Raw genomic sequence first — 114784 nt, 5'->3', positions numbered from 1 at the left:
CCTCATCTCCGTTCTAAATGGCCTACCCCTTATTCTTAAACTGTGGCCCCTTGTTCTGGACTCCCCCAACATTGGGAACATGTTATCTGCCTCTAATGTGTCCAATCCCCTAATTATCTTATATGTTTCAATAAGATCCCCCCTCATCCTTCTAAATTCCAGTGTATACAAGCCCAATCGCTCCAGCCTTTCAACATACGACAGTCCCGCCATTCCGGGAATTAACCTAGTGAACCTACGCTGCACGCCCTCCATAGCAAGAATATCCTTCCTCAAATTTGGAGACCAAAACTGCACACAGTACTCCAGGTGCGGTCTCACCAGGGCCCGGTACAACTGTAGAAGGACCTCTTTGCTCCTATACTCAACTCCTCTTGTTACGAAGGCCAACATTCCATTGGCTTTCTTCACTGCCTGCTGTACCTGCATGCTTCCTTTCATTGACTGATGCACTAGGACACCCAGATCTCGTTGAACTCCCCCTCCTCCTAACTTGACACCATTCAGATAATAATCTGCCTTTCTATTCTTACTTCCAAAGTGAATAACCTCACACTTATCTACATTAAACTGCATCTGCCATGTATCCGCCCACTCACACAACCTGTCCAAGTCACCCTGCAGCCTTATTGCATCTTCCTCACAATTCACACTACCCCCCAACTTAGTATCATCTGCAAATTTGCTAATGGTACTTTTAATCCCTTCGTCTAAGTCATTAATGTATATCGTAAATAGCTGGGGTCCCAGCACCGAACCTTGCGGTACCCCACTGGTCACTGCCTGCCATTCCGAAAGGGACTCATTTATCCCCACTCTTTGCTTTCTGTCTGTCAACCAATTTTCTATCCATGTCAGTACCCTACCCCCAATACCATGTGCCCTAATTTTGCCCACTAATCTCCTATGTGGGACCTTGTCGAAGGCTTTCTGAAAGAGCCTTTCAGAGAAGACGGAGCTAAAATAGTATATTGATGATTTGTGCTCCCTTTAACCTTAATGTTGCATCAATAACTTGTTGAGCAACCTTTAAGATTATTGTTTGGACGAGTATCTTGTACATGGGTTGATCAAGTAATAAGAGTTTGTTCAATCTTTTTAAGCAGAAAGCGTTCTTTGGATAATTGTCAAATTGCTGAATCAGTTGGTTTGTGTGATCTTGCGCTACCTTTAAAAGCATTTATGTCTTATTCATTGCCTCTAAATCCTTCACTAGGCTTACTCAAGCATTCTGAATTACGTGAATTTTAAATAGATTTTTCACAGGGAGATCTTCCGACGGCTGGTATATGTAATTTCACTGGGTCAAGCTCTGCAGTGCATCAGTGAATGCAACATGTGATTCATACATGCCAGGCATTGCTCAATGGTGCACATCCCCCCGAGCCTGAACACTGTTGGCTCAAGTCCATTGACCCTAGGTTGTGAAGCAGCATATTTGAAATTACACGTGATCATCTATTTTAAAATATGGTCTAAGTTAACATGAGAGTTGAATTTAGGTATTTATGGAGGACAAAATCAAGACTAGCAGAGAATAACAACATAAAGAATAGAAACCCTGAGAGGATTACACTATCCTTAATTCAAAGATAATTATTACATGTTTGGATTTTTACACCACGTATTCTCTTTGATTTCAACACTGCCAGAATTGTTCACAAGCATCTTGTGGATTCTGGGACTCGGAATAGGCTGTCACACCCTCAATATTTAGATGTGCAAGATAATGATGGTAATAATAATTAATAGTAATGGATCTAATGCTATCACTGTACTCAATCTTGTGAGGATATGTTTGCACCACATTCTGTATTTGGTTTCACGAGATAGAAGAAAATACAATCTCCCAACTCATTCATTACGCAGGCTGTAAAGAAAACTTATTAAAGAGGAGATACAAGGAACTGCAGATGCTGGAATCTTGAGCGAACGACAAAGTCATTTAGCGGGTCAGTCAGCGTCTGGGGAGGGATTGGACAGGTGGGATTTTGTGTCAAAGCTCCGTCTATCCATGCCTCTGCGTATGTGTCACGATGCAGCTTTATAGGACTTTGGTTAGGCCGCATTTGGAATATTGTGTGCAGATCAGGTCACCCCCTTACAAGAAGGATGTGGAGGCTTGGGAAAGAGTGCAGAAGAGGTTTATTAGAATAATGCCTGGATTAGGATGTCTTAACTACAGGTGGAGGTTAGACAAACGGATTGTTTTCTCTAGAACATCAAAGGTTGTGGAGAGACCTGATAGAGGTATATAAAATTATGAGAAGGGTCGATAGGGTGGACAGTCAGAACCTTTTTCCCAGGATGAAAAAAGCAAATACTAGAGGGCATGGCTTTAAAGTGAGAGGAGCAAAGTTCAATGGAGATGGCGGGGCAACTTTTTTACAGAAAGGATGGTGAATTCTGGAATGCACTTCTAGGGCTGGTGGTTGAGGCAGATAAAATAGTGGTACTTAAGAGAAGGGAGACAAAAAGCTGGAATAACTCAGCGGGACAGGCAACATCTCTGGGGAAAAAGAATGCGTGATGTTTCGAGAGACTTAAGAGACTTTAGATAAACATATGCATATGCAGGGAATGAAGAGATATGGATAATGTGCAGGTAGATAAGAGTTGCCCTAGCATCATGTCCAGCACAGATATTGTGGGGCAAAGGGCCTACTCTTGTGCTGTACTATTCTATGTTTTATGCTGTCTGACCCACTGAATTACACCAGCCCTATAAGCAACTACAAAAGTTATTGTTTTTGCAAATTACAAAGACATTCCTTCAGGTCACTACTGTGTCCATGTGAAGAGGCTGGCCACAAAAATGTGGTCCCAGGACGACCTTTGCTAGTGTACTATCGGCATGAATAAGTTCCAAAGTGACAAACCATTGGTAGTGTCTAGTTTAGTTTTATTTTATTATTGTCATGTACAGTGAAAGGCTTTTTTGTTGTATGCTATCCAGTCAGCAAAGAGACTATACAAGATTACAATCAAGCCGTCCACAGTGTACAGATAAGGAATAAAGGGAATAACGTTTAGTGCAAGGTAAAGTCCAGTAAAGTCCGATTAAAGATAGTCGAGGGTCTCCAATGAGGTTGATGGTAGGTAGTGCAGGTTATGCCTTCTGCCATGGTGATTTAACCCCAGCAACAAAGGAAGTGCTCAGATCTTGGTATCAGAGAGCAGCACTGATTTGAAAGCAGTGCTGTTGCTTTCAGGGTCAACATTCTCACATTCACTTAGCTACACACAACCGAACACACACAGGGTCAGCGGCAGGAAGGCATAAGAAGCATAAGAAAACTATCCTTGGGCCATTTGCTGATTGGTTTCTGTTAGCTGTTACTCATCCTGCTAAACCTCCTCCTTAGGCAAGATGTGCAGGTGCTGTAGATTTTTGTTCGCCAACTTCTGTGCATGCCAGCAGTTCCCGTACATTGGGTGCATTAGTAGACATTCCAATGGAACACAGCCTAAGAATAACTAGAGGGCCTTCAGTATAAGAAGAGGGGGGGTGCAAGTGGGGGAGAAGAGGGCATGCGGATTAGTTGGTTGGGGAACAAAAAGGGGGAAGGTTTCAGCAGAAGCCATATCTTGAATTGTGTTGAAGCATGTGTCTCACTGAGGACATGCTCACAGATATCTGACACTTGCTGATGCCATAGCAGCAAACCACAAAGCCGAGAGAATTTGCTTGCAGAAGTGGTGGAGAGGAAGAAAGATGTCCTTTAGCCCAGGAAGCTTGCAAACACAAGCTCAGAAAGTAATGGAGGTCCTAAGGATGCAATTTCATCAATTCATTAACCTCCGTCAGATGATAACAAATCCTCAACTGCCATACACTGTCAGCTGCACCTCTAGTATCGGACATTCATGCTCCCAAATTTACCAAAAACAAACTCTATCGGTACAGACTTGCACCTAGCATTCCTATGCTCTGCTACACTCTCATATACCCAGCCCTGCTGCAAACTATATGCCAAGGTGTCATAATGGGAATATAGTGTCACCTATTCATCTATGACAGGCAGTTCACTGAACACGGGAAAAGTCAATGAATCCCACACTCCTCTCACACTCTCTCGCTCCTACTTACCTTTCCCCACATATTGCAGGACAATCACGATCCCAGTATAGCAATGACAATTCAGAGGGAGGCAAGTGGTGCGTTTCTTATGAAGCACCTCCACGGGGGACCAATAGTGCTGTGCCCACCAAAGATGGCTCCATTCATACCTGATTCCCTTCACGTTTCACTTTCCTCTTAGTGTATACTTTCTTCTCACTTGCAGCTCAGATGGTGTCAACATCAAATACCTCAGCAATTACACACCCACCACCCATTTTTACTTTAGTCCAAAGAAAAATATTTGTCCAGAGATGCTGCCTGACCTGCTTAATTAATCCAGCACTTTGTGTCCTTTTGAATGTTTAGCTCCATCTTGAATACATTTAATGATTTGGCTTGGACTGTTTTCTGTGGTATAGAAATTCACCTTTCTCTGGGAGAAGATTTTTCTCATCTCTGACATAAACGGCTTATCCCAATCCTAGAGTTTCTCCTGGTACTGACCATCCTTCCCTCAAATGGTCTGCCTATCCAGTTAGATTGGTTTAGGTTTCCTGGAGATCTCATTCTTCCACACTCTGGTGAATATCTGTAATAGGTAAGTTACTGGAGAATATTCTGAAGGAGAAGATATATATGCATTTGGATAGGCAAGAGCTGATTAGGGGTAGTCTGCTATGGTTTGTACGTGGCGATCATGCCTTACAAATCTGGTTGAAGTAATCAAAAAGGTTAATGAGAGCAAAGCCATAGATATGGGCTGAGACTTGTCATTGATTATGCTGGTGGCCTGACTCACCTGGAGAGACAGGGCACATACGTGAGGATGCTATTCATTGACTATAGCTCTGCCTTCAACACGGTCATCCCCACCAAGCTCATCACCAAACTCCACCAGCTACGCCTCAGCTCGTCGTTATGCGACTGGATCCTGGACTTCCTGCTGGAGCGACCGCAGGCAGTGAGAATGGGCCTGCACCTGTCCTCCACTATCACCCTGAGTACCGGCACACCACAGGGCTGTGTTCTGAGCCCCATGCTCTACTCCCTCTTCACACACGACTGTGTTCCTGCATTTGACACCAACACCATTGTCAAGTTTGCAGACGACACAACGGTGATCGGGCTGATCACCAACGGTGATGAAACAAAATACAGAGTGGAGGTGCAGGACCTGGCGGACTGGTGCTCTGATAACAATCTGTCCCTAAATACCACCAAGACCAAGGAGCTGATCATCAACTTCCATTGGTCACACAACGGGGAATATGCCTCGATCATTATCAACGAGGACAGTGTGGAGAGAGTGTCCAGCTTCAGGTTTCTGGGCACTCACATTTCAGAGGACCTAACATGGTCCAATAACACTGCTGCGCTGATCAAGAAGGCACAGCAATGACTGTTCTACTTAAGAACACTGAAAACGTCTGGTCTACCCCAACAGCTGCTGATGACCTTCTACCGCTGCACCATAGAGAGCATCCTATCACATGGTATCCCTGTGTGGTATCTCAGCTGCACGGAGGCAGAGAGGAAAGTTCTTCAGCGGGTAGTTCATAGAGCTCAGAGGACCATCGGAACACAGCTACCGGCCTTGGAGGGCATCTACAACACACGATGCCTCAGAAAAGCCACCAGCATCCACAAAGACTCTTCACACCCCTGCAACAGTCTGTTCGAACTTCTACCATCGGGCAGACGATACAAGGCCTTCTACGCCTGCACCAGACTCAGGAACAGCTTCATCCCCAGGGCCATAGCTGCTATGAACCGCCCTGCTGAGCCGGATGGTCACATCGCACAGTGAACCGGCACAGATCTACTTGCACTTTATTCTGTTTTAAAACTGTTCTAATTTGTTTCATTAGGTTGTTTAAATTAATACTGACTAGCTAATTAATTTATTGCATCGTATGCGAGGCACATTCCCAATCTCGTTGTACCCCTGTACAATGACAATAAAGATATATTGTATTGTATTGTATTGTATTGCTGAGGCAGCATGAAGTGTGAATGGAATCAATGGAAGGGAGGGATTCTGCGTGATGGTTTGGGCTGCACCAACAATTCTCTGCAAGGCTCATCTGTAGAAGTTGGTGTGAATTGTTGGGGACATATTAAAGTTCCTAAGCCTTTTAAGGAAGTAGAGGTGTTGGTGAACTTTCTTGGCCATTGCTTCGATATAGCTAGTTCAGGACAAGTTTCTGGTAATATTTACTGCGAGGAACTTGAAGCTTTCAACCATCTCTACTTCAGCACCATCCATGTACACATGGTAGGTGTACCACTTTATTTCCTGAAGTTTATCACAATCTCCTTTGGCTTGCTGGCATTTTGAGGGAAAGGTTGTTGTCTTGGCACCAGGTTACAAAGTTCTCAGTCTCCTTCTTGTATTCCGTCTTGTCATTATTTGATATCCAGCCCACTATGTTGGTGTCGTCTGCGAATTTGTAAACTGTTGGATTTGTATTTTCACTGCACAGTCGTGTTTGTATAAGGAGTAAAGGAGATGGCTGAAAACACATCCTTACAGAGCACCAGTGTTGAGGATTATAGTAGAGGACGATGGTTAAAAGAAAGTGCCATTCTCACATTAATTCACTAGGTGGCAGTTCACACTGCAATTCTCTTTTCCAAGGGACCCACGTCAAACTTGTCTTTCCACATTTTGCTGCTCTATCTTTTGTTCTATTCCACATCAACAAATGCATCAGTTGCTTACAAGATCTTAAGAGGTGTTTCATGATCATGCTGCTACAACACCCTGCTCTGAGAAACACTGATCTGAGCCCAAGAAATCTTTAGTGCAAAGTTGAGTCACTGCTGTGAACTAGCTCTCTGCAATTTTCCAATGTAAGGTCAGTGAATTAATTGTACACAATTTTCCAGTTTCAGCTCACTGCAGTTTTGGCCCTGTGTAGTGATGTAGTTCATCTAATAAAAACACCCAAAGATGTGCTTTACCTAAATATTACCGAAAAGAGGGATCAATTCCAATGTGTTCAACTTTATCAAGCATGATAGACACAAAAAGCTGGAGTAACTCAACGGGTCAGACAGCATCTCTGGAGAAAAGGAATAGGTGACATTTCGGGTCGAGATCCTTCTTCAGACTGAGAGTCAGGGGAAAAGGAAAAGAGAGACAAAGAAGATACATGGAACAAATGAATGAAAGATATGCAAAAAAAGCAACGATGATCAAGGATAGGTGGAGCCCACAATGGTCCATTATTGGCTGTGGGGTAGGTGATAACAGTTATACAGACTGAAACTCAACAGGATGACAGTGAAACTAGTACGATTACTAGGATGGGGGAGGGGCCGAGAGAGAGGGGATGCAAGGGTTACTTGAAGTTAGAGAAATCAATATTCATATCACCGGCTTTAAGCTGCCCAAGCAAAATATGATGTGCTGTTCCTCTAATTTGCGTTTGGCATCACTCTGACAATGGAGGAGGCCCAGGGTAGAAAGGTCAGTATGGGAATGGGAAAGAGAGTTAAAGTATTTGGCAACAAGGAGATCACGTAGGCCAAGGCATACTGAGTGCAAGTGTTCAGCAAATAATCGCCCAGTCTGTGCTTGGTCTCGCCGATATATAGGAGTCCACACCTGGAACAGCGAATACAGTAGATAAGGTTGGAGGAGGGGTAAATGAACCTCTGCCACTCCTGAAAGAACTGTCGGGGTCCCTGGACAGATTCAAGTGAGGAGGTACATGTTGCATTTTCTGCAGTTGCAAGGGGAAGTACCTGGGGAGGGGGTGGTTTGGGTGGGAAGGGATGTTAACCAAGGAGTTGGAGGGAATGGTCTGTGAAAAGTGGAAATAGGTGGAGATGGGAAGATGTGATTAGTGGTGGAATCCCCTTGGAGGTGACGAAGATATCGGAGGATAATGTGTTGTATGTGATGGCTGATGGGATGAAGGTTGAGGACCAGGGGGACTCTGGCCCTGTTGCAACTGGGGGAGGGGAAGCATGAAAGGAGCTGCAGGGTACTGAAGGGACACATGTGAGGCCCTCAGCTATGATAGAAGAGGGGAAGCCCTCTTCCCTAAAGAATGAAGATTTCCTGGTATGGAAAACCTCATCTTGAGCACAGATGTGGTATAGACGGAGGAATTCGGGAGAAGGGGCCCTGTTGTCTGCCTGATAGAAATGCTCCGAGGCCTAAGCCAATTTCATGGTCAGGTTTCCTTAGAATTCCTTTTGGGGATCTACCTTGTGTGTACTTGTCACAATTTGAAAGGTGCCAGAAACCTCTAAACGTTCCCCATCATAATTAGTCTTACTACTCTTGATCTCACAAAATGGGAAATTGTTAATACATTTTGTTTTCAACTGGACTACTTCAATTCACTAAAGAATAGTTAGTTGGTTCAACATTGTTGGTAGAGTCTACACATAGTGAGGGCTTAATGGAAGGAGTATCTTCATTTCAAAATTCAATCTGGTTGTAGGATGTTGCATTAAAAAATATAACAGTGGAGAAGACTCCAAACAGCCTGTGAAGGAAAATTCAATCGCGAAAGCAACTTTGGGATTCATTTGACATAAAAATCCAAAGGTTACTGTCAACATCGGGGCAGGTAATTCTGTTTCTCCCAGTTTATTCCTAGGTCAAAACCATGGCTTTCCATAGGAACAAATGTTCTCCACCATGATTAGTATAATCACTTGATTTTATGTGAATGTAAAGTATTTCTGATTTGATTTTGCCACCTATAGACTAAAAATGGTGCATTTGGCTGCCTGAAATCCAAATTAGATTTTAATCATTTGTTTAGACACAAGATTTGTCAAATTCTGTCATTCAAAGAGATTATGTGTGTCGGGAGGAACTGTAGATGCTGGTTTACACAAAAGATAGACACAAAATGCTGGAGTAACTCAGCGGGCCATGCAGCATCTCTGGAGAAAAGGAATAGGTGATGTTTCGGGTCGAGACCCTTCTTCAGGCTGAGAGTGAGGGGAGAGGGAAACTAGAGATATGATGAGGTACAAAGAACAAATGAATAAAAGGTATGTCTATTCAAATAGACTACTTTGATGTCTGTGGGTGGTATTTCTTAAATGTTTTAAATATCTTTTGTCAGTTAAAATTATTAATTATAATACTTTAGCCAAGAAGTGTATAAAAATCATAGCATTTTCAAGTGACATCAAGGATAAGAACTGTGCAATTCAGAGGACAGAAACTGTTGTAACAATCACCCCCAGACAGACAGAGTTTTGGGTCGGAACCCTTCTTCAGACAGGTATGAAAGCCACCAAGGTTCAAAATCTCCACCCAGGAGATCCAGCAGAAAATTTATTGTGAACACAAGATGTTCTTGGATTGGAGGTGCCATCATAAGTTTACGGGCATCTCAAAACTGAGGTCCAACAACAACAAAAAATTTACAACCTAGAGAATAAAAGTTAGGTGGAAAGAATGTAGGAAACCCAATAAACAACTTAAAATCATGATGCTCATGAATTTTTTTAAATGTCAAGACCATCCACAACCTAAACATCCAAGGATCCATCTAGCCAGGAGGTAAGAAAAAAGAAGAATTTAGCAAGGAGGCCAATGCACCCTGAAAGATGTCCTTCAAACTATTCCAAGCACATTATCTGCCACAACTTCATTGTTGAAGTCTTAAAATAAGAAGTACAAATGGCACAAATTCATGACCTCACCACCTACCTTATCTGGAGAGTGAAAAGTACAGTTAGGAATTTCAGAGACAATGTAATCCTGGCCATCGTCACACACGTGTGTTAATTGCAGTCAAGTCACTCTGCTGTTTGTGACATAGAGCCATTGCAAAACTTCCCCTCCACCACATTTTCCAAGTGACCATAACTCCTTGTTATGTGGACACAGGTTATTGCAGAAGATGGAACATTGTGTTGAACACAAAGTGGTGGAGTAACGCAGTGGGTCAGGCAGCATCTGCGGTGCGGTGGCAGGCAGTAGTTAGGACTGTTTGGTACTTTTGTAACTTTGTCAGCGTCAACACGTGGCAACATTTGTGTATTGCCTAGGTTGTATGCAAAACAAAGCATTTCACTGGGCCTATGTACCCTAGGTACATGTGACAATAAAGTATCATTCATTCAATGGACAACTGACCTCATTGTTGTGATGGATTCTGCCATCTTAGAAGTCCAATGGTCATAATCATCACTGCATTAGAAATCCAAGGACTGCATCAACCACTGTACATGGCCTTCTTTGACCTCACAAAAGCTTTCAACTCCAACAAATAGGTGGCCGTTCTTAGATGGTGGAGCAATTTGTCTGATTAATTCCAAGAACGAACAAGACTCCCACATGTGAAATAACTATGCATTATTGAGGACACCCTGGAATTTGACTGTCCAGACACATTCCTCATTAGTTTCTGCATCCATGAAGTTAGTCTGGATGGGTACTATTTAGTATTAAGTATATTGTTACATCTTATTTCTTGATGACAAGTTTGTTGGAATCAAAGCATTCATCGTAAGGACATAGGGACATTGATATGATAATCCATCTCTCAAGTTAAGTCCACCATTCACTGAGATCACAACTGATCTGTGGTCCAATTCCATATGTCTCACGGTAACATGACTTCTCACTACCAGGTCAATGCCAAACTCAGTCCCAGTGCAATCTGGGGTCTAGCAATACTGGGCCTTCACATCAACCCACCTCTCCATCAGAAGTCAGAAGTATTTAACAAATGCAAAGAGTGAAATACATTTAGAACTTTTCTATCAATGGCAATCAATATTAGGTACATTGTTAATTTAAAATCTAAAAATCAATAGAGATTTGTTAAGCAGGTTTTTAAGATAGGCAAGTAAATGGAATTGGACCACAGATGAGTTGTGATCTCAGTGAATGGTGGACTTAACTTGAGAGATGGATTATCATATCAATGTTCCTATGTCCTTACGATGAATGCTTTGATTCCAACAAACTTGTCATCAAGAAATAACATGTAACAATATGCTTAATACTAAATAGTACCCATCCAGACTAACTTCATGGATGCATAAAAAAAATGCAGATGCGGGAATCTTGAGCAAAACACATAGTACTGGAAAAACTTCGCGGCTCAGGAAACATATGTGAAGGAAAATGGAGAGGCGATGTTGAGAGTCGGGACCTTTATTCGGTCTCATTCTTCAGACTAACTTTATTCCTCCTGAATAACAGGATCATTGAAGCAGGGGGGGCTAATATAATCCATTGGAAAACGCTGTTCTCAATTAAAAAAAAAAAAAGATGGACACAAAGTGCTGCAGTAACTCAGCGGGTCAGGTAGCATCTCTGGAGAAAGGGGATGGCTGACGCTTCGAGTCGGGGCCTTTCTTCAGAATTAATGAAAAGGCCTGTTTATTATATATTAACCGTCTACAGAGAAGTATCATAATTTCTAGAGTGCAGGCCAATTGTTTGTATTGAGCGGGCGAATGGTTTCTGGACGATGGGACAACTGTTTCAGGAGGGGAATGCAATCTCTTCTGCAGAACGGAAAAATAATCCCGGTCAGCAGGAGAAAGATATTCGAAAGAGCACGCAGCAATGACGAAATCATCTGGACGATGATCACCAGAGATACCGACAACGAATTACGAACAGTAGCACAAAAACATTCTCGGAGAATCGCAATGTTTCCCAAACAATCAGGCAAAAGTTTCCAGTGAGCAGGAGAACGATTCCCAGAGAATCGGGCAACAGTGTCCAGGATAGAAAGGAGATGATTTCAAGAGAGAATAGAATTGATTACAAGCTAGCGATATAATAACATCGTGCAGGAAGAAACTGCAGACGCTGGTCTACACCGAATATAGTCAAAAAATGCTGGAGTAAGTCAGCGGGACAGGCAGCATCTCTGGAGAGAAGGGATGGGTGACGTTTCGGTCGAGACCCTTCTTCAGACGTTGCCTTTCTCACTGTCCAGGCGGGCACCAATAAAAGTCGGTATTGACATTAACAGACAGGAAAGTAAACCATCCCAGTAGTGGGTTGCCGAACAACGCAGAGGCAAAGATAGGGAAAAGTTAGTTGTTCCGAGATTTTTTTGCATTTTTAAATTTTCATTTTGAATTTCTAGGACAATCTGGTTTAGTGATATTGATTGATAAATAATTATTGACCACTGCTCTTCGTTGAAATGGAACTTCAATATATTTTACGTCCACAGAACAGACCAGACACAGGTTTAACATCTCTTCCAAAGAACAAACACCTTTGATAACGTATCGTTCCCTTAATAGTGCACTGGGGTGTTAAACAAAGGTTGGCCTTGAGCCTGCAACCTTTCCAGTGTGGGTTGCTGTGCAATCGGGGAGCTACCCAGCCTGCAACCCCAAAGGCAGATGACAGTAACTGCCTGTCGACAGGTTGCTTATTGCAGCCATCAAAAAGGTTATACGTAAAGTTAAAGAAAAGCAAAGGAATCTATCTGTTGATTCCTCCAATGAAATAATCAGATATGATCTAGCATTTTAAAAAAAAGATTGATTGATCCCCCCCCCGCAATTAATGGCGTATTTCCATTATAATGCTATCTTCTATATGAACAAACTGTAGCTCCCAAAACTAAGATTTTGTATCAGCAAAAACACTTCTTAGTGATGTTAATGTGTTAGTGCAAACGAATGGTTAATTATCTAAAGGAATTGTGCTTTGATCACTGTAAACACTGTTGCTTTTTATTTAATATTTTATCTCTGCCTTTGCTAAATGTTCCACAGTTCCTTAATTCAGTTTCGTTGGTCTAATTACGTAGTGATACTACAAAAGCGTCATGAAATTCTGGAGTTCTATTTATTTCCTGTCATGGCTTTACCAGAGTTCCCACAGCTGTTAATGCAAATATTTTTAGTGCTTACACAATGAACATTTATCTAAATATAGCAAACGGGATGTTGAGATATATACGGATTTCAAATTACCAGGGTTGTGAGATACATTAGCCAATTTCCTGGGACTAAAATAAGATATTGATCAAGTATTACTGGAAATTAATTTTTCACTACAATTTTGACAAAATTCCACCTTCGGAGGAAAAGAATATGTTCAACCAAAACAGATCTTCTGTATTTCAGAACAATGCGTTCGTTTTATTAGTACCTATTATTTTTAATGTTTCTTACATAACCCTTCGTTTGGCTATACTTAACTATTACAATTGTGCAATTTTAACAATCTACCTTCCACCAGGATAATAATTGGTAACATTCACTCAAAAATCAGTATATCAGGTTTCAATCACCGTCGAATTTGAATGGTCAATGCTTCATGGAGCAGCGTAGTATTATTTGTTTGTCTTTTTATCAAGGCTTCTTTGGCCGTTTGGGTCGATAGAAAATAAGCCGTGGAGCACTTTTAAAAATCAAGCTTTTATTAAAAATTGTGACATTTTAATTGAGAATCCTTAAAGATTAAAAAGATCAACACATGCAATTTGAATTAATTTATCTTTCTACGGGATCGGAAAATACCTTGTTAAAATCAGTCCTTTAAAACTGATATGCTACGATTTGTAGACCAGTATCCCTCACCAACGTTTGATCACTTAGTGTTAACGTGGATCTTGTATATTGTTGAATCGTGTTGATATTTTTTTTGTTTTATCGTCCCCTCTGTAAATTCAAAATTTAAGTGAAGACCATTAAATGCACCGTTCATTCACTAGAGAGATAACTATCTTTCCTAATACATTGACGACTGCATTGGTGCTACCTCTTGTACCCATGCAGAACTCACTGACTTCATACACTTCACCTCCAATTTCCATCCTGCCCTTAAATATACCTGGATTATCTCAGACATCTCCCTCCCGTTTCTGGACCTCACCATCTCCATCACAGGAGACAGATTAGTGACGGACATTTACTATAAACCCACTGACAGCTTTCTGGACTACACTTCTTCCCACCCGGTCCCCTGCAAAAAGTCTATCCCCTACTCCCAATTCCTCCGTCTACGCCGCATCTGCGCCCGGGATGAGGTGTTTCACACTAGGGCTTCTGAGATGTCCTCGTTCTTCAGGAAACGGGGATTCCCCTCCTCCATTATAGATGAGGCTCTCACTAGGGTCTCTTCTACATCCCGCAGCTCCGCTCTTGCTCCCCCTCCCCCCACTCGCAACAAGGACAGAATCCCCCTCGTTCTCACCTTCCACCCCACCAGCCAGCGGATCCAACATATCATCCACCAACATTTCCGTCACCTACAACGGGACCCCACCACTGGCCATATCTTCCCATCCCCTCCCCTCTCTGCGTTCCGCAGAGACCGTTCCCTCCATAACTCCCTGGTCCAATCGTCCCTTCCTACCCAAACCACCCCAACCCCAGGCACTTTCCCCTGCAACCGCACGAGATGCAACACCTGTCCCTTTACCTCCCCCCTCAACTCCATTCAAGGACCCAAACAATCTTTCCAGGTGAGACAAAGGTTCACCTGCACCTCCTCCAACCTCATCTATTGCATCCGCTGCTCTAGATGTCAACTTATTTACATCGGCGAAACCAAGCGCAGGCTCGGCGATCGCTTCGCTGAACACCTGCGCTCGGTCCGCATTAACCAAACTGATCTCCCGGTCAACTCCCCCTCCCATTCCCAGTCTGACCTTTCTGTCATGGGCCTCCTCCAGTGCCATAGTGAGGCCCACCGGAAATTGGAGGAACAGCACCTCATATTTCACCTGGGCAGTTTGCAGCCCAGTGGTATGAACATCGACTTCTCCAACTTTAGATAGTTCCTCTGTCCCTCCCTTCCCCACCTCCTTCCCAGATCTCCCTCTATCTTCCTGTCTCCACCTATATCCTTCCTTTGTCCCGCCTCCCTGACATCAGTCTGAAGAAGGGTCTCGACCCGAAACGTCACCCTTTCCTTCTCTCCCGAGATGCTGCCTGACCTGCTGAGTTACTCCAACATTTTGTGAATAAATCGATTTGTACCAGCAGTTATTTTCTTATACTATCTTTCCTAATGTATGTTATCATTCTGCGTCCATTGGAGTAGTTGGTTTGATTGTAGCACCTTGCACTGAAAAGTTATTTCAAGACGAATGCAATTGAATGCTGTTTGCTGGAAACGGGCTCATCCGAGTTTTCAGGCGCGGTCGACTTTGCATGCGCTGCACCGATCTCATTGCACAGGTGCACGAGATCCATCTCTCAGAGATGCTGATAAAAATTAGGGATGTTATCAGTCCCGATAAAAGGTCTTTCTTCGACTAGAGAAAGAGAAGAAGGGTTGAGAAAGAAATTTATAATGTCCATGTTTCTCTCCAACAGAGGAGGCCATTTAGCCCATGAGCCCATGGCGGCTTCTCGCAGCAATTTCATTTCTCACGCATTTTGAAGGGAGTCAGGAGTGTTTAATTGTCATACAAGGGAACGGGGGTAATTCTTACTTGCAGCAGCGGAATACAATATGCATAGATAGAAAATAAACAAAATAACAATAAGTGCATAACCATGATACTAGTGTAAAAAAACAAAACGAAGTCATTAGTGCAACCATAAAAAGTTTGTAGTTGAGGTTAGTGCTGGGAAGTGTTCAAAAGTCTTATGGTTGTTGGGAAGAAACTATTCTTGAACCTAGTGGTCACTGTTTTCAGACAGCTTTACCTTTTCCAGATAGTAGGATTGAAATGAGAGCATGGCCAGGATGGTGTGGTCTTTGGTGATACTGGCTGTCTATTTGAGGCAGCACCTCCTTTAGACCCCTTCGATGGTGGGGAGGTCCTGTCTACCATTCTCTGTAACTTTCTTCGTTCCTGGGTGTTCCGAGGTGGCGAACCGGGCCGCCATGCAATTTGCCAATATGCTCTCTACCATACATCAGTAGAATTTCTTGTAACCCATTATGGTTTAATGCATGGCGAAAATATGTATAATTGCTAGTTTACTGCAATATATTTTTGTTCAAAATGTTGCAAGATCAACTATTGAATTGACATTAAGTAGCTATCTTATATTTGTTGGCACTTCAGGCAACCCAAAGTGCCAGAGGGAATCAGCGAGCCATTTGGGTTTGCTTTGCGGTTAGCTCTCAATCTGTAGTTTCTGGGGTGACTTCGTTATTTTAGGCAAAAATTGTAAACTTGCAATCTTCTTTAAAAAAAAAAAAAGAAACCATCCCCTCGTGCTAATGAGGAACTTGAAAACTTTGCCTGGATTACAAAACTCTGTCTTGGGGATTTCGTTGGGGAATCCAATGAAGTATACTCGCCAATAAATAATTGTTCCAGAGGCCGTGGTGGCAACAAACTCTCGGAGTTCCAACACCAGACAAGCGGTTGCCGGACCCTGCGACACTGACTGACCATGCCCTCGCCGCACTGTTAGTACACCCTCTGATCTCTGGCCCTCTGATCTCTGCCTCCTGCTTCGGATCCTTGGCTCAGTGAAAATCTGCTCCTAACCACCCCTTCCTCCTCTTTCTCTTCCAGACCTCTGCCTGCCTGTCCTTGCGCTGATGTACCTGACAGCCGCACTGATGCCCCAGGTGTCCGCCACCCCCCTTCCTGAATCTTCGGGGGATTTTGAGGACCTGTCGGAAACGCACCAAGATTTGGGAGATTTTAATCTTGAGCCCCTCGCCTTTCACGTCCGGAATGTTGCCGTGGAACTGCGTGACCGGCAGGTGAGTTTAGCTTAAAGTACAACGTAACTCAATAGGTCAAGCACCATTTGAGGAGGGAATGGATAAGCGACGTTTGAATGTCCCCGTAAACAATGCATCGGAAAAGCAAACTAAAACTAGCAGATGCTCAAAATCTGAAGTTTAAAAAGAATATAATAGAAGTGCCCAGCAGGTCAGGCCACGTCTGAGGACAGAGAACAACGCTAATAAAGTTTCACGATGATGGTCATTCATCACAACCAGATGGTTCAAAAAGAAGATGGCACATCTGTAATTATTGAATTCCTGAGAGTTTTAATATGTCATGTTGCAAGATTACATGTTGTTCCTGTGGTTTATGTTTGGCCTAGTGTGAGAAACCAAATATAGAGAACCACAATCGGAGTGAGATGGGTAATTTTGCGGCCGATTAGAGTGGCGGGCAGTCATCTGACGGAGGAAGCGATTAAGATTTCGTTAATTAGCTTCAGGAATGAGGCAGTTCTCTGCTCTTGGACTTTCATTGAGTTTATTGTAGTGACAGTATTATAATCATCGATGTCTTTTGTGCGTTATTTTCCAGTTGTGTGACTTTTTCTCCATGTGTGATGGAAGTATGAGTTCGCTGCAGATGTACAACATGCAGCTCCCACGCCTTGTGTCGGGAGACCGATGTTACAGCCGGGCCTTCCAAAAGGTGAGATATTGTCATTCCGTTTCTAGAACCGCTTATTTTTATGGTTTGTCAAAACCAACTTTCCTTTTTTTCTCCCAATATATTTTCCATCGCATCTCTCTCAGGACAACAAAACCACATGACCAAAGTGAAATGCCTTTACTTACAATTATATATATATATATTAATGTGTCAACAGCGATATGATCAACGACAGAAGCAGAATTAACTTTCATTATTTGGATTAGTGAAGAAAATAAACAGGGGAAATGCTCAAAATACTCAGTATGTGACGCAACATCAATGGAGAAAAAAATTTGAGTTAATAAACTCATAAGAGACCGAAGCAGAATTAGGCCATTCGGCCAAACAAGACTGCTCCGCCATTCGATCGTGGCTGATCATTTTTCCCCTCCCAATCTCAATGTCCCGCGTTCTCACCATAACCTTTGGCATCCTTACGAATCAAAAACCTATCAATCTCCGCTATAAAAATACCCAATGACTTGGCCTTCACCGCTATCTATGGCAATGAATTCCACAGATTCGCCATTCTTTGGCTAAAGAAATTCCTCCTCATCTCCATTCTAAAGGTTTGTTCTTTTATTCTGAGGCTGTGCCCTCTGGTCTTTGACTCCCCCACTACTGATCATCACATTCACTCTATCTAGGTTTTTCATTATTCATTAGGTTTTAATGAGATCCCCCACAATCCTTCCAGACTCCAGCGAGTATAGACCCAGAGTGTCAAATGCTCCTCATACATTAACCTCATAATCTCAAGGATCATTGCTTTGATGATGCTGTTGATGAAGATACACGCGTCTGTATTAATGCTCAATAACTTAGTTCAGCATTTTAACTTTTTATATAGAAAACATGTTTGGCAAAGATTGTCAAGGGCCTTCATGAGTACAAAAGCTACCTACAATTTGTGAAGCAAGGGACTGAAGATGAAAAACGTCAAGTAGACTTATTGCTGGTCGGCATGAACAATTTGGCTGATTTACTCCAGGTGAGAGCTATTTAGAATTCATTATACAGAATGTTTCCTCAGCTAACATTCACATGAACTGTCACTCCAAAGGCAGAACCACCAAACAAGCATAAAAGAGACTGTCCGTCATCGTGCTTGAAATAACATTTAAGAAATATATACTCGAATTAAGATTGTGACTCAAGAATTACATTGGAGGCTGAAAATGTGTAAATACAAAGCCAACTGGGCAGAATTCATCAGTTAGCATTTAATGGAAGTTATGCCTGTTGATCTGCTGTGCCCAAAACTTGCATTTGTCTAAATGTAGGAAAAAACAAATATTTCTGAATTCAAACTGTGCTCCCTGTAAACATAATTCCCTTTCAAGACTTCCCTCATTTTATTCATGTCTCTGAAAACTATACATCCATTAATTTGAGAAGTTTGCTTACCCAATTTTCTTTTTGCGAATTAATTCTCAATTTAAATTCCACTTTGAACATTCAAACTTCTCAAGCAGGCAACAGGCAACAACATTAAAAAATAAACTATTTACAGATAACAGGTTTTCAGTTAGCCATGTTTATGGTTTGATTCATACCCCAACAATAATTTAAAATTTTGATTTGAATTACTTGGTAATTGGTAAGATTTACACATTTGTCCTTAGATCAGCAATTTACTCACAGCCATGACGGCAGAAAGTCAATTGGTGTAGGAGATATTACGCTGTAATTTATAATCAACTGTTTGAGCACTTTCCTTAATTATACCATTTGAATGAGTACTCTTCCCTTCCAATGATAGTTAATTAAGACAATAACTCAACAATTATTTTCCTCAGAACCTGTTGCTGGTTATGTGTTACACAAGGATGTTCTTTCATAGGGTTAGCAAGCCGAGAAAAATAATGTTATATTAAAGTTAACTGTGTGATAAGAATCAGAATTGGACCTCGTGCGTTCCATCAGATCTCAGGCTCCCATTACTAGAGTTGGAGAATGTTCAAAGTAAAAGGATGACGGTACTGTTTTCTTTTTACTACATTTCTAGACTACATTAAAATCGTATTACTGAATGGTCTTCTGTTTTCTATTTTCTAGAGCAAGCTTCATTACCAGCATAAGGAAGCTTTCATTCCAGACATGCTTTCCCACACTGCATGGAGCAAACAAGTGAAAATTCATGTAATTCTTAGAAACTTTGCTCTCTTTATGGAGAGTACTATTCGTGCCATTCGATTCATGAAATGAAACCTTACCCCCTCCGTGTTCACTTTTAAGAACGATTGCAACAATGTCTGCAGGTTCTAGTTTACATGTTCTTCTATGTGATTTGGTTTTATAACAGCAACGTGGTTCTATATTCAGAATGAGCTATGTTCCTTCTAGTTCAGTTTTGTGAAACAGAAATTGTTAAATTATAGTTTAATGTATAATCCATTTATTTATTTATATTTATTTGTTTATTTACGGCAACCATGAATATAAAGTCGAAGTCAAAATTCCATTTTGCAGTTTGACATGAAATCTTTAAAATCATTGTTCTTGATTATGCGACAAGAATTGCAGCGGACATCACATATTGATAATAATTTATTGCATTGTATTTAAATCTATATTTAAAATAAATATTAAATGAACTAAATTGGAATGTTTTATGCCTTTATTTTTCAATATAACTCGTTACGGGCAGGCAAATGAACAAAACCAAACAAAATAAAACAGGGTTTTCAGCAGAATGTGGGTCTTTACCTGGTCACAACAGGGCTCCGTTCCCGAGAACTATGAGTCTCCCGAACAGTCTGCAGGTTGGAAATGCGGCGACAGAACGAGTTCTCATCGGCTGGAAGATGCGTGCAGCCCCACAGCCGCATTCAATTCCATCCTGCACGTTACCTAAACCTAAATTCCTTGCTTCGCGTGTATGGGCTGAGCATTTATAGGCTGGGAGGACCTGTAAATAAGAATCTTCTGCTATATCTTGCAGATGCCTGCAACTTATCTCATTTTCTTACAATTCCTGCACATGATAATATGCTGGAAGACAGAGCATCCTTAACATGTTTTCTGTGTAATTTAAACGTCTGGGATGCGAATCTCATCTCAGATTACTGGAGAAAAATTTATGTCATTTAAGAAATGTACATATTCAGTGATGGTATGTACTGAGTACTTCAGATCTGGTCAAAGCTACCTAAACACAATGCTGCCTATATACAGGTTACAGTTACACTAAATTAACAAGTTAATGCAAAATGTGGAAAGAAGTTCAAGAACTGTTGTCAAGACGTGAGGGCTTGTTTAGGGAGAGGGTGGGCAGGTTAGGTCTTTATTCCTGGGAGCATAGGAGGATGAGGAATGATCTTATAGAGGTGTATAAGATTAAGAGGGGAATAAGGTGTATAGAGTCTTTTACCCAGAATAGGCAAATCAAAAACCAGAGGACATAGGTTTTAGGTGAGAGGAGAAAGATTTAATAGAAACCTGAGGAGCAACTCTTTCACACAGAGTGGTGGCTATATGGAACGAGTTGCGGAGGAGATAGTTGAAGCAGGTACGTAGGTTCAACATTTAAAATACATTTGGACAAGAACGTGGATATGAAAGGTTTGGAGGACATGGGCCAAATGTGGGCAGTGTAGATGGGGCATATTGGTCAGCATGGGCATGTTGGGCCGAAGTGCTTATTTCCATGCTCTATGACTATCTATAACTCTATAATTGTTCCTGTGAGATTTCATTACATTTGGGGCATAATTATATATCTGATATGAGTTCTTGATACTGACACGGCATAAAAGAAAACAAGTTCCACTTATTCCCATTTTTAATTCCTTTTTCTGAAATACACAAAGGTCAAAAGAACAAGTTAAGCAAGGAATAGCTTTATGAATGATGGATCTTACATCCACTATTATAAAGTTAAAATTGGAAGCAAGTTGATTAATTGAAAGGTAACTTTTATCATTGCTTACAACTAAAATCAATCAGACTGCAGGTTCTGTAATGCAAGGGTTAAGCAGACCATGTCAGCTAAATTGGAGTTGTCAGCTAAATAAGCAGCACCACATTTCAAACCCTGCTTAGGAAAACAAGTAGATGATTTTGAAGAATGTTTAGGCTAAATCGAAGGGACCAGTAAATCATGAGGCTACCTGTGAGGTCACTAAGATAATCTTTGCCTTCCTAGACATCCAAGACCAGCTTGGCGTCAGATTGGACGTGTAACTCACGCCGTTATGGTAACAAGGAGGATAGCTAGTTGAGGATAGCTAGTTTTGACACATAGTCACCTGTTGTTCTTAGAGATAAAGTTATTATATAAGTGCATGCTTCCACCGCTAGAGGAGATCTAGAGGGAGAGAGAGAGAGAAAGCTTGGACAGAGGTGTGTGCCAATGGGACAGCTAGTCCAGACCGGAGACTCGAATTCACAGAGGGAGTGAGACCTGTTATTTTGTATTGTTATTTTATTGATACGTTTATCAGGATTTAAATTGTATTTTGTTTTAATTGTTATTTCTACTCGTCAAGCTGTGCTTTCTCCATTCATTTATCTGAATCCTTTAATCCTGCATATATTTTTTGTTGGTTTCCCAATGCAAAATGTCACCTATCCATTTCCTCCACAGATGCTGCCTGACCCATTGAGTTACTCCAGCAATTTTTATTTTGCTCAATATTCCAGCATCTAGTTCCTTGGGTCTCCTTTCATAATATCATATTGTTTATGGATCAACAGAGAACTGCTGTGTCGCTGCCAAAGAGTCGCTTCCCAACTCGCAGTGTGGATGTGACCTTCACCACGTGACACCTCCAAGAGAAGTGCAGAGTGCACCATCAAATACTGTGCATGATCTTTATTGACATCAATAAAGCCTTTGTCTCTTTCAACTGGGTGTATGTGTGATGGATCCTTCTCAAACTTGGTTTCCCATAGAAATTCACTTCCATCTTTATAGACAATAGGTGCAGGAGTACGCCATTCGGCCCTTCGAGCCAGCACCGCCATTCATCGTGATCATGGCTGATCATCCACAATCAGTACCCCGTTCCTGCCTTCTCCCCATATCCCTTGACTCCGCTATCATTAAGAGCTCTATCTAATTCTCTCTTGCAAGCATCCAGGGAATTGGCCACCACTGCTTTCTGAGGCAAAAAGTTCCATAGCTTCACAACTCTCTGATTGCTTCATGGTAACATGCAGGCCATGATCATACCAATGGATCTGCAACTGATCCAAACTTAGTGCAGAGCAGAATCAAGCAAGGCTGCACGATTGCCCAAAATTAGTCATAATGATATACCTCAGCTTTAGCACTAATTCACGGGACGAATGGGAAACTTTTTAACCAACACTGCCTCTGTTCCAAACCTCAAAAGTTGAACTGTTGCATGGAGCTGAGGCTCATGCATGACTGTGCTCCTTGTTGTTGTTGATTCATTCAATGACATGTGGGAAAGGTCTTAACATCTAAAAACCTCGAGACCTTGTATCAAGAGGGCACAGCAGCCTATTGTGGAAGTGAGCCAACCACCAGCCTGTCCCACCAAGCACCAACTATGGTGATGTCTGCAGCTCTCACATCAGCCTCCTGATTCACCTCACAGACGGGGGTTTCCAGCATTGTTATCACTTCACATTCTCACATACACCGACCATACTTCCAAAGAAAAATATTTTTGGAACCATCCTCTTCCTTATTGGTGTTCTCCACAGACATGCTAACGACACAAAACTCTACTGATGACGTATTTGTGGGGTCCAATAAAGTAGGGCATATACCGTGATTGGTATGGCCATAGTGAGTATTTAAGAGCAGAGAAACCTTGGAGTATAAGTCCAGAGATTCCTGAAAGTGGCCGCACAGGTAGATGGGGTGGTGAAGAAGGCATAAAGGAAACCAAAAGGCTTGCAGCCCTCTGCACATCTGAGACTACTTGTCTGCGATGATGGATGGCCTTGAGAACTCGAGAGTCCTGACACCTGCATGCATCACTGTCCAGGCTCTCTCTCCCCAAAGATGAAGTCTTTCCCTAACAGTCAAAGCATGCATTTATATAAAATAAGCTTGTTTTTACCCTAATCTAAGGACAGATGACTGCTTCAAAAACTAACTATCCTCTTTTGTGTCACATTTGCACGAGCTATTTGTCCTATCAGACACCGGCCTACTCCGGGATGTCTGAGAATGCAAAGGTTTATCTTAGTGACCTCCTTATTTTTTGGCCCCTCTAACTTAGCTTAAGCATTCTTCCAAAGCATCTAATTGTTTTCCTAAGCAAGATTTGAAATGTGCTTCTAATTTAGCTGACAACTCCATTTTAGCTGACGTCTGTTTAATCCTTACAATCAACACAGGAACAGGACCATTGCGTCACAGCTCTAATAGTCCAGGTTTATTATGGGCTTCTAGTGTTGTTTGCATATTCTCCATGACCACATAGGTTTTCTCCCACATCCCATAGATGTGTAAATTGGTACTGTAAATTGCCCCTAATGTTTAAGGTGTTTGTTGATGGGAACATTGGTGTAATAAAAATAGGATTCATGTAAAACAGATGCTTGATAGTCAATACGGACTCGGTGGCCAGAGGATCTGTTTCCATACTGCAAAAATTTGTATACAAATGCAAACCATTGCTCAAGCACAAATTCTAAATGCTGTAACTTACATTCTATTTTAAACTCATCCTGGAGGAAAGGTTAGGAGCTGCAAAATGAATACGTCTCTTATACAAAGTAGCATTGTTGACTGCAATACTCCTTATTTTGTCTCTTATAGCACATGCTTACCTGCTGACATGGGGGGCAGTGTGTGGTGGAGATGCCCCTCCAAATAAGGGATGGGATTCTGTATAATTTTGTATAAATTTGGCAATGAATATCTGTATTGAATGAATGTATAACCTCCGGGAATGTCGGATGGAGTTTTGAAAGGAAAATGTTTTGTAAATATTTATTTCTGGAATAAAGTATTTTTTGATATAAAATATGCTTACCTGCTGATGTGGAAGATCCGGAGGGGGGATGCTGAACAAGTTCATGGAGGAGCAGGGTCGGGATTTGAAATCGCTTGTTGCCAGGCACTGACGGCCTGCCCCCTCCCCCACCAAAGTTGGACGTGACGTTCTCCCCTCCCTTGCCTAGAAAACTGCTGCTTCGGAGGCCGTGGTCGCCCTGAGCTGTTGACAGCTTCCCTCTGTCCTCTACAAACAATCCCTATCCATTCTTCGGATCCGTTCCCCGTGAATAAAGATCGCGGTGCTGAACAGTTAAAACATTTTTTTTTAATGCTTACCTGCTGACACTAGATTTAGTAACTAGATTTAATAACTGTGCTACAGTTATTCTCTAACCCATGTGGATAATGGTCATTGGCTTTTCAATACTGCTTGCCTTTGGCTACTTTAAAATTTGGCTTAACATCGGAATAAGATTAAGTGCTCAAAGGATAATGACTACTATGGCTGGATAAATGATTTATGGGACAAAATGTTTCAAATGTAACAAGATCAGAGAATTTGCCAACTTTCAGATGTTCTGACAGCTTGCTCGAGTTTCAGAAAGATGATGAAGCAGTTAAATGTGGCACCCAGACCATTATTTATCCCTCATTATAATGCTGCTTGTGAAAACATTATAGATGCAGATTAGTTGCTGCCTTTTGCACATTGCAACAGAGAAGGGAATTACTCCCTTCTGAACTATTGCATTGTTCATAATGCAATCTAGTGTCAGCAGGTAAGCATGGTGTTCAGTGAACAATCTGGTCCTGAACTCCTCCAAAACAAAGGAACTTATAATTGACTTTAGAAAAACCAGTGGAGATTACGACCCACTCTACATCAATGGGGTCTGTGTGGAAAGGGTACCAGCTTTCAGGTTCCTGGGTACGCACATCGCAGAGGATCTTACCTGGTCTACCAACACCATCACCACAGTAAAGAAGGCACAGCAGAGACTCCACTTCCTGAGGATCCTCAGGAAAACCAACCTGCAGGAGAAGCTCATATTGTCCTTCTATCGCTGCTCCATCGAGAGTGTGCTGGCATACTGTATAACCACATGGTATGCCAGCTGCTCAGAAAAGGACAGGAAGGCCCTTCAGAGGGTCATCACGACGGCCCAGAAGATCATCGGCTGCTCACTGCCCTCCCTGGAGCACCTGTTCAGCCTACGCTGCCTCAGTAGAGCAGGCAAAATAATAAAAGATCCATCCCACCCCGGCCACCGTCTGTTTGTTCATCTGCCCTCAGGTCGACGTTTCAGGTCGATCAAATCCCGAACAAACAGACTTAAGAACAGTTTTTACCCCAGGGCCATACGAGAACTGAACACTACCTTTGCACTAGGCAACACCGTTAAAAAATCTTGTACTTAATATAATTGTATTTAATTGTATTTATGTATTTATTTGTTTTTGCATTTATTGCATATATGTTTGTACGCACCGTCAGGATTGGCTATTTTTTAATTTCGTTGTACTCGTTGCAATGACAATAAATGAATATTATTATTATTATTATTATTATTATGTGCTTAGTGGTGCCCTGTAATGAACATGAAAGCCACTGTAATAATATTATGACAAAAAAAATTGATTTAGGTTGGGGTTAGGACTTCATAAACTTTCCTGTTATGGACATTCTACAGTTCTAATAAATATATTCTGTATAGTTCAATACATTGATGACAAGAAACTGCAGATGCTGGAAAGTGCTTGATGCTTGAGAAAAAAATAAAGTGCTGGAGGAACTCAGCTAGTTAAAGGAATGGAAAGACAGAATGGACTTACATCTGTGGAAGGAAAGGACAGCAGTCTGTAGAAGGGCCCTGACCTGAAATGTTGTCTGTCCATTCCCTCTACAGATACTGTCTGACCCAGAGTTCTTCCGGCACTATTTCTTGATCCTCTTCATTTATGTTTGCAAGCACACTGGAATGTTAAATGTATTGTGGACTACACTCAAGTGCATCCATTCACTACTAAATCCGTGTGATTATGAGACTATTCAGCAAAAAATCTACCATTTATCTGCTACAATATTTCTACTCATTATGTTTGTTATTGTTTAAGACATCACTAAAATCTGTTGTTGGTCTCAGGAAACCAACAAAGCTGCATTTTAATTGTAAAAGTGCAAGCCACATAATAGTGAAACCCATGGGGAAATCCACATTTAAATCAATTACCAGAAACTAAATTGATGTGAAAATTAAATTAATAAAATGTCATACATTAGGGCTGTTAAACCAAGAATGACACAGGCCTTTCTCATATAACATACTCCCCAAAGATGCTGTCAGAATTTATGGAACATACACTCGAAAGAATGTACTTCAGATATTTTTGCGAGCTATGAAAGTATGTTTTATTGGACTTTGATATAGAATTTTGTGTGCCAATTAAAGCTTTATACATACAGTGAATATTAATCCTCATGAAAATAAACAGAAGCATTTAAATGATTCAACAATATTCAAATAACATTTCAAAGTTTATAAAAATTAAATAGTGACTTTCTTAACCGTACATATAATTCCTGCTCCTCCAGAAAGTAATGAAAAAAAATAGATGATACCAGACAAAAACTAAGATTCACAATTGAGTGTAAAATATTATATATTAGGAAAGGTACAGATCACATTTAATCCGAGTACAAGTCTTTTCTTTAATCAGCTGCATACAAGCAATTAAATCACTCATAGAACATACTATTTGAATTGATGGATTTGTGATCATATCTTCTTTACAACAGTCAAAACCTAAGTCAAATTTGCCCTATTCATCTTGATCCTGAATGCAAGAGTTTGAAATAAAGCTTACACAATACTTTGAAGATTTCAATAATTGCAACTGATGTCTTTTTATATAACATTTGATGCATTCAAATATATTCCACAGAAGCATCTCATTTTAAATAAGTGCTTAGTTTATAAACTAAGGCACCTGACAGCCATGGTTGGGTTCTTCTTTGTTTTCTTTCTTTTCTATAAAGTTCTAATTGTACACAGAGCCACAAATAGCTTTATTTTACAGGATTATTATATTGTATGCAAGCTTCCTCCGGAAAATCCTTTTGTTGCAGATCTATAATGCAGTGAATCTACCACAGCAATGATCTGCTCTTCCCAATATTCCCCTCAAATGGTGCTTCCAGTTGAAATGATACATTTTCTGTTCTGTTTTCATCCCCACAGCAAACTACAAATAGAAAAATCAACACATTTATAGAATCCCATTTGCTTCATTCAGAATATTTTTATCTGAATGTACACATTAAAATAAGAATTCTCCCAAGCACATTCATGTCGTTGGTGGTTCTACATTTGATCTCATAATGTTGCAGAAGGGTTTGCAATGATTGACACTTTATCACTTATGACAACGACTAGGCACTTTCAGCGATAAAAATTGAAAATGGTAAGAAAAGTAAATATGAAGTGTTATTTCGATTAGAGGAAAATAGAAAGTAGTATTCCACAAACATTGGTGTTTAATACAATCATAAAAATGTTGTCGTAATGATTTTGACTCAAGAAGCAAGTATATTGAAACTGGCTGATGTTATTGAAATGGGGACTTATTAAACTCTGAGGAAGTAGTAATACAGTCAGTTAAGTAGCAAACAAATATGTTAACACAGATTTAAACATTTTATTAGGAACAAATATAAACAATACAATGTGGAACATTAAATAACTTAAAGAGCAAAGGAATATAACAATGTATGTGGCCTCATCATTAAAAACAATACAGGTTAGTTCGTGCACACTTTAGACTCCAGATGGAGCACTTCAACATTCATTAAGAGTAGCTTGGTCGCATACCATTGACCACGCTGGTCAAGGAATGAATATGCCAGACCTCATCCTCACAAATTACCGGATGCAGATGCATCTGTTCATTGCGGTGTTGGTTAGTGCTGTAGTGACACACAAGTTCATAAATACAGCACCTGTAATAGCAGTATTCATAAGGCTGGTTATCCTGCAGCTGGTAACTTATTTACTGACTACCAAAGCCTCCCTTTTCACCCTGCACAAAGAATTAGGAGCATTACAGAATTCTCTCTATTTTCCTGTTACAATAGACAATAGGTGCAGGAGGAGGCCATTCGGCCCTTCGAGCCAGCACCACCATTCAATGTGATCATGGCTGATCATTCTCAATCAGTACCCCGTTCCTGCCTTCTCCCCATACCCCCTGACTCCGCTATCCTTAAGAGCTCTATCCAGCTCTCTCTTGAATGCATTCAGAGAATTGGCCTCCACTGCCTTCTGAGACAGAGAATTCCACAGATTTACAACTCTCTGGCTGAAAACGTTTTTCCTCATCTCCGTTCTAAATGGCCTACCCCTTATTCTTAAACTGTGGCCCCTGGTTCTGGACTCCCCCAACATTGGGAACATGTTTCCTGCCTCTAACGTGTCCAACCCCTTAATAATCTTATATGTTTCGATAAGATCCCCTCTCATCCTTCTAAAGCCTAGTCGCTCCAGTCTTTCAACATACGATAGTCCCGCCATTCCGGGAATTAACCTAGTAAACCTACGCTGCACACCCTTAATAGCAAGAATATCCTTCCACAAATTTGGAGACCAAAACTGCACAGTACTCCAGGTGCGGTCTCACTAGGACCCTGTACAACTGCAGAAGGACCTCTTTGCTCCTATACTCAACTCCTCTTGTTATGAAGGCCAACATTCCATTGGCTTTCTTCTCTGTCTGCTGTACCTGCATGCTTCCTTTCAGTGACTGATGCACTAGGGCACCCAGATCTCGTTTTCCTAACTTGACACCATTCAGATAATAATCTGCCTTCCTATTCTTATCACCAAAGTGGATAACCTCACACTTATCCACATTAAACTGCATCTGCCATGCATCCGCCCACTCACACAACCTGTTCAAGTCACCCTGCAACCTCATAGCATCTTCCTCACAGTTCACACTACCACCCAGCTTTGCAACATATGCAAATTTGCTAATGGTACTTTTAATCCCTTCATCCAAGTCATTAATGTATATTGTAAATAGCTGCGGTCCCAGCACCGAGCCTTGCGGTACCCCACTAGTCACTGCCTGCCATTCTGAAAGGGACCCATTTTTCCCCACTCTTTGTTTTTTGTTTGTCAACCAATTTTCTATCCATGTCAAGGTATTTATTCACAAAATGCTGGAGTAACTCAGCAGGTCAGGCAGCTTCCCAGGAGAGAAGGAATGGGATGCTGCCTGACCTGCTGAGTTACTCCAGCATTTTGTGAATAAATACCTTCGATTTGTACCAGCATCTGCAGTTATTTTCTTATTCTATCCATATCAGTACCCTACCTCCAATTCCATGTGCTCTAATTTTGCCCACTAATCTCCTATGTGGGACCTTGTCGAAGGCTTTCTGAAAGTCGAGGTACATCACATCCACCGGCTCTCCCCTGTCAATATTCCTAGTTACATCCTCAAAAAACGCCAGCATCAAAGGAGTTTAACACCACTGAGGACAACACAGCCTGCTTCTTTTGGCACCTCAGCTGAAAAATAAACAGATTACCTCCACGAACAACATCCAAACAGGAGTGTGCACCAGACAACATTGGCAATACAATCATCCATTAATTCCACTCCAACTACACCTCCTAAATCTCTATCATGCAGTTCCCTTTTCAAATCTCACACCACCCTGACCTGGACATTTATTGCTGTTCTTTCATTATCCATATCTATATCCTGGAATTCCCCACCCAACAGCATTGTGCAGTATTTTTAATGGTTCAATGCAACATTACTTTTCCCAATGGCAATTAGGGGTGGGTAATATACACTGGTCATGCCAGCAATGCTCAGATACCCCCAAAAAACAAATAAGGGATTAAAAACATTCACAAAGCTCTGAAGTTTATTTCAAGTAGAAAATGTAATACCAGTGAAGCTGATGATTTGGACGGGTATCTTGCCAAACTACACAGGAAGTGTACAGAATTTTACTATACAAACTATTAAAAAAAAGAAAACAGTAACACAGGTTGAGATTTAATACATAGGTTGAGGGGAGATTTGTTTGGGCTGCAATCAGCAACAGAATACAAGCCATTCCATGCTGCATGGAGGAGTCCCTATATGGGCTGCTCCCGTTCTTCATTTCCTTGTCCGTTTCTGGCATCCAGACACAGCGAGGCAGTCCTTTCTACCACTTGGCAGCAAGTGATGTTCCCACTAGGTCTCGATCCTGGAATCCTCCCACTTTACATCAATAATCTTTGGTAGAGACTACTGAACAGGGCAGTGCCATGCAAACCTTTTAGAAAAACTCCAGGCCTCCTGCCACTTCTGTAGCCTGGAACAGTCTGTATTCCATGTTTATATGGAATGCATCAACAAATTTCTAATAAATTTCCTCCTCCTGTGGTGAGGACTGTATGAAGACCATATCAAACCCAATCAACTTAAACTGCAATACCTAGCAGGTTAAAGCAGTATTTGCAAAGCCCTCAGAATGTTTCATTGGCTAACACTTTTAGCTGTATGTTGCATAATTAGCAATGGCTAAAATTTAATTTCAACTTCAAAACCACAACATAATCATCTACTGGTGAAATCAAACAATTGAATGCTAATTGTTACGCAGATTAATGTATAAACTAAAAGCATGCAGATTTATTTTTTATAGATTCTTCTCTCACTAAATGGTAAATCTCTGCTCCTAAGAGGCTATCTCTCAGAACCACGAATAGCAGAGAACATATCAATGTCAGAGGCAATGACAACTAATAGGATAAAATAGGATGACACAAAACAATCAAGGGTGTTCCCTGAGACTCTGCGGAAAAGTGTTGCATGCCAATTGCCTTCCAATTGGAAATCCTTGGCTACTGGCCAATCAAAATGAAGGATCAGTTACAATGAAAGAAAGAAGTCCATCTGAAGCATTCAAAATATCAGCAAAAGGTGTAGAAGTGGACAACTTTGATACCCAGCCAGGTACCTGAACAAGAACCTCCTTTTCAAAATGTCACCAAGTATGTGGGTTCTACAGTAGTCTTATGTTCCAACTCAAATGTCAAGGATAGAAGTGTCATCACATTATCCTCAAGCCCAATGTGCGGCCAAAGGGTAGTTGAATTATCTGCTCTCAGATTTAGTAAAGCGACTTAGGAGTGATTTCCTATTACTCCATTCCATGGCATTTTTATTTAATCTCTCCTCTATCCATGCTTCCATCATGCCCTAGATTGGCAGTATATAACAAAATCCCAGTATTTAACTTTCACAAGCATTTTGTTTTGTAAGCTACCATGCCATTGTTCCTTTTATCTCTGAAATGAAATAGCATGTCTCTAAAAAAATTATTATTGCAGCACAGCTTCAAACACTTTCTAACATCATTGCAATTCTGAAATAATTTGTACTTCCTAGCAATAAATGAATTCAGGAACTAAAAAGATAAAATACTACTTTATATTTTCATCTGGAATTATAAGCTAATCATTCAGAGATCAACTTTCAAAACTTCTTCAATATATTGGTTCACACTAATTGAATAAATTAGATTACAGTTACAATACTGCGAGATTTTGCCCAGTGGTCTGTGATTGGTATTACGTAGATTTGTCACTAAAAGCTAAAAGCCAATGATATGTCAACTGACACATTCCTGTGTACTATAGCCAAACTATTTCAAATGTTCTGGATTATTTGTACCTGGTTTTCTTCCAAGGTTACAACTCAATATTTAAGTATGTTTTGGGATAAAAGCAAAGTTAAATAAAAGCAAACTAAAAGACTAATTCATTAACACTATTAAGATTTATTGATTTCATATCATATATATACAGCCGGAAACAGGCCTTTTCGGCCCTCCAAGTCCGTGCCGCCCAGTGGATTTATTGAATGTCCAATTTTAAATCTACTTGAAAATGTTACTGATGAAAATGGGTAACCTTTTTTTTTTTTTTTAATTGTCTCTAAAGCACACATCCTAATTTACAAATTTAATTGCCAATAGCATTAGAGAACTTTAGACTAAAAGATTTTTGCTCAAATACTTCATCAAAAATTCCCTGACTAAAACTGTTTTATATTACAGTGATACCAATGCTAACTTATTGCAAAAATAAGACACTAAAAACAGAAATAAAAATGCCATGGTTTGCTTTTACTATCTTCCCAACTTCTCCCCAGTTTCATGATTCCAATTTTCCTTGTAATGGCACACTATATTTTGTAAGGTCCATAAAACATGAACATTTAATAGGTCAAAAGCCCCCAGGTATGCACCTGCAGTCATTAAGATCATGGCTCATATTAGATTTTTGGCATTAATTCTGTTTTCCCTGTTCAACCTCCATAATTCTTGACTGCATTGAATTCCAAAATTCTACCTCAGCCTTTCATACACAAACTGGTTCAGCTGTAAGAGTTCTTGGGTAGAGAATCTCAACATTTCATAACTCTTGGAGGGGGGAGGATAAGGGGGGTTGAGGGGGGGATGAGTGGGGGCGAGGGGAAGGGGAGGACGGAGGAAGGGGGGAAAGGGGAGGAGAGGGTGCTGCACCAATGCAAGAGATGTTTGGGCCCAACAAGTCCACTTGGTCTAGTAACTAATAAAAAGCACCACTGACTACCAAATATATTAGTATTCTAAATGTTTCTTTTTTATTTGTTTTGTTTTGGCTATTTCTTTGTGTTTAACCTCAGAGGGAAAAAAATACGCCTGCGGGCCAGGTTGATGTAATATTTCTCTTAGGGACTGCAGGCCGGATGATTTCGGGTTACGGGCCGGATCTGGCCCGGGGGCTGTAGGTTGCCGACCCCTGTTCTAGGCCTTAGAAAAAAATTGTCTAAATAATTTGTGAATACATTAAATGGTTTGACTTCAATTAGATCAACTCTCTTCTTAAGAGAATAGATTCACTCTGCTGATCTTTTACCAGAATTAGTCCAGTTCATTGTATTGTCATTATCATTAAAGTCTATAATTTCTGAAATAAGGAGACCAAAACTACAAAGTACCCCAAATGCAAATTCCCCAAAATCCTGAACAGTTTTAGTGGGACTTCCTTACTCTTATGCTATATTTTTCTTTGCAATAAAAACTAACATTCCATTTGCCATAATTACTTCTTATACCTGCTTTTGCCATATTTATTGTATGAAGATACTTTGATGTCCCTGATTTCACAACAATTAATAGTTCCATTTACATTTAACTGCTCTCTTGTTCTTCCAAAAGTGGATAACATTTCACATCATTATATTGCATTTGCCACCTTTATATTACTATAAACTTGTCTCTATTCCTTTAGACAATATGTGCCCTCCTTGCACTTTCCCAGCTATCAGCAAACTTGAATGAAGGGACTAAGTGCAATGTTTCCATTATTAATATAAATTGTAAATAGCCATGGCTCTAGTACTGATGACAACTTAGTTACAGCTTGCAAGCTTAAAATAACTGTGATTTTATACCCTTGCCTATGTGTTAAGTAGCCTTCAGTTAGTACAAAGCAACATACCAGCTTCAACACAAAAACTCTCTCATCACATGCAGTAAACTTCCATGTGGTACATTAATGAATGCTTTTTGGAATCCGTAAACGATATAAACATAGACATAGAATATAGAAAACAGGTGCAGGAGGAGGCCATTTGGCCCTTCAACCAACACTGCCATTCATTGTGATCATGGCTGATCATCCACAATCAGTAACCCATGCCTGCCTTCTCCCCATATCCCTTGATTCCACTAGCCCTTGGAGCTTTATCTAACTCTCTCTTAAATCCATCCAGTGATTTGGCCTCCACTGCCCTCTGTGGCAGAGAATTCCACAAATTCACAACTCTCTGGGTGAAAAAGTTCCTTCTCACCTCAGTTTTAAATAGCCTCCGCTTTATTCTAAGACTGTGGCCCCTGGTTCTGGACTCCACCAACATTGGGAACATTTTTCCTGCATCTAGCTTGTCCAGTCCTTTTATAATTTTATGTTTCTATAAGATCCCCTCTCATCCTTCTAAACTCCAGTGAATACAAGCCTAGTCTTTTCAATCTTTCCTCATGACAGTCCCGCCATCCCAGGGATCAATCTCGTGAACCTACGCTGCAATGCCTCAATTGCAAGGATGTCCTTCCTCAAATTAAGAGACCAAAACTGTACACAATACTCCAGATGTGGTCTTACCAGGGCCCTATGCAACTGCAGAATCTCTTTACTCCTAAACTGAAATCCTCTCATTATGAAGACCAACATGCCATTAGCTTTCTTCACTGCCTGCTGTACCTGCACATCAACTTTCAGTGACTGATGTACAAGGACACCCAGGTCTCGCTGCACTTCCCCCTTACCTAACCTGACACCATTGAGATAATAATCTGCCTCCTTGTTTTTGCCGTCAAAGTGGATAACCTGACGTTTATCTACATTATACTGCATCTGCCGTGCATCTGCCCACTCACTCAACCTGTCCAGGTCACCCTGCAACCTCTTAACATCCTCTTCGCAGTTCACACTGCCACCCAGCTTTGTGTCATCTGCAAACTTGCTAGTGTTACTTCTAATTCCTTCCTCCAAGTCATTAATATATATGGTGAATAGATGCGGCCCCAACACCGAACCTTGCGGCACTCCACTCGCCACTTCCTACCATTCTGAAAAGGACCCGTTTACTCCTACTCTTTGCTTCCTATCTGCCAACCCATTTTCTATCCATGTCAACATTCTACCCTCAATACCATGTGCTCTAATTTTGCTCACCAACCTCCCATGTGGGACCTTATCAAAGGCTTTCTGAAAGTTCAGATACACTACATCCACTGGCTCCCCTTCATCCATTTTACTTGTCACATCCTCAAAAAATTCCAGAAGATTAGTCAAGCATGACTTCCCCTTCATAAATCCATGCTGACTTGGACTTATCCTTTAACTGCTATCCAAATGCACCATTATTACCTCTTTAATAATTGACTCCAGCATCTTCTCCACCATCGATGTCAGGCTAACTAGTCTGTAATTCTCCGTTTTCTCTCTCGCTCCTTTCTTGAAAAGTGGGATAACATTAGCTATCCTCCAATCCACAGGAACTGATCCTGAATCTATTGAACATTGAAAAATGATCACCAATGCGTCCACTATGTCTAGAGCCACCTCCCTTTGTACCCTGGGATGCAGATCATCAGGCCCTGGCTATCTATCCTGATAGTCATATTCATCATTATATTTTGTTTCATATATTTTACACCTATCATTTAATGAAATTAATGATTTAATGATCAAGTTTGAAACAAAATTACATTTGATTGGTTGAATTTGGTTTCAAGTTAAAATAGTCAATTATTCCAATCCAGTCAAGATACTCTTCTGCACCCTCTCCAAATATTCCGCATCCTTTTTATAGTGCCTTTACGGCCAAAACACACAATACTTCAAATGTGGGCCAACCAATGTTAATACAGTTGCAACGGGACCTGTCAACTTATATACTCAAAGCACCAACTAATGAAGGCAAGCATTCTTCTTTACCAACCAATGGACTTGTTAGGCCACTTTAGCTTTAATTTTATCCAATAGCCTTCAATGCAGAAAAGGCCTTCCGGAAATCTTTTTTCTTGTTTTTCATAACACTCCCTGGTCCACTCGTCCCTTCCCAACCAAACCACCCCCTCCCCAGGTACTTTCCCCTGCAATCGCAGGAGATGTAACAACTGTCCCTTTACCTCCCCCCTCGACTCCATCCAAGGACACAAACAGTCTTTCCAGGTGAGGCAGAGGTTCACCTGCACCTCCTCCAACCTCATCTATTGTATCCACTGTTCCAGATATCAACTTCTCTAAATCGGCGAGACCAAACGCAGGCTCGGCGATCGTTTCACTCAACACCTTCGCTCAGTCCGCCTTAACTATATTTTAACTATAACCTGATCTCCCAGTGACTCAGCACTTCAACTCCCCCTTCCACTCCCAGTCTGACCGTTCTGTCATGGTCCTCCTCCATTGTCATAGTGAGGCCCATCACAAATTGGAGGAACAGCATCTCATATTTCGCTTGGGCAGCTGACACCCCAGCGGTATTAACATTGATTTCTCTAACTTCAGATAGCTCCTGTCCCTCTCTTTCCCCTCCCCCTTCCCAGTTCTCCCACTGTCTTCCTGTATCCAACTACATCCTTTCTTTGTCCTGTCCCCTCCCCTGACATCAGTCTGAAAAAGGGGTATCGAGCCGAAACGTCACCCATTCCTTCTCTCCTGAGATGCTGCCTGACAAACAATTTACCACCCCAAAACAGAACGTGCAACAAAAAAAGTGTTTCTTCAAATGATCATTATAATTTCACGTGTTTACCTTAGAAGATTGGGTTCTGGCATGCCTGGATCTCCACCTCTTCTAAAACCTGAAAGAAAACAAAATATTTATAATATATACCTAACGCCAATATTAAAATCACTTGAAAACGAAATTATAATTTAGATTTTGAAAGGTGGGGAGAGAAAGCAAATGGAAATGTCCCGTTCCCACCTAGCAGAAAATGCCGACCAGCACAGAGCAGCTGGAAAATCCATACCCACATTATCAATATTACATTGACAACTACGTTGGTGCTACATGGCAGTCTGCCATGATGCTACACTGATGACTGTATCGGGGCTACCTCCTGCACCCATGCAGAACACCTGTCCTTATACCTCCTCCCTCAACTCTATCCAGGGTCCCCAATAGCAATATCAGGTGAGAGAGGTTCACTTGCACTGCCTCCAACCTCATCTACTGTATCCCTTGCTCTCTGTGTGGGCTCCTATATATCGGTGAGATCAAGCACAGACTAGGCTATCGTTTCGCTGAACACATGCTCAGTCTTCCTTGGCCTAGGTGATCTACCAGTTTCCAAACAATTTAACTCCCCCTTCCAAACCCATACTGACCTTTCTGTCCTGGGCCTCCTCCACTGTCAGAATGAGGCCAACACACAAATTGGAGGGACAGCACCACATTTTTTACGTGGGCAGCAGTATGAATGTTGATTTTTCCAATTTCAAGTAACCCCTGCATTTCCTCTCTCCCCTCCCTAGTCGTCCTACTAGTTCCACCATTCGCATCCTTGTATCTCTTCATTATTACCTCTTCCCCAGCCAACAATGGTCATGTTGCCAACCCTGTGTTCTAGCCTTTTCTGACCTCCAATTCCCTTCCCTCTACTTTGTCTGAAGGGTCGCAAACCAAAACATCACCCATCCTTTCTCCAGAGATGCTGCCTGACCCACTGAGTAACTGAGTTACTCCAGCACTTTGTGTCTATAAACCAGCAACTGCAGTTCCTTTCTACACAATTAAGATGGGATCAAGTGTATTCCTGAAGGAGTTTTTAGAACTGAGGAGCAAACTAAAAACCGTGATCAGGGGCAAAAAGGGGTCAGGAGATAGCTCTGGCAGATAGCATTCAGGAAATCCCAAGAGATAAGAGATATAAATACATAATGGGAAAATGGGTAAAAATAGAGTGTCAAGAAGCAAGAATCAAAGCTGTCAACTCTGTGTGAAACCACAGAAGACTGGCAAGGTCCTCAACAAGTATTTCTGCTCTGTTTTTACTATGGAGAAAGACACAAGGATTGGGGAACATGGGGGCAGTCTTGAGAGTAGTCAGTATTACGGTCAAAGAGGTGCTGAAGGTTCTTTTTTTTTTAGATTTAGAGATACAGCGCAGAAACAGGCCCTTCGGCCCACCGGGTCCGCGCCGCCCAGCGATCCCCACACACTAACACTATCCTACACCCACTAGGGACAATTTTTACATTTGCCCAGCCAATTAACCTACATACCTGTACGTCTTTGGAGTGTGGGAGGAAACCGAAGATTTTGGAGAAAACCCACGCAGGTCACGGAGAGAACGTACAAACTCCGTACAGACGGCACCCGTAGTCAGGATCGAACCTGAGTCTTCGGCGGTGCATTCGTGTAAGGCAGCAACTCTACCGCTGCGCCAATCGGCCCTTTGAGCCAGCACCGCCATTCAATGTGATCGTGGCTGATCATTCACAATCAGTGCCCGTTCCTGCCTTCTCCTGCCTCCTGCAGGTTGAAAAATCGAAGGCAATGAAAGTTGTGGGAGCACGCTCGTGGTCGTTCGTGCATGACAATAGGTGCAGGAGTAGGCCATTCGGCCCTTCGAGCCAGCACCGCCATTCAATATGATCATGGCTGATCATTCACAATCAGTACCCCGTTCCTGCCTTCTCCCCATACCCCCTGACCCCACTATCTTTAAGAGCTCTATCTAGTTCTCTCTTGAAAGTATCCAGAGGATTGGCCTCCACTGCCTTCTGAGGCAGAGAATTCCACAGATTTACAACTCTGACTGAAAAAGTTTTTCCTCATCTCCGTTCTAAATAGCCTACCCCTTATTCTTAAACTGTGGCCCCTGGTTCTGGACTCCCCCAACATTGGGAACATGTTTTCTGCCTCTAACGTGTCCAACCCCTTAATAATCTTATACGTTTCGATAAGATCCCCTCTCATCCTTCTAAATTCCAGTGTATACAAGCCTAGTCGCTCCAGTCTTTCAACATATGATAGTCCCGCCATTCCGGGAATTAACTTAGTAAACCTACGCATGATCTCCTAAGCCTTTATATTTGCTTGATGGACAAACTGAATGAGAGTGTCTTCGTGGCTCTCCTCGGTCAAGAATTCCCAAGATTCTCCACAATCTGTACAAAGAAGTTTCTGCTCAGTTTTAAATGGCCAATCCTTATTTGGAAACTGTGACCCTTGGACATTTGACTCCTCAGCCAGGGGAGGGGCCAAGAACTAGATAAACCTGTAAGTTTTAATGAGACCTCCTCTCATTCTTCTAAACTTTGGAGAAGAGGCCTGATCCACTCAATGAATTGTCAATCTAGTGATTCATCATTGTTCACCCTCTGTGGCACGTGTATTTCTCAAATAAAGGCACCAAACCTGTACGCAATATTACAGGTGCGGTCTCATAGCGACCCGGCATCCCAAGGATAGCAGAAATAATAAATTGCGCAAATGTTATCTTTGCATATTTTGATTTTTTTTCTAGCCTTTAGGAATGGAGACTGCAGTGAAGCAGGGACTGGTGGCAGCTGGTGCCCAGGGACCAGTGCTCCAGGTGAGGGATGTGGGGTCACGTGCTCCAGGTGAGGGATGTGGGGTCACGTGCTCCAGGTGAGGGATGTGGTGTCACGTGCTCCAGGTGAGGGATGTGGGGTCACGTGCTCCAGTTGAGGGGCGCGCGGTGCCCAGGTGGAGGGGTCACGTGCTCCAGGTGTGGAGGTCACGGGGTCACGGCCGCCGCCACCGTTAACCATCGCCCAACCCGCGCTCTCTGCACCGTCGCCGCGAGATTAAACGGCCGCCGCGCGCCGCCGATACTGACCCAGGAAAAGCACCGTCGGGATGAAGCCCCAGCGGATGGCGAACTGCGCGCAGCGGAACACTTGCTGCAGCCGTCTTTTACTCTCTTTGCTCATCCTGACCATCCTCGTGCGCACCGCCGGCACCGCAGAGACGCCGGAAACCGAGGGCGGGCTTCCGCTACGCAGAGCGCCACCTACAGGCCTGGACCAGGCGGACAGCAGCGCCACCTACAGGGCGGCCAGGCGGACAGCAGCGCCTCCTACAGGCCGGCCAGGCGGACAGCAGCGCCACCTATAGGCTGGCCAGGCGGCAGCGGCGCCTCCTACAGGCCGGCCCGGCCGCATCAGCGCCACCTACAGGCCTGAACCAGGCGGCTGCGGAACAGCAGAAATTGGAGGAACAGCACCTCATATTTCGCCTGGGCAGTTTGCAGCCCAGTGGTATGAACATCGACTTCTCCAACTTTAGATAGTTCCTCTGTCCCTCCCTTCCCCTCCTCCTTCCCAGATCTCCCTCTATCTTCCTGTCTCCACCTATATCCTTCCTTTGTCCCGCCCCCCTGACATCAGTCTGAAGAAGGGTCTCGACCCAAAACGTCACCCATTCCTTCTCTCCTGAGATGCTGCCCGACCTGCTGAGTTACTCCAGCATTTTGTGAATAAATACCTTCGATTTGTACCAGCATCTGCAGTTATTTTCTTATACTAATTATCCATAGACAAAGTCCAATATCCACAATAAGGTAGAGGAGATTTGGAATGTACTCTCATCATTTCCAGTGCACTGGCACAGCCTTTGGCCTTACAAATGAAACAATATTCACCATTGACTTGGCTTGGGTTATAAGGAGAGGCTGGGACTTTTTCCTCCACTGAAGCATAGGGAGGTGTACAAAATCATGAGAGTCATAGATAAGGCAGGAAATGGTTTTGGGTAGACTGATGGGACTGAAGGCTGATAAATCCCCAGGGCCTGATGGTCTGCATCCCAGGGTACTTAAGGAGGTGGCTCTAGAAATAGTGGAAGCATTTTTCAATGTTCTATAGATTCAGGATCAGTTCCTGTGGATTGGAGGATAGTAAATGTTATCCCACTTTTTAAGAAAGGAGGGAGAGAGAAAACGGGTAATTATAGACCAGTTAGTCTGACATCAGTGGTGGGGAAGATGCTGGAGTCAATTATAAAAGACGAAATTGCTGAGCATTTGGATAGCAGTAACAGGATCATTCCGAGTCAGCATGGATTTCCGAAGGGGAAATCATGCTTGACAAATCTACTGGACTTTTTTGAGGATGTAACTAGGAAAATTGACAGGGGAGAGTCAGTGGATGTGGTGTACCTCGACTTTCAGAAAGCCTTCGACAAGGTCCCACATAGGAGATTAGTGTGCAAAATTAGGGCACATGGTATTGGGGGTAGGGTACTGACATGGATAGAAAATTGGTTGACAGACAGAAAGCAAAGAGTGGGGATAAATGAGTCCCTTTCGGAATGGCAGGCAGTGACCAGTGGGGTACCGCAAGGTTCGGTGCTGGGACCCCAGCTATTTACGATATACATTAATGACTTAGACGAAGGGATTAAAAGTACCATTAGCAAATTTGCAGATGATACTAAGCTGGGGGGTAGTGTGAATTGTGAGGAAGATGCAATAAGGCTGCAGGGTGACTTGGACAGGTTGTGTGAGTGGGCGGATACATGGCAGATGCAGTTTAATGTAGATAAGTGTGAGGTTATTCACTTTGGAAGTAAGAATAGAAAGGCAGATTATTATCTGAATGGTGTCAAGTTAGGAGGAGGGGGAGTTCAACGAGATCTGGGTGTCCTAGTGCATCAGTCAATGAAAGGAAGCATGCAGGTACAGCAGGCAGTGAAGAAAGCCAATGGAATGTTGGCTTTCATAACAAGAGGAGTTGAGTATAGGAGCAAAGAGGTCCTTCTACAGTTGTACCGGGCCCTGGTGAGACCGCACCTGGAGTACTGTGTGCAGTTTTGGTCTCCAAATTTGAGGAAGAATATTCTTGCTATGGAGGACGTGCAGCGTAGGTTCACTAGGTTAATTCCCGGAATGGCGGGACTGCCGTATGTTGAAAGGCTGGAGCGATTGGGCTTGAATACACTGGAATTTAGAAGGATGAGGGGGGATCTTATTGAAACATATAAGATAATTAGGGGATTGGACACATTAGAGGCAGGAAACATGTTCCCAATGTTGGGGGAGTCCAGATCAAGGGGCCACAGTTTAAGAATAAGGGGTAGGCCATTTAGAACGGAGATGAGGAAGAACTTTTTCAGTCAGAGAGTGGTGAAGGTGTGGAATTCTCTGCCTCAGAAGGCAGTGGAGGCCAGTTCGTTGGATGTTTTCAAGAGAGAGCTGGATAGAGCTCTTAAGGATAGCGGAGTGAGGGGGTATGGGGAGAAGGCAGGAACGGGGTACTGATTGAGAGTGATCAGCCATGATCGCATTGAATGGCGGTGCTGGCTCGAAGGGCTGAATGGCCTACTCCTGCACCTATTGTCTATTGTCTATTGTCTATTGACTTTCATGGACTTTCAAGCCGCAGACATTTACCTAAGTTCTGGAGTCCAGTGTTAGGGGACATAGGTTTAAGGTGAAGGAGGAAAGGTTTAAAGGACACCTGAAGGCCATTTTCTTCACAGTAGACTGAAGAAGCATCTGAAGGCTCTTGACTTAAAATGTAACCATTCCTTCTCTCCAGAGATACTGCCTGTCCCGCATTTTGTGTTGACGGCCAATTTCTTCACACAGAAGGTGGTCTGTATATAGAACACGCTGTCATAGGCTGTAGAGGCTGATACAATGGTGATTTAAAAAAAATTATCTAGACTGAATAGGAAAGGTTTAGAGATATATTGCCAAATGGAGGCGGATCTGGTTGGCCTGGATAAGAGTATTCCATTTCGCTACATTGTAATGACACAATAAGAGTTTCCTCTCTGTGAAAACAGGATATTGTCTCAAAGGTCAATACAGTGATCACTCTCAACATCAACGGATGCACCTGCTGCAGGTAGATTGAGGATGACGATGTCAAATGGAATGAACACTTGAATTGGTGATCATGAGCTTCCAGTTCTCTGTCACGGTAGATCTCCAATCCACTTGCATTTTGACCTGTTTTTGGTCATATATTGTTCCACTGAAGCCACATGCAAGCAGGAGCAACAGAATCCCATCTGATCTGGCATGTTCGAGCCCTCAAGCCTTTAATACTCAATTGAACAATTTCAGTTAACGACTGCAGAATGGGCCAGTTGCAATTCAAAATCAATCTGATATACATTTCTTTATTTCCAAAGCTACATCTTGAATACTTCCAGTATTTGGACTCTCTGCTTCGTCACTGTGTACTATGTAGTTCCCAGTACATTCTTCCTTTCCCTCCCCTCCCCTTTTCATTCATCTCCTCTTTACATCTGCTCCAGGCAGATTGGTAGTTAACAAGTGTAAATGAAGGAACTGCAGATGCTGGTTTATACCAAAGATAGATACAAAATGCTTGAGTAACTCAGCACATCAAGCAGTATATCTGGAGAAAAGGAAATTGACGTTTTGAATTGGAACCCTTCTTCAGGCTTAAAGATGTGGGGGGGGGGGGAGGGTGAAGAAAAGGCCAGAAAAAAAACTCAGGACCAGCAACAGATGACCTCAGGAAATGGTGGAGTCCATAATGACCCATTGTTAGCTGGGGAAGATGTGCTAATGAGGGGGACACAAAGATTTGAACAGTACAACTGGTAGGATGACTAGAACAGGGGCAGGGTGGAGGCAGGGGTGGGGGAAGAGAAGGAATGCAGGAGTTACTTGAAATTAGACAAATCAATATTGTAAGCTGCCCAAGCAAAATATGAGATGCTGTTCATCCAATTTGCGTGTGGCCTCACTGACAGTGGAGGCAGTCAGGACAAAGGTGAGTATGGGAATGGGACAGGGAACTCCCTCTAAGAGTGATGCCACATCTGTGTCATTCACCCTATTAAAGACACAACCCCTTCCCCCACTATGTAGTTTAAAGCATGCTTTCAGAAGCCCAGTTAAATCCCTCCCCACCTATGTCCAAGACACCTCACATGCTCTCCGTCTCCTCAATAACTTCCGGTTTCCAGGCCCCCACTCCCTCATCTTTACCATGGATGTCCAGTCACTCTACACCTCCATCCCCCACAAGGATAGTCTTGAAGCCTTCCGTTTCTTCCTCGACCGTAGAACCAGCCAATCTCCATCTACTAACACTCTCCTCCGCCTAGCAGAGCTGGTTCTTACCCTCAACAATTTCTCCTTTGACTCCTCCCACTTCCTCCGAACCCGAGGCATAGCTATGGGTACTTGCATGGGTCCTAGCTAAACCTGCCTCTTTGTCGGGTACGTCGAACAATCCCTGTTCCAGACGTACACTGGCCCTATCCCCGAACTCTACCTCCACTACATTGACGACTGCATTGGCGCTACCTCTTGTACCCATGCAGAATTCACTGACTTCATACATTTCACCACTAATTCCCATCCTGATCTTAAATTATACTTGAACCATCTCCGACATCTCCCTACTGTTTCTGGATCTCACCATCTCCATCACAGGAGACAGTCTAGTGACTGACATCTACTGCAAAAAACCCACTGACTCCCACAGCTATCTGGACTACACTTCTTCCCACCCTGACTCCTACAAAAAGTCTATCCCCTACTCCCAATTCCTCCGTCTATGCCGCATCTGCGCCCAGGATGAGATGTTTCACACTAGGGCATCAGAGATGTCCTCATTCTTTAGGAAACGGGGCTTCCCCTCTTCCATGCAGGTCCTAGTAAGAGCCTCCTCTATATCCCGCAGCTCTGCTCTTGCTCCCCCTCCCCCCATTCGTAACAAGGACAGAATCCCCCCTATCCTCACCTTCCAGCCCATCAGCCAGCGTATCCAAAAAATTATCCTCCAACATTTCCGTCACCGCCAACGGGATCCAACGACTGACCACATCTTCCCATCCCATCCCATCCCCTCCCCTTTCTGCGTTCTTCAGAGACCGTTCCCTCCATAACTCCCTGGTCCACTCGTCCCTTCCCAACCAAACCACCCCCTCCCCAGGCATTTTTCCCTGCAACCGCAGAAGATGCAACACCTGTCCCTTTATCTCCCCCCTCGACTCCATCCAAGGACCCAAACAGTCTTTCCAGGTGAGACAGAGGTTCACCTGCACCTCCTCCAACCTCATCTATTGTATCCGCTGTCCCAGATGTCAACTTCTCCACATTGGCGAGACCAAACGCAGGCTCGGCAATCATTTCGCTCAACACCTTCGCTCAGTCCACCTTAACCAACCTGATCTCCCGGTGGCTGAGCACTTCAACTCCCCCTCCCACTCCCAGTCTGACCTTTCTGTCATGGGCCTCCTCCAGGGTCATAGTGAGGCCCACCGCAAATTGGAGGAACAGCACCTCATATTTTGCTTGGGCAGCTTACAGCCCAGTGGTATGAACATTGACTTCTCTAACTTTAGATAGTTCCTCTGTCCCTCTCTGCCCCTCCCCCTTCCCAGTTCTCCCACTGTCTTCCTATCTCCACCTATATCCTTTCTTTGTCCCACCCCCCTGACATCAGTCTGAAGAAGGGTCTTGACCCGAAACGTCACCCATTCCTTCTCTCCAGAGATGCTGCCTGACCTGCTGAGTTACTCCAGCATTTTGTGATACCTTCGATGAAAAATCAAGTAACTGCTTTTTGGACACAAATGCTGTCTGGCTTACCGCATACCTTTAATTTGATGTAGGGTCTCGACCCGAAACGTCACCCATTCCTTCTCTCCAGAGATGCCGCCTGTCCCGCTGAGTTACTGACTGACTGCTAGCGTCAGTAAAGGTCGGAGAGCAGGAGCAAGGACGACCGTTGGCTGGAAGCAAGTAAGTGATAATTTGCAGGTAAAAAGTCCGTTTAAAAAGAGCGCCAAAGGGACGCTAGCAGTCAGTCAGTAAAGTTTGGAGAGCAGGAGCAAGGACGACCGTTGGCTGAAAGTAAGTAGGTGATATTTGCAGGTAAAAAAACAGTTTAAAAAGAGCGCCAAAGGGACGCTAACAGTCAGTCAGTGCAGCGCATACCTCCAAGCTCGCCAGGAAGGCAGGATAGAAGTGAGTATGTGGATTGGCTGATCAGTTAAATTAGAAGTTTGGTAAATTGGCCAATTAGGTAATTTAGTGGCTGATATAAACAAGGCTTGCACAAGGGGTGCAGCCCTGTTGAGGGAAGTGCCCTGTGAGAAAAGTGCAAGTCTTTGGCTGCGAGTCTAGCCCTGTGAGAAAAGTGCGAGTCTTTGACTGCGAGTCTTCGGCGAGGAGGCTGAGGTGTGGGGGTTGCACTTGTTTTTGAGCCTGATTTGTTTTTTGACACTAAAGTAATGGCGGGCAAGTTGGTGTAGTGTGTTTCCTGCAGGATGTGCGAAGTCAGGAAGAGCCATAGTAGTGGGTGACTCCATTGTCCGAGGTACGGACAGTAGATTCTGTGGCGGTAGGCGGGACTTGAGGATGGTCTGTTGCCTCCCTGGTGCCAGGGTTCAAGACATCACGGACCAGCTTCAGAACATCCTAGCGAGGGAAGGCGATCAACCGGAAGTAGTTGTGCACGAGGGCACGAAAGACATCAGGAGGAAGAGGAAGGAGATACTGCAACATGAGTTTAGAGAGTTAGGAAGAAGACTGAGAAGTAGGACGTCGAGGGTGGTTATCTCTGGACTGTTACCTGTACCTCGTGCTGGTGAGGGCAGGAACAGAGAGATCGGGGATATGAATATATGGCCGAGGGGCTGGTGCAGGGAGCAGGGATTTAGATTTCTAGACCACTGGGATCTCTTCTGGGGTAGGGGTGACCTGTACAAAAGGGACGGGTTGAGGAAAAACATTTTCAGTCAGAGAGTTGTGAATCTGTGGAATTCTCTTCCTCAGAAGGCAGTGGAGGCCAATTCACTGAATGCATTCAAGAGAGAGCTAGATAGAGCTCTTAAGGATAGTGGAGTCAGGGGGTATGGGGAGAAGGCAGGAACGGGGTACTGATTGAGAATGATCAGCCATGATCACATTGAATGGCATGGCTGGCTCGAAGGGCCGAATGGCCTACTCCTGCACCTATTGTCTATTGTCTACTCTAGCCTTTTGTGTCTATCTTCGGTTTAAGCCAGCATCTGCAGTTCCTTCTTACACATTCAGTATTTCACATTTCTATTTCAGGTGCTAGTTATTCTTAGTTCTGTTAATATTTAGGTAACTAAGCTACAGGGAATCTATTCAATTATAGGTTCATCAAATCAATTATCTGGCACACCTGTTTTTCACAAAATATGGAAGGCATAAAACACCATTGTAAAGCTAGAAAAACAAATGTTACCAAGACAATGCCCATTGCTTTCCCTGGCTCTCAATCAATTCTATCTAAAGCAACATGACTTCATAAATTTCATTTAAAATAAAATATTCCCCTTATTTTCTGGTGGTTATTTCACACCATACTCAATTATGTTATGAAAAAAGTTGGTTTAGGTATGCTATTCTTGGAAACGATAAGCTTTCGTCTTCCATGAAAGGAACTGTGAACAATAATGATGTTACTAGTTATATTGTGATTGTCATGTGACGATTTTGGGCTTCTAAATGACCATGTAATATAACAACCGTGTACAAAGGGTGTACTTCTCTGCACATTGGTGTTGTTCTCTAAGCAATGAAATCCTGCTGAGCCGGATGGCCACAACGCATAGATCAACTTGCACTTTACCCTGTCTAAAAACTGTTACAATTGTTTCGTTTCGTTGGGTTGCTGTTAATTACTTAAATTATTGCATCGTATGGGAGGCGCATTCCCAATCTTGTTGTACCCCTGGGTACAATGACAATAAAGATATATTGTATTGTATTGTATTGTATTGTATTAAGTACTATTAGTGAGAAAATTATTTCTCCAAAAAAGATGAAAACATTGGAAATTATCAAAATATAATGCAAAAAGCTCTTGAGTGCCTATTTCACTGATCAATTGAGAGGCTAAATACTTGGTTTTATCTAAGAGGAGTTGGAAAAGTTAAAGTGTAAAAGAATAAAGTTTAAGCAAAACTAAGGCAACTAGAGGTTGCAATCGAAAGTAAACATTTGTTGTCAAGACAAAATATACATAATGAAGACGGCCAAATCCTTTTTTTTTTTGAGAAACTCAGAATAATTATCTTCAATTTATTTCCCTCTTATAAACTTGAGTTAAAAAATATTCAAAATCAGTTACATAATGCAATGATATTTAACAATATTGTAATGCTTTAACATTGTTTGGTAATCCAGATTGCAAATTTCATGGAGGTTCACATGTAGTCTTTGCAACTGGCTTCTCCAATTACTGTAAACTGTAGGACTTAAATCAGAATAATAAACCGCTAAAGTAGATAGTTGAGAACATTTTCAAAAGTGTGGCACATGATTAGCACTTGACAGTTAATATCTGTGAATACACTGATATACAATTTACCAATGGAAAATAATATAATTAAAACCAATTACGTTTATCAAATATATTCATTCACCTCTTCAATAAAAATGTTTATTAAAACATTTAAATTCTTGTGCTGTGGTTTCTACATGATTTCTTTAATAAAAGCATTATTGGAATCTAGACAGAAAATCATAGGTATGACACATATTCTTTGATAAATTATTTATCATAATTACAATTTACTTTGGACTAAAGTTGGGTAAATTATTTTTGTTTTGCTCTTACGAAAGCAAAATGTTGCACGGTATTCCACTTGTGTGTAAAAATTGCACAAATAACTGCAGAAAATAATGGTATGACTAACAATTGTGAATAGTTTGGGAAAAATATGTACATTTTAAAAATACATTTTAATCTTGCTTTAGCTGCCCTCAGTAAATATTTTTCTAAGAAGAAACAATTGTGGGATTAATACAATTCTCAAGTTGTACTGCAATTTGTATGTTCAAAGCTAAACTAGAAGTTATTTTGTGAGCAATAATTTCTTTTAATTTTATTCTCCAACACAATTTTATCAATGATGCCATATCCAAATCTGGAGAAAAATGTCACAATAATTGACATTTTAAAAATAATTATTATGCTGGAAACATCACTTTAACATGAGCATTACTGCTCAAAGTACTGAAATGATAGGTTGAACCAGGACAATGGGACTAACATTTGCAAAATTCCAAAGTTTTCAACCTGTCTCACAAGTTTCAACCACTCCATCAGGCAAACAAGCTTCTCCTCATCCCCTCCCTCCCTCCCTCCTCCCCTCCCCTGCCATTCGACTCCATCTATACCATGCTGTCTGGGAAAGTGGCTAACATAATCAAGCACCATTCACACCTCTATCATTCACTTTTCTCTCATCTCCTATCAAGCAGAAGATTCAAGAATAGTTTTCTCCTGCTATTACCAGACTCTTGTCCAGACCCCTCTTTTGCTAAGGGTAAATATCTGATCGTCCAATCTACTTCTCTGCAGCCCTTGCACTTCTTTATCTGCACTTTCTCTGTAGCTTTCTTTTGTATTACCTGATGTACGCATGCATAGTGCGGATCGCCTACAAAACATTGTTTTTCACTTTATCTCGGTACATGTGACAATAATAAACCAATACAAACTTAGCATTTTCAATTTTGAGGCACATTGAGGTTAACCAGCAACTTCTGCAATTGTTAATGCAAGGAGATATCAGAAATAGGAATATGTTTACATTTACTGATTTAAAGTAGAATTGTTTGTTAAAAAAAGGTCTTTGAAAAAGGCAACAAAATAGATTTGTATCGGTCACAAAGGCCAAAATGCATGCAGGCTGCAAAATCTAGTTCAACAAAGTTCATATCACAATTCTATATGTAGAATTCAAAGCTCACAGGTTTTAAATGTAGTTATTCTCCCTTCAAAATACTACCAAATATAATATGGTAGAAGTAATTAAACAGATTACAACAGAAATAAATAATACAAGGCTGATTCTTCGAAGATAGAGATTATTTACTATTCTAAAATAGTTAACTCTTCAGAAGATGTTCAAATGGACAAAATATACATTAATATACACATTATGCATTTCCCTTTTCATTGTTCAGTTAATTTGTTTTCACAGGTTTATTAAGAAGAAATTGGACTATTTCCACTCAATTAAAAAAACACATTTGCCAAAATAACTGAAAATATTTTATACAAAAAATACAAGATTTTCTTTAATGTCCATGTTGCAAAGGTATACATCTGTTAAGAGATGGGCATTAAAACTTGGTGAGCATTGTTCCTTCTGTTTTTGAAACAGATGTTTGAAGTTCACAATCTGATACACGTCTGTCATCCTGAAGGCTGTAGGCTGAAAATCTGTTTGATTCTGAGACATTTCTACTTGTGGCACTGGCTGGACTGTTTCCAGTAGAGACTCCACTAAACTGTTCAAATGATTTACTGAAAAGCGTTGTAGAAGTGTTTGCCAAACTCTGGCTTCCAGCCTTAGGTAGGGACTGGCTGTTTGTCAGAGTCAATCTTTTCATGGACAAAAGGTCAAGATTCTCACTCACAGCTCTTTGTGACTGATGTTTATGAGCAAGGTGTTCCCGGCAGGTTTCACCTGTTATTTCTTTGCCAGCTTTGTTATTTAATGATTGCCACTGACATTTTCCAGCAGATACCTTGTTATTAGTATTTACCATAACTGCATTTGAAGCCTTGGAATAAGATCTTTCATCTCCTTCAATGATGTTAACGAGATCCTCCTGGACTTTTAAATCAGTTGTTTCTAGAAGACAAAGTAGTAAAGTTCAACTTTAATCAGGATTGATAATTTCTTCAAATCTCCTTCCAACCTTTCTAAAATTTTGATAGCTTTCTAAAATTTTCAAATATCTTCAAAGTTTCCTCAATTTAAGTAAAAATAACCTTAAAATATAATGTCTACTTCTACAAAGAAACTGAAAATATAAAACAGACAAGTGTCACCAATAGCATAGTAGGGAAATATTTGAACATAAAAAGTATTTAACCTAAACTGCCCAGTGGAAATAGAGCAATTGTGTTGAAACACCATTTTTCAATCTCATTCAGTCTTCAAACAGGAAACTGAATGAGGTGTAAACTGAACATCCAACTCGTACACCATTTCTAATTGGGGTTAATATAGTGTACATCAACATCAATAGGTGCCAGGGGAGTATTTTTTTAAACCTTTCCTTCAATGAGCTTTGGCTATTCGAAGTTATTTCAGCATGCTTCCAGAAATCGGCAGTGATGTTGGATTTGCTTGTCCCCCCCTCCCTCTCGAGATGATGTCAAGTTTCCGTCCTATCCTTTTGAAATAGTGACAAAGTGCAGATTAGATGGAAATACTTGCTCTTCATCTGCAGAATTGAATTATACCAAATAATTGTAACAACAATAAAAAGGTTTTAAGGGAACATCAGCATTGATATTTTGTAAAATGTGCTGCCTCTATTGTTTTTAAAAACTAATATTCCCAGTAATAATATAAGTTAACAGATAATATTCTTTAGAAAAAAGTGAAAATTGTAATATTATATATAAAAGCAATTATCAACAATTTAGGAATAGTTGGACCATTGTTCTTTTTGTCCATATTCAACTTGAGAAAGCACATTAGGATTTTATAGGTCATCTGTTCTGTCACATTGTGTACCTTAAAAAGAATTTTAATTATATCCAAACACGAACCTGCTGCATATCTCGACAGCTATTATGGGTCTCGACCCGAAACGTCACTCATTCCTTCTCTCCAGAGATGCTGCCTGTCCCACTGAGTTACTCCAACATTTTGTGTCTACCAGCTATTTAGACAACCTGACAGAGGCTGTGTTGAAAACAAGAGCTATGGAACCACCTTCCAAAGACAGTTTTACATAATTTGGTCTTCATGCCTAAATCCTAATCAGGCATAAAATAATTGTCTGCAGAACACTTTTTTAAAACTTAAACTCTGATCTACAATAAATAACCAAATTAAAGATTTCAGTATTTCTATTGCATTGTTTTCAGCTTCCATCACAAACTCTTTTTTTTAGGTAAATAATTTTTCTCTCTGGCATCCACCCAAAATTCAGCCTTCTGCAACCATAGTGTCATGTTTGATTTGGAGACACAATTATCCAGCTCATCTCTCTCAATCTGCTGATGAAATTCCAACCCATGGCCTTGTTGTATCGCCTTGATTTCTCCAAAGCACTCTTGGCAGCCTGTTGTTCTACCTTTTAAATCTGACTTTAATTCTGATATATATATATAATCTTAATTTACAGCAGATTCTGTTCAATAATCACTTATTTAATTGGACTTGCTATCTTGGGAAAGTATACGTTCACAACAAAATTATGAAATAAAACATGCAATATCCAAATAAGCTAAGAAAAACATTTAAAAATATTCTCAATGAGTAAAACGGTTTTATTCAATCTATTGTTTTTAAGTATCGCCAATTACATACCAAATTGATACAATAATGTATTAGTTAATATGCAGCAAATAAAAACTGCACTAGACAGGATAGGAGTAACAAAATAGTAATTAAAACATGCACCACTGCCAAGTTGAAGGGTCATGGTCATGTTGGACTGTATAAGCCGCCTGCAGAGTGAGAAAGTGCAAAACTATCATTTCAGCCATCACGGTAAAATTAGCAGGTTTGCCAGGAAATGGAGAAAGGTTAAAAGCTTCATTGTAAGCTCAGTGGTAGAATGTGGAATATCAAAACAATATGCACTTCAATGGTAAATAGTATCTCATAAAACTTGGGGGAAAAAAGGAAAAATTGGAAGTCAAACAAAAAAATTAATTCTGAGATTATTCAGCAAGTCCGAAAGCATTTGTGGATGGAAACCAAGATTGCAGATTGAAGTGAATTCTGATGAATGGTCAAAATGTTTCATTGGGCAAGACTATCTAAAATTTATACAACATTAATTTTGAATTATTTTGGGCGGTTTCACCTCCCTAAATGTTTATTTCAAATAATAATGCATCAGCATGCAAAGAAAATCAGTAATGGCACAGACAAAGGTCGTAATGATAATTAGTCACTTTGCTTAAAGTCTCTTGTAACAAAATATGCTTTCGCAAGTCCAAATATTTTTCATCTGCACCACAGTAGACTTGGCTAGAAATTTGTATTTTGGCTATAAGCATTTAATTTCTGCAACACAATGATTTAACTGCATTTTCCTTAAAAAATAGATAATGAAAGAGAAAACTTTATGATTGAAACTACCAATCTGAATGCCTACTGTGACATGTTAGTTAAGGTACAAAAATGCATTTAGTAGGAATGAAGTACTTGTTAGTCAGGGTATTGAGGATTTCGTGAGCTATCCAATAATGCTATTCGGACATATAATTTCAAACTTCTGCTGCCAGTCTTAAATTTGTAAGGATTGTTATAAATGTAAAAGTGTCTACATATTTATATTATACATTTAGCTGGAGAAAATTTAGTTGAACTTTTTGCACCAAGTAAACACAGTTGTGAAAATGGTTAGTTTTTCTTTTATTTAAAAAAATGCAAGCGTTATCGTTTTGATGCTGTCAGTAGAAGCTGTTATTTTGAGAGTATTTTTATTCCAGTAATGTATAGGTTAATGAGCATTACTCAGCCACATAATGTTCCTTAGTATCTATTTTGAGCGATAATTAACTACACTTCTGTAACCAATGGTTTTAAATGAAGGTTCTACTAAATTAGGTTTTCAGTGCATTTAGATACATGTTCTATAGATTAATAACCAGAATTGAGAACCATGCACTGTTGACCTATGATTATTAAGAATTTGCATTACATTTAGTTTCAATTCGATTTGGATTTCCAGAAGGTAGTAATATGCAGTTAATGCCCAATTCCCAGATACCTTTGGGTGCTAGTATAGAGCACTCAGCTAGTACTAGACTCTGTTAGAGGAATGTACTCCATCCTCCATCTTTTTCCTCAGAGATTTCTGTCTCTTGATTTCTTTGCCATCTGTCTTAGGATCTGAAGGTGGTTCTTGCACACCCTGATAATGCTGAGAATCATTTTCTGTTTGCATTTTGCTTCTCTCCCCATTATCATGTTTATCTTCTGACAGATTTGCCACATTAGAGTCTGTTAAAGCAGAGTTCTGAGATTCGACTGAGTCAGAATGGCTGGTTGATAAATCTAGAATTAAAGATGACAAGATGTATAATGCCTGAAACACAAATGAAAAAATACCACAGAAACAACAGAAAGATGCATAGGTAATTTTGGATTAATAAACATTTTAAAAATAAAGTGGGAACTTTACATTTAAAACTAGTGCATCATGAAATGGTGAAATGATGCTCTTCCCTTTTCTCAATTAGGAGGCTAGCATTTCCAATAATCTTGAGAATTATCAAAAGCCATCTGATTTGTAATGCTACCTTTAACATTTACATTTCTATAGAACCAAAGATAAATGCACACTTAGAAATTATAGTCTTCTCCAAACTTACTGGAGTTGTTTGAGACCAGGAAGGGTGTAATGATGTAAATGTATGTATTTCTTCATGTGTGCCTATAATGTAAATTCATGTGCAAACGTTACAGGACCAGATTCTTTTTATTCCTATAATACGCATTGCAATAGGTAATTAATGTATGGTTTAATTTGGCCAAGAGGAGGTGAAACCACTGTAATTTAACATGGCTAATTTGTCAAATTATGAAAATACCCTTTAACAAAAGATAAAACTTTGGATACATTTTGTGAACATTTTACGCCTCTTTTATTCTATTTAAAACCATTTAGATGTCACTGCTGCTTAAGTATAAACTGTTTTCAGTAAGTTCATTTTTATAACTGGGAAAGATCAAATTTCCAAATTAAAAATGCAAATTAAAAAACATTTTGTTTAATCAAATATAGATGTGGAACTTGAGACGTATATTTAAATGACACGATACTAAAAAATAATTGCAGGTTAAGCAGTCTTAATCAACAGTAATACAATGCCCATATCACTGAATGGCTGAATTGAATTGAATAAATTTTATTTGCCAAGGATGTATACATACAAGAAATTTGCCTTGGTGCCTTGCTCGCAAGTAACAACATGACATACAGCATCATTGATATTACTTTAATAAATTTACCGTGCCCTCCATAATGTTTGGGACAAAGACTCATCATTTATTTATTTGCCTCTGTACTCCATAATTTAAGATTTGTATTAGAAAAAAAACACATGTGGTTAAATTGCACATTGTCAGACTTTAATAAAGGCCATTTTGATACATTTTGGTTTCACCAGGTAGAAATTACAGCAGTGTTTTTACATAGTCCCTCTATATCAGGCCACCATAATGTTTGGGACACAGCAAAGTCGTGTAAATGAAAGAAGTCATGTTTAATAGTTTGTTGCATATCCTTTGCATGCAATGACTGCTTGAAGTCTACGATTCATGGACATCACCAGTTGCTGGGTGTCTTCTTTGGTGATGCTCTGCCGGCCTGTAATGCAGCCATCTTTAGTTTATGCTTGTTTTGGAGGCTAGTCCCCCTCAGTTTTCCCTTCAGCATATAAAAGACATGCTCAATTTGATTCAGATCGGGTGATTGACAAATTGACCATTTTTTAGCTTTGAAAAACTCCTTTGTTGCTTGAGCAGTCTATTTGGGATCATTGTCTTGCTGCAGAATGAATCGCCGGCCAATGAGTTTTCAGGCATTTGTTTGAACTTGAGCAGATAGGATATGTCTATACATTTCAGAATTCATTATGCTACTACCATCAGCAGTTGAATCATCAATGACAATAAGTGAGCCTGTACCTTCAGCAGCCATACATGCCCAGCCAATAACAACCCCCACCACCGTGTTTCACAGATGATGTGGCATGCTTTGGATCTTGGGCTGTTCCTTCTCTCCTCCATATTTTGCTCTTGCCATCACTCTGACATAAGTTAATCTTTGTCTCATCTGTCCACAAGACCTTTTTCCAGAACTGTGGTCGCTCTTTTAAGTACTTCTTGGCAAATTGTAACCAGGCCATTCTATTTTTGCAGCTAACCAGTGATTTGCATCTTGCAGTGTAGCCTCTGTATTTCTGTTCATGAAGTCTTCCGTGGACAGTGGTCATTGACAAATCCACACCTGACTCCTGAACAGTGTTTCTGATCTTCGGACAGGTGTTTGGGGATTTTTCTTCATTATGGAGTGAATTCTTCTGTTATCAGCTGTAGAAGTCTTCCTTGGCCCGCCAGTCCCTTTGCGATTAGTAAGCTCACCAGTCGCTTCTTAATGATGTCCAAACAGTTAGTTTTGGTTAGCCTAAGGTTTGGCTGATGTCTCCAACAGTTTTATTCGTGTTTCTCAGTCTCATAATGGGTTCGTTGACTTTCATTGGCACAACTTTGGTCCTCATATTGATAAACAGCAATAAAAGTTTCCAAAGGTGATGGAAAGACTGGAGGAAAGACTAGTTGCTGAGAGCTCTCTTATAGCTGCATTAAGAAGGCAATTAAATATACATGAGCAATTACAAACGCCTGTGAAGCCATGTCCCAAACATTACGGTGCCCTGAAATCGGGGGGACTGTGTATAAACACTGCTGTAATTTCTGCATGGTGAAACCAAAATGTATAAAAATGGCCTTTACCAAAATCTGACAATGTACACTTTAACCACATGTGATTTTTTTTCTATTACAAATCTCAAATTGTGGAGTACAGAGGCAAATAAATAAATGATGGGTCTTTGTCCCAAATATTATGGAGGGCACTGTAAATGCTTTAAGGAAAGATGCCTTGTCATTAAGAATATTCTGTTAAAATCCATTCACTTGCTTGACTATCCCTCTTTCTGTGACCACCTAAATTCTTAAGAATATTTTATCCCACCGAATCCTGAAGTTTTGGTCATGTCAATTTCTTTCATCGCCCCATTAATGACTGCATGGATCATAATCAAAGGACCGGCCTTGTTACATTCTCCAGCAAGTTTGCACACAAAAAAATTATTTTAGTTGGTTGAATACTACAACATAACCAAAATTTGTAGAACACTGCCAGATTAAGAGGCTAAACTGCTGGGAAATACAAAGTACCATGATTTGACAGATGAATCAGACAGGGGTATGTTGCGAGATAGACACAAAATGCTGGAGTAACTCATCGGGTCACGCAGCATCTCGGGAAAGAAGGAATGGGTGATGTTTCAGGTCGAGACCCTTCTTCAGACTGAAGAAGGGTCTCGACCCGAAATGTCACCCATTCCTTCTCTCCTGAGATGCTGCCTGACCCACTGAGTTACTCCAGCATTTTGTATCTACCTTCGATTTAAACCTGCAGATGACACTGAAATGGGTGGTATTGTAGATAGTGAAGATGGCTATCATAAATTGCAGCAAGATGTTGGTTGGGCAGGTGGGCTGAGGAATGGTCGATGGAATTTAATACAGAGAGGTGTGAGGTGATGGTTTAAACCAGCAACTGCAGTTCCTTCTTACTGAGTATAGAAGTTGGGAGGTCATATTACAGGGCAGCACAGTGGTGCAGCACTGGTCGGTGCGGACTCAGTGAGTCGAAGGGCCTGTTTCCGTGTTGTATCTCAAATTTTCCAGTGTCACAATGTACTTATTTACAGAGTTTCCGTGGTATAACAGTTTGGGGAATTTTCAAATCAACAGTGTTTCCTGGAGCAAGAACTTATGCTACAAATAAGCTTGGAGATTTCCCCTCAAACTTGTGTTGCTAAGCAATGTGGATGAATGGCTAATAATTTTCTCTTGCTGTTTAATTTGACTGCACCCATCTCCTTAAAAATCTTGCAGATTAATGTAAACTGTATTTGGAATTTATATAGCAATTATGCATAATCAAAAGATATCAGAAGAGGTATCTGACATATTATACGTATATTACCACAAAATTACTGGATAATTTGTGACTCCAGTGCTTAGAATAAGAACAATCAGCTTCACATCACTGATGGTGGACTGAAGGGCTCTATGACTGTCATTCTAGATTAATGCCATGGAACTGAAATATTTGCTTTAACGCACGTTTGTTGACATCTGAATGAGTTCTGCATGTGCATGTGTAAGTAAAGTTGTGTAGTACAAAACTTAGTCACGAGTCTCCTGACTAATCATGTCTCTTCTGATTCCCATTGCATTGGATAATTTTAATAAGTATTTGACATTCTAATTTTCATTTATAAACTTGTGATTGTATAAATTAGTTCAACATACTTGCACCATTTTCTTTTGCATTGTAACTTGTATGTAATGGACATACTTAAAGATCATGACTTGATAAGGTCCACGCAGCCGAAACAGATAATAAATAAATGCCCAGCAATAAGATGCACTCTCGACTGCACAGAGATATTCATAGAACGACCACAGCATCTACAGTTGCAGGCTTTGACTTGGTCCGATGACAAGAAACACAACACTGTGAAACTATTGGTTGGAATTGCCCCAAACGGCAATATCACATTCTAATCAAAAACTTGGGGCAGGCAATCATCTGATACACGCATTGTTACGAAGAGTTAATTTTTTAACTTAGTTGCTCCTGGGGATTGCATAATGGCAGATAGAGGATTTCCCATTCAAGAAGACGATGTTTCACCAAGCCTATTTAGAGAATCCCACTCCCAGCAGTGTTTATCAGCAAATGACCAGAGAAAAAGTACACAACCAAGAAGGTTGCCAATGTCTGCATTCATGTTGAACAGGCCATAGGTCATCTAAAGTGGTTTAACATCCTGAGAAACACTTTACCCATCACTTTAGTTCTGCATATTGATATTTTCACCATCTGCGCAGCATTATGTAATTTACTTCCTCCATTGGTGTGTAAATGAGATGTTGTTGCACTTAAGAGTTGCACTTAAGGAGAAGGCAGGAACGGGGTACTGATTGAGAATGATCAGCCATGATCACATTGAATGGCGGTGCTGGCTCGAAGGGCCGAATGACCTTCTCCTGCACCTATTGTCTATTGTCTATTTTGATCAGAAGTTCAACTTTATGTTCAACCAGATTTGATACGAACTGAAACCCAGAATTCAATCAGCTCTTTGAAGTTCATACAACTCTTAATTTCTTTCATTTCATCATTTATCAACCATTGTTTCAGTATACACTAGCTATTAAGTTCACTAGCAACACTCTTTGTTTATCCCGAATGACCGTTGACAAATCCCATGATTTCTTGCGTTTATAGCGATACCGAACTCGCCTATAGGAGGCAGAAGGAAGTATAGTCAAAATTGCTGTGGGAGTCTGTGGGCTTGTTTTTATGACTAGCCTCTGCCCAGAGATCGGCTGTTAAGGCCAGTCCAGGGTAAAAAATGGCAGCAGCAGTAGTGAAATTTGTGCTCTGTATGAGTGTAGATTAAAAGACTGCTTAAGTATTTTAAGTGATTAACTATTGCAACTAAAATTAGATAGTTAAATAGCAACACTATGGTATAATGGACAGCTAGAGGTAGAGAACATCCAGATCATACTTAGTCTTTATTTTGTTCTCACATTTTTAACCCTTTGCGTTAACCTTCCACATCTAAATCCTCTGTATCATGTAACTGCAGCATAGCATGAACAGTTGATTTACTTGTAATAATTACCCAAGCAATTCAAGCTGGTGTAATGGGATGTAAATATTAACTTCAGGGTGGCGCAGTGAAAAATCCAGTAGAGTTACTGTCTCACAGCACCAGTGATCCAGGTTGAATCCTAACCTTGGGTGCCGTTAGTGTAGTACAGTATATGCACATTTCCCCATGACTGTGAGAGTTTCATCTGGGTGTTCCAGTTTCCTCTGGCATTCCAAGGACTTGTGGGTTGGTAGATTAATTGGCCACTTAGTTGCCATCAGTATGTAGGTGAGTAGTAAAATGTAGTGGGTAGTTGATGAGAATGCGGGGATAATAAAAATTGGGATTAATGTAGCTCCATGAGCCTCTGACTCTATTCCTTTATACCCATAAAAATAATTTTCTGGGTTCAATAGTTCTAGTGCATACAACAAAATAAACGCAACCAAAAACAACACAACTAGATTTAATAAGTGCAAAATTACTAAAAGGATTTGGTATGAATTTTGTTTCTGAAAAATCAATAGGATTCTGTATCAGATGATTGTGAAGAGAGAATCAAATGTCTTTTTGTAAACAGCAAATATTTTTGTTTTAAGCATAGCCTCAGCACGCAGAGCTTATTTTTCTTAATTTGTTCTTCAGACCTTAATGGCACGGCAAAGTTGCATCTATTGTTCTTACAGCATTAAAATATCTCAGTATGAAATTGGAATCACACAAGATAGCGACGATTTTATTCCCAGCAAATGGTAGTCAAACGAATACTCATTACAAATTAGCTTACAAGACACCAGATTTCTCAAATTCGTTTTCACTTTTTGCCATGGTGAAATTAAACCCAAATGTTGTTTTGGTCCAACAATAGCATAACTAGTAAAGCTATACTAAATTTAATGCAACCTAAAATAACACATTTATCGAACCGTTTTCATGTAGTAATTTGAAAACAAAATGTATGATTGACTGAAATGATCGAAGGTAAGATTTCTTTAATGATTGTGCAAGCAAATACTGCATTTTTTCTTGTGTACGTCATGCCAATTTTGCATTTCTCTAGGATGGTATCCCAGTAACTGACTCCAGCTTCATGGTATTGTTTCAATACATACTTTGGTAAATATTTAATGAGATGCCTAGGTTGATACACAATTTGTCTTTCTATCTAGTGTTACTTTCTGTCATGTAATTTAGATCAAACTATTTTCTTAGACTAAAATTGTATTACTTCATGTAACATTGGACTGATTACTTTATAACAATTATTAAACATTAAATTTAAGAATTTTTCATATGTAGCTCGATCCACTTGTCTAACACTCATCTTTTTCTTACCATTCCTCTTCCATCGATGTCCTCGTATCGATAAACTTGTGACCGCATTTCTAGATATTCTGGATGATGTTGGAGTTATCTCTACCTGAATACTTCGTGGTGCATTTTTAGAAGATTTTAGGGCACTTGAAGGTAATGTATTTTTGATTGCATTCCCAACCTATATAAAAAAGGACCACATATATTTTTTAAAAATCAGCATATCGTTTTTAAAGGAAACCTATCAGGAAGAACTTCCATAATGTTATTGTTCATGAAAAATGACACATGGTTTACAACCCAAAATGTGAACTCTATCTCTCTTTTCGCACACGCTGCCCGATCTGGTGAGTGTTTCTAGTATTTTGCTTTGAATCTAGTTATATTTCACTTGTTATGACTATATATATATATATATATATATATATATATTGTGATTGCTGCTTAAGTGTTTAATTTTACCATCATATTTAAATAAAATAATGTAGAAAGATATAGAGATTTAGCAGTTACTAGACCAAGTGGACCCGTTGGGCCCAAACCTCTCCTGCATTGGTGCAGCACCCTGTCTCCCCCCTCCCCTCTCTCCTCAAACCCCCTCCCTTCTCCCCCACTTCCCCCTCCCTCCTCCCCCACTTCCCCCTCTCTCTTCCCTTCCCCATCCCCTCCTTTTAAACTTTAAAATGTGAATAACTTTAAATACATAACACCGATTTCAATAAAAACTACTTGCATTATCACTAAAGTGACAATGGTGAGTAAGGTGGGCCTAAAATTATCACGCTATCGTGTACTGTTTTGGCTGAAGTTCAGTCATAAACAAGATAACAAACAAGTTTTAGTATATAGATACAAAAAAGTAGAAATAGGCCATTTAGTCCCCCATGCCTTCCAATACAGTCAGTGTGACGTTCCTTAAAGACCATTAAGCCCATTGAGTCTAAGTCAGCTCTCTGTAGAGCAATGCCATAAGTACCATTCCCCTGCTCTATCCCCAAAACTCTTTCTTTATTTCCCTCAAGTGCCTCACTTCCTCAGGTTCTGTTTCTCCAAATCCTCCCAGGTTGCAAATTCCAGGTCACTACCATTTACTACACAAAACCAGTCTTCCACACATTCCTCTTGCATCTCTTGCCCTAATTTCCATTTTTTGTCTCCGAGCCCATGCAATAGCTTTTCTGTGCTGTCCTTATCAAAGCATCGTAATCTTGGAAATCTCAATACTCCACTTATGAAGCCCAATGTGCCATATGCATTCTTAATCATTCTCTCAATACATCTTGATTCAGAGATTTATGCACATAACCTGCATGTCCGTCTGTTCCAGCACATCTTTGGAACTATAAAGTTCATTTGCTTCTCCCCATCCCGTCTGTACTAAATTCCATCCAACACTTATTTCACTATTCTGCAGGATCATTCATGTCCCATTACTGTCTTTTAGTATACTTTTTACTGCTGCTCTTCCATTTTCAGTGCTATCAGGAAACTGAAATATTGCTCTGTATTCCAATATCTAAGTCATAGAAAGTCAGAAAATCCAACACTGACCTTGAGGGAACTGCACTGCCCATTGTTCTCGAATCTGAAAACCTCATCATTTACCAAAGCTCGAAGTTTTCCCAAGTATTTTTTTATCCAGTTTGAAAACAGCCCACATAAGCTTCAGTCTCATTAACCAGGCTTTAAATGGTACGTTCGAACACTTAAAATCATATATACATCTACCATAATCCCTTCCTCAACTTTTTTTTGCAGTAATAGAGAAATTATTTATTTTATTGTGAAAATCTACTGAGGAAGAACCTTCAGGAAAATAATTAAGAAATAACTCCCTTTCCCATTCTCACCGACCCTTCTGTCCTGGGCCTCCTCCATTGTCAGACCGAGGCCAAGCACAAATTGGAGGACCAACACCTTGTATTTCATTGGGCAGCTTACAACCCAGCCGTATGAATTTCTCCAACTTCAAGTAACCCCTGTAACCCCTCTCCCTCCGTTCCTCCCCCCACCCTATTCGTTGTACTTGTTTCACCATCATCCTGGTGAGTTTCATCGTCTCTATAACTCGTTAATATCTAGCCCACAGCCAACAATGGACCGTTTCCTTTTTTGCATATATTTTGTTCTATATCTTGTTTCCTTTTTCCCTGACTCTCATTCTGAAGAAGGGTCTCGACTCGAAACATCACCTGTTCCTTTTCTCCAGAGATGCTGCCTGACCCACTGAGTTATTCCAGCTTTTTGTGTCTATCTATTCAAAATCAACCCTCACTAAAAGCACTGGTATCAGCTCCCCAGCAGAAATGTGGTGATCTTTGTTGCATACGAGGGTTATGTTTGGTGCTTTACATAGAACAGCACAGGAACAGGCCACAGTAACTAATTGATCTGCTAGTTCTTTATAACTCAGAATCTAAATATGTAATTGCAATAAACAGTCTCAGGGGGCAAATATGACTGGTCTTTATGACAAGGGGATGGAGTACACAGGTAAATCTGTGGGAATTTTTAAGACCTCATTTTGGAACATTGTGCAGTTTTAGTATTTGTATCTAAAGAGGATATACTTGGTATCAGTGCGGCACAGATTCATGAGTATAATGTGCGAGATGAGGGGACTGACCGAAGAAAAGAGATTTGGACTGGAATTTAGGAAAATGAAAAGTGATCTCCTGAAAGCATGTTAAATTTTGAAAGACATTGGCAGCAGGTGCTGAAATTCTGTGTTTTCCTCCAAGTTTCCAGATATCCAGAGCAGGATCTCAATACAGGGTCACTTACATACGACTGAAAATATATTTTTTCATCCTCACAGCTGTTGATGTTTAATCATTGAAAACACTATAAAGCTGGAATGCAGATTATTGGACAGCAAGGGAATCAGGACCACAAACTGCATGAAGAACATATGATGGATTCTAAACAGCAGCATAGGGTCTAGAGGGAAGTCACTCTTGCTTATCATAATCATCATCATAGAAACATAAAAAATAGGTGCAGGAGGAGGCCATTCAACCCAGCACCGCCATTCATTGTGATCATGGCTGATCATCCACAATCAGCAACCCGTGCCTGCCTTCGCTCCATATCCCTTGATTCCACTAGCCCCTAGAGCTCTATCTAACTATCTCTTAAATCCATCCAGTGATTTGGCCTCCACTGCCCTCTGTGGCAAAGAATTCCACAAATTCACAACTCTCTGGGTGAAAAAGTTCCTTCTCACCTCAGTTTAAAATGGTCTCCCCTTTATTCCAAGACTGTGGCCCCTGGTTCTGGACTCCTCCAACATTGGGAACATTTTTCCTGCATCTAGCTTGTCCAGTCCTTTTAGAATTTTATGTCTCTATAAGATCCCCTCATCCTTCTAAACTCCAGTGAATACAAGTCTAGTCTTTTCAATCTTTCCTCATATGACAGTCCCGTCATCCCAGGGATCAATCTCGTGAACCTACGCTGCACTGCCTCAATTACAAGGATGTCCTTCCTCAAATTAGGAGATCAAAACTGTACACAATACTCCAGATGAGGTCTTACCAGGGCCCTATACAACTGCAGAAGAACCTCTTTACTCCTGTACTGAAATCCTCTCGTTATGAAGGCCAACATGCCATTAGCTTTCTTCACTGCCAGTTGTACCTGCACACCAACTATCAGTGACTGGTGTACAAGGACACCCAGGTCTCACTGCACTTCCCCCTTACCTAACCTGACACCATTGAGATAATAATCTGCCTCCTTGTTTTTGTTGCCAAAGTGGATAACCTCACATTTATCTACATTATATTGCATCTGCCATGCATCTGCCCACTCACCCAACCTGTCCAGGTCACCCTGCAACCTCCTAACATCCTCTTCACAGTTCACACACCTCCACCCAGCTTTGTGTCATCTGCAAACTTGCTAGTGTTACTTCTAATTCCATCATCCAAATCATTTATATGGTGAATAGTTGCGGCCCCAACACTGAGCCTTGCGGCACTCCACTCGCCACTGCCTGCCATTCTGAAAAGGACCCGTTTACTCCTACTCTTTGCTTCCTGTCTGCCAACCAATTCTCTATCCATGTCAACACTCTACCTCCAATACCATGTGCTCTAATTTTGCTCACCAATCTCCCGTGTGGGACCATATCAAAGGCTTTCTGAAAGTCTAGATACACTACATCCACTGGCTCTTCTTCATCCATTTTACTTGTCACATCCTCAAAAAATTCCAGAAGATTAGTCTAGCATGATTTCCCTTTCATAAATCCATGCTGACTTTCACTTATCCTTTTACTGCTATCCAAATGCACCGTTATTACCTCTTTAATAATTGACCACCATCTTCCCCACCACCGATGTCAGGCTAACTGGTCTGTGATTCCCCGTTTTCTCTCTCGCTCCTTTCTTGAAAAGTGGGATAACATTGGTTATCTTCCAATCTACAGGAACTGATCCTGAATCTATTGAACATTGGAACATGATCACCAATGCATCCACTATTTCTAGAGCCACCTCCCTGAGTACCCTGGGATGCAGACCATAAAGCCCTGGGGATTTATCAACCTTCAGTCCTATCAGTCTACCCAATACTATTACTTGCCTAATACAAATTTCTTTCATTTCGTCTATCCCCCTAGATCCTCTGTCCTCTAGTACATCTGGGAGATTGTTTGTGTCTTTCTTTGTGAAGACAGATCCAAAGTACCTGTTCAACTCTTCTGCCATTTCCTTGTTACCTATTATAATTTCACCCGTGTCTGCCTTCAAGGGACCCACATTTGTCTTTGCTAATCTTTTTCTCTTAACATATCTAAAGAAGCTTTTACTGTCCTTCTTTATATTCTTGGCTAGCTTCCCCTCGTACTTCATCTTTTCAGCCCGCATTGCCCGTATGATTATAATCATGCTTTATTAGCCAAGTATGTTTTGCAACAAACGAGGAATTTCATTTGCCATACAGTCATACCATAAAAAGCAACAGAACACACAAAATACATTTTAACATAAACATCCACCACAGTGGCTCCTCCGCATTCCTCACTATGATGGAAGGTGAGATAAATTTCAATCTCTTCCCTTCTTTGTTCTCCCGTGGTTGGGGGCCTCGAGCCTTCCGTTGACGGGACGATCTTGACTCCCGTAGCCAGCGGAGTTTGGGCCCTCGCGTCGGGGCAGTCATGCTCCTGCATCGTGGGGAAATCTCTACTCCCCCACGCCAGGCGATCTACCCCAGGTCGGGACTGGTGAAAAACCTTCTGGGTTTGGAGCTCCCGACATCGGTCTCTACCCGAGACTGCGAGCCCTCGATGGTGAAGTCCGCAGGCCGCAGTTGGAGCGTCAATCCCAGGCAAGGAATCGCACGCTCCGATAGCAAGTCCACACCCCGCGGTGGGGCTCATAGTCAGTCCCGAGCAAGGTGTCCAGCTCCATGATGTTAGGCCACAGAGCGACCGGAGATACGATCCGGAAAACAATCACCTCTCTGACAAGATAGGAGATTGAAAAAAGCTCCCCCCCACCACATAAAACAAACCAGAGAACATTAACACAAACTTTTAAAACATACTAACAATAACAAAAAAAAGACGAAAGACAGACTGACCCTGTTGGCGAGGGTGCCATCGAAATGTCAAGTTATCACAAAAGAACAATAAAACTCTACTTTAAATCTCAGAGTCAGATAATTACCCACCAGTAAAGGTTCTGGAAATATTTCCAATTGTGCTCTGTACAACACATCACCCAGTGCTTTGCAGCCCAACTCCCATTCTCCATTATATCTGTGGAAAAATGAATGTTAAATTTAAACAGTAAGAATATGAATTAACTATTATTACAAAATATTAATCTGAGTGCAATAGCTGCAAATAACAATAAAAATATTTATCATTCCAAAGTAGACCATGATCAAACTCTTTATTAAATAAGAACATCTAAATTGCTCATCTGCCTGCAGTGTTGAAGAGATGATATGTAGGTGGTTGTGATTTGGTATGTAGACAAAGGAGCCCTTTATGGAATAGTGTTAGGTTCATGGATGACATCTCCATTTTCTCTTGTGAGAATCTTAAAAAGATATATGAAAGCTTAAAATAAAGTAGTTATACTTACATAGCATAATAAACGCCTGTCAACATATGTACCATAAACTCTGGATAGACTCTTATTCTGCTTCCGATATTTTCATATTTCTTCTGCAACTTTCTTGGAAATCCATTAACACATATTCTGTAAGAAACAGCAACAAATTACTCCTTAGTGCAAGTCCGTGACAAAAAGATTCAAATGAGATTTGATAATCATGTGAGAAAATACAAGATGATGAAGGCAGGATATGGAATGCTGACATTTATTAGCTGGGGCATAGAATATAGGAGCAGGGAGATCATGTCACAACTTTAGAAACCTTTGGCTAGTCCACAGCTGGATGCTTATCTGTAATTCTGGTTGCCAAACCAAAGAAAGGATATGAGAGAGTGTCGAGGAGACTATTAGGATATTGCCTAGGATTGCCTAGAACACGGGGACTGCATTGGTTTGTTTTCCTTAGAGCAGGAGGATGAGGGGGTCCTGATAGAAGTATGCAATATTATGAGGGCATAACTCTCTATTATAATAGAGGTCCAAACCCTGAGGGTGTGTGTTTAAGGTGATGAATACGAGGGTTAAAGGGGATGCAAGGACATTTTTTTTCAGATTGAAGCTAAATGCTGAAATAGAGATGAACATAAATGCTGATCAGGGAATGGTCCTTAATATTTTTTCCAGTAGGAGTTGCTGGCTATTTCAAAGTAGAAATAAGAGCTAATTAAGCTAATCAAGGTGATCCCTAAACCATCATAGTAGCAGTGTAGATTTAACATTTCTTGTCAGAAAAATATATATATTGTTCGGGTGTTGGGATCTCAAAACCACAAGATTCTTCTGCCTGCAGGATTGCCCAAGTGATGGGTGTTTGATGTAAAATTCAGAATAGCTGCTGGATACCTGAAGCTGTTGCAGCTCTTCGGAGAAAACAGGAAAAAAAATTACATTGTTGGTTTTGAAGATAATGTACACATCTTATTTTCCAGTCATGGATGTTTTGACTTTCCTTGCCGGGTATGTCAAGAGAGCAGAAAACAGCAAAAAATAATTACCCGACTCAGGATCTGTTCAAGCAAACAATAGATCGAGTTAACAATTAAATGGAAAGTGAGTCATCGTCTACCTATCTTCCAGCCTCAATCATAATAAAGTCATGACTACAAGATGTCTGCAGGACAACCCAGTGTGTGCCATACTTGAAACAAAACTGAATATATCCACTGCCATCATCTGTAGAAAATACAATCTGGAAGGCCATCAGACCAAAGATTGTAAGGAGAGCAAGTATTGCAACCTGTGCAACATAGGAGTGTACTCATGCAGAGCTTGTCCCAAATGCCCCATCAGCTACAATGCAAGAGGAATTGGCAACAACTCTTCCCCAAGAGTAACTCTCCTCCACCCAAAAAAGGTGCCTGTCAAGAATGTCCAAAGAAAAGGGAAGACACAAGGCTTAGGATGTTGCCAAGCACTGTCAGCCTGCCTTCTAATCTTACTGACAAAAGTCACTGGAAGAGATGACTGAGAAACTAGATGATGAAAAGAAAACCAAACAATGGTGGGGTGGATTGGGAATGGGGGTGGGGAGGGGAGTAATACATGCAAGTTGACACCATTCACAAACATAGTGGTAAAACAACAGAAAGATAAAAGAAAAGACATTTCAGATAAGAATATGTCAGAGACCAAAGCTGGTGTACCTAAATTCTAATACTCCAGGAGTGGTGAAATGTCCTTCACACCCATCTTCCTAGTCCCTATAAGGCATCTCTGTGCTCTCTGAAACTTCTGGGAATTTAGGAGCAGCACAGCACCCAATTCAATCCAGCTTCAGGAAACCAGGAGTAGCCTACTGTCGAATGTAACCAAACAGTAAGTACCCTTGAATAATGCTGCATCTATTGTAGCCCAGATTCAAGAGATCGGGATGAAGCTAAGTGCAAAATGTATCTCTGGATCCAGGAATCTGAAAGCAGCAAGTTTGGAGAGTTAGGTGGAACAGGTAACTCTGATGAGAAACCAAGCCAGTCTTCCCTCAACAATACTGCTGCTGAGATCAAGAGTAGAACTCAGCTTTCTGGGGCTGACTGCAACAGATTAAGCATGGCATGGATATGACAGGAAAGTGTAGCTGCCTGGTGTGATGCAACTTGAGGCTTATCACAATTCAATTAACAGCAGTAGTTGTGAACAGAAGTAACACTTGTCACTCTGGTCTATGTATTCTGCTGTGGAATGACAGCTTCACTGAAGTTAAAAACGTGGTGAGCTGTGGTCTCCTTGCAGCAGACAGAATGATGTTGGTGATGAGAAGAACCTTCCTCATCAAATACTTCATGCACAGCTGCAGTCTCAGTGCCATTGCATGCTGCGTTCAAGGCCATCCTAACCAAAGATACTAGAGGAGCAAGATGAACTACTCCGTCGAAATCACCCATACTGAAGTGTAGTACGCAAAGCAGTGGAACATCCGCCATTTTAGTAGGCAAAACTCGCCGTTCACTATGCCTCTTGCAGTGCAATCAGTGTTTTGGGGGAACAGTATGTGTGATGATACCATAAAAATGCAGAATATATCTCATCTATCAATTCACAGATTTTTGTTATTTTTCTTAACTGTTTCTGCAAGTTTCTGCCTACTAAAATGGCACCATGACATTCTACATTTTTTAGGGTCGAGTGGTCTATCTTGCTCTGCTCTATTATCTTTGATCCTAACCTCCTAGTTGCATGTCCTTTTAATTCCCCTATCCATTCTCATACCCTGTCTATCCTCTACCTTCTCCACAGGCATGGTGAGGCCCAATGAAAACTAGAAGAATAGAAACCTCATATTTTGGCTGTGTGGTTTACAACCAATGATTATGAACTTTGAATTCTCCAATTTAGATAGATATCATTTCCTGTGATTCTTTCTCTCTCCTCGAACTATTCACCCACCCCCCACCCTTCCCTCACCCACTGTCACGCAGTTTTATTCCCTTCCTACTGTTCAATCTGCCCATCACTACACCTCCTGGTTTTCCTATCCCTTCCCCCAACTGGTTCAATCTGCTTATCATCCATCCCTTTTCTGGTTCTGCTGTACTTATGACCTTCCGTACTTACCGAATTCCGGCATCTGCAACCTCACGTGTTTCCACTTATCTGGAGCCTCTGCCTCTACTTCCACATTCACCTCATCCAACCTGACTCCATCTGTCCCTTTTATGCTCTCATCTGCCTATCACTTGCTAGCTTCCATCTCCTAACATCCACCTTCTCCACTCCAGGTTACTATCTACCCATCGTCTTCCTCTTTACCTGGTTCCACCTATCATCTACCACCCCCTGCACATTTCTTCATACTGTCAAGCTCCCCTTTACACCCTTAGTCTAGATGCAGTCTTGACCCAAAATGTTGACTATCCCTTTGCCTCCATAGATGAATTGCTTTGTCCATCCTCCTGGCAATCCCTCACTAGGAGACCACATTAGTACACTTCAGCTGTCTGATGTTGAGTATAATAACAACATGGCCACTCAGCTTGCCTATTAAGCACGTCCTGCCCCACCTAGAGTCTGTGAACCCCACGCTGATTTCGAAGGTGGCAGATGAAGTTAAAGAATTACAAAATAATCTCACCTGGAGCACATACGGCACAGAGACTGTAAAGAATGACAAGGCACGTAGACGATTGCCGCATTGTAACAGAGCAACAGGAATGTCAATATTTCAAACCTATTTAATAAGCAGCAAAGAAATAGTGTTAAAGGCATCTTAAAACACAAATATATAGCCCTTTTCCAAATCTCATGCAGTCTGCAATTATGTAAAATTAGCCAAAAGCAATTATATCTTTTGCTGCCATTTCACCAATCAGGAACAATGAAACTAGCAAGAGGTCTTGACTGATCTTATTTGATTCCTCCAAACTAGTCATTATTCATTAAAATGAAATCAAACAGTGCTATGCACCCAAAAACCAATCTCCAATTACTGCATCCATTTAGTTCCCATAAAATCATAGTGTTTAGTGGTTTTATTAATGGACAGCAAAATCCTGAGTAAAATCTATACCATTTTAACACACACTTCAATTTGACACCCCTCTGCCTATCTTTCTATCCCCATCGCACCCCATCATCCGGTTTCTTTCCCCCCTGCCTCCACACATTCCTAACACTGGATGTGATAACACAATTCCCCCCACTGCTCACCCCTCCCCATTGTCCCTATAGCCACCTTTGTATTCAGTTGCACACCTTCCTTTCCATCTTTTGTTCTCGGTTCATCACCACCCAGTCTCTTTTGCTCTCTCCACCCTTCCCTCTATCACCTGACTTATCTGCCAATCAACCCCTCCTAACCTATACCCATCTATCTATCATTTCTATCTCCTGCCTCACCTGCCCCCCCCCCACCTCTTTATACCGATTATTCCCCTCTACTCTTTCAGTTTAGATGAAATATCTCGACCAAAACATAACATTTCTATTTCCCTCCACAGATTTGATAGTCTGACACATCAAATTGTTCCAGAAGCTTTTTTTTTTGTTTGCATGAGAGCACAGTTGTTTTAGTAAAGATCAAGCGAGCCAGAAGCTTGAACAAAATAATCTAAAGAAAAGTGTTTAAACTTCACAACATCAGCTGGGGAATTAAATCCCTTTACAAATTATCATCCTTAGCCTTGTTGATGAATTAGTACCCTTCCACGTTGCACATTTGGAAGTAGCACCGAGGATAGCAAGGGCACAAAGCATACCTGGGCGGATGCTTCAATGTCCATCACAAGAGGCAGAATCACTTACCAGTAGCAGCGCCTGACATCTCAAAAATGAGATGCCAACCTCTAAATTCAACACATGCTCAGAAAGAGTTAAATGATTCTGCAGGCAATGGATTACAGTGTTGCCACAACCAATTATGAACGATGATTGACAATTATTGTCCATGAACATCTCCATTTTCAGTAATGGTGAAGCTGTTACGGGTGAAGTGTTTCCAATCATTTTCAGATAAAAATAATTTTCAAAGGTCAACTGGATAATCAGCCTACTCCCAAGGCCTCCAATATCACAAAAGGTAAACTGTTGTCAATTTAACTTACTCTTGGCGAGATCAAGAATATAATAGTGGGCAGCACAGTGACACTACTGGGAGAGCTGTTGTTTCACAACACCAGAGATCCAGGTTCCATTCTGAACTCGGATACTGTCTGCTTGTGGAGTTTACACATTCTCTGTGATTGCATAGGTTTCCACAGGGTTCTCTGTGAAACATTTTTTTTAAATCTGGACTTGAAAGAGTGGATACTTTGCAGTTTGAATTACAATCCAGAGGCAATATTTATAGTTCAGGTTTTAAAATCATTACATTAGATTCAGTTCTTAATGTTAATTACTTATTATTTTACAATTCTTTTTAAATATGATAAGTCTAATAACCTACCTATTTTGTGCTGTAAAAGTTTCCCTTTGATAATAAGGTCCAGCATGTGCAACCCTAGTCAAGCCATGTCGAGATAAAGCGCCTTCTGTAAGTGCCATAGAACCAAAACTAGAAGGCTAAAGCACCAAGGTTAATTAACAAAGCATACATCAAATAACAAAATCTATTATATTAAAAACATTTTTTTGCATGGCAATATCCTGAACATAGTGCCATGTGATATGAAAATATTGTGCCATGAAGTAGAAATGTACTTTACTGCTGCAAGGATATTCAATATTAGTCAGACTGCAATGATCACAGGTATTGTAGGGTAATAAATAAACGTGTGGTGATGCAATCAGCCAACTCAAATTATCTAACATTTCTGGATTTTAAATCTTTGCTTGGATTCCAATTTTAATTATAGAATTAAACATATTTTCTACCTATGGAAATCAACATCTCCGTGGTTGAAGTGAGACATTTACAGTTAAAATGCCCTTTATTATAGACACAAGGAACTACTGATGCTGGTTTCCCCCCAGAAAGACTGGAGTAACTTAGTAGGTCAGGCAGCATCTCTGGAGAACATGGATAGGTGATGTTTTGGGTTGGAACCCTTCTTTTGGCTGAAAAAGGGTCCTGACCCAAAATGTCTCCTATCCATGTTCTCCAGAGATGCTGCCTGACCAGATGAATTACCCCAGTACTTTGGCCCCTTTATTATAGCTGGGCCTCACTGATCAAAAAGCTGGTTGCTGAAACTTACAAGAGGCAAGTGTGAAGAAGATAGCCATGAACACAGTAGGTTGCTGATGTTTGTGGTGGGATGGATAGAAACGCTTTGCAGGCTAGATGTTGTTTACAGCACAGTAAACCAAAACATTTGGTAATAGATATAAAATCAGAATTGAAAAACAGATAAGTGATTATTATTTTCAGTTTATATTATATATATTAGTTCCAGTAACATTATCCTCAAAGGGATAATTGAATGTTTGAAAAGTGTTGAGATATCTAGCAAAATATTTGATACGAGTTTTTCTAATACTTGAATTGAAGAACAGGCGATCAAGTCAGACAATTCTGACCTGTGCAAGAAACCCACACACTACCTTTGCAAAACCAACGAAAATACCAGACCAAGCTAGAGTGAGATACTAACCACACAGACACCTGACAATTTAGCATGGCTTGCATGCTATAACAGGCTATAAAACAAAGTCAGGCAGAATCGCTGGCAACAACACAATCCTTCCTGACAAGCTCAAAGCATTTAATGCTCATTTTGAACAGAAGGGCAATGGAATGAAGTCACCCACCCTAACAACTTGAGATGCACCCCTGTACCCATAGTCAGTCGGGTCTGTTGGATCGGCCTTCCTGAGAATGAATCGGGAGAAAGCAATTGTCCTGGATGGAGTCCTTGAACATGTCTTCAGAACCTGCGCAGACCAGCAGCAGGAGTATTCAAGGACATCTTTAACCTCTCACTACTCCAGTCTGAGGTTCCCACCTGGTTTAAGATGATCACTATCATCCCAGTACCAAAAAAAACAAGGTAACATGCCTTAATGGGAACTGCATGGTGGCTCTGACATCCGTCATCATGAAGTACTTTGAGAGGCTGGCCACGGTGCTCATCAACTCCCACTTCCCAGACAGCCTTGATCTATTGCAATTTGCCTACCATCACAACCTCCATGGCAGCCACCATTTCCCTGACCCTACATTAATCCCAGAAACATCTGGAATACAGAGATGCCTATAATACTCCCATTTATTGATGAAAGCTTCACATTCAACTCCATAACTCCAACCAAACATCTCTAAACTCCTGAACCTAGGACACGGAATCCAGTTCTGCAACTTGATTCTCAACTTCCTGAGCCACAGACCACAATGAATACGAAATGGTGACAACATCATGATAATTTTCAACACCAGCCCCGCAAGGCTGGAAACTCAGGTTTTTACTATACTCCCTATACAAAAACTCCATTTGCAAATTCTGCCCTAACTCCATTTACAAGTTTGCAAATTAAATTACCGTAGTGGGCCTTGTTGCAGCCCTTACTCTTTTTTTAACCCTGCACACTCTCTGCAGCTGTAACACTATATTCTGCATAGTTTCTCTTTTGCACTATCTGTATGATATGGTATATGATATATGATATGGTAATGTTGTGATATGCCTGGATAACTGGAAGGAGGAATGACCAGGGTGGGACAATTCCTGCCCATCCCAGTCATTCCTTCTTCTCCCTGCTCCCATCTGGCAAAAGGTACAGAGCTTGAAAGTGCGCATCACCAACCCCAGGAACAGCTTCTTCTGGCTATCAGGATTCTGAACTGTCCTTGCATAAGCCAGGGAATTGTCTGAATCACTTCTGCCCCATTGTGCACATTTGACTTTGTTATGGAACTGATATGCTGAGAATTATATGCTGCACTCTGCATCTTCCCCTTTGTTGTATCTAACGTTCTTGAGTTGGACTTAATTGTATTTACAAATGGTATATCTGATCTGTTTGGATAACATGCAAACCAAAGCTTTTCACTGTACCGCAGTACATGTGACAAGAAACATCAACCCAGACCCATTTCAAGACCAGATAGAGTAAACAAAATAAGCCTCTTACCTCATGGTACACTGAAGGTTTTGAAAGTGATGGGACTGTAAAAGACAGCACTTTCGTACCACCTTCTTTATCTACAATTTCCTGAAAAACAATCGGAAACATGGAGGTAATAATTTGGCTTTCTAAAATAACTAAATAAAACATGTATTTTATCCACTCAAAGTTCTCCACTTAGTTCAAACAAATAGCCCCAAATTTGATGCTAAAATAACAGTTAATATGTAAGCTGACTTAGAAATTTGTGCAAAATATGTGAGATAGCACTCTGGTGGAGATAGCCAAAGCTTCTCAAATTGTGCATTGCTCCAGTATTGTAAAGTTGGTAGCTAATTATTCCCACTCCATGAGTTTCACAAGTATTGCGTTTGAACATTAAAAGGATCACTGAGCTCTTCACAACAAGTCTTGTAATTAAGTGCATAAATACCCTTTAATAAATACCTGATATGATGATCTTTATTGAATGCAATTAAGTCTCTGCCATAGAAAATGAAGAATTCAAACTCTGGAGTCTCATTCTTTCAGATAGTCAATTGTTGGAATTTGAATACAAAACATCATTTTACTTTCAGACTTGTTCTCTGTCCGAATCTCACTAAAAGGCGGCACTGATTTCATGATCTGCTAAGATCCCAGATTAGCCAAAAACAGTTTGCACTTTATAGGGCAAAATAATAAAACAGAACAGATGGGTGCAGGAAAGGACAAATCACAAGATCCCCAATTCCAAGTTCTGGTCAAACGACAGAACTTGTGCTTTTTATTCAAAAAAGTTATGATTGATAAGACCTTTTGCATGATTACCAATTACTTCTCAGTTTCGATGAGAATTAATTTACATGCTGAGAACTTTTATTTTATAACATCTTGACAAAATATCTCAATGCCAATGATCTACAATTTTAAGCGTGGTTACTAATGTTAAAAGATATGTTTGCAAACTAAATACAAGAGGCTATGGCGAAGCTAGAAGTAGCTAAACAAAGCTGAAGTGACCTGTAAGCTGATGAGCCTTCAAATAAATTTGATTACAATTATTGTATATGTGATTTTTAATATCACTTACCAAGTTATAGATACCCAAGAGGAGAGCCTCAATGCAGCCACTACTGTGCATATTCCGTGTGGATATGACTGAAAGGTAACTCCATACAAGTTCAGGAACAAACTGTAATGTGAATCTCTTCAGTTCAAACTCACCACTGCGATAAAATTCAAATAACTGGTGGCAAACTGGCTCCAGCAACTAAAATTTAAATTAAAATGTTAGTTTCCAAAAATTATCAACATAATTTTTAAATAAGCACAAGGAAACAATGTAATAAAATCAATGGCATCACAGTAATGTTAAAATAAAATCTAAGAATATTTGCATACATTTTACAGAACCCCAGCATTTCTTTGTTTGAGAAACTGCTACTTGCTGCAATTTAATGTTAGAGGACACATTTACTTATGTCTGCTTGCCTAAAAAAATATACTACAGAACATCTTGAACTTTTAAAGTCTGTTACGACCAGAAAAGTACAACTTGTAGCTGAAATATTATTCACTAAATTAAATTCTCAAAAGTACGGCAAATGTTAGAGATGTGTAGGAAGGAACTGCAGATGCTGGTTTAAACTGAACTAAGGCACAAAAAGCTGGAGTAACTCAGCGAGACCCTTCTTCAGGAACAGGATCTTCAGCTCATGATATAAAATCCAAAGTGCAGGAATAACTCAGTGGGTCAGATAGCATCTCTGGAAGACATGGATAGGTGACATTACAGTTTGGGACCCTTTGTCACCCTTTGTAATAGGGGGACTGGAAAGCCGGAAATGAGTTGGGGGTGGGACAAAGCATGGCAAGTGATAGCTGTGTGCAGATGTGGGGGGGGGGGGTGGATTAGCAGATGAGTGGACAAAGGACAGAGATGAAAAGACTAAAGGCTGTAAGAAGAAGAGAGAAGAGGAATGAAATGTGAAGTCAGAGGAGGAGATATAGGTAGAAGTCAAGATGGGGTTGGGGAAGGAAAAGGATAGGTGGGATAGTGAGAAAAATGAGGGTGCATTTGGTTGGGGCACAGAGAAGAGAGGGGACAATTGGGTGGGTGGACAGTGCTGGGCTGTTACCTAATATTAAAGAACTTAATGTTTCTACCATTGGGCTGTAAGCTACCCAAATATAAGCTGCTGTTCCTCCAATTTGCATGTGGCCTCTGGTAATGGAGGCAGCCTAGGACAGAAAAGATGGTATGGGAATGGGAGATAAAATGGTTAGCAACCAGGAGATCCACCAGGCCTAGGCAGACTGAGCACAGATGTCCGGCAAATGTGTCATTGTAAGTGCCTTAGTCATATCATCCAGGAACAAGTGTCCACCATTTTGTTCTTTGCAAATCATGGAAGCAAAAAAACCTTGTCAGATGACAAAGTTGAGAGTGTCACTGAATACGTACAAGACTTTACACAAAAAACACAATGGAAACAAGGTTTAAGAGCGAAACTGAGGAATTGCCTATTTTCCTAACTTCTTGAAGCAACTTTATAGAGCTTGAAAAAAGGAAGAGACATAGTATTCTGAAAAGACAAGAATGGTGTCAAAGAACAAAATGATGGGTTTTTTTTTTTTTTGAGAGGATGGAGGAACCAATAGGAGATTTAGTGATGAAGGCCACACATCCAATCCTGCAAATTGGAAGGGGAACATGGTACAAAATGCAGCAGATAAATATTTCAGTTAGTAGCAAGGTGTCAGCACATTTGAGAAACACCATGTTAACACAATTACCAAAAACAAGTTACTTTATTTGCAAGTGGAATGCATACTGGAAGAGTTATGGTGTTTGTTGATCGTTTTGTCAAGTTCAAAGAGAAAGTAACAGAGAGGGTGAATGTGATAGAAATGAGATTCGTGACAAATCATCATTGATAATTTTGTTTAGATGGTCTATAAGAGAGCAGGATGGAACTGGAGAATTTGTTGCTTACACCAAAATGCTATTGGGTATCTCAATGGTACTCAGGAGAATGCTGGGAGACACTGAGAATATTTTGCACGAGAAACAGAATAAGAAAGTAATGTAATGCCAATGAAATGATGGCATAACTCAGCAGGTCAGACAGCATCCCTGGAGGGCATGGATAGGTGATGTTTTGGGTTGGGTCCCTTGTTCAGTCAGAATACGGAGTTACTCCAACATTTGTGCCCTTTCTAGATAAACCAGCATCTGCAGTTCCTTGTTTCAATGCAATGCTGATGAGTTGTGACAAGGACTGGCAGTGGGGTAAAGGGAATGTACCAATCACAGCATGAAATGTTAAATAGCCCACACCTAAGACAATAAATGACACACAGATCTGGGTCCAATGGGACTAGAAAAATAAGGCAAGCAGGTTTGCAGCAGCAATCAAAATATGTAGAGTTAAAACTCAGTAACCAGCCAATAAAGTAATTAGTAGACAAATTCCACACTCTGAAGAATGTTATTCAGCCAACATGTTTGAAGGCTTACCATACCTTCATTACAAGTATGCAAGAGGCACAAAAAAGTCAAATTTTTAATCAGATGTTCAATGATGTGGTGAAATAGTGGTTTTTTTTATACAGTATATATAATACACAAGGTGCTTCAGCGACTAATGAGTAACATCAAGCCAAAAAAGTAGTAACAGTGCCCAGATATACAACCAAAGGTATGGTTTTACAGAGGATCTTGAAGGAGATAAAGACAAATTTTAAAGGGAAGCACAGAGTATGTTGAATAGAAAGTTGAGGAGTTAGGTGGAACAAGATCCAAAACTATACTCTATTGTACTTGTATTCCTACCTCACTAAGCGATTCACTGATGACCATGTACAATTCCAAAACCAGAGTACTCTTCCCTTTTAAACTTGAAGCATAGCTGGATATGGAGGTCTCAGGAAGAGTCTGAATTCAAAAATGTTTTTAAAAAGTAAATACAATAAATTTCAAATGAGAGCTCCATTATATGGCAGTTAACATTTTTCAAAATATTAAAAAATATATCTGAATATTTTTCAAAGTTATTAACAGGTTAAGACTTTACCAATGCCTATGTAGTGTCAAATTATTTTGTAGCAAATCAAAAATGTGTGGTTCCACAGGTACAGGTTTGCAGAGATTTCCCCTTGTGCATTACCAAGACATCCACAGTGCCCTCCATAATGTTTGGGACAAAGACCCATCATTTATATATTTGCCTCTGTACTCCATAATTTGAGATTTGTAATAGAAAAAAAATGACGTGGTTAAAGTGCACATTGTCAGATTTTAATAAAGGCCATTTTTATACATTTTGCTTTCACCATGTAGAAATTATAACAGTGTTTATACATAGTCCCCCCCCCATTTCAGGGCACCATCATGTTTGGGACACAGCAATGTCATGTAAATGAAAGTAGTCATGTTTAGTATTTTGTTGCATATCCTTTGCATGCAATGACTGCTTGAAGTCTGCGATTCATGGACATCATCAGTTGCTGAGTGTCTTCTCTGGTGATGCTCTGCCAGGCCTGTATTGCAGCCATCTTTAGCTGATGCTTGTTTTGGGGGCTAGTCCCCTTCAGTTTTCTCTTCAGCATATAAAAGACATGCTCAATTAGGTTCAGATCGGGTGATTGACTTGGCCACTCAAGAATTGACCATATTTTAGCTTTGAAAAACTCCTTTGTTGCTTTAACAGTATGTTTGGGATCATTGTCTTGCTGTAGAATGAACCACCGGCCAATGAGTTTTGAGGAATTTGTTTGAACTTGAACAGATAGGATGTGTCTATACACTTCAGAATTCATTATGCTTCTACCATCAGCAGTTGCATCATCAATGAAGATAAGTGAGCTAGTACCTTCAGCAGCCAAACAGCCCCAGGCCATAACACCCCCACCACCGTGTTTCACAGATCAGGTGGTATGCTTTGGATCTTGGGCAGTTCCTTCTGTCCTCCATACTTTGCTCTTGCCATCACACTGATATGTTAATCTTTGTCTCATCTGTCCACAAGCCCTCATTGAGCACCCATCTGCACTAATCCCATTTTCCAGCACTTGGCCCACAGTCTTCTTTGCCATGATAATTCAAGTGTTCTTCCAGATACTACTTAAATGTTGCGAGAGTCTTCACCTCCACCAGCTTTTCAGGGAATGTATTTCAGATGCCAATCACCCTCCTTGTGAACATAATTCTTCCTCAGATCTTCTCTAAACCTACTATAACTTACCCTAAACCCATGATCCCTGGTTTTTATACACCTCTACTATGTTGGAATGTTTCTAAGTACCTACCTTGCGCCCTTTGTTATTTTGTATACCCCAATTAGGCTCCCCTTCTGCCTCCTCCACTCCAAAGAAAACAAACATTAAATGTTTCATCAACGGTCAAATGCTCCATCTCAGAATCATCCTAGTAAATCTTCTCTCCACCACAGATTAGAGTCTATTTCGCAATGACAAACGTACACTTTATTCCATCTGTGACCTAAAGTGTAGGTGAGCAGAGACAGGGCACGTGTCAGCCCAAAAATCATAGGTGTCTGGGTCATCTAGACTCATTTCTTTCATCACATCACTTATCTGCACAATTCTAGCAAAGTTCACACCACATGAAAGGGGTTTGTGTGTGGCAAATCTCTGCTCCTACAAAAGAGAAGTTCACTCAAGTGCTGTCTCTAATCAAGTAGGAAAACAATCTCCTCACATAGTGCATCTCTGTTCACAGAGAACACCTAACTGTTGACAGATAATATTCTTATTCTCCAAGGGAAACATGAGCCACTCATTGGTAGCATTCCTGTTTTTATTGACAGCAGCATTTACTTAAAAGTCCTCATTGTGCATCCAGGTGCTAATAACCTACTCACAGGTGGCACTTTGCTGTTGTTCATTAACACAAAATTACTCCCTGGTGGCAAATCCACTTTTCATGAGGATTTTTAAGAGTTAAGAGAGTTTAACTACCATATGCACTGGGAACAAAACAATGAAATGCTTACTTGCTGCAGCTTTACAGGCACATTACACATCAAATAAGTGTACAATAAACAATAACACACAAATTATCAGTTATTCCCGGTCACCAGACCATAATAGTGCAAGCCAAAATATATAATGCAACTTTATACAACGTCCATAATAGTTTGGTGCTGAGGTAGCGTTGTGATTAGGATTGTACAGCAGTGCGGTTCAAAAGCCTGATGGTTATGGAAAAAGCTATTCTTGAACTTGGAGGCACTGTTTCTCAGACTCCTGCACCTTATTCTGGATGGGAGGAGTGAGATGAAAGTGTGGTCAGTTGTTGATATTTTCTGCCTTCTAGAGGGAACGCTCCCTGGAGATCTCTTCAATGGCGGGAGGTCAATACTTGCAATGGACTGCTATATTCTGCTTCATTCTTAGGCTTTCGAGTTACTGAACCAGACCAATTGCACCATCGCACACCTGTCGAAGTTTGATGAGATGCCAAATCTCAAATTTCTGGCGAAGTAAAGCCATCCATGTGCTTTCTTTGCAGTCACATCAAGATGCTTGGTCCAGGACAGATCAGAGATGGGCATGACTAGGAACTTGAAGCTGTAGATTCTCTCCACCACCATTCTGCCACTGAAGGAGTGTTCTTCAGGTTTCCCTTCCTGAAGTCAATAATCTTGTTCACATTGAGAGCACTCAACCAGATAATCAATCTCCACCCTGTACTCATCGTTACCCATTATTTGTCCAACAGCAATGGCATCATTGGAAAATTTAAAGACGGCATTTGAGCTGCGTCTGGCTCTGCAGTCATGGATATATAGAGAATACAACGGGAGACTAAGCACGTAGCCTTGAGGTGAGCATGCTCACGGTCAACAAAGAGAAAGTGTTGTTGACAATTCATGCTGATTGAGGTCTACCAATGAAGAAAGAAGTCAAGGATGCAAATGCACAGGGACAAACAGAGACCCAGATCCAAGTTTGATGACAAGTTTAGAGGAGATGATGTTAAACCCCAGGCTGTCATCGGTGGACAGCCAGCAAGATCGCATCCACTGACGATTGGGGAATTAAAGTTGGTCCAAATCCTTGCTAAGGCCGAAGTTGATATGTGTCATGACCAACCTCTCAAAGCACTTTATCACAATGGATGCAAATGACATCGAACAGCTGAGACATGCCACTTTGCTCTTCATGGCACCAGTATTATGGATGTTCTTTTAAAGCAGGTGAGGACCTCAGACCATTGTAGTAAGATATAGCTGGTTGGAAATTTTGTGGCTATCTGTGTAGGTTTTATGAAGTGGCCAGGTACACCATCAGGGTCGGGCGCTTTTCAAAGATTCACCCTTGTGAAGGATCTTTCAACATTAGCCTCTGAGAATGAGATTACAGTGTTGTCAGGGGCCATTGAGGCTCGTGAAGATACATCAATGTTTTCCTTTTCCAAGTGTGCATAGAAAGCATTGAGCTTATCCGGGAGTGATGCATCACTGTCACCTGGGCTACTTGGTTTTACAGGGAATAATGGTGTGCAAGCCCTGCCGTAGTTGCCGACATTCATCCAATTCTCAAGTTTAGACTGAAGGTATCTCTTTCCTTTCTCAATGGCCTTCTCAAGACTGTATCTGGACATCTTCTATGACATTTTAATCACCTGACCTGAATGGCAGAGATCCTGCCAAGTCCTGACAGACTTCCTGATTCATCCAGGGCTTCTGGTTAGGTAACACTCAGATGGTCTTGGTACAACACAGTCTTTCACACATTCCACAATGAAGTTGGTAACAATCATGGAGTATTCATTCAAGTCCTTTGCCATCTATGAACATTGCCCCATTTACTGACTCCAGTCACCAAGTCACATCCCTATCTCCCCAATCAGTGCTGTGTCATCCTCACCATTGTTGCCGATAGGTAGAAAGGAGCACTGCCAGTCTCTGATGGTGGGATAGCAATGGTCAAGAGTATTTGATCTGATGTTGCAGAAAATGTGCAGGTAGTTGCTTGGAAGTGTCTTTTTCGAACTAGCTTGTTGAAATTCCTGGCTACGATAGAGAAGGCATCAGAGTATGCAACTCCTCCAGCGCTAGAAGAATGTCTAGGGGAGCAGGAGTTTGGGCAAGGCCACCACATCCAAGAACCATGTAAAGCTTACCATGAGCCAAACATCACCACCATCTCCCTCTCTTTTGAATAACGCCATCTGGTTCACATGATAGATCGAGAAACCTTCAGGGTACAGAGCTTTGTCTAGAGAGCTGGGAGTAAGCAGGTCACCAAAATGGAATACACAGCATTTTCACTCGTCCCTTTGGTAAAGCAATCTATGATAGGAGAGGGGAACCCCTGTTCCCTAAAGAATGAGGACATCTCGGATGTCCGAGTACAGAACTCATCTTGGGAACAGATGCGGTGTGACGGAGGATTTGGGAGTAGGGGATAGAGTAGGGTGGGACGAGGCGTTTAGAGATACAGCATGGAAAGAGGCTCTTCGGCCCACCGGGTCCATGCCGACCAGCGATCCCCACACATTAACACTATCCTACACCCACTAGGGACAGTTTTTACATTTACCAAGCCAATTAACTTACAAACCTGTACGTCTTTGGAGTGTGGGAGGAAACCAAAGATCTCGGAGAAAACCCACGCAGGTCACGGGGAGAACGTACAATTTCCGTACAGACAGAACCCCTATTGGGGATCGAACCCGGGTCTCTGCCGCTGCATTCGCCGTAACGTAGCAACTCTACCGCTGCACCACCGTGACCGTCCTAGTCGAGATAGTTGTGGGAGTCAGTGGGTTTGTAATAGACGTCAGTCAATAGTCTATTTCCTGTGATGGAGACCGAGATCAAGAAAGGGGAGGGATGTATCGGAGATGGTCCAAGTAAATTTAAGTGCAGGAAGAAAACTGGGGCTGAAGTTGATGAAGTCCATGAGTTCTGCATGGGTGCAGGAGGTAGCACCGATGCAGTCATCAATGTAACGGAGATAGAGTTCAGGGATAGGGCCAGTGTACGCCTGGAACAGGGAGTGTTCAACGTACCCTACAGAGGCAGGCATATCTGGGATCCATGCGGGTGCCCATGGCTTAGCCTTGGACTTGGAGGAAATGGAAGGAGTCAAAGGCGAAGTTGTTGAGGGTGAGGACCAGCTCCGCTAGGCGGAGTAGGACAGGAGCAGGCAAAAACAATAGGTCTCCCAGGGCAGTTGTGTTTGTGGATTTTAGGGAGAAGGTAAAACTGGGCTGTGCGGGGCTGGGAAAGGAGAAGGTTGGAGGCTGTGGAAGACATTCAGCCAGAATTGATGAAATCAGAAATGGTGTGAGATTAAGGCCTGGTGCTCGTCTGTGGGATCATGGTCCAAGGATAAATAGGAGGAGTCAGAGTTGTCACCTGCCGTTGTCAGCAATCCAGACTACCACGGCACCTCCCTTGTCAGGCAGCATCTCTGGAGAGAAAGAATGGGTGACGTTTTGGGTCGAGACCCTTCTTCAGACTGGTTAGGGATAAGGGAAACGAGAGGTAAAGACGTTGGTAGCTCAAATTTCACTGTACCTGAATTGGTACATGTGACAATAAATTGATCTTGAATCTTGATGTGGAGAGATAAAGAACAATGGATGAAAAATATGCAATAAAGTAACAATGATGAAGGAAACAGGCCTTTGTTAGCTGTTTGTAGGGTGAAAATGAGAAGCTAGTGCAACTTGGGTGGGAGAGGGATAGAGAGAGAGGGAATGCCTGGGCTACCTGAAGTGAGAGAAATCAATATTCATACCATTGGGCTGTAAGCAAAATATGGCACTGATGTACACTTCGATGTTGTTTGCAGAAAATCTGGGAACGCTCTCCCTTTCCCCCGCAGTATCTCTCTTCCCATGGCACATCAGTGTTTTGCTGATTTGTGGCTACTTTGTGCTGAGGGGATGGTTGCTTCTGACAGCAGTGTGGCAAAGTATCAGCAGTTCCATTGAATTTAGGCTGGTCCCACTTTAGTGTTTCTTTCTGGTAATGCCAACCTCTGTTTCCCACTTGTTTTTGACCAAATTCACATTCTATTATGAAGAGCCTGTATTATCACAACATGGGGCAAATGTAATCAGAATTTTCCACCTCCAAAAGCAGGAAATTAGCTTGTAATTTTAAAGGCCATAATTCAGATATACTTCTATTTGTTTAATTGATCCCAACTGACTTGTATCCTATTAAAGTTTGTTCTAAATTACTTAGCATTGTGCATTTATAACTAACTATATTTTCAGTATCAGTTTGGCTTTGTACTGGATTGAGAATGGGGCATCATATCAGCTAAGAGTTTTACATTGCCTTGGCCAGCATTTAACACTAAAAGCAAAAACATCTAGTTATGGGATTCTGTATATATCCAAGCAATGGACACTTTTTATGGGATGCGTGTAGCAGTCCTGATTTCAATCTTACTCAGACTGCCTCCCTTAACATTTCTCCAATAAATCAATGACAGTATTGCTACTGTTTCCAGTTCTCCCACAGAACTCAGATACCATGTTATTTGCTGTCAATTTCCACCTTGTCTCACGTAAATATGGTCCATTTGTGACCCTCCCTTTCCATTTCTTGACTTCTTTATCTCCATTTCTGGGGATGGGTTAGGAATTAATATACAATTTTTAAAATGCAGAGAGCAGCATGACTAATACATGAGCATTTTCAACTCAAGTGAAGCCTAGAGTAGGACTATAGAACACCATCCTCAAATTTACTGCCCATTAAATGTGTGCACTATTCCGACATCAAGCACCAGGCCATCATCTGAAGCATACAAGAAGTTCCCGATCAATCTGCCTAGTGCTTCAGGAGCAGGAATTGCTACCACAACTTAGCCATTCATAATTCATTTATTCCTTTCCACAGTGTTGCTCATAACATGTTTGGATAGGAAGAAAGAGATTATGTAGGAACCTCTTGGGTGCAATTCACTATTCCGCAAAGGTCCATGTTACCACACAAAATTAATGTATCATGTCTTGCACGCAAATATAAATAACTGATTTTCTCAAAGTACAAAGTAAATTTAAGTAAAAGTATATTTAAGTAAACATGAAAGTTCATTGAATAAAGTTGATAAATTCTCACCTAATACATAAATGAAAGGAACTAATCTGCAAACATCAGTGAATAAACTTTCTTGATATTATTTGATATTTGTTATTAGTTAAGTAACTTTGGAGATCTGCATGTTCCTGCAATCGATTTAAAAAAGCAAACTTTGATACTTTGACAAAGGCATGAACAAAGGCAGTATCAATCAGTTTTCTTCACATTATCAGCAGTTATAAAGGACACATCTTTGAGATTGTAAATAGTAATTGGTTTTTTTTAATGAGCTATCAACTAATCAATTAACACATTGTTCTGCTATAAATGGCTAACTTATTTGAATTTTAAACAATGGCTGCTCTAAGTGGTGGAAAGTGTACCTTAAATTCCGATAGCCATTCCTCCACCACCCCTTTGTCTGCTGCCATCATCTTCTCACATCTGCTCTGTTAGATTCAACCTTTAAAAGGGCATATGCCAGGGTTAGAATCACTGGTTCAGAAATAAATACACTTTAACTTTAAAAATTTTAAATGTGGCTATTTTTATCTTCTGTGACAATTGGGATATATTCAATACAAAAAACGAAAAATTCTACAAAACTAAATTCTACTTGTGTAGGAATGAATGGCAGATGCTGGTTTAAATCGAAGGCAGACAGTTCTAGCCCTTGTGTTCCCTCTCTCTCCACCGCCCCCCACCCCCCCCTTCCCAGTTCTCCCACCAGTCTTATTGTTTCCGATTACATTTTATCTCTGTTCTGCCCACTCCCCCGACATCAGTCTGAACAAAGGACTCGACCTGAAACACCACCCATTCCTTCTCTCCAGAGATGCTGCCTGTCCCGCTGAGTTACTCCAGCATTTTGTGTCTACCTTAAATTCTACTTATAATGGGTAATTTCAAATACTCAAAATAATTGTTATGCAAGCATCAATTTAGCATGAGTACAGTATACTAATATTGTACATTTTGTCACTTAATCAATGGAAATTCAAATGTGGTTCCTCGAATCTAATCAATATAGTTTCTGTCTCCAAGCAATCTTCCAGAGGCTGCAGCAGAATGACTAACAGTCCGCAGATGTTAATCTTGCGTTTTACCGAAGGCAGCAGCACGCTAGTGAGAAAACATTTTGGAGAAGTCAAGTAGATAAGTGATGGCCCTAGCATCATAAGATTTTTTTAGAATTTAACCCTATATTTTAGCAAAAGGGGCACTCAAACACTAAATTAATAGAGCTTTTCAATTTTTGCAAATGTTCCCCCATGAAATTTATGGGATCAGAACCAAGTTTTCTTCCCAACACATCCTCCTCTCACTAACCCATTACAAGTGGAATTACAGGAGAATCTCACAAAGATTGAGCTATGCCACTGGACTCCATGGGAAGTCCAGTGTAGAGCATCTTCACAGATACCATTTAACATTAAATAGGTTTCCTTTCCTCCAAGTTGAATATTGCCATTTGTTGAGCCAGCAAAAAGCAGGTAATTATCTCCACTGGAATTAATTTTGAACACAGCAGGAAAAGTTAAATTTCAACACTAATCTTATACTTAAACTTAACCAAATGTCTTCATTTTAAAATATTAAAGATTAAAATGTCAATATGGCTATTGGATGCTTAAATAGACAAAGCTTTATCTGCTGATGTAAAGTACCCATTTGTAGCTCTTAACCATCATAGCATTCAGGCACACATAGATGGCAATAATAGCTTCAGTTTTAGATTTGAAATAACTGCCAACAATCAGCTTGGAGTATAATGCAAAGTCTAGGGGATATGGGATGAGAGGTTCAATTTTTAAAGGAGATGTGCACGACAAGTTTTTATATACAAGAGGATGATGAGCGCATGGAACACACTGCCCGGAGTGGTCATTGTAGCAGATACTTTGGTGGCATTTAAAAGACTTTTGGATAGGCATATGGCTATGCAGGGGATCAGTTATGTGCAGGTAGATAAGTGATGGCCCTAGCATCATGTTCAGCACAGATATTATGAGCCAAAGGGCCTGTTCTTGTGCTGTACTGTTCTATGGATTTCTGAAATTATATGGAAAATCCACTTTAGAGCTGCTTTTCATTTATTTTGGGTAGGCCTCTCAGCTGAAATCTATTACAGTTATAATTCTGTATTTGATCATCTACCTTCACCAATTTCATTTCATCTTGGAGAAACTAGCTAGTTAATGAGCAACTAGTTTATTTACCTTTAGCTTTAATTGTAGGGAGGGATAATATAGTGCTTGACAGATCCAATACAGTGTTTGAAAAACATTATTGCAAGCGGAGGAATTTGAAATCAAAACCTGGAATAATTTCAAATAAAGTGGCCTGAACTTCGTAATCTATCAGTTAAGGCCAAAATTCTTTAAATTTGAATTTTAAACATTTGTATTATGTAACTACCCAGCCTATGCTCAAAGAGGCACCTGAAACCACAGGCAAAGTTACAAGCTGTCATTTTGCCATGTCATTCTTTTTTGCAATTTCCTATTTAAACTTCCTGCTTTAGAATTTGCATTAAGATTACATTGGACAAAACAACTACCAGACTCCACTATTTAGCAATAGTCAAGAGGATGAACAGGCACACAAATGCTTAAACCAGAGTGAAAATAGAACAAGTAAAAACCTGAACACATGTGTTAGAGTTCACATTCTTATTTATTGGTTACATTCATTTAAAATATCCGTTCTATTCTAGAATTGTCTACATCTCCATTAGGAATCACCCACATAATTCAAAATACAAAAAACATGTCAAATTTCTGCATTGAATTAGAAGAGGCAATGTAATAAAAAGATTCCTTATAAATGAATCCTTTTGTAATTTGTAAAAGCAGTCATTATCCAAAATCTGTTAAATTCACAAGTAATGGTAAAACTGGTTTATTATTGTCATGTGTACCAAGAAAACAAAGTACAGACTGTAGTATTATAGCTACAGAGAAAGTGCAGATTTAAAAAGTGCAAGGGCCACAAGGTTGATAGGGAGATCAGGAATACATCCTTGGTCTAAGAGAGGTCCATTCAAGTAACAACTTTGGCTACAATCAATACAATTGGCTACATATAGGGCCAATAGATTGGTGGACGACGCAGTAAATCTAGGCCTGCACTTCATCCTCCAGCACCTAGACCGCAAGGGGGGACCTATGCCAGGATTCTGTTTGTGGACTTTAGATCAGCTTTTAACACCATTGTGCCAGTGCTACTACACTACAAACTCTCCCAGCTGACTGTGCCTGAACCCCTCTGTCAGTGGATCATCAACTTCCTGACGGACAGGAAGCAGCATGTGAGGCTGGGAAAGCACATCTCGGACCCTCAAACCCTCAGCATAGGAGCTCCGCAAGGCTGCGTACTCTCCCCTCTCCTTTACTCTCTCTACACCAACGACTGCACCTCCACAGACTCCTCTGTCAAGCTCCTCAAGTTTGCGAATGACACTACCGTGATTGCACTGATCCAGGATGGGGAGGAATCTGCCTACAGAGGGGAAGTGACACAGCTGGCGTCCTGGTGCCATGAGCTCAATGCTCTCAAGACAGTGAAACTAATTGTACTTTCGAAGAGATTCCCCTCCCCTCCCCCCACTCACCATCAACAACACCATAGTCACATCTGTGGAGTCATTTAAGTTCCTTGGAACCATCATCTCCAGGGACCTTAAATGGAGGGCCACCATCGACTCCACAGTCACAAAGAGGATGCACTTCCTGCGGCAACTGAGGAAACACAATCTGCCACTGGCAATGATGGTTCAATCCTATACTACTATCATTGAGTCCGTCCTCACCTTCTCCATCATGGTCTGGTTCGGCTCAGCCACCAAGCACGACATCTGGAGGCTACAACAGATCGTTCGCACAGTTGAGAAGGTTGTTGGCTGCAACCTTCCCCCCATTGACGAACTGTACACTGCAAGGGCCAGGAAGCGAGCGGGCAAGATCATCTCTGACCCCTCTCACCCTGGCCACAAACTCTTCGAAGCACTTCCCTCTGGAAGGCGACTCCGGACTGTCAAAGCAGCCACAGCCAGACATAAAAATAGCTTTTTTTCCACGAGTGATAGTTCTACTCAATAACCAAAGTCTGTAGTCTCGTTTTTGCTCTGGTATATTTTCACCCACATGTTTAGACCGTAATGTTGTATCCTTATTGTTTTGATGTGGTTATGCTTTATTCTTAATTGGTAACTGTATGTTTGTGTTGTCATTTGTGAGCGGAGCACCGAGGCACATTCCTTGTATATGTCTACTTGGCCAATAAACTTATTCATTCATTCAAAATTATCTCAAATTAGCAGGCACATTAAAAAAATTGTGATGTCAGCCAATTTCAGTGCAAGCGCAATCAAATTCAAGATTCCTGTGTAATTGTAAAAGTTCCAAACTTGCTTTAACATCTCGCTGATTGCATTCTAATTATGGATTTGAATGAACTTCTCAGCAGTTGCACTGAAGGATATACGCCAGGGTTGAGCTGGCTGTATAAGTAAACCCATTCATTTCAAAGTGGAGGACCCAAAATATATTTAATTGCCATTTTCTGTAAATTCTATTGGATTATTTACTTTTTTAAAGAATAATTTCAGCTATCCACATCCTTATCAACGTCCAAAATTGTACCTTTCATCTGCAGACTTGGGAAAATTCACAAGAGCCAATTAACCTACGAACCTGCACATCTCTGGAACATGGGTGGAAATCACAGCAGCACACGGTCACACAGGGAGAATGTGCAAAGTCAACAAAGATAGCACCGGAGGACTGGATTGAACAAAGGTCACTGGATCACTGCCATCTAAGCCACTATTTATTTTTAAAATGGGAGGTGATCTATTAGCATTTTTTGTAAATATTTAGTGTACTTGATTGTCTATGTAGATTCTTTGAAACTACTAGAAATGTATGTGCACACTTTAAAGCTATGTACAACAGTAATTTAGAGGCTACTAATCGCAAAGTTGAATCCTATTTTAACCACTTAAGATCTACTTAAAAGAAGGAGCCTCTTCAACTGATACTTCCTGATGCAACTGGAGCCACATCCAATTGACACTGCAAATCCTTCCAGAGGGTCACTCACATGAAGGGTATTTTGTTGAAAATATTAACACTGATATTTTAATCATACTTCTGCATGTGTATTTTCTAAAATTTATTAAAATAAAATATTCAAATTGCCATCAAATAACTCCAAACCAATAATGCTTCCTCATTTAAAGTTCAGAATAATTCCCTGTTTTTTAACAGTGTTGGAAAATTCATAAAAAGGAAATGCTGGAAGCATTCAGTGGATCAAGCACCATTTGTGGGGAAATAAAGTAAAATGATAACCCATCATTCACCGTTGAACAAATAAATTGAGAACTAATTGAACCAATACCAATTTTCCATCAGCTCAATCAGATTTGTTTTTGTGGCCACTCTGACCTTCACCCAAAAAAGGCATATTCTAAAAAAATATATTTCTTTCCAGGTGAACTGGAAATAAAGATCTCACAGGTAAGGTGTGGCCTAAGAATGTGCACAAATGAACATAGTAATCATTTAACAAAAGATAAATTTCAAGGATAATTAAGCATTATTCTTTATTTATTCTTCTGTAAAAGTCATTTTTCATTGCAGGTAATCCACAAAAGAAACCAATATTTGCCACTGATCTCTGTGATATTTAATCTGGCACTGAACCATCTGGCAACAACAGCAGAGCCTCTTCCAGTTTAGGTTTTAGATCTATAATGCCATCCATTTGCATTCACAATATTAGCTTAATATGTTTGAAGAGTACAAACATGAAACTCAATTTAGATGTTGCAGGGAATGGTAAACAATGTGCTCAGCCATTTATTACACTTGCATTTTCCTATAAACTCCTTGGTCTCCAGCAGAGCAACTCGTCACCTTTTCATTACTGAAGCAAACAAAGACTGGCAGTAATCTATACAGCACCTAGAGTCACCAAATTAGAATTATTAAGCACTCAAACAGGTCCTTTGCCCCATTATGTTCAAACATTCATCAACACTGATCTCATTTTCCAGCACTTGGCATTGAGCCTTTTATGCCATGAGAATTCAATTGCTCATCTTGGTACTACTAAAATGTTGAGAGTCACTGCCTTTACCCCCTCCAACCCCAACACCAAGGCAGCATTTTTCAGATTCCAAATTCCTGTTTCCAACTACCTCAGATCCCCTCCAAGCTTTCCACTCCTTTCAAAAGTATGCCTCTGTTTTTTTACCTTGGTTATCCACTTTATATATTTTTTAGTTGAGTTTAGAGATACAGCGCAGAAACAGGCCCTTCGGCCCACTGAGTCCACACTGACCAGCGATCCCCGCACACTAACACTGTCCTAAACACACGAGGGACAATTTTACATATACACCAAGCCAATTAACATACAAACCTGTATATTTTTGGAGTGTGGGAGGAAACCGCAGATCTCGGAGAAAACCCATGCAAGGTCACGTGGAGAACATACAAACTTCGACACAGAAAGAACCTGTAGTCAGGATGGAACCCGGATCTCCGGCGCTGCAAGCGCTGTAAGGCAGCAACTCTACCCTTGCGCCGCCGTATCTGCACCTCAATATTGTATAACTTATTTAGGTTGATGGTTATATGCTCCAAGGAAAATGAATCAACCTGACAATCCCACCTCATAACCTGTCATCCTAGACAACTTCTGGCAAATCCCTTTATACTCTACATCATGTCCTTGTGACGGTTGGTGACCAGAACAGCACACAGTAATCCAAATATGGCCTAAACAAATTTTTTAATTAAATTGCACCATAATCCCTACTTTTTGCAAGCCCTGACTAATGAAGGTACATATCCCATGTGTCTTCTTAACCATCAAGATTCCCCTGTTCCTTTACACTTCCTGGGGCTCATCATTCATTTTGTACGTCCAACCTTATTGAACCTTCCAAAATGTATCACCTCACATGCAGGGTTAAATTCTATTTGCTTTTGCTCTGCCCATAGCATTACCTTACCAATATCATCCTGTAGATTAGGACTATGCTTCACAACACCAATATCCACGTTATCTGCAAGGTTGCTAATCATACCTCCTACATTCAGATCTGAATCGCTAATACAAAAGGGTTTCAGTACCGATCACTGTGATATAGTACTAATCACGGACTTCTAATCACAAAAACAATCCTCCACCATCATCCTCCACTTGCAATTACCAAGTCAATTTGGGATCCAGTGATCCCTAACATTGTTTGACCAGGTACTATGTGAAATCTACTTAGAATACCTTAATAGTTTTCCTTCGTTAATACACTTTGCTTCCTCTTGGAAACATTTAATCAAATTGCTCAGAAAAGACCCCCCCCCCCTAACAAAGCCATATTGACAATATTTGATTAATCCCTACTTTCCAAGTGCAGATTACTATCCCTCAGAATTTTTCCCAATAACTAACATTAGACTCATAAGCCTGTAATGGTCTATGTGTTTGGAGAAACCAACTCTTAACAAGGTACAGTGTCAAAAAAGTTAATGCAATTTAGAATATTTAATTTCTAAATCGTGTACAGAAACCATAATGAGTTGCAACAAGGTTAAAGTTTTCCTATTTTAATTTTATTTCTCTGATAAATAACCCAAAAAGAATGAGAATCTATGTTGTGAAAACAACGACAAAATCACATAAATGGACAAATCAATCTTTTATTGACTTTCATGAATATCTATCATGCACATAGTAGATGTGATGGACCAAATGGCCTACATCTGCTCCTATGACTTATGAACCAGTATCCAAGTGCTACTGTGATACTGCACAACCAGCACTGCTCCCAGCAGACGAGTCAACAATGACAGCTAAGGAATAAAATTTATCCTTGTCTTTACTTTTATTTATTTTAATGAATGATCTCTTGCTATAATATATATCTATATATATCTATATATATATATATCTCTATATATAATCTATATATCTATATATATATATATATATAGCAAGTTCAGGGGAGTCAGAGTTTTACAGGGTGGAAACAGGCCCTTCAGCCCAACTTTCCCACACCGGCCAACATGTCCCATCTATACTAGTCCACCCGCTTCCTATTTACAAATAATTTTGACCATATGCGTTTGACCCACATCCCTCTGAACCCCTCCTATCCATAAACCTGTCTAAATGTTTAAACATTGCGATAATACCTGCCTAAACTACCTCCTCTGAAATAGAGCCCTAGCTTGCTCAACCTCTTCCCATAGCTCAGGCCCTCTAGTCCTGGCAACATCCTTGTAAATCTTCTCTGCACCTTTTCCAGCTTGACAATATCTTTCCTATAACATGGTGCCCAAAACTGAACACAATGTGCACAAGTAGATATTTAGAAGTTTTATCCTCATGAACTAGGCATCATATGTCTATTCTACCTCATTTAATTTGCAGCTAACATCGTAGTATTGAGACTGTCAGCCAAGAGAATGGGGTTGAAGGGGAAAGTTGTTGGGGGAGTCCAGAACAAGGGGCCACAGTTTAAGAATAAGGGGTAGGCCATTTAGAACGGAGATGAGGAAGAACTTTTTCAGTCAGAGAGTGGTGAAGGTGTGGAATTCTTTGCCTCAGAAGGCAGTGGAGGCCAGTTCGTTGGATGCTTTCAAGAGAGAGCTGGATAGAGCTCTTAAGGATAGCGGAGTGAGGGGGTATGGGGAGAAGGCAGGAACGGGGTACTGATTGAGAGTGATCAGCCATGATCGCATTGAATGGCGGTGCTGGCTCGAAGGGCTGAATGGCCTACTCCTGCACCTATTGTCTATTGTCTAATGATCAGTCATGATTGAATGACAGAGTAGATGCGATGGACTGAATGGCCTACTTCTACTCCTATGACTTATGAATCAGTATCCAAGTGCTATTTACTTTTAGGCAAATTCAAATAATGGCAATTTTAATTATAACAAAATAAAATAAACTGGGTTTATTAGCATGGCATCAATTTAACTCAAGTTTTCACCTGTTGGTCATAATTATTCCACAAGGTATATATTTTTTTTTTAATCGAAATTCATGACAATTATGGGGTTAGTCAAATAAACTGATAATTATTTGTAAATAGGAAGCGGGTGGAGTGGGGGGAAAATAAGAAACAATTCAGTAAACAGCCATGCTCTTGCAAAGATCAATACCTTGAAGTGAGTCTATTTTGCCAAATTCCTTGATGCTGAGAACTTCATTTCATTAGTAACTGATCCAGACTGTTGATGCCAAATCTACCTTTAGATTATTTTATTTTTAAAGCAAAATGGTTCAACAATTAGCCCCACCAGCCTAAATGTTCTAGAAAAATGAAAAGTATTTTTGTTGCAAATCCACTGATTTGGGCAAGGAGTTGTTTACTGGCAATGTCATGCTTCCCATATTTCAATCAGATAATAGAATGTGATCACATGAATAGGAATATCTAAAATAGAAATGCTGCACAGATTGGAAAGAAATGGAGAAAATATATCCAGCATTTCTAGACTTTGAATCAAGGCATCTTAAAATGTTAAAACATGCATCGACCAAACCAAATTTAGGACTGAAGATGCCACCTCCAAGCAGATATCAATTTTAATTGCAAATTTATGCAGAATGCCACATTAATTATGCACAACATTTTGCAGGGAGTCAAATTTACAATCCAAGCCACTTCTGAGGGTTACAAACGCCATCATTATTTTACATAAACATAACTTAAAACGTCAGTTAATGACAAACAGCAGAATTATCATAGTAGGAAAAAAAACTGCAGATGCTGATAAAATTGAAGGTAAACACAAAATGCTGGAGTAACTCAGCGGGTCAGGCAGCATCTCGGGAGAGAAGGAATGGGTGACGTTTTGGGTCAAGACCCTTCTTCAGATTGATGTCAGGGGAGGGGGTGGGACAAAGAATGTAGACGGAGACAGGAGGACTAGTGGGAGAACTGGGAAGGGGAGGGGATAGAGAGGGAAAGCAAGGGCTATCTAAAGTTAGAGAAGTTAATGTTCATACCGCTGGGGTGTAAACTACCCAAGCAAAATATGAGGTGCTGTTCCTCCAATTTGCACTGGGCTTCACTCTGACAATGGAGGAAGCCCAGGACAGAAAGGTCAGATTGGAAATGGGAGGGGGAGTTGAAGTGCTGAGCCACTATCTGGGTTAAAACATGGTCGTAGAGCAAGAGGGATCATAGAGGGGGAGCAGTGAGAGAGAATGTTGCTAAACTCTTGTCGGAGAGAAGAGGAGAACTTCTTCACAGTTGACATAGCTCGAGGAGAATTCGCAGTGGAGCAGCAAAATGTATAGGAAAAAAAATGTGTACGGAGGCTCAGCATTTCAACTCCCCCCTCCCATTCCTAATCTGACCTTTCTGTCCCGAGCCTCTTCCATTGTCAGAGTGAGGCCCAGCACAAATTGGAGGAACAGCACCTCATATTTCACTTGGGTAGTTTACATCCCAGCAGTATGAACATCGATTTCTCTAACTTCAGATACCCCTTGCTTTCCCTTTCTATTCCCTCCCCCTTCCCAGTTCCCCTAGTCTTCCTGTCTCCGACTACATTCTATCTTTGTCCTGCCCCCTACCCTGACATCTGTCTGAAGAAGGGTCTCGAGATGCTTTCCCGAGATGCTGCCTGACCCACTGAGTTACTGCAGCATTTTGGGTCTACCTTCAGCAGAATTATCATTGTACCACCCACAGTGTTTTATCGTGACAGATCTGCGCAAACTAGAACTGGACCCAGTTTGACAGCCAATTAAGGGTTGTAGTTCCCTTGTTGTCATAAATATATTTTCAGCATGTCAGTGGACAAACCTACAAATCGGCATTACATCTGGAAGGCTCCTTGCTGAACAGGCCTCAATGCCTAGTATAAGGATGGCTACTGCCAGGGAGGCTTTGCAAACAATCTACTCGAGAAAAATAGATTTATGAGCTGCAGGAACGGGCAGCTCAACAGAGCCAGGAGATTTTGGGTGTGATATGAAATTTAACTATATACACTTTAAACCCCCTATTTTTACCAAAAGACACTAATTCATTCCTGCACCCCTGAAAATATATTGGCACTGACTTTTAACATCACAACCTTTAACCTTTTACCTTATTTGGCTAGGTTTCCTCACAAGTCTTGCTTTTGAGTGCAATCATCGAATGATTATTACACGGTTAATCAGCTAACCAATGGTTTGGAAATCCTTACGGTTCAGCATCTGACTCACTTTGTTCCTTTTTCATTACTTGCATTAAACTCTGCAGCTCCATTTCTGATACTCCCTTTAAACTAACTAGGGATCTGTTACCAGCATTCCCCTTAAACATACCGAGACCTACACTCACTAATGCCCTATTTTCCCACATTCCCTTGAACTGACTTAAGGGATTATTTCCTGTCAGTCTGAAGAAGGGTCTCAACCTGAAATGTCACCCATTCCTTCTCTCCAGAGATGCTGCCAGTCCCACAGAGTTACTCCAGCATTTTGTGTCTAGCTTCAGACTATTTCCTGTGCTCTCTTTAAATTAACCAGGGCTCTGATTCAGTCTTTAAACTCACAGTGGGGCTTTGGTTCCCGCATTTCTTTTAACTCATCGGTAAGTGTTTTACATGCTCCTTTTAAACCTATTTGGTTCGCTGGAAAATTCATTACACTTTTGCACAATATCTAAATAAATGAAATACAACTATGTTTTTGGCCTTAATAGCAAAAGTCAGAAAAATCTGACCATTTTTTTTCGAGGATGCCAAATTATTGGAGTTTTATGAATTTACATTTGAAATTCATACCAGTGTTATTTTTAAAGAGGAACATTTTGAAGCACAACCAAGAAGCTGTGTCCTTAAACTATTTTAAAAGGAAGAGCTATCCTTGCTTCGTGATGATTTAAAATAACATTACCTATTATGGTTTGAAAATCAATTGAGGCATGTACGATGCTTCAAACGTCCAATGAGTCAACAGAAAGAAATGTGGCACTTAAGAGGATCTCCAAAATGTTCATAATTGTTCTTGCTTTCTTCCAAGAATGTTGGCAACTAAATGATATTAAAGACTTTTACTCTATTTTAAATGAACCACAGATAATTTCCTACTCTTAAAGTTGTTTCGTTTGATAGATACATTGCTTTATTTGAACAAAATCCCACAAAAACAGGCTACTTGTGCCATCCTTCATAAAGAACCATCTGCCACAAATGAAGGGCCCAATAAATCCCACACCTAATATGTTAATTACCTCAATTCACACTATTACATATTAGCTTATCAAGTACATTTTAAGCATTAAAGTTTTGCTAAGACTCAGAAAATGTCATTATAAATCTATCATATTTCAGTTCAGTTCAAGAAGAAAAAAATCAGTTTGTGAAATAAACAATACACTGTTGGAAAGATGGATTTTAAAAAATTGTTTTAGAGTACCAATGATCCATGAAAAGTAACCATCCAGAACAAATGCACAAAAGCCAATTTAAAATACCTAATAACATTGCTTGAAAATATTTATCCCAATTCCTTTCAGCAGCTACCGTTGTTTCTTGACGGGGCTAAACATACAGAACTGAAAATGTAGAGTTCACATAAAGGAAAATAATCATGAAGCTGAAGAGAAGCAGCAGAATCCTCAGCTACAGAATTATCGAGTGGCTGCATCATTGGGACTTTTAATTAAAGTAAAAGATAGAAAAGCTGGACATTTTGAAAGTAGACTAGGGATTTCCAAAAAGACTGACGACAATGCCCTTCAAAGGTAAGCCACTACTGAAATCAATTGGTACCATATAAACCAAAATAAATGCAAGACATTATTTTGGAATTTATGAAGTTTTCTTTCCAGCCTATCAAAGTAATTATTTTCAAGTCACTATCACCACAACATTTATTCACATGTATTTTAAGCAGTTTCAACACCTGCATTTGATGTAAGACAATATGTTAAGAGCCCGTTATTTAATTCCAGAAGGAATTTCTGAATTTCATTTAGAATGTGATATTTAAAAATCCTTTGGTTGTACAAAGTATGGGATATGAGATATTTGAGGAAGAGAGATGCAAATTGTTAAGGATACAAGGATGCTTGCAATAATGTAACCTACTGGCTGACAAAGCATGTGGCGATCTCAATTAAATATTGCAAAACAATATTATCTCTGTGGTGGCATTGCACAACTAGTACAGTTCGGAGTATAAAAAGTATCAAAATAAACTGCATATATTTCGAGACAAGAGAAATGTTCAATCATTCAATCATTCATCCCTCCTATGTGTGAAGTACAATAAATGATTAAGAGCACAATGCAAAAGATCCTAATTTCTTCAGGGTTTCCTTGGTAAATTGCTTATTCATCTACTGACCCCAATTTCTCAATTTTGGAACAGTACATAATGTAAATATAAATTAAAATAATTTGAGCATTTTAAATCATCATTCCCTTCGTGGATAATTGTTTCACAGGCAGGCTGTGCTGGTGCTCTGAAGATGATGGTGAATTTCATTGTCAATGTCTGCCTTCAAAGGGCACTAGCTGCAGAGGTATGGGAAATGATCCACATTTTCCAGGGGCTTATTTTGGACTTTATTACGAAAGAGGATTGCGGTGAAGTGGGATCAGGCTGGTAAAAGACCCGTGTTTAATGAATGTTAAGATTCATTGTCTCATATGCTCCATTAAACCAGTTAATGATGATTTGACCAGAGTCCCAAAGTGTGCACATACACTGGCGTCACCCAAATACTGCAGTTCAAGGACTGAAAAGTTGGAATTTGTCCCATAATTAGCTCCACTACAGCTAGTTGAATGTGAAGTAAGACAAGTACAAGAATATGTTGGTCTCATGTTACAGAGAAAAGGCTTGTTGTAGACCCATTGGTTAAGATCAAAATTTGTGTGTGGCCTTGTAGCAGAAACAAGAATGATTTCCGCAGAAAGTCAAATCTGATGAATGATGTTCCACAGTGGCTCTCAACTAAGTAAGTCAAAGGCTTCTGAACAATCAAAAACAAGGCAGGTGTAAGGATTAATACTACTTCCTGCATTAGTCTTGAAAATGATGCATTGTAAGAAAATCATGTTTATTTTGCCTCAAAAAGGATGGAATCGACACAGCAATTCAGGGAGCAACTCCACAGCCAAGGATGGCAGGGGGTGGATGAGAAGTCTGGTTATAACTATTCCTGTGGTGGACACAAGGAGACCCCTCTGTAATTACTACTATAAAAACAAACTAGTTATGATTCTAACACGACCTCATTTCCCCAGACAAGACGAGGTTGTGAACTTTTACCCGAAGCACTTCCGCATGAGGATATCATAGACTTCCAATGTCCTATTTTTGAGTTGACACACAGCCTGACCAACCGTGGTGCTAAGTCTGGACAGGATAGTTTGCTGTGAATGCTATCAGGGATACTCATGTCAAAACGGAGAGATATTGTTGGGCGGTTTTATGCAGTGTTCCTTCTCACAGGCACAAACTGCCTCTGTCCTTGATAAGTTTACCTTTATTTTTTGTTCTTAGTTGATTAGCCATTGTTCAATGCTTGGGCCATACGTCGCCTTCAATCACATTCAAGTTTAAAACAAGATTATGGAATAACTCTTTTCATCCATCAAATGGTTCTTCAGGTTATGAGCTTTCTGTTGGACATTGACGATCAGATGCCTGAATTCTTTTCCAGACGTAGAGTGAAGCTCTAATCCAAGAACACCGTGTGTCTGCAGTAAATTATCTCATGGATGCTGGACTTACTGATGATTTTCATCAAACAATTGTTGATGTTTTCTCCTACATAAACTATGCATCCTTTCTCAGAGTATTACAGATGTTATGAATACAGCAGTTCTAATTAATTTGAATTGTCAGAGTATCTATGAGGTGCTGTCTGGGAATTCATGGGATGGCCAAGACCTTCAATGTTGATATTCATGCAGCAATGTTTCTGAAATTACCCTTTTTGGGGATCAGGCTGATGGAGATAACCAATTTGTCAGTGATCAGTCCAGCATTCATAATAGTATCTGCAGCAAGGATGTAATCATGCTCGCAGTATCTCACTCAAATCGTGATACAGATGCTCATGCAGTTTTGTACTACTTACTACTATTCCAACACCACATAGCAAACCTAGAATCTCGATCACTAGTGCAGCCAAGGGCATCAGGCACATGTGATCATCATCCTAACTTGGAATATATCACCAGATGAATTGCAGCAGGTCGTTTATCGGCTAAGGCCAATGGCAACAAGGAATGATGCAATTACTTAATAAAATGTAATCACTCTAGATTATACATTGGATGCAATAAACAAAAAGACGATGCTGGAAATCCAAAATAAGTACAAAAAATTCTTGAAATACAGGCAGCATCAGACAGAAATAGATGAGGTTTCTGGTTAGTGGTCTTCATCAACATCCACTCCACCAAGTGCATTTTTACTTTGAACTTACTTAAAATCACAATACTCATCTAAGCTATTGTATGTGCATTTTTTTAAACTAAGATTTCAAGTCTACAGGCTATGCCTTTAGGTTTAATGGTGTGATGCAATTTATAATTTCAAAGCTTAGTATAATTTTTTTAATTACTTTAATAATATAGTAAATTATTACTGAATTACTAAATTCACCAAGCCCCCAAAACCAAAATGATATAGTTACCATTCAAGTTAGCCTTTAGCTTGAAAAACAGCTGTTCACGCCACTTTAACCCTTAGTTTGGAAAACACCTGTTTACACAATAAATTTAGTTTAAAGTAGTGCACTGATCAAAATTATTAATAAATTATAAATGCCAACTGCAAAACAAACAATCTCATGTTTGCCCCATAATACATTCAATCTTCTCCAACAAAGATAGAGCGGGACCAAAGTATCATCACACTAAGATCAAGATTTCTCAATAGTGAAGAGTAATCTATTGCTCAAATCTATTTCTGCAATGCTACGAATTATATATCTGAATTATCTGTCATCTGCCAAGGCGAGATAATATTATTGGCCCACGAGATTTCAGATGTTGGAATCTTGAGTAAAAAACAAACTGCTGAAGACACTCAGCTGGTCAGGCAACATTTGTGGAGGCCAATGAACAGATTCTGGTCGGGACCATGATGAAGGTTTCAAACTGGCTGTTTAACAGCTGATTGCATGTTAGAACGACAATAGACCATACCATAAATAAAATATTTCCCTAGGCATGTCGTTTTTACATGATTGTCAGCCCTCCCCCCCCCCCCCCCCCCAAAAAAAGTTAACAAAGCACTTCAAAGCCCATTCAAATCAATTACTTTTTAAATACATTTATATCACAAAAAGCAAGCCCATGGCAAATCATGCATTACTTGAATTTCCCTTTTTCGCTGCAAGGAGCAAGATTTGCATTTATTTTTTGGCCTTTAAAATAATTTAACTTTTTGTCAAAATCGTATTATACAATTCTTTATCAGCACTACAATGTTACTGAAAAAATAAGTCATTGGATATGGCAATGTCAGTCGTGATATTGAAATGATGTGAAATGTTGTGAAAAGATGTAAATTAGGTTTAGGTTTTTATTGTCACAGTGAAAAGCTTTGCTTTGCATGCTATCCAAACAGATCAGATATAGTATATGTAAATACAATGGAGACAAAATCAAGTGCAATAGATGGAGCAAAGGAGAAGATATGGAAAAGAGAATGCAAAATATAGTTTTCAGCATTGTAGCGCATCAGTTCCATAGACAAAGTCCAATAATTTAAATGCAAATGTATATAATCAGATGCACATTTGAGTGTATACTGACTGGTTGTATCACAACCTGATTTGGCAACTCGAAAGCCCAGGAACAAATATTACAAAGAGTGGTAGACATTGCCTAGAGCATTACAGGTACTGATCTCCTTACCATCGAAAGGATCTAAAAGGAGGCACTGCCTCAACAAGGCTACCAATATCACCAAAGACCCACATCACTCTGGTCATGCTGTCATTTAATTCTTAGATCGGGAAGAAGGGATAGGAATCTGAAAACTGTGATGACCTGGTTCAAGAATAGCTTCTTCCCAACAACCATCAGGCTCTTGAACACTTAAGCTCCACTATGAACTTCTATGGCCTATCAATAGTTGCACTATGGACTGTAGTTTATTTTTCTTTGTTATTGATTTATTGATGTTTTTTTAACTGCATGTATTGTGTTTACAGATTTGTTATGCTGTAGTTATGGACTTGTTTCTTTTTCATGCAAGTGTTGTTATTAATTTATTGATGTTTTTATCTGCATGTATTGTGTTTACAGATTTGTAATGCTAAAAATGTTATTGTTCTCTTGTTGGTACATTTGACAATTAAAAATGTTCAATTATTGACTGAATTGTAAAACAGCTAATCATATCTAATCTCCAGCACCTTAAGTAAATCCTCATAGCAAGAGGATTTGAGTTTAGGAGCAGGGAGGTTCTACTGCAGTTGTACAGGGCATTGGTGAGACCGCACCTGGAGTATTGTGTGCAGTTTTGGTCTCCTAATCTGAGGAAAGACATTCTAGCCTTAGAGGGAGTACAAAGAAGGTTCACCAGATTGATCCCTGGGATGGCGGGACTTTCATATGAAGAAAGACTGGATAGACTAGGCTTGTACTCGCTGGAATTTAGAAGACTGAGGGGGATCTTATAGAAACGTATAAAATTCTTAAGGGGTTGGAGAGGCTAGATGCGGGAAGATTGTTCCCGATGTTGAGGGAGTCCAGAACCAGGGATCACAGCTTAAGGATAAGGGGGAAGTCTTTTAGGACCGAGATGAGAAAACATTTCTTCACACAGAGAGTGGTGAGTCTGTGGAATTCTCTGCCACAGAAGGTAGTTGAGGCCAGTTCATTGGCTATATTTAAGAGGGAGTTAGATGTGGCCCTTGTGGCTAAAGGGATCAGGGGGTATGGAGAGAAGGCAGGTACAGGTTACTGAGCTGGATGATCAGCCATGATCATATTGAATGGTGGTGTAGGCTCGAAGGGCCGAATGGCCGAATGGCCTACTCCTGCACCTATTTTCTATGTTTCTATGTTTCTAAAACCTTTATTTTGCACAAGCATGATACATATTACAATCTTGAGGAATAAACAAAGTGCAACTCAAACTAATTCAAGTACTGAATTCCAATTGCATTTAGCAGCTATCTAAAAAAGGCGAGAAAGAAAGAACGAGTACAAGGGACATCAAATTAAGTCATCCATTTTGGTAGGAAGAGTAATTTATAAATGACCAGCGTGAAAGACATTGATGTTAAGAGAACCTAGTTATCCTTGCACACCAATCACTGAAGATACAGAAAGCAATTGCATGTTGATCTTTATTGCAATAGAATTTGAGCGCAAATTAAGAAAACTTTTCAGTGTGTGTGTGCGCGTGTGTATAAAGGAGAAAGTATTTCCAGCAGAATTCCAGCAGGTCTGATGGTCAAGTCTGCCGTAACTGGCAGGAAACGTTAAACTCTTCCACTTGATGTTGTAAAGCATACAAGTAACATTTCATGATTCAATAATTCGCGCCTCCGGTTTCATCAACCCTGTCTCAATAGGCTGTTCCTTTATTGCGAGATTAGAATTACAGCAAAGGCACACAGGTATACCATATCATATCATATATATACAGCCGGAAACAGGCCTTTTCGGCCCACCAAGTCCGTGCCGCCCAGTGATCCCCGTACATTAACACTATCCTACACCCACTAGGGACAATTTTTACATTTACCCAGCCAATTAACCTACATACCTGTACGTCTTTGGAGTGTGGGAGGAAACCGAAGATCATACGAATGACAAATATATGAATCAAGAGCAGAAGACCCCTCGGCCCACTAGCAAGCACAGCCATTTGGTATAAAAAATCGGCTCATCTGACTGCTCATCCCAACTCCGTATACCCGCCTACGCCTTCAAACATTTCACCCCTCACCCAGTTTATCAAGTATCTTGTGTGCCTCGCCCTTGGACCGAAACAGTGTGTGTTCTCTGCACTCTGCCCTCCGCCTGACAACGGCTCTCGCTTTCGTTTGGGCTGACAGCTGCCTGGTCCGGCGGACCCTGGGCGTGTCCCACTCGGAGAGCATCCACCCACCCAGGGCTTCTTTGATCTTCCTTTCTCCATCCCCACAGCACAGGCGTCCGAGCACAAATTCCACACTTCACATCAACTTGGCGAGCTACAACTTTCTTCTTCTTCGGAGGAGGAGAGGGAGAGACACTGGGCAACTCTTTCACAGGAAGAAAGAAGGGCTGCCCCTTAATCCTCGCCCGTCCCCAAACTCTGTTGCCAACTCCCTGCAGCTGCTGCTGCTGCTGCTTACTGTTGCCGCCGCCGCGCGGCCCGACCCCCGACCCCTCGAGACCAACCGCCCCGCCGTTAGCACGCGCCCCTTCCATCTCCAGTAACGGCCAGTAACGGCCGCTCACCTCCGCACGCGCCCGCGCCGCCAGTCGCCTCGCTCGAGCCGCTCCACTGCTATGTTCGGGTTCAGGTCGATCTTCCCCTTTCCTCACACCCGGGCTCCCACCCAGCGCTCGCCTCTGACAATTGGCCAGCGGAAGCATCCAAACGCGTCGCGGCATTGAGGTGGGAAACCAATGGAGGAGCGAGTGCGTCAAAGCAAGGGGCGGTGCTCACGGCGCGTCCATCATCCGATAAAAGAGAAGGGAGGAGACAGACACAAAATGCTGGAGTATCTCAGCGGATATCTGCAGTTCCTTCCTGCACAAACGGGGGATCTTTGCAGCGTCCGGTCGCGCCGCTCTTCAGATGCCGGCGTAACTCGGCGGGTCAGGCAGCGTGTCTGGAGAGAAGGTCTGGGTGACGTTTCGTGTCCGGATTCCTCCGGACCCTGCTTCAGACTGAGAGATGAATGTTACAGAGGAGTGCTCACAGTTTGTTGCAAGTAGAAGCCAAAGCCACTTCTGAAAAGTTCTTCATTCATCGTCGTAAAATTAGTTCTAAAAATACATTTCGCAAAGTCTCTGCAACGACAAAAGGATCTATCAAATTAAACTGTTTCTGCATCGTTATAATGAAACCTCTTCCCAGCAGTTAATTGTTCAGAAAGCAATCTTATTTTTTTTTAAATTGCAATTCACCATCACTTGTCAATGCAATCTCGCTGTTTTCAACGAGGTGAGGGTTGGTCATATTCCCTATGTAGATCAGTGGAGTAATGGTGGGGAATGTAAATGCCACCAATTCAATGCCAAATGCACTCGCGCAAAACGAATCAGTAAAATAAGCGGTGCTGTAAATCTACACGTACATAACACGATGATTCAGTTCGGAGGTATTCCGTTGTTTCCAGTGGCATAAGTGGCCGTTCCCAATGTCACCAAGACAAGGCTTTAGGGCTCACATCAGTACCATCAGAGGAACGCTTCAAATCAATTATGTATATCCTAAGTTCATTGGTGGACGATTTGCCGCTCAGTGCTAATTGAGTACGGTATTTGAATAATCAGATAATAGATCTTTCGTGCATTTGGCAAAAATAAACATCTGTACCCTTCAGAGAAATTACCAGTGAGTAAAGTTCCTTGACGTATTTGTAAAGGATCAGTTTTTCATCAATATAACTCATTCAAAATTCCACTGGAAATTTCTTGCATACAATCTCTCCGTAAAGATATCGCATAAAGAGGTGAGATTATTTCATCTTCTGCAGTATACACATTTGTTATTAGATGGTGAGGCTTTGGTACATGTTGAAGTGGGCCCCACAAACCTTAAAAGGTCAAAACGGAAAATGTGAAATTTGTCTCCGAGCATGCTTTATTTTTAGAAAAAACGATTATTCTTCGACTAATCTGACAAGTTATTCCAGAAAGATGCGATTGGAAAATAACTTCAAAATATTACCAGACATGATATTCGCCATTTGACTCAGTTAGGGTTCTCATTATCATTTTTCTCTGTCATCTCCATCTTAGCATTAATTGCAGCACTCGGATGAAACAGATATCACAATACATTAACTTTATTATGCAGAATTTAAAGGCTCAGAGTTTAGAACAAACTAGCACAAGTGTGCCCGTTGGGCCCGTCCTCGTAGGGTTTCCATTGTAACCGGGAGGGGAGTGGGGGGAGGGAAGGGAGGGAGGAGGGGAAGGGGAGGGAGGGGAGGGGGGAGGGGGGGGGAGGGGGAAGGGGGGAGGGAGGGAGGGGGGGGAGGGGGAAGGGGGGGGGAGGGAGGGGGGGGAGGGGGAAGGGGGGGAGGGAGGGGGACCTCCCCTTTTCCCAGTACCCCGCTTTCCCCGTTGGGCCCGTCCTCGTAGGGTTTCCATTGTAACCGGGAGGATGGGAGGGAGGGAAGGGGGAGGAAGGGAGGAGGGAGGTGTGGAGGGAGGAGAGGAGGGGGAGGGAGGGGGGAGGGGAGGGTGGAGTGGAGGGTGGAGTGGAGGGGGGAGGGGGGAGGGAGGGGGACCTCCCCTTTTCCCAGTACCCCTCTTTCCCCGTTGGGCCCATCCCCACAGGGTTTCCATTGTAACCGGGAGCGGGGGAGGGAGGGTGGAAGGAGGGGGGAGGGGGAGAGGGATGGAAGGGTGGAGGGAGGGGGGTGGGAGTGGGGGAGGGAGGGATGGAGGGAAAGAGGGAGGGGGGGGAGTTAGGGGGGGAGGGTTGAGGGAGGTGGGGAGGGATGGGGGAGGTAGTTGGGGAGGGAGTTGGGGAGGGAGTGGGAGGAGGGGGGGAGGGAGTGGGGATGGAGGTGGGAAGGAAGGGGAGGAAGGGGTTGAGGGGTGAAGGGGAACCTCCCCTTTTCCCAGTACCCCTCTTTCCCCGTTGGGCCCGTCCTCGTAGGGTTTCCATTGTAACCGGGAGGAGGGGAGGGAGGGAAGGGGGAGGGACTGAGGAGGGAGGTGTGGATGGAGGAGGGGAGGGGGAGGGAGGGGGTGAGGGGAAAGGGAGGGGAGGGGGGAGGGAGAGGGGTAGGGAGGGAGGGGGAGGGAGGGGGGAGGGGAGGCGGGAAGGGGGGAGGGAGGGGGACCTCCACTTTTCCCAGTACCCCTCTTTCCCCGTTGGGCCCGTCCTCATAGGGTTTCCATTGTAACCGGGAGGAGGGGAGGGAGGGAAGGGGGGGGAGGTAGGAGGGAGGTGTGGAGGGAGGAGGGGAGGGGGAGGGTGGGGAAGGGGAGGGAGAGGGGAGGGAGGGGGTTAGGGGGGGGAGGGGGTGGGAGGGGGAGGGGAGGGGAGTGGGGGAGGGGGGAAGGGGGTGAGGGGGGAGGGAGAGGGGTAGGGGGGGAGGGGGAGGGAGGGGAGGGGGGAAGGGGGGAGGGAGTGGGACCTCCACTTTTCCCAGTACCCCTCTTTCCCCGTTGGGCCCGTCCTCGTAAGGTTTCCATTGTAACCGGGAGGAGGGGAGGGAGGGAAGGGGGAGGGAGGGAGGAGGGAGGTGTGGAGGGGGAGGGGGAGGGGAGGGGGGAGGGGGGAAGGGGGGAGGGAGGGGGGTAGGGGGGAGGGAGGGAGGGGGAGGGGGGGGGGGAGGGAGGGGGAGACCTCCCCTTTTCCCAGTACCCCTCTTTCCCCGTTGGGCCCGTCCCCGTAGGGTTTCCATTGTAACTGGGAGGCGGGGAGGGAGGGAGGAGGGGAGGGGGATGGAGGGGGGGAGGGGAGGGGAGGGGGGAAGGGGAGGGGAGGGGGGAAGGGGTGGGAGGGGAGGGGGAAGGGGGGAGTTGGAGGGAGGGGGGGAGGGAGGGGGGAGGGTAAGGGGGGAGGGAGGGGGAAGGGGGACCTCCCTTTCTTTTTTCGAAACACTTGCCCCGGTGGCCCACGAGCATAGGGGCCCCATGCTGATCTGTTTATGTTAAATGACTTGCAATAAAAAACACAACTTTAAAAAACTTTCGCAACAATGTTGCAACCATCTCACACAAGCATTGTGACGTCACAAGCTGAAGACCTTTGAAAAAAAAGGTTTAAAAAAAAAGATGTAAATTTGTAAAGAGCAGACACCCAATAGCAGCTGCTTGTCCATTGTGACATCACACGCTGAAGACTAAATCCGCACCGCAGCGCCCCCTATAGAAACTTCAATAAGGGGGGGGGCAGCGCTTTAAAACCTCTGTAACTTTAAAAACATACGAACAAATTAAATGAAAATATCGCGGCCGGTCAGCCGGGAGGTTGGTGATCAAGGCGGTGCAAAAACTGTGGCGCCACGGTTTACCGTTTTGCCGGAATCACTGATATATACACAAATCCTGATACAAACCTACAAGATCTGAGTTTTAATAGTATACTAGCACAAGTGTGCCCGTTGGGCCCGTCCTCGTAGGGTTTCCATTGTAACCGGGAGGATGGGAGGGAGGGAAGTGGGAGGGAGGGGGGGAGGGGAGGGTGGAGTGGAGGGGGGAGGGGAGGGGGAAGGGGGGAGGGGGATGGGGAGGGAGAGGGGAGGGAGGGGGGTGGGGGGGAGGGTCTATTTTACTTTAAAATAAACAGCGTTCTTTGTTGAAAAGGAAAATAAACTTATCTATAGAGCATCAGCTTTTTTAAAATAAATAAAATCAAACTTAATGAAAATCACATTCCTCATTTTAAATAAATGTCTTTGTTATAAATGAAATCAAACAGTGGGAGAGGCGACGGCGACTACACCTCCCGGCGGTCAGCGCTGCTGGGACGGGAGGGAGGGAGGGATGAGGGAGGGAGGAGAGTGGGGAGGGAGGGGGACCTCCCCTTTTCCCAGTACTCTTCTTTCCCAAACCACCAAGCCCCCTGTTGTCCCCCTCCCCAGTCCCCATTCTCAGACCCCCCCATTCTCTCTCCCCCAGATACACTCTTACTCTACCTCCCCCCCTTTCCCCAGCACACCCCTTTCCCCATTGGGCCCGTCCTCGTAGGGTTTCCATTGTAACCGTGAGGCAGGGAGGGAGGGGGGAGGGAGGGAAGAGGGAGTTGTGGAGGGAGGAGGGGAGGGGGAGGGAGGGGGAGGGGGGAAGGGGGGGAGGTGGAGGGAGGGGGAGGGGTGGGGGGAAGGGGGGAGGGAGGGAGGGTGGAAGGGGGAGGGAGGGGGTCCTCCCCTTTTCCCAGTACCCCTCTTTCCCCGTTGTGCCCGTCCTCGTAAGGTTTCCATTGTAACCGGGAGGGGAGTGGGGGGGAGGGAAGGGAGGAGGGAGGTGTGGAGGGGGGAGGGGGGAAGGGGGGGAGGGGAGGGGGGAAGGGGGAAGGGGGAGGGAGAGGGGAGGGAGGGGGTAGGGAGGGGGGAAGGGGGGAGGGAGGGGGACCACCCGTTTTCCCAGTACCCCTCTTTCCCCGTTGGGCCCGTCGTCATAGGGTTTCCATTGTAACCGGGAGGCGGGGAGGGTGGGGGGAGGGAGGGAGGTGTGGAGGGAGGAGGGGAGGGAAGGGGGGGAGGGAGGGGGGAAGGGGGGGAGGTGGAGGGAGGGGGAAGGGGGAGGGAGGGGGACCTCCCATTTTCCCAGTACCCCTCTTTCCTCGTAGGGTTTCCATTGTAACCGGGAGGCGGGGATGGAGGGGGGAGGTAGGGGGGAAGGGGGGAGGGAGGGGGACCTCCCTTTTTCCCAGTACCCCTCTTTCCCCGTTGGGCCCGTCCCCGAGGGGTGAGGGAGGTGGGGAGGGATGGGGAGGGAGTTGGGGAGGAGGGGGGGAGGGAGTGGGGATGGAGTGGGGAGGAAGGGGTTGAGGGGGGAAGGGGGACCTCCCCTTTCTTTTTTCGAAACACTTGCCCCGGTGGCCCACGAGCATAGGGGCCCCATGTTAAGTGACTTGCAATAAAAAACACAACTTTAAAAAACAATCAGCTGCTTTTCGCAACAATGTTGAACCCATCTCACACAAGCATTGTGACGTCACAAGCTGAAGACCTTGAAAAAAAAGGTTAAAAATAAAAAGATGTAAATTTGTAAAGAGCAGACACCCAATAGCAGCTGCTTGTCCATTGTGACATCACACGCTGAAGGGGGGGGGAAGGGGGGTCAGCTCGAGCTCATCTCACAGGGGCATTGTGACATCACACGCTGAAGACTAAATCCGCACCGCAGCGCCCCCTGAAAAGGGGGGGGGCAGCGCTTTAAAACCTCTGTAACTTAAAAAATACGCGACCAAATTAAGTGAAAATATCACGGCCGAGCGAGCGCGAGATTGGCGATTGAGGCGGTGCGAAAACCGTAGCGCTACGGTCCGCCTTTTTTCCGCAATCGATGTTACGTACGGTTCAGGTCATTCTCAAAAATTTACACAAGATCTGAGTTTTAATAGTATATAGATAGATAGATACTAGCACAAGTGTGCCCGTTGGGCCCGTCCTCGTAGGGATCCATTGTAACTGGGAAGGGAGTGGGGGGTAGGGAAGGGGGAGGGAGGGAGGAGGGGAGGGATGGGGGGTAGGGGAGGGGGGAAGGGGGGAAGGGGGGGAGGGGAGGGGGGGAGGGGAGGGGGGAAGGGGGGGAGGGAGGGGGGTGGGGGGAGGAGGGGTAGGGGAGGGGGGAGGGAGAGGGGAGGGGGGGGAAGGGGGGAGGGGAGGGGGGAAGGGGGGAGGGAGGGGGACCTCCCCTTTTCCCAGTACCCCTCTTTCCCCATTGGGCCCGTCCTCGTAGGGTTTCCATTGTAACCGGGAGGAGGGGAGGGGAGGGAGGGGAGGGGAGGGAGGGAAGGGGGAGGGAGGGAGGAGGGAAGGGGGAGGGAGGGAGGAGGGAGGTGTGGAGGGAGGAGGGGAGGGGGAGGGAGGGGGGAAGGGGGGGGAGGGAGGGAGGGGGCTAGGGAGGGGGGAAGGGTGAGGGAGGGGGACCTCCCCTTTTCCCAGTACCCTCTTTCCCCGTTGGGCCCGTCCTCGTAGGGTTTCCATTTTAACCGGGAGGAGGGGAGGGAGGGAAGGGGGAGGGAGGGATGAGGGAGGTGTGGAGGGAGGAGGGGAGGGGGAGGGGGGGAGGGAGGGGGGGAGGGGAGGGGGGAGTGAAGGGGGGGAGGGGGGGAGGGGGGAGGGAGAGGGGAGGGAGGAGGGTAGGGGGGGAGGGGGAGGGAGGGAGGGTGGAAGGGGGAGGGAGGAGGACCTCCCCTTTTCCCAGTACCCCTCTTTCCCCATTGGGCCCGTCCCCGTAGGGTTTCCATTGTAACCGGGAGGGGGGAGGGAGGGTGGAAGGAGTGGGGAGGGGGAGGGGGAGAGGGATGGAAGGGTGGAGGGAGGGAGGAGGGATTGGGGGAGGGAGGGATGGAGGAAAGGAGGGAGGGGGGGGGAGGGAGGGTGGAAGGAGGGGGGAGGGGGAGAGGGATGGAAGTGTGGAGGGAGGAGGAGGGAGGAATGGAGGGAAGGAGGGAGGGGGGGAGTTAGGTGGGGAGGGTTGAGGGAGGTGGGGAGGGAGTTGGGGAGGGAGGGGGAGGAGGGGGGGAGGGAGTGGGGATGGAGGTGGGAAGGAGGGGGGAGGAAGGGGTTGAGGGGTGAAGGGGGACCTACCCTTTTCCCAGTACCCCTCTTTCCCCCACCACCAAGCCACCTCCGCAACGACCCCTGTTGTCCCCCTCCCCAGTCCCCATTCTCAGACCCCCCCCATTCTCTCTCTCCCCCAGACACACTCCAAGTGCTGTTTCGCAACACTTGCTCCGGTGGCCCACGAGCATAGAGGCCCCATGCTGATCTGGAGGGAGGAGGGGAGGGGGAGGGAGAGGGGAAGGGGGGAGGGGGAGGGGAAGGGGGGGAGAGGGGAGGGAGCAGAGTAGGGGGGGAGGGAGGGGGAGGGGAAGGGGGAGGGGGGAAGGGGGAGGGAGGGGGACCTCCCCTTTTCCCAGTACCGCTCTTTCCCCGTTGTGCCCGTCCTCGTAGGGTTTCCATTGTAACCGGGAGGGGAGTGGGGGGGAGGGAAGGGAGGAGGGAGGTGTGGAGGTGTGGAGGGGGGAGGGGAGGGGAGGGGGAGAGAGGGGAGGGGAGGGGGGAGGGGAGGGAGGGGGTATGGGGGAGGGAGCGGAAGGGGGGAGGGGGAAGGGAGGGGGACCTCCCCTTTTCCCAATACCCCTCTTTCCCCGTTGGGCCCGTCCCCGAGGGGTGAGGGAGGTGGGGAGGGATGGGGAGTTAGTTGGGGAGGAGGGGGGGAGGGAGTGGGGATGGAGGTGGGAAGGAGTGGGGAGGAAGGGGTTGAGGGGGGAAGGGGGACCACCCCTTTCTTTTTTCGAAACACTTGCCCCGGTGGCCCACGAGCATAGGGGCCCCATGCTGATCTGTGTATGTTAAATGACTTGCAATAAAAAACACAACTTTAAAAAACAATCAGCTGCCTTTCGCAACAATGTTGCAACCATCTCACACAAGCATTGTGACGTCACAAGCTGAAGACCTTGAAAAAAAAGGTTTAAAATAAAAAGATGTAAATTTGTAAAGAGTAGACACCCAATAGCAGCTGCTTGTCCATTGTGACATCACACGCTGAAGGGGGGGGGGGGGACGGGGGTCAGCTCGAGCTCGTCTCACAGGGGCATTGTGACATCACAAGCTGAAGACCTTCAATAAATCCGCACCACAGCGCCCCCTATAAATTAGGGGGGGGGGCGCTTTAAAACCTCTGTAACTTAAAAAACATGCGACCGAATTAAATAAAAAATAATTTTCCAGCAGATAACCGCGTGGTGATTAAGGTGGTGCAAAAATCGTGGCGCTACGGTTCACCGTTTTGACGAAATCAGAGAAACCGTTGTTACGCGCATACCAGGTCAAACCCCCCCAAAAAATATACACAAGAAGTGAGTTTTAATAGTATACTAGCACGAGTGTGCCCGTTGGGCCCGTCCTCGTAGGGTTTCCATTGTAACCGGGAGGAGGGGAGGGAGGAAAGGGGGAGGGAGGGAAGAGGGAGGTGTGGAGGGAGGAGGGGAGGGGGAGGGAGGGGGGAAGGGGGGGGGGAGGGAGAGGGGTAGGGGGGGAGGGGGAGGGGGGGGGAGGGGAAGGGGATGGAGGGGGACCTCCCCTTTTCCCAGTACCCCTCTTTCCCCGTTGTGCCTGTCCTCGTAGGGTTTCAATTGTAACCGGGAGGAGGGGAGGGAGGGAAGGGGAGGAGGGAGGTGTGCAGGGAGGAGGGGAGGGGGAGGGAGGGGGGGAGGGGAGGGGGAAGGGGGGACGGGGGAGGGAGAGGGGAGGGAGGGGGGAGGGAGGGGGGTAGGGAGGGAGGGGGACCTCCCCTTTTCCCAGTACCGCTCTTTCCCCGCTGTGCCTGTCCTCGTAGGGTTTCCATTGTAACCGGGAGGAGGGGAGGGAGGGAAGGGGAGGAGGGAGGTGGGGAGGGGGAGGGAGTGGGGGAGGGGAGGGGAGGGGGGACGGGGGAGGGAGAGGGGAGGGAGGGGGGTAGGGAGGGAGGGGGAGGGAGGGGGACCTCCACTTTTCCCAGTACCCCTCTTTCCCCGTTGGGCCCATCCTCGTAGGGTTTCCATTGTAACCGGGAGGAGGGGAGGGAGGGAAGGGGAGGGAGGGAGGAGGGAGGGAGGAGGGGAGGGGGGAAGGGGGGGAGGGGGGAGGGAGAGGGGAGGCGGGGTAGGGGGAGGGAGGGGGGAGGGAGGGAGGGGGAGGGGAGGGGGAAGTGGGGAGGGAGGGGGACCTCCCCTTTTCCCAGTAGCCCTCTTTCCCCGTTGGGCCCGTCCTCGTAGGGTTTCCATTGTAACCGGGAGGAGGGGAGGCAGGGAAGGGAGGTAGGAGGGGAGGGGGAGGGAGGGGGAGGGGAGGGGGGAGGGAAGGGGGGAGGGGGAGGGAGAGGGGAGGGAGGGGGGGAGGGGGGAGGGGGAGGGAGGGGGAGGGAGGGGGGAGGGGAGGGGGAGGGAGGGGGACCTCCCCTTTTCCAAGTACCCCTCTTTCCCCGTTGGGCCCGTCTTCGTAGGGTTTCCATTGTAACCGGGAGGGGAGTGGGGGGGGGTAAGGGGAGGGAGGGAGGAGGGAGGTGTGGAGGGGGAGGGGAGGGGGAGGGAGGGAAGGGGGAAGGGGGGAGGGGAGGGAGAGGGGTAGGG

The 114784-nt window shown here is 42.3% G+C and overlaps 3 protein-coding genes across 4 annotated transcripts; 1 reads left to right on the top strand and 2 right to left on the bottom strand.

Moving 5' to 3' along the window:
• Positions 1 to 16535: 16535 nt before the first annotated feature.
• Positions 16536 to 19590, top strand: il6 (interleukin 6 (interferon, beta 2)). The gene is made up of 4 exons (XM_078423061.1): positions 16536 to 16703; positions 17266 to 17379; positions 18233 to 18373; positions 19441 to 19590. The coding sequence occupies exons 1-4, from the start codon at positions 16536 to 16538 to the stop codon at positions 19588 to 19590; spliced, it is 573 nt and encodes a 190-aa protein (XP_078279187.1).
• Positions 19591 to 26714: 7124 nt separating this feature from the next.
• On the bottom strand, positions 26715 to 39899 carry tomm7 (translocase of outer mitochondrial membrane 7 homolog (yeast)). The gene is made up of 3 exons (XM_078428694.1): positions 39735 to 39899; positions 36677 to 36725; positions 26715 to 27547 (listed from the first exon to the last, which is right to left on the bottom strand). Exons 1-3 carry the CDS (start codon positions 39835 to 39837, stop codon positions 27532 to 27534), a joined length of 168 nt encoding a protein of 55 aa, XP_078284820.1. The 5' UTR covers positions 39838 to 39899; the 3' UTR covers positions 26715 to 27531.
• A 9128-nt stretch (positions 39900 to 49027) lies between these two features.
• On the bottom strand, positions 49028 to 105358 carry hycc1 (hyccin PI4KA lipid kinase complex subunit 1). 2 transcript variants are annotated; one of them, XM_078428691.1, is made up of 12 exons: positions 105265 to 105358; positions 86197 to 86276; positions 78574 to 78675; positions 75829 to 76008; positions 74763 to 74843; positions 72139 to 72254; positions 70330 to 70425; positions 66729 to 66845; positions 66310 to 66397; positions 60652 to 60811; positions 53619 to 53905; positions 50377 to 50509 (listed from the first exon to the last, which is right to left on the bottom strand). In XM_078428691.1, exons 2-11 carry the CDS (start codon positions 86245 to 86247, stop codon positions 53652 to 53654), a joined length of 1245 nt encoding a protein of 414 aa, XP_078284817.1. In that variant the 5' UTR covers positions 86248 to 86276; positions 105265 to 105358; the 3' UTR covers positions 50377 to 50509; positions 53619 to 53651. The 2 variants fall into 2 exon arrangements, with proteins under 2 accessions (XP_078284809.1, XP_078284817.1); XM_078428683.1 differs by lacking the exon at positions 53619 to 53905 and having other exon boundaries at positions 49028 to 50509.
• Between the last annotated feature and the right edge of the window lie 9426 nt (positions 105359 to 114784).

The sequence above is a fragment of the Rhinoraja longicauda genome, chromosome 2 (assembly GCF_053455715.1).
Source record: "Rhinoraja longicauda isolate Sanriku21f chromosome 2, sRhiLon1.1, whole genome shotgun sequence".
NCBI lineage: Eukaryota > Metazoa > Chordata > Chondrichthyes > Rajiformes > Arhynchobatidae > Rhinoraja > Rhinoraja longicauda.
This window is presented reverse-complemented; position numbering and strand designations above follow the sequence as displayed.

Bases quoted from the DNA above. Each gene is read 5' to 3' on its own strand.
- il6 (XM_078423061.1), top strand. From the start codon at position 16,536: ATGTACCTGACAGCCGCACTGATGCCCCAGGTGTCCGCCACCCCCCTT. The intron at 16,704-17,265 runs GTGAGTTTAGCT...GTTATTTTCCAG, and splicing joins TGGAACTGCGTGACCGGCAG to TTGTGTGACTTTTTCTCCAT. The intron at 17,380-18,232 runs GTGAGATATTGT...CTTTTTATATAG, and splicing joins ACAGCCGGGCCTTCCAAAAG to AAAACATGTTTGGCAAAGAT.
- tomm7 (XM_078428694.1), bottom strand. From the start codon at position 39,837: ATGGTCAGGATGAGCAAAGAGAGTAAAAGACGGCTGCAGCAAGTGTTC. The intron at 36,726-39,734 runs GTCAGTATCGGC...GTTTTCTTTCAG, and splicing joins CCCGACGGTGCTTTTCCTGG to GTTTTAGAAGAGGTGGAGAT.
- hycc1 (XM_078428683.1), bottom strand. From the start codon at position 86,247: ATGATGGCAGCAGACAAAGGGGTGGTGGAGGAATGGCTATCGGAATTT. The intron at 66,846-70,329 runs GTGAGATTATTT...TGTTTCTTACAG, and splicing joins CTGTGCCGTATGTGCTCCAG to AATATGTGTTAATGGATTTC. The intron at 66,398-66,728 runs GTAAGTATAACT...ATTTTTCCACAG, and splicing joins ACAGGCGTTTATTATGCTAT to ATATAATGGAGAATGGGAGT.